This window comes from Scyliorhinus torazame, chromosome 5 (genome assembly GCF_047496885.1).
Source record: "Scyliorhinus torazame isolate Kashiwa2021f chromosome 5, sScyTor2.1, whole genome shotgun sequence".
Lineage (NCBI taxonomy): Eukaryota > Metazoa > Chordata > Chondrichthyes > Carcharhiniformes > Scyliorhinidae > Scyliorhinus > Scyliorhinus torazame.
In genome coordinates this window covers 123181541-123296375 of record NC_092711.1, presented here as the reverse complement: position 1 = coordinate 123296375, position 114835 = coordinate 123181541, and the positions used below count along the sequence as shown (strand labels likewise).

Genomic DNA, 114835 nt, shown 5'->3' with positions numbered 1-114835 from the left:
GTACGAGAAGTTTCTGCTCGGTTTCGAACTTTTCGCGTGTTAGGCGAATGTGATAACCACTACACTACAGAAACAGCTGGCAATCAACGGACGTGTACAATGTGCAACCTCACTGTGTTGCTGCAGATTCGCATGGTGAGGCTGAGAGGCCAAGCCACTTATTACAAGACGACTGCTGTTTCTTTCAAAAACAGATGTTTCAACATATAAAACCACAAGATGTAGAAATTAGATCGAACTTAACATGATCTGCGTTAACTTCACAGGGACGTGACCCATCTAATCCACAGAGCCAAAGTGGAGAATTGAACTGACTGGAGAGCTGCATCTTAACGCTGACCTCCCGGACCTCGGCCTCCTGAAATGTTCCAAAGAAGCTCAACAAACACTCGAGGAACAGCAGCGCATCTTTCCACTGGGCTCAATACAGCTTGCACACTCATAGTGTGTGCAACAGTCTCACACTGCAAATGCTGCCCCCATTCTGTGTGTACTTCCATCGCAGATTTGGGTTTGAATCTTGTTTCCACTTCTTCTTTGTATCCGGGCGGTAGTTGTTGAGAGCTGGCACAGACACAGCGGCTAGAATGGCCTCATACTGTGGTGTAATTATCCTCTCATTCGATGCTCACCTCACTCTGTGGCCAGGGAACCCTAGGCCTTTTCTCATTTAATCTCTCCTGACTTGCACCCTGTCAGAGCGCTTTCCTGTTGTTCTGTTTGCTCCCACCAGGATTTGACTTGGTTAAAACGTCCGACATTTCTAACCCGCCCCGGTTTAAATGAAAGGTGATGGTGAAAGACGAGCTTTGTTGTCCTGTCGACAAATCCCGCCTGACTCGCTGAGTTGTTCCAGTATTTTCCGCAGATGTTAGATCGACTTTCGATGGCAATAACAGCGTGCTTCTGTTACGTTCCCGGGGCTCGTTGGTCTAGGGGTATGACATTCACTTACCTCTCTTGACTAATTCCAGTTGATTCAGGCAGCTCTCTGTATGTTTCATTTTATTCAGTTCAACAACATCAGACTGTGTAATCTCTCTTCTACCTCCACCATCTGTTTATTTCCATCAAGTTATTTTCATTCCTTCCATTGGTATGTTTTACCCTCAGCATTGCCCCCCTCCCCCCAGCCCATACCATCCTACTTGAGCAACCCTGTCGCCAATTGTTCGCTGACACACTGCTTACTTTGTTCTGCTATTAACACATTCTGATCTCTTGAGGCGCCACTATCAGCACCTTTGTTAGCCTTGATTAGCCTCATTTACATTCCCTTTTTCTTTCTGTCCGAGACATTTTCGTCATTTTCCACCTATTGCTGACCACTCTATCGAGGCCCAATAGGGCACGCCAACCCCGCCCCATCCACATTAGTCTGAATCTGACCCCATTTCCAGTTCTCCAGCTTTGACAAAGAGTCACCCAGGCCCGGAACGACCGCTGCCATCTCGCTCCACAGAGGCTGTCAGTCCTGCTGAGAGTGTCCAGTATGTTCTGTTTTTGTTTCAGAATGAAGCATCCGCAGTAAGTTGCATTTGTCGTTTATTTAGACATGTTTGAGATGGTGAATAAGTATGTTTATCTGCATTTGTAAATGCATGAAATTCTGTTGTGGATGAACTAGCTCCGAATATCCAAAATAGGAAGGTCCTTTTCTTCTCTTTGCCTGTCGATAATTCAGTGCTTGTGACTTAATGTGGAATTTATTTTAGTGGCTCATGAGAGGCTAAACCTCATAATCCTCGAACATACGAGATGGGGGAACAAAAGTACTTTGTGCAAACATTCCTCACACAACATGAGAAGCACTTGATGTTTCTACCCGGTATGGCCCCGCGGACCTTTCGCATGTTAGGGGAATGTGCTAACCACTAAACTACAGAAACCGCTGGCGGTGCAGTAATCAATGGACTTATGCAATGTTCAACCTCACTGTGTTGCTGCAGCTTCTCATGGTTCGTCTGAGAGGCCATGTCACTTATGACAAGAAGACAGCCGTTTCTTTAAAACCGATGTCTCAACTTAGAAAACAATCAGGAATCGAAATTTGCAGACCTGAAGATAAGTTATGTTTTGCTTGAAGTGGAAGTTAAATCGAGAAGGCAGGGCTTTCGAAAATAACCACAACCATACGGGTGCATGCATTTTGCTATTCCTCGGTGATGAAGACCAGTTATGAGATTGCGGCAATAGTCAGCAACAGACTAAACTGGTAGTACGAGATGTTTCTGCCCGGTTTCGAACCGGAGACCTTTCGCGTGTGAGGCGAATGTGATAACCACTACACTACAGAAACAGCTGGCAATCCACGGACGTGTACAATGTGCAACCTCACTGTGCTGCTGCAGATTCGCATGGTGAGGCTGAGAGGCTAGGCCACTTATTACAAGACGACTGCCTTTTCTCATTTAATCTCTCCTGACTTGCACCCTGTCAGAGCGCTTTCCTGTTGTTCTGTTTGCTCCCACCGGGATTTGACTTGGTTAAAACGTCCGACATTTCTAACCCGTCCCGGTTTTAATGAAAGGTGATGGTGAAAGACGAGCTTTGTTGTCCTGTCGACAAATCCCGCCTGACTCGCTGAGTTGTTCCAGTATCTTCCGCAGATGTTGGATCAACTTTCGATGGCTATAACAGCGTGCTTCTGTACCAGTTCCGCGGCTCGTTGGTCTAGGAGTATGATTCTCGCTTTGGGTGTCTCGATTGCGAAACTTGCGGGAGGTCCCGGGTTCAAATCCCGGACGAGCCCTTTGATAACGTTTTCTGTTGGTCAGGCGATATGTTTTCTTCATTTCTATGCGGCTCATTCGGCGGGATTCATTCACATTGGGTTTGCTTTGAGAAGCTGAGCTCACACAGCAGGGAACCAATCGGTTCGCGAGACAATCGCGACATTGTCTAAAAGCTTGTCTATGTGTGGACATTCACTTACCTCTATTGACTTATTCCAGTAGATTCAGGCAGCTCTCTGTATGTTTCATTTTATTCAGTTCAACAACATCAGACTGTGTAATCTCTCTTCTCCCTCCACCATCTGTTTATTTCCATCAAGTTATTTTCATTCCTTCCATTGGTATGTTTTACCCTCAGCATTGCCCCCCTCCCCCCAGCCCATACCATCCTACTTGAGCAATCTGATCCCTGTGGCCAATTGTTCGCTGACACACTGCTTACTTTGTTCTGCTATTAACACATTCTGATCTCTTGAGGCGCCACTATCAGCACCTTTGTTCGCCTTGATTAGCCTCATTTACATTCCCTTTTTCTTTCTGTCCGAGACATTTTCGTCATTTTCCACCTATTGCTGACCACTCTATCGAGGCCCAATCGGGCACGCCAACCCCGCCCCATCCACATTAGTCTGAATCTGACCCCATTTCCAGTTCTCCAGCTTTGACAAAGAGTCACCCAGGCCCGGAACGACCGCTGCCATCTCGCTCCACAGAGGCTGTCAGTCCTGCTGAGATTGTCCAGTATGTTCTGTTTTTGTTTCAGAATGAAGCATCCGCAGTAAGTTGCATTTGTCGTTCATTTAGACATGTTTGAGATGGTGAATAAGTATGTTTATCTGCATTTGTAAATGCATGAAATTCTGTTGTGGATGAACTAGCTCCGAATATCCAAAATAAGAAGGTCCTTTTCTTCTCATTGCCTGTCGAAAATTCAGTGCTTGTGACTTAATGTGGAATTTATTTTAGTGGCTCATGAGAGACTAAACCTCATAATCCTCGAACATACGAGATGGGGGAACAAAAGTACTTTGTGCAAACATTCCTCACACAACATGAGAAGCACTTGATGTTTCTACCCGGTATGGCCTCGGGGACCTTTCGCATGTTAGGGGAATGTGCTAACCACTACACTACAGAAACCGCTGGCGGTGCAGTAATCAATGGACTTATGCAATGTTCAACCTCACTGTGTTGCTGCAGCTTCTCATGGTTCGTCTGAGAGGCCATGTCACTTATGACAAGAAGACAGCCGTTTCTTTAAAACCGATGTCTCAACTTAGAAAACAATCAGGAATCGAAATTTACAGACCTGAAGATAAGTTATGCTTGAAGTGGAAGTTAAATTGAGAAGGCAGGGCTTTCGAAAATAACCACAACCATACGGGTGCATGCATTTTGCTATTCCTCGTTGATGAAGACCAGTTACGAGATTGCGGCAATAGTCAGCAACAGACTAAACTGGAAGTACGAGAAGTTTCTGCTCGGTTTCGAACTTTTCGCGTGTTAGGCGAATGTGATAACCACTACACTACAGAAACAGCTGGCAATCAACGGACGTGTACAATGTGCAACCTCACTGTGTTGCTGCAGATTCGCATGGTGAGGCTGAGAGGCCAGGCCACTTATTACAAGACGACTGCTGTTTCTTTCAAAAACAGATGTTTCAACATATAAAACCACAAGATGTAGAAATTAGATCGAACTTAACATGATCTGCGTTAACTTCACAGGGACGTGACCCATCTAATCCACAGAGCCAAAGTGGAGAATTGAACTGACTGGAGAGCTGCATCTTAACGCTGACCTCCCGGACCTCGGCCTCCTGAAATGTTCCAAAGAAGCTCAACAAACACTCGAGGAACAGCAGCGCATCTTTCCACTGGGCTCAATACAGCTTGCACACTCATAGTGTGTGCAACAGTCTCACACTGCAAATGCTGCCCCCATTCTGTGTGTACTTCCATCGCAGATTTGGATTTGAATCTTGTTTCCACTTCTTCTTTGTATCCGGGCGGTAGTTGTTGAGAGCTGGCACAGACACAGCGGCTAGAATGGCCTCATACTGTGGTGTAATTATCCTCTCATTCGATGCTCACCTCACTCTGTGGCCAGGGAACCCTAGGCCTTTTCTCATTTAATCTCTCCTGACTTGCACCCTGTCAGAGCGCTTTCCTGTTGTTCTGTTTGCTCCCACCAGGATTTGACTTGGTTAAAACGTCCGACATTTCTAACCCGCCCCGGTTTAAATGAAAGGTGATGGTGAAAGACGAGCTTTGTTGTCCTGTCGACAAATCCCGCCTGACTCGCTGAGTTGTTCCAGTATTTTCCGCAGATGTTAGATCGACTTTCGATGGCAATAACAGCGTGCTTCTGTTACGTTCCCGGGGCTCGTTGGTCTAGGGGTATGACATTCACTTACCTCTATTGACTAATTCCAGTTGATTCAGGCAGCTCTCTGTATGTTTCATTTTATTCAGTTCAACAACATCAGACTGTGTAATCTCTCTTCTACCTCCACCATCTGTTTATTTCCATCAAGTTATTTTCATTCCTTCCATTGGTATGTTTTACCCTCAGCATTGCCCCCCTCCCCCCAGCCCATACCATCCTACTTGAGCAACCCTGTCGCCAATTGTTCGCTGACACACTGCTTACTTTGTTCTGCTATTAACACATTCTGATCTCTTGAGGCGCCACTATCAGCACCTTTGTTAGCCTTGATTAGCCTCATTTACATTCCCTTTTTCTTTCTGTCCGAGACATTTTCGTCATTTTCCACCTATTGCTGACCACTCTATCGAGGCCCAATAGGGCACGCCAACCCCGCCCCATCCACATTAGTCTGAATCTGACCCCATTTCCAGTTCTCCAGCTTTGACAAAGAGTCACCCAGGCCCGGAACGACCGCTGCCATCTCGCTCCACAGAGGCTGTCAGTCCTGCTGAGAGTGTCCAGTATGTTCTGTTTTTGTTTCAGAATGAAGCATCCGCAGTAAGTTGCATTTGTCGTTTATTTAGACATGTTTGAGATGGTGAATAAGTATGTTTATCTGCATTTGTAAATGCATGAAATTCTGTTGTGGATGAACTAGCTCCGAATATCCAAAATAGGAAGGTCCTTTTCTTCTCTTTGCCTGTCGATAATTCAGTGCTTGTGACTTAATGTGGAATTTATTTTAGTGGCTCATGAGAGACTAAAACTCATAATCCTCGAACATACGAGATGGGGGAACAAAAGTACTTTGTGCAAACATTCCTCACACAACATGAGAAGCACTTGATGTTTCTACCCGGTATGGCCCCGGGGACCTTTCGCATGTTAGGGGAATGTGCTAACCACTACACTACAGAAACCGCTGGCGGTGCAGTAATCAATGGACTTATGCAATGTTCAACCTCACTGTGTTGCTGCAGCTTCTCATGGTTCGTCTGAGAGGCCATGTCACTTATGACAAGAAGACAGCCGTTTCTTTAAAACCGATGTCTCAACTTAGAAAACAATCAGGAATCGAAATATACAGACCTGAAGATGAGTTATGTTTTGCTTGAAGTGGAAGTTAAATTGAGAAGGCAGGGCTTTCGAAAATAACCACAACCATACGGGTGCATGCATTTTGCAATTCCTCGGTGATGAAGACCAGTTATTAGATTGCGGCAATAGTCAGCAACAGACTAACTTGGTAGTACGAGATGTTTCTGCCCGGTTTCGAACCGGGGACCTTTCGCGTGTGAGGCGAATGTGATAACCACTACACTACAGAAACAGCTGGCAATCCACGGACGTGTACAATGTGCAACCTCACTGTGCTGCTGCAGATTCGCATGGTGAGGCTGAGAGGCTAGGCCACTTATTACAAGACGACTGCCTTTTCTCATTTAATCTCTCCTGAATTGCACCCTGTCAGAGCGCTTTCCTGTTGTTCTGTTTGCTCCCACCGGGATTTGACTTGGTTAAAACGTCCGACATTTCTAACCCGTCCCGGTTTTAATGAAAGGTGATGGTGAAAGACGAGCTTTGTTGTCCTGTCGACAAATCCCGCCTGACTCGCTGAGTTGTTCCAGTATCTGCCGCAGATGTTGGATCAACTTTCGATGGCTATAACAGCGTGCTTCTGTGCCAGTTCCGCGGCTCGTTGGTCTAGGAGTATGATTCTCGCTTTGGGTGTCTCGATTGCGAAACTTGCGGGAGGTCCCGGGTTCAAATCCCGGACGAGCCCTTTGATAACGTTTTCTGTTGGTCAGGCGATATGTTTTCTTCATTTCTATGCGGCTCATTCGGCGGGATTCATTCACATTGGGTTTGCTTTGAGAAGCTGAGCTCACACAGCAGGGAACCAATCGGTTCGCGAGACAATCGCGACATTGTCGAAAAGCTTGTCTATGTGTGGACATTCACTTACCTCTATTGACTTATTCCAGTAGATTCAGGCAGCTCTCTGTATGTTTCATTTTATTCAGTTCAACAACATCAGACTGTGTAATCTCTCTTCTCCCTCCACCATCTGTTTATTTCCATCAAGTTATTTTCATTCCTTCCATTGGTATGTTTTACCCTCAGCATTGCCCCCCTCCCCCCAGCCCATACCATCCTACTTGAGCAATCTGATCCCTGTGGCCAATTGTTCGCTGACACACTGCTTACTTTGTTCTGCTATTAACACATTCTGATCTCTTGAGGCGCCACTATCAGCACCTTTGTTAGCCTTGATTAGCCTCATTTACATTCCCTTTTTCTTTCTGTCCGAGACATTTTCGTCATTTTCCACCTATTGCTGACCACTCTATCGAGGCCCAATCGGGCACGCCAACCCCGCCCCATCCACATTAGTCTGAATCTGACCCCATTTCCAGTTCTCCAGCTTTGACAAAGAGTCACCCAGGCCCGGAACGACCGCTGCCATCTCGCTCCACAGAGGCTGTCAGTCCTGCTGAGATTGTCCAGTATGTTCTGTTTTTGTTTCAGAATGAAGCATCCGCAGTAAGTTGCATTTGTCGTTCATTTAGACATGTTTGAGATGGTGAATAAGTATGTTTATCTGCATTTGTAAATGCATGAAATTCTGTTGTGGATGAACTAGCTCCGAATATGCAAAATAAGAAGGTCCTTTTCTTCTCATTGCCTGTCGAAAATTCAGTGCTTGTGACTTAATGTGGAATTTATTTTAGTGGCTCATGAGAGACTAATCCTCATAATCCTCGAACATACGAGATGGGGGAACAAAAGTACTTTGAGCAAACATTCCTCACACAACATGAGAAGCACTTGATGTTTCTACCCGGTATGGCTCCGGGGACCTTTCGCATGTTAGGGGAATGTGCTAACCACTACACTACAGAAACCGCTGGCGGTGCAGTAATCAATGGACTTATGCAATGTTCAACCTCACTGTGTTGCTGCAGCTTCTCATGGTTCGTCTGAGAGGCCATGTCACTTATGACAAGAAGACAGCCGTTTCTTTAAAACCGATGTCTCAACTTAGAAAACAATCAGGAATCGAAATTTACAGACTTGAAGATAAGTTATGTTTTGCTTGAAGTGGAAGTTAAATTGAGAAGGCAGGGCTTTCGAAAATAACCACAACCATACGGGTGCATGCATTTTGCTATTCTTCGGTGATGAAGACCAGTTATGAGATTGCGGCAATAGTCAGCAACAGACTAAACTGGAAGTACGAGAAGTTTCTGCTCGGTTTCGAACTTTTCGCGTGTTAGGCGAATGTGATAACCACTACACTACAGAAACAGCTGGCAATCAACGGACGTGTACAATGTGCAACCTCACTGTGTTGCTGCAGATTCGCATGGTGAGGCTGAGAGGCCAAGCCACTTATTACAAGACGACTGCTGTTTCTTTCAAAAACAGATGTTTCAACATATAAAACCACAAGATGTAGAAATTAGATCGAACTTAACATGATCTGCGTTAACTTCACAGGGACGTGACCCATCTAATCCACAGAGCCAAAGTGGAGAATTGAACTGACTGGAGAGCTGCATCTTAACGCTGACCTCCCGGACCTCGGCCTCCTGAAATGTTCCAAAGAAGCTCAACAAACACTCGAGGAACAGCAGCGCATCTTTCCACTGGGCTCAATACAGCTTGCACACTCATAGTGTGTGCAACAGTCTCACACTGCAAATGCTGCCCCCATTCTGTGTGTACTTCCATCGCAGATTTGGGTTTGAATCTTGTTTCCACTTCTTCTTTGTATCCGGGCGGTAGTTGTTGAGAGCTGGCACAGACACAGCGGCTAGAATGGCCTCATACTGTGGTGTAATTATCCTCTCATTCGATGCTCACCTCACTCTGTGGCCAGGGAACCCTAGGCCTTTTCTCATTTAATCTCTCCTGACTTGCACCCTGTCAGAGCGCTTTCCTGTTGTTCTGTTTGCTCCCACCAGGATTTGACTTGGTTAAAACGTCCGACATTTCTAACCCGCCCCGGTTTAAATGAAAGGTGATGGTGAAAGACGAGCTTTGTTGTCCTGTCGACAAATCCCGCCTGACTCGCTGAGTTGTTCCAGTATTTTCCGCAGATGTTAGATCGACTTTCGATGGCAATAACAGCGTGCTTCTGTTACGTTCCCGGGGCTCGTTGGTCTAGGGGTATGACATTCACTTACCTCTCTTGACTAATTCCAGTTGATTCAGGCAGCTCTCTGTATGTTTCATTTTATTCAGTTCAACAACATCAGACTGTGTAATCTCTCTTCTACCTCCACCATCTGTTTATTTCCATCAAGTTATTTTCATTCCTTCCATTGGTATGTTTTACCCTCAGCATTGCCCCCCTCCCCCCAGCCCATACCATCCTACTTGAGCAACCCTGTCGCCAATTGTTCGCTGACACACTGCTTACTTTGTTCTGCTATTAACACATTCTGATCTCTTGAGGCGCCACTATCAGCACCTTTGTTAGCCTTGATTAGCCTCATTTACATTCCCTTTTTCTTTCTGTCCGAGACATTTTCGTCATTTTCCACCTATTGCTGACCACTCTATCGAGGCCCAATAGGGCACGCCAACCCCGCCCCATCCACATTAGTCTGAATCTGACCCCATTTCCAGTTCTCCAGCTTTGACAAAGAGTCACCCAGGCCCGGAACGACCGCTGCCATCTCGCTCCACAGAGGCTGTCAGTCCTGCTGAGAGTGTCCAGTATGTTCTGTTTTTGTTTCAGAATGAAGCATCCGCAGTAAGTTGCATTTGTCGTTTATTTAGACATGTTTGAGATGGTGAATAAGTATGTTTATCTGCATTTGTAAATGCATGAAATTCTGTTGTGGATGAACTAGCTCCGAATATCCAAAATAGGAAGGTCCTTTTCTTCTCTTTGCCTGTCGATAATTCAGTGCTTGTGACTTAATGTGGAATTTATTTTAGTGGCTCATGAGAGGCTAAACCTCATAATCCTCGAACATACGAGATGGGGGAACAAAAGTACTTTGTGCAAACATTCCTCACACAACATGAGAAGCACTTGATGTTTCTACCCGGTATGGCCCCGCGGACCTTTCGCATGTTAGGGGAATGTGCTAACCACTAAACTACAGAAACCGCTGGCGGTGCAGTAATCAATGGACTTATGCAATGTTCAACCTCACTGTGTTGCTGCAGCTTCTCATGGTTCGTCTGAGAGGCCATGTCACTTATGACAAGAAGACAGCCGTTTCTTTAAAACCGATGTCTCAACTTAGAAAACAATCAGGAATCGAAATTTGCAGACCTGAAGATAAGTTATGTTTTGCTTGAAGTGGAAGTTAAATCGAGAAGGCAGGGCTTTCGAAAATAACCACAACCATACGGGTGCATGCATTTTGCTATTCCTCGGTGATGAAGACCAGTTATGAGATTGCGGCAATAGTCAGCAACAGACTAAACTGGTAGTACGAGATGTTTCTGCCCGGTTTCGAACCGGAGACCTTTCGCGTGTGAGGCGAATGTGATAACCACTACACTACAGAAACAGCTGGCAATCCACGGACGTGTACAATGTGCAACCTCACTGTGCTGCTGCAGATTCGCATGGTGAGGCTGAGAGGCTAGGCCACTTATTACAAGACGACTGCCTTTTCTCATTTAATCTCTCCTGACTTGCACCCTGTCAGAGCGCTTTCCTGTTGTTCTGTTTGCTCCCACCGGGATTTGACTTGGTTAAAACGTCCGACATTTCTAACCCGTCCCGGTTTTAATGAAAGGTGATGGTGAAAGACGAGCTTTGTTGTCCTGTCGACAAATCCCGCCTGACTCGCTGAGTTGTTCCAGTATCTTCCGCAGATGTTGGATCAACTTTCGATGGCTATAACAGCGTGCTTCTGTACCAGTTCCGCGGCTCGTTGGTCTAGGAGTATGATTCTCGCTTTGGGTGTCTCGATTGCGAAACTTGCGGGAGGTCCCGGGTTCAAATCCCGGACGAGCCCTTTGATAACGTTTTCTGTTGGTCAGGCGATATGTTTTCTTCATTTCTATGCGGCTCATTCGGCGGGATTCATTCACATTGGGTTTGCTTTGAGAAGCTGAGCTCACACAGCAGGGAACCAATCGGTTCGCGAGACAATCGCGACATTGTCTAAAAGCTTGTCTATGTGTGGACATTCACTTACCTCTATTGACTTATTCCAGTAGATTCAGGCAGCTCTCTGTATGTTTCATTTTATTCAGTTCAACAACATCAGACTGTGTAATCTCTCTTCTCCCTCCACCATCTGTTTATTTCCATCAAGTTATTTTCATTCCTTCCATTGGTATGTTTTACCCTCAGCATTGCCCCCCTCCCCCCAGCCCATACCATCCTACTTGAGCAATCTGATCCCTGTGGCCAATTGTTCGCTGACACACTGCTTACTTTGTTCTGCTATTAACACATTCTGATCTCTTGAGGCGCCACTATCAGCACCTTTGTTCGCCTTGATTAGCCTCATTTACATTCCCTTTTTCTTTCTGTCCGAGACATTTTCGTCATTTTCCACCTATTGCTGACCACTCTATCGAGGCCCAATCGGGCACGCCAACCCCGCCCCATCCACATTAGTCTGAATCTGACCCCATTTCCAGTTCTCCAGCTTTGACAAAGAGTCACCCAGGCCCGGAACGACCGCTGCCATCTCGCTCCACAGAGGCTGTCAGTCCTGCTGAGATTGTCCAGTATGTTCTGTTTTTGTTTCAGAATGAAGCATCCGCAGTAAGTTGCATTTGTCGTTCATTTAGACATGTTTGAGATGGTGAATAAGTATGTTTATCTGCATTTGTAAATGCATGAAATTCTGTTGTGGATGAACTAGCTCCGAATATCCAAAATAAGAAGGTCCTTTTCTTCTCATTGCCTGTCGAAAATTCAGTGCTTGTGACTTAATGTGGAATTTATTTTAGTGGCTCATGAGAGACTAAACCTCATAATCCTCGAACATACGAGATGGGGGAACAAAAGTACTTTGTGCAAACATTCCTCACACAACATGAGAAGCACTTGATGTTTCTACCCGGTATGGCCTCGGGGACCTTTCGCATGTTAGGGGAATGTGCTAACCACTACACTACAGAAACCGCTGGCGGTGCAGTAATCAATGGACTTATGCAATGTTCAACCTCACTGTGTTGCTGCAGCTTCTCATGGTTCGTCTGAGAGGCCATGTCACTTATGACAAGAAGACAGCCGTTTCTTTAAAACCGATGTCTCAACTTAGAAAACAATCAGGAATCGAAATTTACAGACCTGAAGATAAGTTATGCTTGAAGTGGAAGTTAAATTGAGAAGGCAGGGCTTTCGAAAATAACCACAACCATACGGGTGCATGCATTTTGCTATTCCTCGTTGATGAAGACCAGTTACGAGATTGCGGCAATAGTCAGCAACAGACTAAACTGGAAGTACGAGAAGTTTCTGCTCGGTTTCGAACTTTTCGCGTGTTAGGCGAATGTGATAACCACTACACTACAGAAACAGCTGGCAATCAACGGACGTGTACAATGTGCAACCTCACTGTGTTGCTGCAGATTCGCATGGTGAGGCTGAGAGGCCAGGCCACTTATTACAAGACGACTGCTGTTTCTTTCAAAAACAGATGTTTCAACATATAAAACCACAAGATGTAGAAATTAGATCGAACTTAACATGATCTGCGTTAACTTCACAGGGACGTGACCCATCTAATCCACAGAGCCAAAGTGGAGAATTGAACTGACTGGAGAGCTGCATCTTAACGCTGACCTCCCGGACCTCGGCCTCCTGAAATGTTCCAAAGAAGCTCAACAAACACTCGAGGAACAGCAGCGCATCTTTCCACTGGGCTCAATACAGCTTGCACACTCATAGTGTGTGCAACAGTCTCACACTGCAAATGCTGCCCCCATTCTGTGTGTACTTCCATCGCAGATTTGGATTTGAATCTTGTTTCCACTTCTTCTTTGTATCCGGGCGGTAGTTGTTGAGAGCTGGCACAGACACAGCGGCTAGAATGGCCTCATACTGTGGTGTAATTATCCTCTCATTCGATGCTCACCTCACTCTGTGGCCAGGGAACCCTAGGCCTTTTCTCATTTAATCTCTCCTGACTTGCACCCTGTCAGAGCGCTTTCCTGTTGTTCTGTTTGCTCCCACCAGGATTTGACTTGGTTAAAACGTCCGACATTTCTAACCCGCCCCGGTTTAAATGAAAGGTGATGGTGAAAGACGAGCTTTGTTGTCCTGTCGACAAATCCCGCCTGACTCGCTGAGTTGTTCCAGTATTTTCCGCAGATGTTAGATCGACTTTCGATGGCAATAACAGCGTGCTTCTGTTACGTTCCCGGGGCTCGTTGGTCTAGGGGTATGACATTCACTTACCTCTATTGACTAATTCCAGTTGATTCAGGCAGCTCTCTGTATGTTTCATTTTATTCAGTTCAACAACATCAGACTGTGTAATCTCTCTTCTACCTCCACCATCTGTTTATTTCCATCAAGTTATTTTCATTCCTTCCATTGGTATGTTTTACCCTCAGCATTGCCCCCCTCCCCCCAGCCCATACCATCCTACTTGAGCAACCCTGTCGCCAATTGTTCGCTGACACACTGCTTACTTTGTTCTGCTATTAACACATTCTGATCTCTTGAGGCGCCACTATCAGCACCTTTGTTAGCCTTGATTAGCCTCATTTACATTCCCTTTTTCTTTCTGTCCGAGACATTTTCGTCATTTTCCACCTATTGCTGACCACTCTATCGAGGCCCAATAGGGCACGCCAACCCCGCCCCATCCACATTAGTCTGAATCTGACCCCATTTCCAGTTCTCCAGCTTTGACAAAGAGTCACCCAGGCCCGGAACGACCGCTGCCATCTCGCTCCACAGAGGCTGTCAGTCCTGCTGAGAGTGTCCAGTATGTTCTGTTTTTGTTTCAGAATGAAGCATCCGCAGTAAGTTGCATTTGTCGTTTATTTAGACATGTTTGAGATGGTGAATAAGTATGTTTATCTGCATTTGTAAATGCATGAAATTCTGTTGTGGATGAACTAGCTCCGAATATCCAAAATAGGAAGGTCCTTTTCTTCTCTTTGCCTGTCGATAATTCAGTGCTTGTGACTTAATGTGGAATTTATTTTAGTGGCTCATGAGAGACTAAACCTCATAATCCTCGAACATACGAGATGGGGGAACAAAAGTACTTTGTGCAAACATTCCTCACACAACATGAGAAGCACTTGATGTTTCTACCCGGTATGGCCCCGGGGACCTTTCGCATGTTAGGGGAATGTGCTAACCACTACACTACAGAAACCGCTGGCGGTGCAGTAATCAATGGACTTATGCAATGTTCAACCTCACTGTGTTGCTGCAGCTTCTCATGGTTCGTCTGAGAGGCCATGTCACTTATGACAAGAAGACAGCCGTTTCTTTAAAACCGATGTCTCAACTTAGAAAACAATCAGGAATCGAAATTTACAGAACTGAAGATAAGTTATGTTTTGCTTGAAGTGGAAGTTAAATTGAGAAGGCAGGGCTTTCGAAAATAACCACAACCATACGGGTGCATGCATTTTGCTATTCCTCGGTGATGACGACCAGTTATGAGATTGCGGCAATAGTCAGCAACAGACTAACCTGGTAGTACGAGATATTTCTGCCCAGTTTCGAACCGGGGACCTTTCGCGTGTGAGGCGAATGCGATAACAACTACACTACAGAAACAGCTGGCAATCCACGGACGTGTACAATGTGCAACCTCACTGTGCTGCTGCAGATTCGCATGGTGAGGCTGAGAGGCTAGGCCACTTATTACAAGACGACTGCCTTTTCTCATTTAATCTCTCCTGACTTGCACCCTGTGAGAGCGCTTTCCTGTTGTTCTGTTTGCTCCCACCGGGATTTGACTTGGTTAAAACGTCCGACATTTCTAACCCGTCCCGGTTTTAATGAAAGGTGATGGTGAAAGACGAGCTTTGTTGTCCTGTCGACAAATCCCGCCTGACTCGCTGAGTTGTTCCAGTATCTTCCGCAGATGTTGGATCAACTTTCGATGGCTATAACAGCGTGCTTCTGTGCCAGTTCCGCGGCTCGTTGGTCTAGGAGTATGATTCTCGCTTTGGGTGTCTCGATTGCGAAACTTGCGGGAGGTGCCGGGTTCAAATCCCGGACGAGCCCTTTGATAACGTTTTCTGTTGGTCAGGCGATATGTTTTCTTCATTTCTATGCGGCTCATTCGGCGGGATTCATTCACATTGGGTTTGCTTTGAGAAGCTGAGCTCACACAGCAGGGAACCAATCGGTTCGCGAGACAATCGCGACATTGTCTAAAAGCTTGTCTATGTGTGGACATTCACTTACCTCTATTGACTTATTCCAGTAGATTCAGGCAGCTCTCTGTATGTTTCATTTTATTCAGTTCAACAACATCAGACTGTGTAATCTCTCTTCTCCCTCCACCATCTGTTTATTTCCATCAAGTTATTTTCATTCCTTCCATTGGTATGTTTTACCCTCAGCATTGCCCCCCTCCCCCCAGCCCATACCATCCTACTTGAGCAATCTGATCCCTGTGGCCAATTGTTCGCTGACACACTGCTTACTTTGTTCTGCTATTAACACATTCTGATCTCTTGAGGCGCCACTATCAGCACCTTTGTTAGCCTTGATTAGCCTCATTTACATTCCCTTTTTCTTTCTGTCCGAGACATTTTCGTCATTTTCCACCTATTGCTGACCACTCTATCGAGGCCCAATCGGGCACGCCAACCCCGCCCCATCCACATTAGTCTGAATCTGACCCCATTTCCAGTTCTCCAGCTCTGACAAAGAGTCACCCAGGCCCGGAACGACCGCTGCCATCTCGCTCCACAGAGGCTGTCAGTCCTGCTGAGATTGTCCAGTATGTTCTGTTTTTGTTTCAGAATGAAGCATCCGCAGTAAGTTGCATTTGTCGTTCATTTAGACATGTTTGAGATGGTGAATAAGTATGTTTATCTGCATTTGTAAATGCATGAAATTCTGTTGTGGATGAACTAGCTCCGAATATCCAAAATAAGAAGGTCCTTTTCTTCTCATTGCCTGTCGAAAATTCAGTGCTTGTGACTTAATGTGGAATTTATTTTAGTGGCTCATGAGAGACTAATCCTCATAATCCTCGAACATACGAGATGGGGGAACAAAAGTACTTTGTGCAAACATTCCTCACACAACATGAGAAGCACTTGATGTTTCTACCCGGTATGGCTCCGGGGACCTTTCGCATGTTAGGGGAATGTGCTAACCACTACACTACAGAAACCGCTGGCGGTGCAGTAATCAATGGACTTATGCAATGTTCAACCTCACTGTGTTGCTGCAGCTTCTCATGGTTCGTCTGAGAGGCCATGTCACTTATGACAAGAAGACAGCCGTTTCTTTAAAACCGATGTCTCAACTTAGAAAACAATCAGGAATCGAAATTTACAGACTTGAAGATAAGTTATGTTTTGCTTGAAGTGGAAGTTAAATTGAGAAGGCAGGGCTTTCGAAAATAACCACAACCATACGGGTGCATGCATTTCGCTATTCTTCGGTGATGAAGACCAGTTATGAGATTGCGGCAATAGTCAGCAACAGACTAAACTGGAAGTACGAGAAGTTTCTGCTCGGTTTCGAACTTTTCGCGTGTTAGGCGAATGTGATAACCACTACACTACAGAAACAGCTGGCAATCAACGGACGTGTACAATGTGCAACCTCACTGTGTTGCTGCAGATTCGCATGGTGAGGCTGAGAGGCCAGGCCACTTATTACAAGACGACTGCTGTTTCTTTCAGAAACAGATGTTTCAACATATAAAACCACAAGATGTAGAAATTAGATCGAACTTAACATGATCTGCGTTAACTTCACAGGGACGTGACCCATCTAATCCAAAGAGCCAAAGTGGAGAATTGAACTGACTGGAGAGCTGCATCTTAACGCTGACCTCCCGGACCTCGGCCTCCTGAAATGTTCCAAAGAAGCTCAACAAACACTCGAGGAAGAGCAGCGCATCTTTCCACTGGGCTCAATACAGCTTGCACACTCATAGTGTGGGCAACAGTCTCACACTGCAAATGCTGCCCCCATTCTGTGTGTACTTCCATCGCAGATTTGGGTTTGAATCTTGTTTCCACTTCTTCTTTGTATCCGGGCGGTAGTTGTTGAGAGCTGGCACAGACACAGCGGCTAGAATGGCCTCATACTGTGGTGTAATTATTCTCTCATTCGATGCTCACCTCACTCTGTGGCCAGGGAACCCTAGGCCTTTTCTCATTTAATCTCTCCTGACTTGCATCCTGTCAGACCGCTTTCCTGTTGTTCTGTTTGCTCCCACCAGGATTTGACTTGGTTAAAACGTCCGACATTTCTAACCCGCCCCGGTTTAAATGAAAGGTGATGGTGAAAGACGAGCTTTGTTGTCCTGTCGACAAATCCCGCCTGACTCGCTGAGTTGTTCCAGTATTTTCCGCAGATGTTAGATCGACTTTCGATGGCAATAACAGCGTGCTTCTGTTACGTTCCCGGGGCTCGTTGGTCTAGGGGTATGACATTCACTTACCTCTATTGACTAATTCCAGTTGATTCAGGCAGCTCTCTGTATGTTTCATTTTATTCAGTTCAACAACATCAGACTGTGTAATCTCTCTTCTACCTCCACCATCTGTTTATTTCCATCAAGTTATTTTCATTCCTTCCATTGGTATGTTTTACCCTCAGCATTGCCCCCCTCCCCCCAGCCCATACCATCCTACTTGAGCAACCCTGTCGCCAATTGTTCGCTGACACACTGCTTACTTTGTTCTGCTATTAACACATTCTGATCTCTTGAGGCGCCACTATCAGCACCTTTGTTAGCCTTGATTAGCCTCATTTACATTCCCTTTTTCTTTCTGTCCGAGACATTTTCGTCATTTTCCACCTATTGCTGACCACTCTATCGAGGCCCAATCGGGCACGCCAACCCCGCCCCATCCACATTAGTCTGAATCTGACCCCATTTCCAGTTCTCCAGCTTTGACAAAGAGTCACCCAGGCCCGGAACGACCGCTGCCATCTCGCTCCACAGAGGCTGTCAGTCCTGCTGAGATTGTCCAGTATGTTCTGTTTTTGTTTCAGAATGAAGCATCCGCAGTAAGTTGCATTTGTCGTTCATTTAGACATGTTTGAGATGGTGAATAAGTATGTTTATCTGCATTTGTAAATGCATGAAATTCTGTTGTGGATGAACTAGCTCCGAATATCCAAAATAAGAAGGTCCTTTTCTTCTCATTGCCTGTCGAAAATTCAGTGCTTGTGACTTAATGTGGAATTTATTTTAGTGGCTCATGAGAGACTAATCCTCATAATCCTCGAACATACGAGATGGGGGAACAAAAGTACTTTGTGCAAACATTCCTCACACAACATGAGAAGCACTTGATGTTTCTACCCGGTATGGCTCCGGGGACCTTTCGCATGTTAGGGGAATGTGCTAACCACTACACTACAGAAACCGCTGGCGGTGCAGTAATCAATGGACTTATGCAATGTTCAACCTCACTGTGTTGCTGCAGCTTCTCATGGTTCGTCTGAGAGGCCATGTCACTTATGACAAGAAGACAGCCGTTTCTTTAAAACCGATGTCTCAACTTAGAAAACAATCAGGAATCGAAATTTACAGACTTGAAGATGAGTTATGTTTTGCTTGAAGTGGAAGTTAAATTGAGAAGGCAGGGCTTTCGAAAATAACCACAACCATACGGGTGCATGCATTTTGTTATTCCTCGGTGATGAAGACCAGTTATGAGATTGCGGCAATAGTCAGCAACCGACTAACCTGGTAGTACGAGATGTTTCTGCCCGGTTTCGAACCGGGGACCTTACGCGTGTGAGGCGAATGTGATAACCACTACACAACAGAAACAGCTGGCAATCCACGGACGTGTACAATGTGCAACCTCACTGTGCTGCTGCAGATTCGCATGGTGAGGCTGAGAGGCTAGGCCACTTATTAAAAGACGACTGCCTTTTCTCATTTAATCTCTCCTGACTTGCACCCTGTCAGAGCGCTTTCCTGTTGTTCTGTTTGCTCCCACCGGGATTTGACTTGGTTAAAACGTCCGACATTTCTAACCCGTCCCGGTTTTAATGAAAGGTGATGGTGAAAGACGAGCTTTGTTGTCCTGTCGACAAATCCCGCCTGACTCGCTGCGTTGTTCCTGTATCTTCCGCAGATGTTGGATCAACTTTCGATGGCTATAACAGCGTGCTTCTGTGCCAGTTCCGCGGATCGTTGGTCTAGGAGTATGATTCTCGCTTTGGGTGTCTCGATTGCGAAACTTGCGGGAGGTCCCGGGTTCAAATCCCGGACGAGCCCTTTGATAACGTTTTCTGTTGGTCAGGCGATATGTTTTCTTCATTTCTATGCGGCTCATTCGGCGGGATTCATTCACATTGGGTTTGCTTTGAGAAGCTGAGCTCACACAGCAGGGAACCAATCGGTTCGCGAGACAATCGCGACATTGTCTAAAAGCTTGTCTATGTGTGGACATTCACTTACCTCTATTGACTTATTCCAGTAGATTCAGGCAGCTCTCTGTATGTTTCATTTTATTCAGTTCAACAACATCAGACTGTGTAATCTCTCTTCTACCTCCACCATCTGTTTATTTCCATCAAGTTATTTTCATTCCTTCCATTGGTATGTTTTACCCTCAGCATTGCCCCCCTCCCCCCAGCCCATACCATCCTACTTGAGCAATCTGATCCCTGTGGCCAATTGTTCGCTGACACACTGCTTACTTTGTTCTGCTATTAACACATTCTGATCTCTTGAGGCGCCACTATCAGCACCTTTGTTAGCCTTGATTAGCCTCATTTACATTCCCTTTTTCTTTCTGTCCGAGACATTTTCGTCATTTTCCACCTATTGCTGACCACTCTATCGAGGCCCAATCGGGCACGCCAACCCCGCCCCATCCACATTAGTCTGAATCTGACCCCATTTCCAGTTCTCCAGCTTTGACAAAGAGTCACCCAGGCCCGGAACGACCGCTGCCATCTCGCTCCACAGAGGCTGTCAGTCCTGCTGAGATTGTCCAGTATGTTCTGTTTTTGTTTCAGAATGAAGCATCCGCATAAGTTGCATTTGTCGTTCATTTAGACATGTTTGAGATGGTGAATAAGTATGTTTATCTGCATTTGTAAATGCATGAAATTCTGTTGTGGATGAACTAGCTCCGAATGTCCAAAATAAGAAGGTCCTTTTCTTCTCATTGCCTGTCGAAAATTCAGTGCTTGTGACTTAATGTGGAATTTATTTTAGTGGCTCATGAGAGAATAAACCTCATAATCCTCGAACATACGAGATGGGGGAACAAAAGTACTTTGTGCAAACATTCCTCACACAACATGAGAAGCACTGGATGTTTCTACCCGGTCTGGCCTCGGGGACCTTTCCCATGTTAGGGGAATGTGCTAACTACTACACTACAGAAACCGCTGGCGGTGCAGTAATCAATGGACTTGTGCAATGTTCAACCTCACTGTGTTGCTGCAGATTCTCATGGTTCGTCTGAGAGGCCATGTCACTTATTACAAGAAGACAGCCGTTTCTTTAAAACCGATGTCTCAACTTATAAAACAATCAGGAATCGAACTTTACAGACCTGAAGATAAGTTATGCTTGAAGTGGAAGTTAAATTGAGAAGGCAGGGCTTTCGAAAATAACCACAACCATACGGGTGCATGCATTTCGCTATTCTTCGGTGATGAAGACCAGTTATGAGATTGCGGCAATAGTCAGCAACAGACTAAACTGGAAGTACGAGAAGTTTCTGCTCGGTTTCGAACTTTTCGCGTGTTAGGCGAATGTGATAACCACTACACTACAGAAACAGCTGGCAATCAACGGACGTGTACAATGTGCAACCTCACTGTGTTGCTGCAGATTCGCATGGTGAGGCTGAGAGGCCAGGCCACTTATTACAAGACGACTGCTGTTTCTTTCAGAAACAGATGTTTCAACATATAAAACCACAAGATGTAGAAATTAGATCGAACTTAACATGATCTGCGTTAACTTCACAGGGACGTGACCCATCTAATCCAAAGAGCCAAAGTGGAGAATTGAACTGACTGGAGAGCTGCATCTTAACGCTGACCTCCCGGACCTCGGCCTCCTGAAATGTTCCAAAGAAGCTCAACAAACACTCGAGGAACAGCAGCGCATCTTTCCACTGGGCTCAATACAGCTTGCACACTCATAGTGTGGGCAACAGTCTCACACTGCAAATGCTGCCCCCATTCTGTGTGTACTTCCATCGCAGATTTGGGTTTGAATCTTGTTTCCACTTCTTCTTTGTATCCGGGCGGTAGTTGTTGAGAGCTGGCACAGACACAGCGGCTAGAATGGCCTCATACTGTGGTGTAATTATTCTCTCATTCGATGCTCACCTCACTCTGTGGCCAGGGAACCCTAGGCCTTTTCTCATTTAATCTCTCCTGACTTGCATCCTGTCAGACCGCTTTCCTGTTGTTCTGTTTGCTCCCACCAGGATTTGACTTGGTTAAAACGTCCGACATTTCTAACCCGCCCCGGTTTAAATGAAAGGTGATGGTGAAAGACGAGCTTTGTTGTCCTGTCGACAAATCCCGCCTGACTCGCTGAGTTGTTCCAGTATTTTCCGCAGATGTTAGATCGACTTTCGATGGCAATAACAGCGTGCTTCTGTTACGTTCCCGGGGCTCGTTGGTCTAGGGGTATGACATTCACTTACCTCTATTGACTAATTCCAGTTGATTCAGGCAGCTCTCTGTATGTTTCATTTTATTCAGTTCAACAACATCAGACTGTGTAATCTCTCTTCTACCTCCACCATCTGTTTATTTCCATCAAGTTATTTTCATTCCTTCCATTGGTATGTTTTACCCTCAGCATTGCCCCCCTCCCCCCAGCCCATACCATCCTACTTGAGCAATCTGATCCCTGTGGCCAATTGTTCGCTGACACACTGCTTACTTTGTTCTGCTATTAACACATTCTGATCTCTTGAGGCGCCACTATCAGCACCTTTGTTAGCCTTGATTAGCCTCATTTACATTCCCTTTTTCTTTCTGTCCGAGACATTTTCGTCATTTTCCACCTATTGCTGACCACTCTATCGAGGCCCAATCGGGCACGCCAACCCCGCCCCATCCACATTAGTCTGAATCTGACCCCATTTCCAGTTCTCCAGCTTTGACAAAGAGTCACCCAGGCCCGGAACGACCGCTGCCATCTCGCTCCACAGAGGCTGTCAGTCCTGCTGAGATTGTCCAGTATGTTCTGTTTTTGTTTCAGAATGAAGCATCCGCATAAGTTGCATTTGTCGTTCATTTAGACATGTTTGAGATGGTGAATAAGTATGTTTATCTGCATTTGTAAATGCATGAAATTCTGTTGTGGATGAACTAGCTCCGAATGTCCAAAATAAGAAGGTCCTTTTCTTCTCATTGCCTGTCGAAAATTCAGTGCTTGTGACTTAATGTGGAATTTATTTTAGTGGCTCATGAGAGAATAAACCTCATAATCCTCGAACATACGAGATGGGGGAACAAAAGTACTTTGTGCAAACATTCCTCACACAACATGAGAAGCACTGGATGTTTCTACCCGGTCTGGCCTCGGGGACCTTTCCCATGTTAGGGGAATGTGCTAACTACTACACTACAGAAACCGCTGGCGGTGCAGTAATCAATGGACTTGTGCAATGTTCAACCTCACTGTGTTGCTGCAGATTCTCATGGTTCGTCTGAGAGGCCATGTCACTTATTACAAGAAGACAGCCGTTTCTTTAAAACCGATGTCTCAACTTATAAAACAATCAGGAATCGAACTTTACAGACCTGAAGATAAGTTATGCTTGAAGTGGAAGTTAAATTGAGAAGGCAGGGCTTTCGAAAATAACCACAACCATACGGGTGCATGCATTTCGCTATTCTTCGGTGATGAAGACCAGTTATGAGATTGCGGCAATAGTCAGCAACAGACTAAACTGGAAGTACGAGAAGTTTCTGCTCGGTTTCGAACTTTTCGCGTGTTAGGCGAATGTGATAACCACTACACTACAGAAACAGCTGGCAATCAACGGACGTGTACAATGTGCAACCTCACTGTGTTGCTGCAGATTCGCATGGTGAGGCTGAGAGGCCAGGCCACTTATTACAAGACGACTGCTGTTTCTTTCAGAAACAGATGTTTCAACATATAAAACCACAAGATGTAGAAATTAGATCGAACTTAACATGATCTGCGTTAACTTCACAGGGACGTGACCCATCTAATCCAAAGAGCCAAAGTGGAGAATTGAACTGACTGGAGAGCTGCATCTTAACGCTGACCTCCCGGACCTCGGCCTCCTGAAATGTTCCAAAGAAGCTCAACAAACACTCGAGGAACAGCAGCGCATCTTTCCACTGGGCTCAATACAGCTTGCACACTCATAGTGTGGGCAACAGTCTCACACTGCAAATGCTGCCCCCATTCTGTGTGTACTTCCATCGCAGATTTGGGTTTGAATCTTGTTTCCACTTCTTCTTTGTATCCGGGCGGTAGTTGTTGAGAGCTGGCACAGACACAGCGGCTAGAATGGCCTCATACTGTGGTGTAATTATTCTCTCATTCGATGCTCACCTCACTCTGTGGCCAGGGAACCCTAGGCCTTTTCTCATTTAATCTCTCCTGACTTGCATCCTGTCAGACCGCTTTCCTGTTGTTCTGTTTGCTCCCACCAGGATTTGACTTGGTTAAAACGTCCGACATTTCTAACCCGCCCCGGTTTAAATGAAAGGTGATGGTGAAAGACGAGCTTTGTTGTCCTGTCGACAAATCCCGCCTGACTCGCTGAGTTGTTCCAGTATTTTCCGCAGATGTTAGATCGACTTTCGATGGCAATAACAGCGTGCTTCTGTTACGTTCCCGGGGCTCGTTGGTCTAGGGGTATGACATTCACTTACCTCTATTGACTAATTCCAGTTGATTCAGGCAGCTCTCTGTATGTTTCATTTTATTCAGTTCAACAACATCAGACTGTGTAATCTCTCTTCTACCTCCACCATCTGTTTATTTCCATCAAGTTATTTTCATTCCTTCCATTGGTATGTTTTACCCTCAGCATTGCCCCCCTCCCCCCAGCCCATACCATCCTACTTGAGCAACCCTGTCGCCAATTGTTCGCTGACACACTGCTTACTTTGTTCTGCTATTAACACATTCTGATCTCTTGAGGCGCCACTATCAGCACCTTTGTTAGCCTTGATTAGCCTCATTTACATTCCCTTTTTCTTTCTGTCCGAGACATTTTCGTCATTTTCCACCTATTGCTGACCACTCTATCGAGGCCCAATCGGGCACGCCAACCCCGCCCCATCCACATTAGTCTGAATCTGACCCCATTTCCAGTTCTCCAGCTTTGACAAAGAGTCACCCAGGCCCGGAACGACCGCTGCCATCTCGCTCCACAGAGGCTGTCAGTCCTGCTGAGATTGTCCAGTATGTTCTGTTTTTGTTTCAGAATGAAGCATCCGCAGTAAGTTGCATTTGTCGTTCATTTAGACATGTTTGAGATGGTGAATAAGTATGTTTATCTGCATTTGTAAATGCATGAAATTCTGTTGTGGATGAACTAGCTCCGAATATCCAAAATAAGAAGGTCCTTTTCTTCTCATTGCCTGTCGAAAATTCAGTGCTTGTGACTTAATGTGGAATTTATTTTAGTGGCTCATGAGAGACTAATCCTCATAATCCTCGAACATACGAGATGGGGGAACAAAAGTACTTTGTGCAAACATTCCTCACACAACATGAGAAGCACTTGATGTTTCTACCCGGTATGGCTCCGGGGACCTTTCGCATGTTAGGGGAATGTGCTAACCACTACACTACAGAAACCGCTGGCGGTGCAGTAATCAATGGACTTATGCAATGTTCAACCTCACTGTGTTGCTGCAGCTTCTCATGGTTCGTCTGAGAGGCCATGTCACTTATGACAAGAAGACAGCCGTTTCTTTAAAACCGATGTCTCAACTTAGAAAACAATCAGGAATCGAAATTTACAGACTTGAAGATAAGTTATGTTTTGCTTGAAGTGGAAGTTAAATTGAGAAGGCAGGGCTTTCGAAAATAACCACAACCATACGGGTGCATGCATTTCGCTATTCTTCGGTGATGAAGACCAGTTATGAGATTGCGGCAATAGTCAGCAACAGACTAAACTGGAAGTACGAGAAGTTTCTGCTCGGTTTCGAACTTTTCGCGTGTTAGGCGAATGTGATAACCACTACACTACAGAAACAGCTGGCAATCAACGGACGTGTACAATGTGCAACCTCACTGTGTTGCTGCAGATTCGCATGGTGAGGCTGAGAGGCCAGGCCACTTATTACAAGACGACTGCTGTTTCTTTCAGAAACAGATGTTTCAACATATAAAACCACAAGATGTAGAAATTAGATCGAACTTAACATGATCTGCGTTAACTTCACAGGGACGTGACCCATCTAATCCAAAGAGCCAAAGTGGAGAATTGAACTGACTGGAGAGCTGCATCTTAACGCTGACCTCCCGGACCTCGGCCTCCTGAAATGTTCCAAAGAAGCTCAACAAACACTCGAGGAAGAGCAGCGCATCTTTCCACTGGGCTCAATACAGCTTGCACACTCATAGTGTGTGCAACAGTCTCACACTGCAAATGCTGCCCCCATTCTGTGTGTACTTCCATCGCAGATTTGGGTTTGAATCTTGTTTCCACTTCTTCTTTGTATCCGGGCGGTAGTTGTTGAGAGCTGGCACAGACACAGCGGCTAGAATGGCCTCATACTGTGGTGTAATTATTCTCTCATTCGATGCTCACCTCACTCTGTGGCCAGGGAACCCTAGGCCTTTTCTCATTTAATCTCTCCTGACTTGCATCCTGTCAGACCGCTTTCCTGTTGTTCTGTTTGCTCCCACCAGGATTTGACTTGGTTAAAACGTCCGACATTTCTAACCCGTCCCGGTTTTAATGAAAGGTGATGGTGAAAGACGAGCTTTGTTGTCCTGTCGACAAATCCCGCCTGACTCGCTGAGTTGTTCCAGTATTTTCCGCAGATGTTAGATCGACTTTCGATGGCAATAACAGCGTGCTTCTGTTACGTTCCCGGGGCTCGTTGGTCTAGGGGTATGACATTCACTTACCTCTATTGACTAATTCCAGTTGATTCAGGCAGCTCTCTGTATGTTTCATTTTATTCAGTTCAACAACATCAGACTGTGTAATCTCTCTTCTACCTCCACCATCTGTTTATTTCCATCAAGTTATTTTCATTCCTTCCATTGGTATGTTTTACCCTCAGCATTGCCCCCCTCCCCCCAGCCCATACCATCCTACTTGAGCAACCCTGTCGCCAATTGTTCGCTGACACACTGCTTACTTTGTTCTGCTATTAACACATTCTGATCTCTTGAGGCGCCACTATCAGCACCTTTGTTAGCCTTGATTAGCCTCATTTACATTCCCTTTTTCTTTCTGTCCGAGACATTTTCGTCATTTTCCACCTATTGCTGACCACTCTATCGAGGCCCAATCGGGCACGCCAACCCCGCCCCATCCACATTAGTCTGAATCTGACCCCATTTCCAGTTCTCCAGCTTTGACAAAGAGTCACCCAGGCCCGGAACGACCGCTGCCATCTCGCTCCACAGAGGCTGTCAGTCCTGCTGAGATTGTCCAGTATGTTCTGTTTTTGTTTCAGAATGAAGCATCCGCAGTAAGTTGCATTTGTCGTTCATTTAGACATGTTTGAGATGGTGAATAAGTATGTTTATCTGCATTTGTAAATGCATGAAATTCTGTTGTGGATGAACTAGCTCCGAATATCCAAAATAAGAAGGTCCTTTTCTTCTCATTGCCTGTCGAAAATTCAGTGCTTGTGACTTAATGTGGAATTTATTTTAGTGGCTCATGAGAGACTAATCCTCATAATCCTCGAACATACGAGATGGGGGAACAAAAGTACTTTGTGCAAACATTTCTCACACAACATGAGAAGCACTTGATGTTTCTACCCGGTATGGCTCCGGGGACCTTTCGCATGTTAGGGGAATGTGCTAACCACTACACTACAGAAACCGCTGGCGGTGCAGTAATCAATGGACTTATGCAATGTTCAACCTCACTGTGTTGCTGCAGCTTCTCATGGTTCGTCTGAGAGGCCATGTCACTTATGACAAGAAGACAGCCGTTTCTTTAAAACCGATGTCTCAACTTAGAAAACAATCAGGAATCGAAATTTACAGACTTGAAGATAAGTTATGTTTTGCTTGAAGTGGAAGTTAAATTGAGAAGGCAGGGCTTTCGAAAATAACCACAACCATACGGGTGCATGCATTTTGTTATTCCTCGGTGATGAAGACCAGTTATGAGATTGCGGCAATAGTCAGCAACCGACTAACCTGGTAGTACGAGATGTTTCTGCCCGGTTTCGAACCGGGGACCTTACGCGTGTGAGGCGAATGTGATAACCACTACACAACAGAAACAGCTGGCAATCCACGGACGTGTACAATGTGCAACCTCACTGTGCTGCTGCAGATTCGCATGGTGAGGCTGAGAGGCTAGGCCACTTATTACAAGACGACTGCCTTTTCTCATTTAATCTCTCCTGACTTGCACCCTGTCAGAGCGCTTTCCTGTTGTTCTGTTTGCTCCCACCGGGATTTGACTTGGTTAAAACGTCCGACATTTCTAACCCGTCCCGGTTTTAATGAAAGGTGATGGTGAAAGACGAGCTTTGTTGTCCTGTCGACAAATCCCGCCTGACTCGCTGCGTTGTTCCTGTATCTTCCGCAGATGTTGGATCAACTTTCGATGGCTATAACAGCGTGCTTCTGTGCCAGTTCCGCGGCTCGTTGGTCTAGGAGTATGATTCTCGCTTTGGGTGTCTCGATTGCGAAACTTGCGGGAGGTCCCGGGTTAAATCCCGGACGAGCCCTTTGATAACGTTTTCTGTTGGTCAGGCGATATGTTTTCTTCATTTCTATGCGGCTCATTCGGCGGGATTCATTCACATTGGGTTTGCTTTGAGAAGCTGAGCTCACACAGCAGGGAACCAATCGGTTCGCGAGACAATCGCGACATTGTCTAAAAGCTTGTCTATGTGTGGACATTCACTTACCTCTATTGACTTATTCCAGTAGATTCAGGCAGCTCTCTGTATGTTTCATTTTATTCAGTTCAACAACATCAGACTGTGTAATCTCTCTTCTCCCTCCACCATCTGTTTATTTCCATCAAGTTATTTTCATTCCTTCCATTGGTATGTTTTACCCTCAGCATTGCCCCCCTCCCCCCAGCCCATACCATCCTACTTGAGCAATCTGATCCCTGTGGCCAATTGTTCGCTGACACACTGCTTACTTTGTTCTGCTATTAACACATTCTGATCTCTTGAGGCGCCACTATCAGCACCTTTGTTAGCCTTGATTAGCCTCATTTACATTCCCTTTTTCTTTCTGTCCGAGACATTTTCGTCATTTTCCACCTATTGCTGACCACTCTATCGAGGCCCAATCGGGCACGCCAACCCCGCCCCATCCACATTAGTCTGAATCTGACCCCATTTCCAGTTCTCCAGCTTTGACAAAGAGTCAGCCAGGCCCGGAACGACCGCTGCCATCTCGCTCCACAGAGGCTGTCAGTCCTGCTGAGATTGTCCAGTATGTTCTGTTTTTGTTTCAGAATGAAGCATCCGCATAAGTTGCATTTGTCGTTCATTTAGACATGTTTGAGATGGTGAATAAGTATGTTTATCTGCATTTGTAAATGCATGAAATTCTGTTGTGGATGAACTAGCTCCGAATGTCCAAAATAAGAAGGTCCTTTTCTTCTCATTGCCTGTCGAAAATTCAGTGCTTGTGACTTAATGTGGAATTTATTTTAGTGGCTCATGAGAGAATAAACCTCATAATCCTCGAACATACGAGATGGGGGAACAAAAGTACTTTGTGCAAACATTCCTCACACAACATGAGAAGCACTGGATGTTTCTACCCGGTATGGCCTCGGGGACCTTTCCCATGTTAGGGGAATGTGCTAACTACTACACTACAGAAACCGCTGGCGGTGCAGTAATCAATGGACTTGTGCAATGTTCAACCTCACTGTGTTGCTGCAGATTCTCATGGTTCGTCTGAGAGGCCATGTCACTTATTACAAGAAGACAGCCGTTTCTTTAAAACCGATGTCTCAACTTATAAAACAATCAGGAATCGAACTTTACAGACCTGAAGATAAGTTATGCTTGAAGTGGAAGTTAAATTGAGAAGGCAGGGCTTTCGAAAATAACCACAACCATACGGGTGCATGCATTTTGCTATTCCTCGTTGATGAAGACCAGTTACGAGATTCCGGCAATAGTCAGCAACAGACTAAACTGGAAGTACGAGAAGTTTCTGCTCGGTGTCGAACTTTTCGCGTGTTAGCCGAATGTGATAACCACTACACTATAGAAACAGCTGGAAATCAACGGACGTGTACAATGTGCAACCTCACTGTGTTGCTGCAGATTCGCATGGTGAGGCTGAGAGGCCAGGCCACTTATTACAAGACGACTGCTGTTTCTTTCAAAAGCAGATGTTTCAACATATAAAACCACAAGATGTAGAAATTAGATCGAACTTAACATGATCTGCGTTAACTTCACAGGGACGTGACCCATCTAATCCACAGAGCCAAAGTGGAGAATTGAACTGACTGGAGAGCTGCATCTTAACGCTGACCTCCCGGACCTCGGCCTCCTGAAATGTTCCAAAGAAGCTCAACAAACACTCGAGGAACAGCAGCGCATCTTTCCACTGGGCTCAATACAGCTTGCACACTCATAGTGTGTGCAACAGTCTCACACTGTAAATGCTGCCCCCATTCTGTGTGTACTTCCATCGCAGATTTGGGTTTGAATCTTGTTTCCACTTCTTCTTTGTATCCGGGCGGTAGTTGTTGAGAGCTGGCACAGACACAGCGGCTAGAATGGCCTCATACTGTGGTGTAATTATTCTCTCATTCGATGCTCACCTCACTCTGTGGCCAGGGAACCCTAGGCCTTTTCTCATTTAATCTCTCCTGACTTGCACCCTGTCAGAGCGCTTTCCTGTTGTTCTGTTTGCTCCCACCGGGATTTGACTTGGTTAAAACGTCCGACATTTCTAACCCGCCCCGGTTTTAATGAAAGGTGATGGTGAAAGACGAGCTTTGTTGTCCTGTCGACAAATCCCGCCTGACTCGCTGAGTTGTTCCAGTATTTTCCGCAGATGTTAGATCGACTTTCGATGGCAATAACAGCGTGCTTCTGTTACGTTCCCGGGGCTCGTTGGTCTAGGGGTATGACATTCACTGACCTCTATTGACTAATTCCAGTTGATTCAGGCAGCTCTCTGTATGTTTCATTTTATTCAGTTCAACAACATCAGACTGTGTAATCTCTCTTCTACCTCCACCATCTGTTTATTTCCATCAAGTTATTTTCATTCCTTCCATTGGTATGTTTTACCCTCAGCATTGCCCCCCTCCCCCCAGCCCATACCATCCTACTTGAGCAACCCTGTCGCCAATTGTTCGCTGACACACTGCTTACTTTGTTCTGCTATTAACACATTCTGATCTCTTGAGGCGCCACTATCAGCACCTTTGTTAGCCTTGATTAGCCTCATTTACATTCCCTTTTTCTTTCTGTCCGAGACTTTTTCGTCATTTTCCACCTATTGCTGACCACTCTATCGAGGCCCAATAGGGCACGCCAACCCCGCCCCATCCACATTTGTCTGAATCTGACCCCATTTCCAGTTCTCCAGCTTTGACAAAGAGTCACCCAGGCCCGGAACGACCGCTGCCATCTCGCTCCACAGAGGCCGTCAGTCCTGCTGAGATTGTCCAGTATGTTCTGTTTTTGTTTCAGAATGAAGCATCCGCAGTAAGTTGCATTTGTCGTTCATTTAGACATGTTTGACATGGTGAATAAGTAGGTTTATCTGCATTAGTAAATGCATGAAATTCTGTTGTGGATGAACTAGCTCCGCATATCCAAAATAAGAAGGTCCTTTTCTTCTCATTGCCTGTCGAAAATTCAGTGCTTGTGACTTCATGTGGAATTTATTTTAGTGGCTCATGAAAGACTAATCCTCATAATCCTAGAACATACGAGATGGGGAACACAAGTACTTTGTGCAAACATTCCTCACACAACATGAGAAGCACTTGATGTTTCTACCCGGTATGGCCCCGGGGACCTTTCGCATGTTAGGGGAATGTGCTAACCACTACACTACAGAAAACGCTGGCGGTGCAGTAATCAATGGACTTGTGCAATGTTCAACCTCACTGTGTTGCTGCAAATTCTCATGGTTCGTCTGAGAGGCCATGTCACTTATTACAAGAAGACAGCCGTTTCTTTAAAACCGATGTCTCAACTTATAAAACAATCAGGAATCGAACTTTACAGACCTGAAGATAAGTTATGTTTTGCTTGAAGTGGAAGTTAAATTGAGAATGCAGGGCTTTCGTAAATAACCACAACCAGACGGGTGCATGCATTTTGCTATTCCTCGTTGATGAAGACCAGTTACGAGATTGCGGCAATAGTCAGCAACAGACTAAACTGGAAATACGAGATGTTTCTGCCCGGTGTCGAACCGGGGACCTTTCGCGTGTTAGGCGAATGTGATAACCACTACACTACAGAAACAGCTGGCAATCATCGGACGTGTACAATGTGCAACCTCACTGTGTTGCTGCAGATTCGCATGGTGAGGCTGAGAGGCTAGGCCACTTATTACAAGACGACTGCTGTTTCTTTCAAAAACAGATGTTTCAACATATAAAACCACGAGATGTAGAAATTAGATCGAACTTAACATGATCTGCGTTAACTTCACAGGGACGTGACCCATCTCATCCACAGAGCCAAAGTGGAGAATTGAACTGACTGGAGAGCTGCATCTTAACGCTGACCTTCCGGACCTCGGCCTCCTGAAATGTTCCAAAGAAGCTCAACAAACACTCGAGGAACAGCAGCGCATCTTTCCACTGGGCTCAATACAGCTTTCACACTCATAGTGTGTGCAACCGTCTCACACTGTAAATGCTGCCCCCATTCTGTGTGTACTACCATCGCAGATTTGGGTTTGCATCTTGTTTCCACTTCGTCTTTGTATCCGGGCGGTAGTTGCTGAGAGCTGGCACAGACACAGCGGCTGGAATGGCCTCATACTGTGGTGTAATTATTCTCTCATTCGATGCTCACCTCACTCTGTGGCCAGGGAACCCTAGGCCTTTTCTCATTTCATCTCTCCTGACTTGCACCCTGTCAGAGCGCTTTCCTGTTATTCTGTTTGCTCCCACCGGGATTTGACTTGGTTAAAACGTCCGACATTTCTAACCCGTCCCGGTTTTAATGAAAAGTGATGGTGAAAGACGAGCTGTGTTGTCCTGTCGACAAATCCCGCCTGACTCGCTGAGTTGTTCCAGTATCTTCCGCAGATGTCGGATCAACTTTCGATACGAGAATTGAAGACGTTCTGCTCACTTTGCTCTGCATCAAGAATCAGCTGTCCCACCCAGTGAGTTAAAGCGCACGCCAAAAGTTTGAATTCCGAGCCAGCCAGGTGTCGAACCTGGAATCTCCTGATTCGTAGTCAGACGCGTTATCCATTGCGCCACTGGCCCAGCCGGGTGCATGCATTTTGCTATTCCTTATTGAGCCTCTGTGGCGCATTCGGCGGGATTCATTCACATTGGGTTTCCTTTGAGAAGCTGAGCTCACACAGCAGGGAACCAATACGTTCCCGAGACAATCATGACATTTTCTAAAAGCTTGTCTATGTGTGGATATTCACTTACTTCTATTGACTTATTCCAGTAGATTCAGGCAGCTCTCTGTATGTTTCATTTTATTCAGTTCAACAACATCAGACTGTGTAACCTCTCTTCCCCCTCCACCATCTGATTCTTCCCCCTCCACCATCTGTATCCATCATCTTATTTTAATTCCTTGCATTGATATGTTTTACCCTCAGCATTGCCCCCCTCCCCCAGCTCATACCATCCTACTTGAGCAATCTGATCCCTGTCGCCAATTGTTCGCTGACACACTGCTTACTTTCTGCGATTAACACATTCTGATCTCTTGAGGCGCCACTATCAGCACCTTGATTAGCCTCATTTACATTCCCTTTTTCTTTCTGTCCGAGACATTTTCGTCATTTTCCACCTATTGCTGACCACTCTATCGAGGCCCAATCGGGCACGCCAACCCCGCCCCATCCACATTAGTCTGAATCTGACCCCATTTCCAGTTCTCCAGCTTTGACAAAGAGTCACCCAGGCCCGGAACGACCGCTGCCATCTCGCTCCACAGAGGCTGTCAGTCCTGCTGAGATTGTCCAGTATGTTCTGTTTTTGTTTCAGAATGAAGCATCCGCAGTAAGTTGCATCTGTCGTTCATTTAGACATGTTTGAGATGGTGAATAAGTATGTTTATCTGCATTTGTAAATGCATGAAATTCTGTTGTGGATGAACTAGCTCCGAATATCCAAAATAAGAAGGTCCTTTTCTTCTCATTGCCCGTCGAAAATTCAGTGCTTGTGACTTAATGTGGAATTTATTTTAGTGGCTCATGAGAGACTAATCCTCATAATCCTCGAACATACGAGATGGGGGAACAAAAGTACTTTGTGCAAACATTCCTCACACAACATGAGAAGCACTTGATGTTTCTACCCGGTATGGCTCCGGGGACCTTTCGCATGTTAGGGGAATGTGCTAACCACTACACTACAGAAACCGCTGGCGGTGCAGTAATCAATGGACTTATGCAATGTTCAACCTCACTGTGTTGCTGCAGCTTCTCATGGTTCGTCTGAGAGGCCATGTCACTTATGACAAGAAGACAGCCGTTTCTTTAAAACCGATGTCTCAACTTAGAAAACAATCAGGAATCGAAATTTACAGACTTGAAGATAAGTTATGTTTTGCTTGAAGTGGAAGTTAAATTGAGAAGGCAGGGCTTTCGAAAATAACCACAACCATACGGGTGCATGCATTTTGCTATTCTTCGGTGATGAAGACCAGTTATGAGATTGCGGCAATAGTCAGCAACAGACTAAACTGGAAGTACGAGAAGTTTCTGCTCGGTTTCGAACTTTTCGCGTGTTAGGCGAATGTGATAACCACTACACTACAGAAACAGCTGGCAATCAACGGACGTGTACAATGTGCAACCTCACTGTGTTGCTGCAGATTCGCATGGTGAGGCTGAGAGGCCAGGCCACTTATTACAAGACGACTGCTGTTTCTTTCAGAAACAGATGTTTCAACATATAAAACCACAAGATGTAGAAATTAGATCGAACTTAACATGATCTGCGTTAACTTCACAGGGACGTGACCCATCTAATCCAAAGAGCCAAAGTGGAGAATTGAACTGACTGGAGAGCTGCATCTTAACGCTGACCTCCCGGACCTCGGCCTCCTGAAATGTTCCAAAGAAGCTCAACAAACACTCGAGGAACAGCAGCGCATCTTTCCACTGGGCTCAATACAGCTTGCACACTCATAGTGTGTGCAACAGTCTCACACTGCAAATGCTGCCCCCATTCTGTGTGTACTTCCATCGCAGATTTGGGTTTGAATCTTGTTTCCACTTCTTCTTTGTATCCGAACGGTAGTTGTTGAGAGCTGGCACAGACACAGCGGCTAGAATGGCCTCATACTGTGGTGTAATTATTCTCTCATTCGATGCTCACCTCACTCTGTGGCCAGGGAACCCTAGGCCTTTTCTCATTTAATCTCTCCTGACTTGCACCCTGTCAGACCGCTTTCCTGTTGTTCTGTTTGCTCCCACCAGGATTTGACTTGGTTAAAACGTCCGACATTTCTAACCCGCCCCGGTTTAAATGAAAGGTGATGGTGAAAGACGAGCTTTGTTGTCCTGTCGACAAATCCCGCCTGACTCGCTGAGTTGTTCCAGTATTTTCCACAGATGTTAGATCGACTTTCGATGGCAATAACAGCGTGCTTCTGTTACGTTCCCGGGGCTCGTTGGTCTAGGGGTATGACATTCACTTACCTCTATTGACTAATTCCAGTTGATTCAGGCAGCTCTCTGTATGTTTCATTTTATTCAGTTCAACAACATCAGACTGTGTAATCTCTCTTCTACCTCCACCATCTGTTTATTTCCATCAAGTTATTTTCATTCCTTCCATTGGTATGTTTTACCCTCAGCATTGCCCCCCTCCCCCCAGCCCATACCATCCTACTTGAGCAACCCTGTCGCCAATTGTTCGCTGACACACTGCTTACTTTGTTCTGCTATTAACACATTCTGATCTCTTGAGGCGTCACTATCAGCACCTTTGTTAGCCTTGATTAGCCTCATTTACATTCCCTTTTTCTTTCTGTCCGAGACATTTTCGTCATTTTCCACCTATTGCTGACCACTCTATCGAGGCCCAATAGGGCACGCCAACCCCGCCCCATCCACATTAGTCTGAATCTGACCCCATTTCCAGTTCTCCAGCTTTGACAAAGAGTCACCCAGGCCCGGAACGACCGCTGCCATCTCGCTCCACAGAGGCTGTCAGTCCTGCTGAGATTGTCCAGTATGTTCTGTTTTTGTTTCAGAATGAAGCATCCGCAGTAAGTTGCATTTGTCGTTCATTTAGACATGTTTGAGATGGTGAATAAGTATGTTTATCTGCATTTGTAAATGCATGAAATTCTGTTGTGGATGAACTAGCTCCGAATATCCAAAATAGGAAGGTCCTTTTCTTCTCTTTGCCTGTCGATAATTCAGTGCTTGTGACTTAATGTGGAATTTATTTTAGTGGCTCATGAGAGACTAAACCTCATAATCCTCGAACATACGAGATGGGGGAACAAAAGTACTTTGTGCAAACATTCCTCACACAACATGAGAAGCACTTGATGTTTCTACCCGGTATGGCCCCGGGGACCTTTCGCATGTTAGGGGAATGTGCTAACCACTACACTACAGAAACCGCTGGCGGTGCAGTAATCAATGGACTTATGCAATGTTCAACCTCACTGTGTTGCTGCAGCTTCTCATGGTTCGTCTGAGAGGCCATGTCACTTATGACAAGAAGACAGCCGTTTCTTTAAAACCGATGTCTCAACTTAGAAAACAATCAGGAATCGAAATTTACAGACCTGAAGATAAGTTATGTTTTGCTTGAAGTGGAAGTGAAATTGAGAAGGCAGGGCTTTCGAAAATAACCACACGTGTGCATGCATTTTGCTATTCCTCGGTGATGAAGACCAGTTATGAGATTGCGGCAATAGTCAGCAACAGACTAACCTGGTAGTACGAGATGTTTCTGCCCGGTTTCGAACCGGGGACCTTTCGCGTGTGAGGCGAATGTGATAACCACTACACTTCAGAAACAGCTGGCAATCGACGGACGTGTACAATGTGCAACCTCACTGTGCTGCTGCAGATTCGCATGGTGAGGCTGAGAGGCTAGGCCACTTATTACAAGACGACTGCCTTTTCTCATTTAATCTCTCCTGACTTGCACCCTGTCAGAGCGCTTACCTGTTGTTCTGTTTGCTCCCACCGGGATTTGACTTGGTTAAAACGTCCGACATTTCTAACCCGTCCCGGTTTTAATGAAAGGTGATGGTGAAAGACGAGCTTTGTTGTCCTGTCGACAAATCCCGCCTGACTCGCTGCGTTGTTCCTGTATCTTCCGCAGATGTTGGATCAACTTTCGATGGCTATAACAGCGTGCTTCTGTGCCAGTTCCGCGGTTCGTTGGTCTAGGAGTATGATTCTCGCTTTAGGTGTCTCGATTGCGAAACTTGCGGGAGGTCCCGGGTTCAAATCCCGGACGTGCCCTTTGAGAACGTTTTCTTTTGGTCAGGCGATATATTTTCTTCATTTCTATGCGGCTCATTCGGCGGGATTCATTCACATTGGGTTTGCTTTGAGAAGCTGAGCTCACACAGCAGGGAACCAATAGGTTCGCGAGACAATCGCGACATTGTCTAAAAGCTTGTCTATGTGTGGACATTCACTTACCTCTATTGACTTATTCCAGTAGATTCAGGCAGCTCTCTGTATGTTTCATTTTATTCAGTTCAACAACATCAGACTGTGTAATCTCTCTTCTCCCTCCACCATCTGTTTATTTCCATCAAGTTATTTTCATTCCTTCCATTGGTATGTTTTACCCTCAGCATTGCCCCCCTCCCCCCAGCCCATACCATCCTACTTGAGCAATCTGATCCCTGTGGCCAATTGTTCGCTGACACACTGCTTACTTTGTTCTGCTATTAACACCTTCTGATCTCTTGAGGCGCCACTATCAGCACCTTTGTTAGCCTTGATTAGCCTCATTTACATTCCCTTTTTCTTTCTGTCCGAGACATTTTCGTCATTTTCCACCTATTGCTGACCACTCTATCGAGGCCCAATCGGGCACGCCAACCCCGCCCCATCCACATTAGTCTGAATCTGACCCCATTTCCAGTTCTCCAGCTTTGACAAAGAGTCACCCAGGCCCGGAACGACCGCTGCCATCTCGCTCCACAGAGGCTGTCAGTCCTGCTGAGATTGTCCAGTATGTTCTGTTTTTGTTTCAGAATGAAGCATCCGCAGTAAGTTGCATTTGTCGTTCATTTAGACATGTTTGAGATGGTGAATAAGTATGTTTATCTGCATTTGTAAATGCATGAAATTCTGTTGTGGATGAACTAGCTCCGAATATCCAAAATAAGAAGGTCCTTTTCTTCTCATTGCCTGTCGAAAATTCAGTGCTTGTGACTTAATGTGGAATTTATTTTAGTGGCTCATGAGAGACTAATCCTCATAATCCTCGAACATACGAGATGGGGGAGCAAAAGTACTTTGTGCAAACATTCCTCACACAACATGAGAAGCACTTGATGTTTCTACCCGGTATGGCTCCGGGGACCTTTCGCATGTTAGGGGAATGTGCTAACCACTACACTACAGAAACCGCTGGCGGTGCAGTAATCAATGGACTTATGCAATGTTCAACCTCACTGTGTTGCTGCAGCTTCTCATGGTTCGTCTGAGAGGCCATGTCACTTATGACAAGAAGACAGCCGTTTCTTTAAAACCGATGTCTCAACTTAGAAAACAATCAGGAATCGAAATTTACAGACTTGAAGATAAGTTATGTTTTGCTTGAAGTGGAAGTTAAATTGAGAAGGCAGGGCTTTCGAAAATAACCACAACCATACGGGTGCATGCATTTTGCTATTCCTCGGTGATGAAGACCAGTTATGAGATTGCGGCAACAGTCAGCAACCGACTAACCTGGTAGTACGAGATGTTTCTGCCCGGTTTCGAACCGGGGACCTTACGCGTGTGAGGCGAATGTGATAACCACTACACAACAGAAACAGCTGGCAATCCACGGACGTGTACAATGTGCAACCTCACTGTGCTGCTGCAGATTCGCATGGTGAGGCTGAGAGGCTAGGCCACTTATTACAAGACGACTGCCTTTTCTCATTTAATCTCTCCTGACTTGCACCCTGTCAGAGCGCTTTCCTGTTGTTCTGTTTGCTCCCACCGGGATTTGACTTGGTTAAAACGTCCGACATTTCTAACCCGTCCCGGTTTTAATGAAAGGTGATGGTGAAAGACGAGCTTTGTTGTCCTGTCGACAAATCCCGCCTGACTCGCTGCGTTGTTCCTGTATCTTCCGCAGATGTTGGATCAACTTTCGATGGCTATAACAGCGTGCTTCTGTGCCAGTTCCGCGGCTCGTTGGTCTAGGAGTATGATTCTCGCTTTGGGTGTCTCGATTGCGAAACTTGCGGGAGGTCCCGGGTTCAAATCCCGGACGAGCCCTTTGATAACGTTTTCTGTTGGTCAGGCGATATGTTTTCTTCATTTCTATGCGGCTCATTCGGCGGGATTCATTCACATTGGGTTTGCTTTGAGAAGCTGAGCTCACACAGCAGGGAACCAATCGGTTCGCGAGACAATCGCGACATTGTCTAAAAGCTTGTCTATGTGTGGACATTCACTTACCTCTATTGACTTATTCCAGTAGATTCAGGCAGCTCTCTGTATGTTTCATTTTATTCAGTTCAACAACATCAGACTGTGTAATCTCTCTTCTCCCTCCACCATCTGTTTATTTCCATCAAGTTATTTGCATTCCTTCCATTGGTATGTTTTACCCTCAGCATTGCCCCCCTCCCCCCAGCCCATACCATCCTACTTGAGCAATCTGATCCCTGTGGCCAATTGTTCGCTGACACACTGCTTACTTTGTTCTGCTATTAACACATTCTGATCTCTTGAGGCGCCACTATCAGCACCTTTGTTAGCCTTGATTAGCCTCATTTACATTCCCTTTTTCTTTCTGTCCGAGACATTTTCGTCATTTTCCACCTATTGCTGACCACTCTATCGAGGCCCAATCGGGCACGCCAACCCCGCCCCATCCACATTAGTCTGAATCTGACCCCATTTCCAGTTCTCCAGCTTTGACAAAGAGTCACCCAGGCCCGGAACGACCGCTGCCATCTCGCTCCACAGAGGCTGTCAGTCCTGCTGAGATTGTCCAGTATGTTCTGTTTTTGTTTCAGAATGAAGCATCCGCATAAGTTGCATTTGTCGTTCATTTAGACATGTTTGAGATGGTGAATAAATATGTTTATCTGCATTTGTAAATGCATGAAATTCTGTTGTGGATGAACTAGCTCCGAATGTCCAAAATAAGAAGGGCCTTTTCTTCTCATTGCCTGTCGAAAATTCAGTGCTTGTGACTTAATGTGGAATTTATTTTAGTGGCTCATGAGAGAATAAACCTCATAATCCTCGAACATACGAGATGGGGGAACAAAAGTACTTTGTGCAAACATTCCTCACACAACATGAGAAGCACTGGATGTTTCTACCCGGTATGGCCTCGGGGACCTTTCCCATGTTAGGGGAATGTGCTAACTACTACACTACAGAAACCGCTGGCGGTGCAGTAATCAATGGACTTGTGCAATGTTCAACCTCACTGTGTTGCTGCAGATTCTCATGGTTCGTCTGAGAGGCCATGTCACTTATTACAAGAAGACAGCCGTTTCTTTAAAACCGATGTCTCAACTTATAAAACAATCAGGAATCGAACTTTACAGACCTGAAGATAAGTTATGCTTGAAGTGGAAGTTAAATTGAGAAGGCAGGGCTTTCGAAAATAACCACAACCATACGGGTGCATGCATTTTGCTATTCCTCGTTGATGAAGACCAGTTACGAGATTCCGGCAATAGTCAGCAACAGACTAAACTGGAAGTACGAGAAGTTTCTGCTCGGTGTCGAACTTTTCGCGTGTTAGGCGAATGTGATAACCACTACACTATAGAAACAGCTGGAAATCAACGGACGTGTACAATGTGCAACCTCACTGTGTTGCTGCAGATTCGCATGGTGAGGCTGAGAGGCCAGGCCACTTATTACAAGACGACTGCTGTTTCTTTCAAAAGCAGATGTTTCAACATATAAAACCACAAGATGTAGAAATTAGATCGAACTTAACATGATCTGCGTTAACTTCACAGGGACGTGACCCATCTAATCCACAGAGCCAAAGTGGAGAATTGAACTGACTGGAGAGCTGCATCTTAACGCTGACCTCCCGGACCTCGGCCTCCTGAAATGTTCCAAAGAAGCTCAACAAACACTCGAGGAACAGCAGCGCATCTTTCCACTGGGCTCAATACAGCTTGCACACTCATAGTGTGTGCAACAGTCTCACACTGTAAATGCTGCCCCCATTCTGTGTGTACTTCCATCGCAGATTTGGGTTTGAATCTTGTTTCCACTTCTTCTTTGTATCCGGGCGGTAGTTGTTGAGAGCTGGCACAGACACAGCGGCTAGAATGGCCTCATACTGTGGTGTAATTATTCTCTCATTCGATGCTCACCTCACTCTGTGGCCAGGGAACCCTAGGCCTTTTCTCATTTAATCTCTCCTGACTTGCACCCTGTCAGACCGCTTTCCTGTTGTTCTGTTTGCTCCCACCGGGATTTGACTTGGTTAAAACGTCCGACATTTCTAACCCGCCCCGGTTTTAATGAAAGGTGATGGTGAAAGACGAGCTTTGTTGTCCTGTCGACAAATCCCGCCTGACTCGCTGAGTTGTTCCAGTATTTTCCGCAGATGTTAGATCGACTTTCGATGGCAATAACAGCGTGCTTCTGTTACGTTCCCGGGGCTCGTTGGTCTAGGGGTATGACATTCACTGACCTCTATTGACTAATTCCAGTTGATTCAGGCAGCTCTCTGTATGTTTCATTTTATTCAGTTCAACAACATCAGACTGTGTAATCTCTCTTCTACCTCCACCATCTGTTTATTTCCATCAAGTTATTTTCGTTCCTTCCATTGGTATGTTTTACCCTCAGCATTGCCCCCCTCCCCCCAGCCCATACCATCCTACTTGAGCAACCCTGTCGCCAATTGTTCGCTGACACACTGCTTACTTTGTTCTGCTATTAACACATTCTGATCTCTTGAGGCGCCACTATCAGCACCTTTGTTAGCCTTGATTAGCCTCATTTACATTCCCTTTTTCTTTCTGTCCGAGACTTTTTCGTCATTTTCCACCTATTGCTGACCACTCTATCGAGGCCCAATAGGGCACGCCAACCCCGCCCCATCCACATTTGTCTGAATATGACCCCATTTCCAGTTCTCCAGCTTTGACAAAGAGTCACCCAGGCCCGGAACGACCGCTGCCATCTCGCTCCACAGAGGCCGTCAGTCCTGCTGAGATTGTCCAGTATGTTCTGTTTTTGTTTCAGAATGAAGCATCCGCAGTAAGTTGCATTTGTCGTTCATTTAGACATGTTTGACATGGTGAATAAGTAGGTTTATCTGCATTAGTAAATGCATGAAATTCTGTTGTGGATGAACTAGCTCCGCATATCCAAAATAAGAAGGTCCTTTTCTTCTCATTGCCTGTCGAAAATTCAGTGCTTGTGACTTAATGTGGAATTTATTTTAGTGGCTCATGAGAGACTAATCCTCATAATCCTAGAACATACGAGATGGGGAACACAAGTACTTTGTGCAAACATTCCTCACACAACATGAGAAGCACTTGATGTTTCTACCCGGTATGGCCCCGGGGACCTTTCGCATGTTAGGGGAATGTGCTAACCATTACACTACAGAAACCGCTGGCGGTGCAGTAATCAATGGACTTGTGCAATGTTCAACCTCACTGTGTTGCTGCAGATTCTCATGGTTCGTCTGAGAGGCCATGTCACTTATTACAAGAAGACAGCCGTTTCTTTAAAACCGATGTCTCAACTTATAAAACAATCAGGAATCGAACTTTACAGACCTGAAGATAAGTTATGTTTTGCTTGAAGTGGAAGTTAAATTGAGAATGCAGGGCTTTCGTAAATAACCACAACCAGACGGGTGCATGCATTTTGCTATTCCTCGTTGATGAAGACCAGTTACGAGATTGCGGCAATAGTCAGCAACTGACTAAACTGGAAATACGAGATGTTTCTGCCCGGTTTCGAACCGGGGACCTTTCGCGTGTTAGGCGAATGTGATAACCACTACACTACAAAAACAGCTGGCAATCATCGGACGTGTACAATGTGCAAGCTCACTGTGTTGCTGCAGATTCGCATGGTGAGGCTGAGAGGCTAGGCCACTTATTACAAGACGACTGCTGTTTCTTTCAAAAACAGATGTTTCAACATATAAAACCACGAGATGTAGAAATTAGATCGAACTTAACATGATCTGCGTTAACTTCACAGGGACGTGACCCATCTCATCCACAGAGCCAAAGTGGAGAATTGAACTGACTGGAGAGCTGCATCTTAACGCTGGCCTTCCGGACCTCGGCCTCCTGAAATGTTCCAAAGAAGCTCAACAAACACTCGAGGAACAGCAGCGCATCTTTCCACTGGGCTCAATACAGCTTTCACACTCATAGTGTGTGCAACCGTCTCACACTGTAAATGCTGCCCCCATTCTGTGTGTACTACCATCGCAGATTTGGGTTTGCATCTTGTTTCCACTTCGTCTTTGTATCCGGGCGGTAGTTGCTGAGAGCTGGCACAGACACAGCGGCTGGAATGGCCTCATACTGTGGTGTAATTATTCTCTCATTCGATGCTCACCTCACTCTGTGGCCAGGGAACCCTAGGCCTTTTCTCATTTCATCTCTCCTGACTTGCACCCTGTCAGAGCGCTTTCCTGTTATTCTGTTTGCTCCCACCGGGATTTGACTTGGTTAAAACGTCCGACATTTCTAACCCGTCCCGGTTTTAATGAAAAGTGATGGTGAAAGACGAGCTGTGTTGTCCTGTCGACAAATCCCGCCTGACTCGCTGAGTTGTTCCAGTATCTTCCGCAGATGTCGGATCAACTTTCGATACGAGAATTGAAGACGTTCTGCTCACTTTGCTCTGCATCAAGAATCAGCTGTCCCACCCAGTGAGTTAAAGCGCACGCCAAAAGTTTGAATTCCGAGCCAGCCAGGTGTCGAACCTGGAATCTCCTGATTCGTAGTCAGACGCGTTATCCATTGCGCCACTGGCCCAGCCGGGTGCATGCATTTTGCTATTCCTTATTGAGCCTCTGTGGCGCATTCGGCGGGATTCATTCACATTGGGTTTCCTTTGAGAAGCTGAGCTCACACAGCAGGGAACCAATACGTTCCCGAGACAATCATGACATTTTCTAAAAGCTTGTCTATGTGTGGATATTCACTTACTTCTATTGACTTATTCCAGTAGATTCAGGCAGCTCTCTGTATGTTTCATTTTATTCAGTTCAACAACATCAGACTGTGTAACCTCTCTTCCCCCTCCACCATCTGATTCTTCCCCCTCCACCATCTGTATCCATCATCTTATTTTAATTCCTTGCATTGATATGTTTTACCCTCAGCATTGCCCCCCTCCCCCAGCTCATACCATCCTACTTGAGCAATCTGATCCCTGTCGCCAATTGTTCGCTGACACACTGCTTACTTTCTGCGATTAACACATTCTGATCTCTTGAGGCGCCACTATCAGCACCTTTGTTAGCCTTGATTAGCCTCATTTACATTCCCTTTTTCTTTCTGTCCGAGACATTTTCGTCATTTTCCACCTATTGCTGACCACTCTATCGAGGCCCAATCGGGCACGCCAACCCCGCCCCATCCACATTAGTCTGAATCTGACCCCATTTCCAGTTCTCCAGCTTTGACAAAGAGTCACCCAGGCCCGGAACGACCGCTGCCATCTCGCTCCACAGAGGCTGTCAGTCCTGCTGAGATTGTCCAGTATGTTCTGTTTTTGTTTCAGAATGAAGCATCCGCAGTAAGTTGCATCTGTCGTTCATTTAGATATGTTTGAGATGGTGAATAAGTATGTTTATCTGCATTTGTAAATGCATGAAATTCTGTTGTGGATGAACTAGCTCCGAATATCCAAAATAAGAAGGTCCTTTTCTTCTCATTGCCCGTCGAAAATTCAGTGCTTGTGACTTAATGTGGAATTTATTTTAGTGGCTCATGAGAGACTAATCCTCATAATCCTCGAACATACGAGATGGGGGAACAAAAGTACTTTGTGCAAACATTCCTCACACAACATGAGAAGCACTTGATGTTTCTACCCGGTATGGCTCCGGGGACCTTTCGCATGTTAGGGGAATGTGCTAACCACTACACTACAGAAACCGCTGGCGGTGCAGTAATCAATGGACTTATGCAATGTTCAACCTCACTGTGTTGCTGCAGCTTCTCATGGTTCGTCTGAGAGGCCATGTCACTTATGACAAGAAGACAGCCGTTTCTTTAAAACCGATGTCTCAACTTAGAAAACAATCAGGAATCGAAATTTACAGACTTGAAGATAAGTTATGTATTGCTTGAAGTGGAAGTTAAATTGAGAAGGCAGGGCTTTCGAAAATAACCACAACCATACGGGTGCATGCATTTTGCTATTCCTCGTTGATGAAGACCAGTTACGAGATTGCGGCAATAGTCAGCAACAGACTAAACTGGAAGTACGAGATGTTTCTGCTCGGTTTCGAACTTTTCGCGTGTTAGGCGAATGTGATAACCACTACACTACAGAAACAGCTGGCAATCAACGGACGTGTACAATGTGCAACCTCACTGTGTTGCTGCAGATTCGCATGGTGAGGCTGAGAGGCCAGGCCACTTATTACAAGACGACTGCTGTTTCTTTCAAAAACAGATGTTTCAACATATAAAACCACGAGATGTAGAAATTAGATCGAACTTAACATGATCTGCGTTAACTTCACAGGGACGTGACGCATCTAATCCACAGAGCCAAAGTGGAGAATTGAACTGACTGGAGAGCTGCATCTTAACGCTGACATTCCGGACCTCGGCCTCCTGAAATGTTCCAAAGAAGCTCAACAAACACTCGAGGAACAGCAGCGCACCTTTCCACTGGGCTCAATACAGCTTTCACACTCATAGTGTGTGCAACAGTCTCACACTGTAAATGCTGCCCCCATTCTGTGTGTACTTCCATCGCAGATTTGGGTTTGAATCTTGTTTCCACTTCTTCTTTGTATCCGGGCGGTAGTTGTTGAGAGCTGGCACAGACACAGCGGCTAGAATGGCCTCATACTGTGGTGTAATTATTCTCTCATTCGATGCTCACCTCACTCTGTGGCCAGGGAACCCTAGGCCTTTTCTCATTTAATCTCTCCTGACTTGCACCCTGTCAGAGCGCTTTCCTGTTGTTCTGTTTGCTCCCACCAGGATTTGACTTGGTTAAAACGTCCGACATTTCTAACCCGCCCCGGTTTTAATGAAAGGTGATGGTGAAAGACGAGCTTTGTTGTCCTGTCGACAAATCCCGCCTGACTCGCTGAGTTGTTCCAGTATTTTCCGCAGATGTTAGATCGACTTTCGATGGCAATAACAGCGTGCTTCTGTTACTTTCCCGGGGCTCGTTGGTCTAGGGGTATGACATTCACTTACCTCTATTGACTTATTCCAGTAGATTCAGGCAGCTCTCTGTATGTTTCATTTTATTCAGTTCAACAACATCAGACTGTGTAATCTCTCTTCTCCCTCCACCATCTGTTTATTTCCATCAAGTTATTTTCATTCCTTCCATTGGCATGTTTTACCCTCAGCATTGCCCCCCTCCCCCCAGCCCATACCATCCTACTTGAGCAATCTGATCCCTGTCGCCAATTGTTCGCTGACACACTGCTTACTTTGTTCTGCTATTAACACATTCTGATCTCTTGAGGCGCCACTATCAGCACCTTTGTTAGCCTTGATTAGCCTCATTTACATTCCCTTTTTCTTTCTGTCCGAGACATTTTCGTCATTTTCCACCTATTGCTGACCACCCTATCGAGGCCCAATAGGGCACGCCAACCCCGCCCCATCCACATTAGTCTGAATCTGACCCAATTTCCAGTTCTCCAGCTTTGACAAAGAGGCACCCAGACCCGGAACGACCGCTGCCATCTCGCTCCACAGAGGCTGTCAGTCCTGCTGAGATTGTCCAGTATGTTCTGTTTTTGTTTCAGAATGAAGCATCCGCAGTAAGTTGCATTTGTCGTTCATTTAGACATGTTTGAGATGATGAATAAGTATGTTTCTCTGCATTTGTAAATGCATGAAATTCTGTTGTGGATGAACTAGCTCCGAATATCCAAAATAGGAAGGTCCTTTTCTTCTAATTGCCTGTCGAAAATTCAGTGCTTGTGACTTAATGTGGAATTTATTTTAGTGGCTCATGAGAGTCTAAACCTCATAATCCTCGAACATACGAGATGGGGGAAGAAAAGTACTTTGTGCAAACATTCCTCACACAACATGAGAAGCACTTGATGTTTCTACCTGGTATGGCCCCGGGGACCTTTCGCATGTTAGGGGAATGTGCTAACCACTACACTACAGAAACCGCTGGCGGTGCAGTCATCAATGGACTTGTGCAATGTTCAACCGCACTGTGGTGCTGCAGCTTCTCATGGTTCGCCTGAGAGGCCATGTCACTTATTACAAGAAGACAGCCGTTTCTTTAAAACCGATGTCTCAACTTATAAAACAATCAGGAATCGAACTTTACAGACCTGAAGATAAGTTATGTTTTGCTTGAAGTGGAAGTTAAATTGAGAAGGCAGGGCTTTCGAAAATAACCACAAACATACGGGTGCATGCATCTTGCTATTCCTCGGTGATGAAGACCAGTTATGAGATTGCGGCAATAGTCAGCAACAGACTAACCTGGTAGTACGAGATGTTTCTGCCCGGTTTCGAACCGCGGATTTTTCGCGTGTGAGGCGAATGTGATAACCACTACACTACAAAAACAACTGGAAAGCAATGGATGTGTACAATGTGCAACCTCACTGTGCTGCTGCAGATTCGCATGGTGAGGCTGAGAGGCTAGGCCACGTATTACAAGACTACTGCCTTTTCTCATTTAATCTCTCCTGACTTGCACCCTGTCAGAGCGCTTTCCTGTTATTCTGTTTGCTCCCACCGGGATTTGACTTGGTTAAAACGTCCGACATTTCTAACCCGTCCCGGTTTTAATGAAAAGTGATGGTGAAAGACGACCTGTGTTGTCCTGTCGACAAATCCCGCCTGACTCGCTGAGTTGTTCCAGTATCTTCCGCAGATGTTGGATCAACTTTCGATGGCTATAACAGCGTGCTTCTATGACATCACTGGGGCTCGTTGGTCTGGGGGTATGATTCTCGCTTTGGGTGTCGTGGTTTCGAAACTTGCGGGAGGTCGTGGGTTCAAATCCCGGATGAGCCCTTTGATAAGGTTTTCTGTTGGTCAGGCGATATGTTTTCTTCATTTCTTTGCGGCTCATTCGGCGGGATACATTCACATTGGGTTTGCTTTGAGAAGCTGAGCTCACACGGCAGGGAACCAATAGGTTTGCGAGACAATCGGGACATTGTCTAAAAGCTTGTCTATGTGTGGACATTCACTTATCTCTATTGACTTATTCCAGTAGATTCAGGCAGCTCTCTGTATGTTTCATTTTATTCAGTTCAACAACATCAGACTGTGTAATCTCTCTTCTCCCTCCACCATCTGTTTATTTCCATCAAGTTATTTTCATTCCTTCGATTGGCATGTTTTACCCTCAGCATTGCCCCCCTCCCCCCAGCCCATACCATCCTACTTGAGCAATCTGATCCCTGTCGCCAATTGTTCGCTGACACACTGCTTACTTTGTTCTGCTATTAACACATTCTGATCTCTTGAGGCGCCACTATCAGCACCTTTGTTAGCCTTGATTAGCCTCATTTACATTCCCTTTTTCTTTCTGTCCGAGACATTTTCGTCATTTTCCACCTATTGCTGACCACTCTATCGAGGCCCAATAGGGCACGCCAACCCCGCCCCATCCACATTTGTCTGAATCTGACCCCATTTCCAGTTCTCCAGCTTTGACAAAGAGTCACCCAGGCCCGGAACGACCGCTGCCATCTCGCTCCACAGAGGCCGTCAGTCCTGCTGAGATTGTCCAGTATGTTCTGTTTTTGTTTCAGAATGAAGCATCCGCAGTAAGTTGCATTTGTCGTTCATTTAGACATGTTTGAGATGGTGAATAAGTAGGTTTATCTGCATTTGTAAATGCATGAAATTCTGTTGTGGATGAACTAGCTCCGCATATCCAAAATAAGAAGGTCCTTTTCTTCTCATTGCCTGTCGAATATTCAGTGCTTGTGACTTAATGTGGAATTTATTTTAGTGGCTCATGAGAGACTAATCCTCATAATCCTCGAACATACGAGATGGGGAACACAAGTACTTTGTGCAAACATTCCTCACACAACATGAGAAGCACTTGATGTTTCTACCCGGTATGGCCCCGAGGACCTTTCGCATGTTAGGGGAATGTGCTAACCACTACACTACAGAAACCCCTGGCGGTGCAGTAATCAATGGACTTGTGCAATGTTCAACCTCACTGTGTTGCTGCAGCTTCTCATGGTTCGTCTGAGAGGCCATGTCACTTACTACAAGAAGACAGCCGTTTCTTTAAAACCGATGTCTCAACTTATAAAACAATCAGGAATCGAACTTTACAGACCTGAAGATAAGTTATGTTTTGCTTCAAGTGGAAGTCAAATTGAGAAGGCAGGGCTTTCAAAAATAACCACAACCATACGGGTGCATGCATTTAGCTATTCCTCGTTGATGAAGACCAGTTACGAGATTGCGGCAATAGTCAGCAACAGACTAAGCCGGTAGTACGAGATGTTTCTGCCCGGTTTCGAACCGAGGACCTTTCGCGTGTGAGGCGAATGTGATAACCACTACACTACAGAAACTTCTGGCAATCAACGGACGTGTACAATGTGCAACCTCACTGTGTTGCTGCAGATTCGCATGGTGAGGCTGAGAGGCTAGGCCACTTATTACAAGACGACTGCTGTTTCTTTCAAAAACAGATGTTTCAACATATACAACCACGAGATGTAGAAATTAGATCGAACTTAACATGACCTGCGTTAACTTCACAGGGACGTGACCCATCTAATCCACAGAGCCAAAGTGGAGAATTGAACTGACTGGAGAGTTGCATCTTAACGCTGACCTTCCGGACCTCGGCCTCCTGAAATGTTCCAAAGAAGCTCAACAAACACTCGAGGAACAACAGCGCATCTTTCCACTGGGCTCAATACAGCTTTCACACTCATAGTGTGTGCAACAGTCTCACACTGTAAATGCTGCCCCCATTCTGTGTGTCCTTCCATCGCAGATTTGGGTTTGAATCTTGTTTCCACTTCTTCTTTGTATCCGGGCGGTAGTTGTTGAGAGCTGGCACAGACACAGCGGCTGGAATGGCCTCATACTGTGGTGTAATTATTCTCTCATTCGATGCTCACCTCACTCTGTGGCCAGGGAACCCTAGGCCTTTTCTCATTTAATCTCTCCTGACTTGCACCCTGTCAGAGCGCTTTCCTGTTGTTCTGTTTGCTCCCACCAGGATTTGACTTGGTTAAAACGTCCGACATTTCTAACCCGTCCCGGTTTTAATGAAAAGTTATGGTGAAAGACAAGCTTTGTTGTCCTGTCGACAAATTCCGCCTGACTCGCTGAGTTGTTCCAGTATTTTCCGCAGATGTTAGATCGACTTTCGATGGCAATAACAGCGTGCTTCTGTTACTTTCCCGGGGCTCGTTGGTCTAGGGGTATGACATTCACTTACCTCTATTGACTAATTCCAGTTGATTCAGGCAGCCCTCTGTATGTTTCATTTTATTCAGTTCAACAACATCAGACTGTGTAATCTCTCTTCTCCCTCCACCATCTGTTTATTTCCATCAAGTTATTTTCATTCCTTCCATTGGTATGTTTTACCCTCAGCATTGCCCCCCTCCCCCCAGCCCATACCATCCTACTTGAGCAACCCTGTCGCCAATTGTTCGCTGACACACTGCTTACTTTGTTCTGCTATTAACACATTCTGATCTCTTGAGGCGCCACTATCAGCACCTTTGTTAGCCTTGATTAGCCTCATTTACATTCCCTTTTTCTTTCTGTCCGAGACATTTTCGTCATTTTCCACCTATTGCTGACCACTCTATCGAGGCCCAATAGGGCACGCCAACCCCGCCCCATCCACATTTGTCTGAATCTGACCCCATTTCCAGTTCTCCAGATTTGACAAAGAGTCACCCAGGCCCGGAGCGACCGCTGCCATCTCGCAGAGGCCGTCAGTCCTGCTGAGATTGTCCAGTATGTTCTGTTTTTGTTTCAGAATGAAGCATCCGCAGAAAGTTGCATTTGTCGTTCATTTAGACATGTTTGAGATGTTGAATAAGTAGGTTTATCTGCATTTGTAAATGCATGAAATTCTGTTGTGGATGAACTAGCTCCGCATATCCAAAATAAGAAGGTCCTTTTCTTCTCATTGCCTGTCGAAAATTCAGTGCTTGTGACTTAATGTGGAATTTATTTTGGTGGCTCATGAGAGACTAATCCTCATAATCCTCGAACATACGAGATGGGGGAACACAAGTACTTTGTGCAAACATTCCTCACACAACATGAGAAGCACTTGATGTTTCTACCCGGTATGGCCCCGGGGACCTTTCGCATGTTAGCGGAATGTGCTAACCACTACACTACAGAAACCGCTGGCGGTGCAGTAATCAATGGACTTGTGCAATGTTCAACCTCACTGTGTTGCTGCAGCTTCTCATGGTTCGTCTGAGAGGCCATGTCACTTATTACAAGAAAACAGCCGTTTCTTTAAAACCGATGTCTCAACTTATAAAACAATCAGGAATCGAACTTTACAGACCTGAAGATAAGTTATGTTTTGCTTCAAGTGGAAGTTAAATTGAGAAGGCAGCGCTTTCGAAAATAACCACAACCATACGGGTGCATGCATTTTGCTATTCCTCGTTGATGAAGACCAGGTATGAGATTGCGGCAATAGTCAGCAACAGACTAACAAGGTAGTACGAGATGTTTCTGCCCGGTTTCGAACCGGGGACTTTTCGCGTGTGAGGCGAATTTGATAACCTCTACACTACAGAAACAGCAGGCAGTCGACGGACGTGTACAATGTGCAACCTCACTGTGTTGCTGCAGATTCGCATGGTGAAGCTGAGAGGCCAGGCCACTTATTACAAGACGACTGCTGTTTCTTTCAAAAACAGATGTTTCAACATATAAAACCACGAGATGTAGAAATTAGATCGCACTTAACATGATCTGCGTTAACTTCACAGGGGCGTGACCCATCTAATCCACAGAGCCAAAGTGGAGAATTGAACTGACTGGAGAGCTGCATCTTAACGCTGACCTCCCGGACCTCGGCCTCCTGAAATGTTCCATAGAAGCTCAACAAACACTCGAGGAACAGCAGCGCATCTTTCCACTGGGCTCAATACAGCTTTCACACTCATAGTGTGTGCAACAGTCTCACACTGTAAATGCTGCCCCCATTCTGTGTGTCCTTCCATCGCAGATTTGGGTTTGAATCTTGTTTCCACTTCTTCTTTGTATCCGGGCGGTAGTTGTTGAGAGCTAGCACAGACACAGCGGCTGGAATGGCCTCATACTGTGGTGTAATTATTCTCTCATTCGATGCTCACCTCACTCTGTGGCCAGGGAACCCTAGGCCTTTTCTCATTTAATCTCTCCTGACTTGCACCTTGTCAGAGCGCTTTCCTGTTGTTCTGTTTGCTCCCACCAGGATTTGACTTGGTTAAAACGTCCGACATTTCTAACCCGTCCCGGTTTTAATGAAAGGTGATGGTGAAAGACAAGCTTTGTTGTCCTGTCGACAAATTCCGCCTGACTCGCTGAGTTGTTCCAGTATTTTCCGCAGATGTTAGATCGACTTTCGATGGCAATAACAGCGTGCTTCTGTTACTTTCCCGGGGCTCGTTGGTCTAGGGGTATGACATTCACTTACCTCTATTGACTAATTCCAGTTGATTCAGGCAGCCCTCTGTATGTTTCATTTTATTCATTTCAACAACATCAGACTGTGTAATCTCTCTTCTCCCTCCACCATCTGTTTAATTCCATCAAGTTATTTTCATTCCTTCCATTGGTATGTTTTACCCTCAGCATTGCCCCCCTCCCCCCAGCCCATACCATCCTACTTGAGCAACCCTGTCGCCAATTGTTCGCTGACACACTGCTTACTTTGTTCTGCTATTAACACATTCTGATCTCTTGAGGCGCCACTATCAGCAACTTTGTTAGCCTTGATTAGCCTCATTTACATTCCCTTTTTCTTTCTGTCCGAGACATTTTCGTCATTTTCCACCTATTGCTGACCACTCTATCGAGGCCCAATAGGGCACGCCAACCCCGCCCCATCCACATTTGTCTGAATCTGACCCCATTTCCAGTTCTCCAGCTTTGACAAAGAGTCACCCAGGCCCGGAACGACCGCTGCCATCTCGCAGAGGCCGTCAGTCCTGCTGAGATTGTCCAGTATGTTCTGTTTTTGTTTCAAAATGAAGCATCCGCAGTAAGTTGCATTTGTCGTTCATTTAGACATGTTTGAGATGGTGAATAAGTAGGTTTATCTGCATTTGTAAATGCATGAAATTCTGTTGTGGATGAACTAGCTCCGCATATCCAAAATAAGAAGGTCCTTTTCTTCTCATTGCCTGTCGAAAATTCAGTGCTTGTGACTTAATGTGGAATTTATTTTGGTGGCTCATGAGAGACTAATCCTCATAATCCTCGAACATACGAGATGGGGGAACACAAGTACTTTGTGCAAACATTCCTCACACAACATGAGAAGCACTTGATGTTTCTACCCGGTATGGCCCCGGGGACCTTTCGCATGTTAGGGGAATGTGCTAACCACTACACTACAGAAACCGCTGGCGGTGCAGTAATCAATGGACTTGTGCAATGTTCAACCTCACTGTGTTGCTGCAGCTTCTCATGGTTCGTCTGAGAGGCCATGTCACTTATTACAAGAAGACAGCCGTTTCTTTAAAACCGATGTCTCAACTTATAAAACAATCAGGAATCGAACTTTACAGACCTGAAGATAAGTTATGTTTTGCTTCAAGTGGAAGTTAAATTGAGAAGGCAGCGCTTTCGAAAATAACCACAACCATACGGGTGCATGCATTTTGCTATTCCTCGGTGATGAAGACCAGGTATGAGATTGCGGCAATAGTCAGCAACAGACTAACAAGGTAGTACGAGATGTTTCTGCCCGGTTTCGAACCGGGGACTTTTCGCGTGTGAGGCGAATTTGATAACCTCTACACTACAGAAACAGCAGGCAGTCAACGGACGTGTACAATGTGCAACCTCACTGTGTTGCTGCAGATTCGCATGGTGAAGCTGAGAGGCCAGGCCACTTATTACAAGACGACTGCTGTTTCTTTCAAAAACAGATGTTTCAACATATAAAACCACGAGATGTAGAAATTAGATCGCACTTAACATGATCTGCGTTAACTTCACAGGGACGTGACCCATCTAATCCACAGAGCCAAAGTGGAGAATTGAACTGACTGGAGAGCTGCATCTTAACGCTGACCTCCCGGACCTCGGCCTCCTGAAATGTTCCAAAGAAGCTCAACAAACACTCGAGGAACAGCAGCGCATCTTTCCACTGGGCTCAATACAGCTTTCACACTCATAGTGTGTGCAACAGTCTCACACTGTAAATGCTGCCCCCATTCTGTGTGTCCTTCCATCGCAGATTTGGGTTTGAATCTTGTTTCCACTTCTTCTTTGTATCCGGGCGGTAGTTGTTGAGAGCTAGCACAGACACAGCGGCTGGAATGGCCTCATACTGTGGTGTAATTATTCTCTCATTCGATGCTCACCTCACTCTGTGGCCAGGGAACCCTAGGCCTTTTCTCATTTAATCTCTCCTGACTTGCACCTTGTCAGAGCGCTTTCCTGTTGTTCTGTTTGCTCCCACCAGGATTTGACTTGGTTAAAACGTCCGACATTTCTAACCCGTCCCGGTTTTAATGAAAGGTGATGGTGAAAGACAAGCTTTGTTGTCCTGTCGACAAATTCCGCCTGACTCGCTGAGTTGTTCCAGTATTTTCCGCAGATGTTAGATCGACTTTCGATGGCAATAACAGCGTGCTTCTGTTACTTTCCCGGGGCTCGTTGGTCTAGGGGTATGACATTCACTTACCTCTATTGACTAATTCCAGTTGATTCAGGCAGCCCTCTGTATGTTTCATTTTATTCATTTCAACAACATCAGACTGTGTAATCTCTCTTCTCCCTCCACCATCTGTTTAATTCCATCAAGTTATTTTCATTCCTTCCATTGGTATGTTTTACCCTCAGCATTGCCCCCCTCCCCCCAGCCCATACCATCCTACTTGAGCAACCCTGTCGCCAATTGTTCGCTGACACACTGCTTACTTTGTTCTGCTATTAACACATTCTGATCTCTTGAGGCGCCACTATCAGCAACTTTGTTAGCCTTGATTAGCCTCATTTACATTCCCTTTTTCTTTCTGTCCGAGACATTTTCGTCATTTTCCACCTATTGCTGACCACTCTATCGAGGCCCAATAGGGCACGCCAACCCCGCCCCATCCACATTTGTCTGAATCTGACCCCATTTCCAGTTCTCCAGCTTTGACAAAGAGTCACCCAGGCCCGGAACGACCGCTGCCATCTCGCAGAGGCCGTCAGTCCTGCTGAGATTGTCCAGTATGTTCTGTTTTTGTTTCAGAATGAAGCATCCGCAGTAAGTTGCATTTGTCGTTCATTTAGACATGTTTGAGATGGTGAATAAGTAGGTTTATCTGCATTTGTAAATGCATGAAATTCTGTTGTGGATGAACGAGCTCCGCATATCCAAAATAAGAAGGTCCTTTTCTTCTCATTGCCTGTCGAAAATTCAGTGCTTGTGACTTAATGTGGAATTATTTTAGTGGCTCATGAGAGACTAAACCTCATAATCCTCGAACATACGAGATGGGGAACACAAGTACTTTGTGCAAACATTCCTCACACAACATGAGAAGCACTTGATGTTTCTACCCGGTATGGTCCCGGGGACCTTTCGCATGTTAGGGGAATGTGCTAACTACTACACTACAGAAACCGCTGGCGCTGCAGTAATCAATGGACTTGTGCAATGTTCAACCTCACTGTGTTGCTGCAGCTTCTCATGGTTCCTCTGAGAGGCCATGTCACTTATTACAAGAAGACAGCCGTTTCTTTAAAACCGATGTCTCAACTTATAAAACAATCAGGAATCGAACTTTACAGACCTGAAGATAAGTTATGTTTTGCTTCAAGTGGAAGTTAAATTGAGAAGGCAGGGCTTTCGAAAACAATACGGGTGCATGCATTTTGCTATTCCTCGTTGATGAAGACCAGTTACGAGATTGCGGCAATAGTCAGCAACAGACTCATCTGGTAGTACGGGATGTTTCTGCCCGGTTTCGAACCGCGGACTTTTCGCGTGTGAGGCGAATGTGATAACCACTACACTACAGAAACAAGTAGAAAGCAACGGACGTGTACAATGTGCAACCTCACTGTGCTGCTGCAGATTCGCATGGTGAGGCTGAGAGGCTAGGCCACGTATTACAAGACTACCTCCTTTTCTCATTTAATCTCTCCTGACTTGCACCCTGTCAGAGCGCTTTCCTGTTATTCTGTTTGCTCCCACCGGGATTTGACTTGGTTAAAACGTCCGACATTTCTAACCCGTCCCGGTTTTAATGAAAAGTGATGGTGAAAGACGAGCTGTGTTGTCCTGTCGACAAATCCCGCCTGACTCGTTGAGTTGTTCCAGTATCTTCCACAGATGTTGGATCAACTTTCGATGGCTATAACAGCGTGCTTCTATGACATCCCTGGGACTCGTTGGTCTAGGGGTATGATTCTCGCTTTGGGTGTCGTGGTTTCGAAACTTGCGGGAGGTCCCGGGTTCAAATCCCGGACGAGCCCTTTGATAAGGTTTTCTGTTGGTCAGGCGATATGTTTTCTTCATTTCTTTGCGGCTCATTATGCTGGATTCATTCACATTGGGTTTGCTGTGAGAAGCTGAGCTCACACGGCAGGGAACCAATAGGTTCGCGAGACAATCGGGACATTGTCTAAAAGCTTGTCTATGTGTGGACATTCACTTACCTCTATTGACTTATTCCAGTAGATTCAGGCAGCTCTCTGTATGTTTCATTTTATTCAGTTCAACAACATCAGACTGTGTAATCTCTCTTCTCCCTCCACCATCTGTTTATTTCCATCAAGTTATTTTCATTCCTTCCATTGGCATGTTTTACCCTCAGCATTGCCCCCCTCCCCCCAGCCCATACCATCCTACTTGAGCAATCTGATCCCTGTCGCCAATTGTTCGCTGACACACTGCTTACTTTGTTCTGCTATTAACACATTCTGATCTCTTGAGGCGCCACTATCAGCACCTTTGTTAGCCTTGATTAGCCTCATTTACATTCCCTTTTTCTTTCTGTCCGAAACATTTTCGTCATTTTCCACCTATTGCTGACCACTCTATCGAGGCCCAATAGGGCACGCCAACCCCGCCCCATCCACATTTGTCTGAATCTGACCCCATTTCCAGTTCTCCAGCTTTGACAAAGAGTCACCCAGGCCCGGAGCGACCGCTGCCATCTCGCAGAGGCCGTCAGTCCTGCTGAGATTGTCCAGTATGTTCTGTTTTTGTTTCAGAATGAAGCATCCGCAGTAAGTTGCATTTGTCGTTCATTTAGACATGTTTGAGATGGTGAATAAGTAGGTTTATCTGCATTTGTAAATGCATGAAATTCTGTTGTGGATGAACTAGCTCCGCATATCCAAAATAAGAAGGTCCTTTTCTTCTCATTGCCTGTCGAAAATTCAGTGCTTGTGACTTAATGTGGAATTTATTTTGGTGGCTCATGAGAGACTAATCCTCATAATCCTCGAACATACGAGATGGGGGAACACAAGTACTTTGTGCAAACATTCCTCACACAACATGAGAAGCACTTGATGTTTCTACCCGGTATGGCCCCGGGGACCTTTCGCATGTTAGGGGAATGTGCTAACCACTACACTACAGAAACCGCTGGCGGTGCAGTAATCAATGGACTTGTGCAATGTTCAACCTCACTGTGTTGCTGCAGCTTCTCATGGTTCGTCTGAGAGGCCATGTCACTTATTACAAGAAGACAGCCGTTTCTTTAAAACCGATGTCTCAACTTATGAAACAATCAGGAATCGAACTTTACAGACCTGAAGATAAGTTATGTTTTGCTTCAAGTGGAAGTTAAATTGAGAAGGCAGCGCTTTCGAAAATAACCACAACCATACGGGTGCATGCATTTTGCTATTCCTCGGTGATGAAGACCAGGTATGAGATTGCGGCAATAGTCAGCAACAGACTAACAACGTAGTACGAGATGTTTCTGCCCGGTTTCGAACCGGGGACCTTTCGCGTGTGAGGCGAATTTGATAACCTCTACACTACAGAAACAGCAGGCAGTCAACGGACGTGTACAATGTGCAACCTCACTGTGTTGCTGCAGATTCGCATGGTGAAGCTGAGAGGCCAGGCCACTTATTACAAGACGACTGCTGTTTCTTTCAAAAACAGATGTTTCAACATATAAAACCACGAGATGTAGAAATTAGATCGCACTTAACATGATCTGCGTTAACTTCACAGGGACGTGACCCATCTAATCCACAGAGCCAAAGTGGAGAATTGAACTGACTGGAGAGCTGCATCTTAACGCTGACCTCCCGGACCTCGGCCTCCTGAAATGTTCCAAAGAAGCTCAACAAACACTCGAGGAACAGCAGCGCATCTTTCCACTGGGCTCAATACAGCTTTCACACTCATAGTGTGTGCAACAGTCTCACACTGTAAATGCTGCCCCCATTCTGTGTGTCCTTCCATCGCAGATTTGGGTTTGAATCTTGTTTCCACTTCTTCTTTGTATCCGGGCGGTAGTTGTTGAGAGCTAGCACAGACACAGCGGCTGGAATGGCCTCATACTGTGGTGTAATTATTCTCTCATTCGATGCTCACCTCACTCTGTGGCCAGGGAACCCTAGGCCTTTTCTCATTTAATCTCTCCTGACTTGCACCTTGTCAGAGCGCTTTCCTGTTGTTCTGTTTGCTCCCACCAGGATTTGACTTGGTTAAAACGTCCGACATTTCTAACCCGTCCCGGTTTTAATGAAAGGTGATGGTGAAAGACAAGCTTTGTTGTCCTGTCGACAAATTCCGCCTGACTCGCTGAGTTGTTCCAGTATTTTCCGCAGATGTTAGATCGACTTTCGATGGCAATAACAGCGTGCTTCTGTTACTTTCCCGGGGCTCGTTGGTCTAGGGGTATGACATTCACTTACCTCTATTGACTAATTCCAGTTGATTCAGGCAGCCCTCTGTATGTTTCATTTTATTCATTTCAACAACATCAGACTGTGTAATCTCTCTTCTCCCTCCACCATCTGTTTAATTCCATCAAGTTATTTTCATTCCTTCCATTGGTATGTTTTACCCTCAGCATTGCCCCCCTCCCCCCAGCCCATACCATCCTACTTGAGCAACCCTGTCGCCAATTGTTCGCTGACACACTGCTTACTTTGTTCTGCTATTAACACATTCTGATCTCTTGAGGCGCCACTATCAGCAACTTTGTTAGCCTTGATTAGCCTCATTTACATTCCCTTTTTCTTTCTGTCCGAGACATTTTCGTCATTTTCCACCTATTGCTGACCACTCTATCGAGGCCCAATAGGGCACGCCAACCCCGCCCCATCCACATTTGTCTGAATCTGACCCCATTTCCAGTTCTCCAGCTTTGACAAAGAGTCACCCAGGCCCGGAACGACCGCTGCCATCTCGCAGAGGCCGTCAGTCCTGCTGAGATTGTCCAGTATGTTCTGTTTTTGTTTCAGAATGAAGCATCCGCAGTAAGTTGCATTTGTCGTTCATTTAGACATGTTTGAGATGGTGAATAAGTAGGTTTATCTGCATTTGTAAATGCATGAAATTCTGTTGTGGATGAACGAGCTCCGCATATCCAAAATAAGAAGGTCCTTTTCTTCTCATTGCCTGTCGAAAATTCAGTGCTTGTGACTTAATGTGGAATTATTTTAGTGGCTCATGAGAGACTAAACCTCATAATCCTCGAACATACGAGATGGGGAACACAAGTACTTTGTGCAAACATTCCTCACACAACATGAGAAGCACTTGATGTTTCTACCCGGTATGGTCCCGGGGACCTTTCGCATGTTAGGGGAATGTGCTAACTACTACACTACAGAAACCGCTGGCGCTGCAGTAATCAATGGACTTGTGCAATGTTCAACCTCACTGTGTTGCTGCAGCTTCTCATGGTTCCTCTGAGAGGCCATGTCACTTATTACAAGAAGACAGCCGTTTCTTTAAAACCGATGTCTCAACTTATAAAACAATCAGGAATCGAACTTTACAGACCTGAAGATAAGTTATGTTTTGCTTCAAGTGGAAGTTAAATTGAGAAGGCAGGGCTTTCGAAAACAATACGGGTGCATGCATTTTGCTATTCCTCGTTGATGAAGACCAGTTACGAGATTGCGGCAAGAGTCAGCAACAGACTAATCTGGTAGTACGAGATGTTTCTGCCCGGTTTCGAACCGGGGACTTTTCGCGTGGGAGGCGAATGTGATAACCACTCCACTACAGAAACAAGTAGAAAGCAACGGACGTGTACAATGTGCAACCTCACTGTGCTGCTGCAGATTCGCATGGTGAGGCTGAGAGGCTAGGCCACGTATTACAAGACTACCTCCTTTTCTCATTTAATCTCTCCTGACTTGCACCCTGTCAGAGCGCTTTCCTGTTATTCTGTTTGCTCCCACCGGGATTTGACTTGGTTAAAACGTCCGACATTTCTAACCCCTCCCGGTTTTAATGAAAAGTGATGGTGAAAGACGAGCTGTGTTGTCCTGTCGACAAATCCCGCCTGACTCGTTGAGTTGTTCCAGTATCTTCCACAGATGTTGGATCAACTTTCGATGGCTATAACAGCGTGCTTCTATGACATCCCTGGGACTCGTTGGTCTAGGGGTATGATTCTCGCTTTGGGTGTCGTGGTTTCGAAACTTGCGGGAGGTCCCGGGTTCAAATCCCGGACGAGCCCTTTGATAAGGTTTTCTGTTGGTCAGGCGATATGTTTTCTTCATTTCTTTGCGGCTCATTATGCTGGATTCATTCACATTGGGTTTGCTGTGAGAAGCTGAGCTCACACGGCAGGGAACCAATCGGTTCGCGAGACAATCGGGACATTGTCTAAAAGCTTGTCTATGTGTGGACATTCACTTACCTCTATTGACTTATTCCAGTAGATTCAGGCAGCTCTCTGTATGTTTCATTTTATTCAGTTCAACAACATCAGACTGTGTAATCTCTCTTCTCCCTCCACCATCTGTTTATTTCCATCAAGTTATTTTCATTCCTTCCATTGGCATGTTTTACCCTCAGCATTGCCCCCCTCCCCCCAGCCCATACCATCCTACTTGAGCAATCTGATCCCTGTCGCCAATTGTTCGCTGACACACTGCTTACTTTGTTCTGCTATTAACACATTCTGATCTCTTGAGGCGCCACTATCAGCACCTTTGTTAGCCTTGATTAGCCTCATTTACATTCCCTTTTTCTTTCTGTCCGAGACATTTTCGTCATTTTCCACCTATTGCTGACCACTCTATCGAGGCCCAATAGGGCACGCCAACCCCGCCCCATCCACATTTGTCTGAATCTGACCCCATTTCCAGTTCTCCAGCTTTGACAAAGAGTCACCCAGGCCCGGAGCGACCGCTGCCATCTCGCAGAGGCCGTCAGTCCTGCTGAGATTGTCCAGTATGTTCTGTTTTTGTTTCAGAATGAAGCATCCGCAGTAAGTTGCATTTGTCGTTCATTTAGACATGTTTGAGATGGTGAATAAGTAGGTTTATCTGCATTTGTAAATGCATGAAATTCTGTTGTGGATGAACTAGCTCCGCATATCCAAAATAAGAAGGTCCTTTTCTTCTCATTGCCTGTCGAAAATTCAGTGCTTGTGACTTAATGTGGAATTTATTTTGGTGGCTCATGAGAGACTAATCCTCATAATCCTCGAACATACGAGATGGGGGAACACAAGTACTTTGTGCAAACATTCCTCACACAACATGAGAAGCACTTGATGTTTCTACCCGGTATGGCCCCGGGGACCTTTCGCATGTTAGGGGAATGTGCTAACCACTACACTACAGAAACCGCTGGCGGTGCAGTAATCAATGGACTTGTGCAATGTTCAACCTCACTGTGTTGCTGCAGCTTCTCATGGTTCGTCTGAGAGGCCATGTCACTTATTACAAGAAGACAGCCGTTTCTTTAAAACCGATGTCTCAACTTATAAAACAATCAGGAATCGAACTTTACAGACCTGAAGATAAGTTATGTTTTGCTTCAAGTGGAAGTTAAATTGAGAAGGCAGCGCTTTCGAAAATAACCACAACCATACGGGTGCATGCATTTTGCTATTTCTCGGTGATGAAGACCAGGTATGAGATTGCGGCAATAGTCAGCAACAGACTAACAAGGTAGTACGAGATGTTTCTGCCCGGTTTCGAACCGGGGACCTTTCGCGTGTGAGGCGAATTTGATAACCTCTACACTACAGAAACAGCAGGCAGTCAACGGACGTGTACAATGTGCAACCTCACTGTGTTGCTGCAGATTCGCATGGTGAAGCTGAGAGGCCAGGCCACTTATTACAAGACGACTGCTGTTTCTTTCAAAAACAGATGTTTCAACATATAAAACCACGAGATGTAGAAATTAGATCGCACTTAACATGATCTGCGTTAACTTCACAGGGACGTGACCCATCTAATCCACAGAGGCAAAGTGGAGAATTGAACTGACTGGAGAGCTGCATCTTAACGCTGACCTCCCGGACCTCGGCCTCCTGAAATGTTCCAAAGAAGCTCAACAAACACTCGAGGAACAGCAGCGCATCTTTCCACTGGGCTCAATACAGCTTTCACACTCATAGTGTGTGCAACAGTCTCACACTGTAAATGCTGCCCCCATTCTGTGTGTCCTTCCATCGCAGATTTGGGTTTGAATCTTGTTTCCACTTCTTCTTTGTATCCGGGCGGTAGTTGTTGAGAGCTAGCACAGACACAGCGGCTGGAATGGCCTCATACTGTGGTGTAATTATTCTCTCATTCGATGCTCACCTCACTCTGTGGCCAGGGAACCCTAGGCCTTTTCTCATTTAATCTCTCCTGACTTGCACCTTGTCAGAGCGCTTTCCTGTTGTTCTGTTTGCTCCCACCAGGATTTGACTTGGTTAAAACGTCCGACATTTCTAACCCGTCCCGGTTTTAATGAAAGGTGATGGTGAAAGACAAGCTTTGTTGTCCTGTCGACAAATTCCGCCTGACTCGCTGAGTTGTTCCAGTATTTTCCGCAGATGTTAGATCGACTTTCGATGGCAATAACAGCGTGCTTCTGTTACTTTCCCGGGGCTCGTTGGTCTAGGGGTATGACATTCACTTACCTCTATTGACTAATTCCAGTTGATTCAGGCAGCCCTCTGTATGTTTCATTTTATTCATTTCAACAACATCAGACTGTGTAATCTCTCTTCTCCCTCCACCATCTGTTTAATTCCATCAAGTTATTTTCATTCCTTCCATTGGTATGTTTTACCCTCAGCATTGCCCCCCTCCCCCCAGCCCATACCATCCTACTTGAGCAACCCTGTCGCCAATTGTTCGCTGACACACTGCTTACTTTGTTCTGCTATTAACACATTCTGATCTCTTGAGGCGCCACTATCAGCAACTTTGTTAGCCTTGATTAGCCTCATTTACATTCCCTTTTTCTTTCTGTCCGAGACATTTTCCTCTTTTTCCACCTATTGCTGACCACTCTATCGAGGCCCAATAGGGCACGCCAACCCCGCCCCATCCACATTTGTCTGAATCTGACCCCATTTCCAGTTCTCCAGCTTTGACAAAGAGTCACCCAGGCCCGGAGCGACCGCTGCCATCTCGCAGAGGCCGTCAGTCCTGCTGAGATTGTCCAGTATGTTCTGTTTTTGTTTCAGAATGAAGCATCCGCAGTAAGTTGCATTTGTCGTTCATTTAGACATGTTTGAGATGGTGAATAAGTAGGTTTATCTGCATTTGTAAATGCATGAAATTCTGTTGTGGATGAACTAGCTCCGCATATCCAAAATAAGAAGGTCCTTTTCTTCTCATTGCCTGTCGAAAATTCAGTGCTTGTGACTTAATGTGGAATTTATTTTGGTGGCTCATGAGAGACTAATCCTCATAATCCTCGAACATACGAGATGGGGGAACACAAGTACTTTGTGCAAACATTCCTCACACAACATGAGAAGCACTTGATGTTTCTACCCGCTATGGCCCCGGGGACCTTTCGCATGTTAGGGGAATGTGCTAACCACTACACTACAGAAACCGCTGGCGGTGCAGTAATCAATGGACTTGTGCAATGTTCAACCTCACTGTGTTGCTGCAGCTTCTCATGGTTCGTCTGAGAGGCCATGTCACTTATTACAAGAAGACAGCCGTTTCTTTAAAACCGATGTCTCAACTTATAAAACAATCAGGAATCGAACTTTACAGACCTGAAGATAAGTTATGTTTTGCTTCAAGTGGAAGTTAAATTGAGAAGGCAGCGCTTTCGAAAATAACCACAACCATACGGGTGCATGCATTTTGCTATTCCTCGGTGATGAAGACCAGGTATGAGATTGCGGCAATAGTCAGCAACAGACTAACAAGGTAGTACGAGATGTTTCTGCCCGGTTTCGAACCGGGGACCTTTCGCGTGTGAGGCGAATTTGATAACCTCTACACTACAGAAACAGCAGGCAGTCAACGGACGTGTACAATGTGCAACCTCACTGTGTTGCTGCAGATTCGCATGGTGAAGCTGAGAGGCCAGGCCACTTATTACAAGACGACTGCTGTTTCTTTCAAAAACAGATGTTTCAACATATAAAACCACGAGATGTAGAAATTAGATCGCACTTAACATGATCTGCGTTAACTTCACAGGGACGTGACCCATCTAATCCACAGAGCCAAAGTGGAGAATTGAACTGACTGGAGAGCTGCATCTTAACGCTGACCTCCCGGACCTCGGCCTCCTGAAATGTTCCAAAGAAGCTCAACAAACACTCGAGGAACAGCAGCGCATCTTTCCACTGGGCTCAATACAGCTTTCACATAGTGTGTGCAACAGTCTCACACTGTAAATGCTGCCCCCATTCTGTGTGTCCTTCCATCGCAGATTTGGGTTTGAATCTTGTTTCCACTTCTTCTTTGTATCCGGGCGGTAGTTGTTGAGACCTGGCACAGACACAGCGGCTGGAATGGCCTCATACTGTGGTGTAATTATTCTCTCATTCGATACTCACCTCACTCTGTGGCCAGGGAACCCTAGGCCTTTTCTCATTTAATCTCTCCTGATTTGCACCTTGTCAGAGCGCTTTCCTGTTGTTCTGTTTGCTCCCACCAGGATTTGACTTGGTTAAAACGTCCGACATTTCTAACCCGTCCCGGTTTTAATGAAAGGTGATGGTGAAAGACAAGCTTTGTTGTCCTGTCGACAAATTCCGCCTGACTCGCTGAGTTGTTCCAGTATTTTCCGCAGATGTTAGATCGACTTTCGATGGCAATAACAGCGTGCTTCTGTTACTTTCCCGGGGCTCGTTGGTCTAGGGGTATGACATTCACTTACCTCTATTGACTAATTCCAGTTGATTCAGGCAGCCCTCTGTATGTTTCATTTTATTCATTTCAACAACATCAGACTGTGTAATCTCTCTTCTCCCTCCACCATCTGTTTATTTCCATCAAGTTATTTTCATTCCTTCCATTGGTATGTTTTACCCTCAGCATTGCCCCCCTCCCCCCAGCCCATACCATCCTACTTGAGCAACCCTGTCGCCAATTGTTCGCTGACACGCTGCTTACTTTGTTCTGCTATTAACACATTCTGATCTCTTGAGGCGCCACTATCAGCAACTTTGTTAGCCTTGATTAGCCTCATTTACATTCCCTTTTTCTTTCTGTCCGAGACATTTTCGTCATTTTCCACCTATTGCTGACCACTCTATCGAGGCCCAATAGGGCACGCCAACCCCGCCCCATCCACATTTGTCTGAATCTGACCCCATTTCCAGTTCTCCAGCTTTGACAAAGAGTCACCCAGGCCCGGAACGACCGCTGCCATCTCGCAGAGGCCGTCAGTCCTGCTGAGATTGTCCAGTATGTTCTGTTTTTGTTTCAGAATGAAGCATCCGCAGTAAGTTGCATTTGTCGTTCATTTAGACATGTTTGAGATGGTGAATAAGTAGGTTTATCTGCATTTGTAAATGCATGAAATTCTGTTGTGGATGAACGAGCTCCGCATATCCAAAATAAGAAGGTCCTTTTCTTCTCATTGCCTGTCGAAAATTCAGTGCTTGTGACTTAATGTGGAATTATTTTAGTGGCTCATGAGAGACTAAACCTCATAATCCTCGAACATACGAGATGGGGAACACAAGTACTTTGTGCAAACATTCCTCACACAACATGAGAAGCACTTGATGTTTCTACCCGGTATGGTCCCGGGGACCTTTCGCATGTTAGGGGAATGTGCTAACTACTACACTACAGAAACCGCTGGCGCTGCAGTAATCAATGGACTTGTGCAATGTTCAACCTCACTGTGTTGCTGCAGCTTCTCATGGTTCCTCTGAGAGGCCATGTCACTTATTACAAGAAGACAGCCGTTTCTTTAAAACCGATGTCTCAACTTATAAAACAATCAGGAATCGAACTTTACAGACCTGAAGATAAGTTATGTTTTGCTTCAAGTGGAAGTCAAATTGAGAAGGCAGGGCTTTCGAAAATAACCACAACCATACGGGTGCATGCATTTTGCTATTCCTCGTTGATGAAGACCAGTAACGAGATTGCGGCAATAGTCAGCAACAGACTAATCTGGTAGTACGAGATGTTTCTGCCCGGTTTCGAACCGCGGATTTTTCGCGGGTGAGGCGAATGTGATAACCACTACACTACAGAAACAAGTAGAAAGCAATGGACGTGTACAATGTGCAACCTCACTGTGCTGCTGCAGATTCGCATGGTGAGGCTGAGAGGCTAGGCCACGTATTACAAGACTACTGCCTTTTCTCATTTAATCTCTCCTGATTTGCACCCTGTCAGAGCGCTTTCCTGTTATTCTGTTTGCTCCCACCGGGATTTGACTTGGTTAAAACGTCCGACATTTCTAACCCGTCCCGGTTTTAATGAAAAGTGATGGTGAAAGACGAGCTGTGTTGTCCTGTCGACAAATCCCGCCTGACTCGCTGAGTTGTTCCAGTATCTTCCGCAGATGTTGGATCAACTTTCGATGGCTATAACAGCGTGCTTCTATGACATCACTGGGGCTCGTTGGTCTAGGGGTATGATTCTCGCTTTGGGTGTCGTGGTTTCGAAACTTGCGGGAGGTCCCGGGTTCAAATCCCGGACGAGCCCTTTGATAAGGTTTTCTGTTGGTCAGGCGATATGTTTTCTTCGTTTCTTTGCGGCTCATTCGGCGGGATTCATTCACATTGGGTTTGCTTTGAGAAGCTGAGCTCACACGGCAGGGAACCAATAGGTTCGCGAGACAATCGGGACATTGTCTAAAAGCTTGTCTATGTGTGGACATTCACTTATCTCTATTGACTAATTCCAGTTGATTCAGGCAGCCCTCTGTATGTTTCATTTTATTCAGTTCAACAACATCAGACTGTGTAATCTCTCTTCTCCCTCCACCATCTGTTTATTTCCATCAAGTTATTTTCATTCCTTCCATTGGTATGTTTTACCCTCAGCATTGCCCCCCTCCCCCCAGCCCATACCATCCTACTTGAGCAACCCTGTCGCCAATTGTTCGCTGACACACTGCTTACTTTGTTCTGCTATTAACACATTCTGATGTCTTGAGGCGCCACTATCAGCACCTTTGTTAGCCTTGATTAGCCTCATTTACATTCCCTTTTTCTTTCTGTCCGAGACATTTTCGTCATTTTCCACCTATTGCTGACCACTCTATCGAGGCCCAATAGGGCACGCCAACCCCGCCCCATCCACATTAGTCTGAATCTGACCCCATTTCCAGTTCTCCAGCTTTGACAAAGAGTCACCCAGGCCCTGAACGACCGCTGCCATCTCGCTCCACAGAGGCCGTCAGTCCTGCTGAGATTGTCCAGTATGTTCTGTTTTTGTTTCAGAATGAAGCATCCGCAGAAAGTTGCATTTGTCGTTCATTTAGACATGTTTGAGATGGTGAATAAGTAGGTTTATCTGCATTTGTAAATGCATGAAATTCTGTTGTGGATGAACGAGCTCCGCATATCCAAAATAAGAAGGTCCTTTTCTTCTCATTGCCTGTCGAAAATTCAGTGCTTGTGACTTAATGTGGAATTATTTTAGTGGCTCATGAGAGACTAATCCTCATAATCCTCGAACATACGAGATGGGGAACACAAGTACTTTGTGCAAACATTCCTCACACAACATGAGAAGCACTTGATGTTTCTACCCGGTATGGCCCCGAGGACCTTTCGCATGTTAGGGGAATGTGCAAACCACTACACTACAGAAACCGCTGGCGGTGCAGTCATCAATGAGTTCAACCTCACTGTGTTGCTGCAGATTTTCATGGTTCGTCTGAGAGGCCATGTCACTTATTACAAGAAGACAGCCGTTTCTTTAAAACCGATGTCTCAACTTATAAAACAATCAGGAATCGAACTTTACAGACCTGAAGATAAGTTATGTTTTGCTTCAAGTGGTAGTTAAATTGAGAATGCAGGGCTTTCGTAAATAACCACAATCAGACGGGTGCATGCATTTTGCTATTCCTCGTTGATGAAGACCAGTTCCGAGATTGCGGCAATAGTCAGCAACAGACTAAACTGGAAGTACGAGATGTTTCTGCCCGGTTTCGAACCGGGGACTTTTCGCGTGTTAGGCGAATGTGATAACCACTACACTACAGAAACAGCTGGCAGTCAACGGCAGTGTACAATGTGCAACCTCACTGTGTTGCTGCAGATTCGCATGGTGAGGCTGAGAGGCTAGGCCAGTTATTACAAGACGACTGCTGTTTCTTTCAAAAACAGATGTTTCAACATATAAAACCACGAGATGTAGAAATTAGATCGAACTTAACATGATCTGCGTTAACTTCACAGGGACGTGACCCATCTAATCCACAGAGCCAAAGTGGAGAATTGAACTGACTGGAGAGTTGCATCTTAACGCTGAACTCCCGGACCTCGGCCTCCTGAAATGTTCCAAAGAAGCTCAACAAACACTCGAGGAACAGCAGCGCATCTTTCCACTGGGCTCAATACAGCTTTCACACTCATAGTGTGTGCAACAGTCTCACACTGTAAATGCTGCCCCCATTCTGTGTGTCCTTCCATCGCAGATTTGGGTTTGAATCTTGTTTCCACTTCTTCTTTGTATCCGAGCGGTAGCTGTTGAGAGCTGGCACAGACACAGCGGCTGGAATGGCCTCATACTGTGGTGTAATTATTCTCTCATTCGATGCTCACCTCACTCTGTGGCCAGGGAACCCTAGGCCTTTTCTCATTTAATCTCTCCTGACTTGCACCCTGTCAGAGCGCTTTCCTGTTGTTCTGTTTGCTCCCACCAGGATTTGACTTGGTTAAAACGTCCGACATTTCTAACCCGTCCCGGTTTTAATGAAAGGTGATGGTGAAAGACAAGCTTTGTTGTCCTGTCGACAAATTCCGCCTGACTCGCTGAGTTGTTCCAGTATTTTCCGCAGATGTTAGATCGACTTTCGATGGCAATAACAGCGTGCTTCTGTTACTTTCCCGGGGCTCGTTGGTCTAGGGGTATGACATTCACTTACCTCTATTGACTAATTCCAGTTGATTCAGGCAGCCCTCTGTATGTTTCATTTTATTCAGTTCAACAACATCAGACTGTGTAATCTCTCTTCTCCCTCCACCATCTGTTTATTTCCATCAAGTTATTTTAATTCCTTCCATTGGTATGTTTTACCCTCAGCATTGCCCCCCTCCCCCCAGCCCATACCATCCTACTTGAGCAACCCTGTCGCCAATTGTTCGCTGACACACTGCTTACTTTGTTCTGCTATTAACACATTCTGATGTCTTGAGGCGCCACTATCAGCACCTTTGTTAGCCTTGATTAGCCTCATTTACATCCCCTTTTTCTTTCTGTCCGAGACATTGTCGTCATTTTCCACCTATTGCTGACCACTCTATCGAGGCCCAATAGGGCACGCCAACCCCGCCCCATCCACATTAGTCTGAATCTGACCCCATTTCCAGTTCTCCAGCTTTGACAAAGAGTCAACCAGGCCCGGAACGACCGTTGCCATCTCGCTCCAGAGAGGTCGTCAGTCCTGCTGAGATTGTCCAGTATGTTCTGTTTTTGTTTCAGAATGAAGCATCCGCAGTAAGTTGCATTTGTCGTTCATTTAGACATGTTTGAGATGGTGAATAAGTAGGTTTATCTGCATTTGTAAATGCATGAAATTCTGTTGTGGATGAACGAGCTCCGCATATCCAAAATAAGAAGGTCCTTTTCTTCTCATTGCCTGTCGAAAATTCAGTGCTTGTGACTTAATGTGGAATTATTTTAGTGGCTCATGAGAGACTAATCCTCATAATCCTCGAACATACGAGATGGGGAACACAAGTACTTTGTGCAAACATTCCTCACACAACATGAGAAGCACTTGATGTTTCTACCCGGTATGGCCCCGAGGACCTTTCGCATGTTAGGGGAATGTGCTAACCACTACACTACAGAAACCGCTGGCGGTGCAGTCATCAATGAGTTCAACCTCACTTTGTTGCTGCAGATTTTCATGGTTCGTCTGAGAGGCCATGTCACTTATTACAAGAAGACAGCCGTTTCTTTAAAACCGATGTCTCAACTTATAAAACAATCAGGAATCGAACTTTACAGACCTGAAGATAAGTTATGTTTTGCTTCAAGTGGAAGTTAAATTGAGAATGCAGGGCTTTCGTAAATAACCACAACCAGACGGGTGCATGCATTTTGCTATTCCTCGTTGATGAAGACCAGTTCCGAGATTGCGGCAATAGTCAGCAACAGACTAAACTGGAAGTACGAGATGTTTCTGCCCGGTTTCGAACCTGGGACTTTTCGCGTGTTAGGCGAATGTGATAACCACTACACTACAGAAACAGCTGGCAGTCAACGGCCGTGTACAATGTGCAACCTCACTGTGTTGCTGCAGATTCGCATGGTGAGGCTGAGAGGCTAGGCCAGTTATTACAAGACGACTGCTGTTTCTTTCAAAAACAGATGTTTCAACATATAAAACCACGAGATGTAGAAATTAGATCGAACTTAACATGATCTGCGTTAACTTCACAGGGACATGACCCATCTAATCCACAGAGCCAAAGTGGAGAATTGAACTGACTGGAGAGTTGCATCTTAACGCTGACCTTCCGGACCTCGGCCTCCTGAAATGTTCCAAAGAAGCTCAACAAACACTCGAGGAACAGCAGCGCATCTTTCCACTGGGCTCAATACAGCTTTCACACTCATAGTGTGTGCAACAGTCTCACACTGTAAATGCTGCCCCCATTCTTTGTGTCCTTCCATCGCAGATTTGGGTTTGAATCTTGTTTCCACTTCTTCTTTGTATCCGAGCGGTAGTTGTTGAGAGCTGGCACAGACACAGCGGCTGGAATGGCCTCATACTGTGGTGTAATTATTCTCTCATTCGATGCTCACCTCACTCTGTGGCCAGGGAACCCTAGGCCTTTTCTCATTTAATCTCTCCTGACTTGCACCCTGTCAGAGCGCTTTCCTGTTGTTCTGTTTGCTCCCACCAGGATTTGACTTGATTAAAACGTCCGACATTTCTAACCCGTCCCGGTTTTAATGAAAGGTGATGGTGAAAGACAAGCTTTGTTGTCCTGTCGACAAATTCCGCCTGACTCGCTGAGTTGTTCCAGTATTTTCCGCAGATGTTAGATCGACTTTCGATGGCAATAACAGCGTGCTTCTGTTACTTTCCCGGGGCTCGTTGGTCTAGGGGTATGACATTCACTTACCTCTATTGACTAATTCCAGTTGATTCAGGCAGCCCTCTGTATGTTTCATTTTATTCAGTTCAACAACATCAGACTGTGTAATCTCTCTTCTCCCTCCACCATCTGTTTATTTCCATCAAGTTATTTTAATTCCTTCCATTGGTATGTTTTACCCTCAGCATTGCCCCCCTCCCCCCAGCCCATACCATCCTACTTGAGCAACCCTGTCGCCAATTGTTCGCTGACACACTGCTTACTTTGTTCTGCTATTAACACATTCTGATGTCTTGAGGCGCCACTATCAGCACCTTTGTTAGCCTTGATTAGCCTCATTTACATCCCCTTTTTCTTTCTGTCCGAGACATTTTCGTCATTTTCCACCTATTGCTGACCACTCTATCGAGGCCCAATAGGGCACGCCAACCCCGCCCCATCCACATTAGTCTGAATCTGACCCCATTTCCAGTTCTCCAGCTTTGACAAAGAGTCACCCAGGCCCGGAACGACCGCGGCCAACTCGCAGAGGCCGTCAGTCCTGCTGAGATTGTCCAGTATGTTCTGTTTTTGTTTCAGAATGAAGCATCCGCAGTAAGTTGCATTTGTCGTTCATTTAGACATGTTTGAGATGGTGAATAAGTAGGTTTATCTGCATTTGTAAATGCATGAAATTCTGTTGTGGATGAACTAGCTCCGCATATCCAAAATAAGAAGGTCCTTTTCTTCTCATTGCCTGTCGAAAATTCAGTGCTTGTGACTTAATGTGGAATTATTTTAGTGGCTCATGAGAGACTAAACCTCATAATCCTCGAACATACGAGATGGGGAACACAAGTACTTTGTGCAAACATTCCTCACACAACATGAGAAGCACTTGATGTTTCTACCCGGTGTGGCCCCGGGGACCTTTCGCATGTTAGGGGAATGTGCTAACTACTACACTACAGAAACCGCTGGCGGTGCAGTAATCAATGGACTTGTGCAATGTTCAACCTCACTGTGTTGCTGCAGATTTTCATGGTTCGTCTGAGAGGCCATGTCACTTATTACAAGAAGACAGCCGTTTCTTTAAAACCGATGTCTCAACTTATAAAACAATCAGGAATCGAACTTTACAGACCTGAAGATAAGTTATGTTTTGCTTGAAGTGGAAGTTAAATTGAGAAGGCAGGGCTTTCGAAAAAAATCACAACCATACGGGTGCATGCATCTTGCTGTTCCTCGGTGATGAAGACCAGTTATGAGATTGCGGCAATAGTCAGCAACAGGCTAACTTGGTAGTACGAGATGTTTCTGCCCGGTTTCGAACCGCGGACTTTTCGCGTGTGAGGCGAATGTGATAACCACTACACTACAAAAACAACTGGAAAGCAACGGACGTGTACAATGTGCAACCTCACTGTGCTGCTGCAGATTCGCATGGTGAGGCTGAGAGGCTAGGCCACGTCTTAGAAGACTACTGCCTTTTCTCATTTAATCTCTCCTGACTTGCACCCTGTCAGAGCGCTTTCCTGTTATTCTGTTTGCTCCCACCGGGATTTGACTTGGTTAAAACGTCCGACATTTCTAACCCGTCCCGGTTTTAATGAAAAGTGATGGTGAAAGACGAGCTGTGTTGTCCTGTCGACAAATCCCGCCTGACTCGCTGAGTTGTTCCAGTATCTTCCGCAGATGTTGGATCAACTTTCGATGGCTATAACAGCGTGCTTCTATGACGTCCCTGGGGCTCATTGGTCTAGGGGTATGATTCTCGCTTTGGGTGTCGTGGTTTCGAAACTTGCGGGAGCTCCCGTGTTCAAATCCCGGACTAGCCCTTTGACCAGGTTTTCTGTTGGTCATGCGATATCTTTTCTTCATTTCTTTGCGGCTCATTCGGCGGGATTCATTCACATTGTGTTTGCTTTGAGAAGCTGAACTCACACGGCAGGGAACCAATAGGTTCGCGAGACAATCGGGACATTGTCTAAAAGCTTGTCTATGTGTGGACATTCACTTATCTCTATTGACTTATTCCAGTAGATTCAGGCAGCTCTCTGTATGTTTCATTTTATTCAGTTCAACAACATCAGACTGTGTAATCTCTCTTCTCCCTCCACCATCTGTTTATTTCCATCAAGTTATTTTCATTCCTTCCATTGGCATGTTTTACCCTCAGCATTGCCCCCCTCCCCACAGCCCATACCATCCTACTTGAGCAATCTGATCCCTGTCGCCAATTGTTCGCTGGCACACTGCTTACTTTGTTCTGCAATTAACGCATTCTGATCTCTTGAGGCGCCACTATCAGCACCTTTGTTAGCCTTGATTAGCCTCATTTACATTCCCCTTTTCTTTCTGTCCGAGACATTTTCGTCATTTTCCACCGATTGCTGACCACTCTATCGAGGCCCAATAGGGCACGCCAACCCCGCTCGATCCACATTTGTCTGAATCTGACCCCATTTCCAGTTCTCCAGCTTTGACAAAGAGTCACCCAGGCCCGGAACGACCGCTGCCATCTCGCTCCACAGAGGCCGTCAGTCCTGCTGAGATTGTCCAGTATGTTCTGTTTTTGTTTCAGAATGAAGCATCCGCAGTAAGTTGCATTTGTCGTTCATTTAGACATGTTTGAGATGGTGAATAAGTAGGTTTATCTGCATTTGTAAATGCATGAAATTCTGTTGTGGATGAACTAGCTCCGAATATCCAAAATAAGAAGGTCCTTTTCTTCTCATTGCCTGTCGAAAATTCAGTGCTTGTGACTTAATGTGGAATTTATTTTGGTGGCTCATGAGAGACTAATCCTCATAATCCTCGAACATACGAGATGGGGGAACACAAGTACTTTGTGCAAACATTCCTCACACAACATGAGAAGCACTTGATGTTTCTACCCGGTATGGCCCCGGGGAACTTTCGCATGTTAGGGGAATGTGCTAACCACTACACTACAGAAACCGCTGGCGGTGCAGTCATCAATGGACTTGTGCAATGTTCAACCTCACTGTGTTGCTGCAGATTTTCATGGTTCGTCTGAGAGGCCATGTCACTTATTACAAGAAGACAGCCGTTTCTTTAAAACCGATGTCTCAACTTATAAAACAATCAGGAATCGAACTTTACAGACCTGAAGATAAGTTATGTTTTGCTTGAAGTGGAAGTTAAATTGAGAAGGCAGGGCTTTCGAAAATAACCACAACCATACGGGTGCATGCATCTTGCTATTCCTCGGTGATGAAGACCAGTTATGAGATTGCGGCAATAGTCAGCAACAGACTAATCTGGTAGTACGAGATGTTTCTGCCCGGTTTCGAACCGCGGACTTTTCGCGTGTGAGGCGAATGTGATAACCACTACACTACAGAAACAGCTGGCAATCAACGGCCGTGTACAATGTGCAACCTCACTGTGTTGCTGCAGATTCGCATGGTGAGGCTGAGAGGCTAGGCCACGTATTACAAGACTACTGCCTTTTCTCATTTAATCTCTCCTGACTTGCACCCTGTCAGAGCGCTTTCCTGTTATTCTGTTTGCTCCCACCGGGATTTGACTTGGTTAAAACGTCCGACATTTCTAACCCGTCCCAGTTTTAATGAAAAGTGATGGTGAAAGACGAGCTGTGTTGGCCTGTCGACAAATCCCGCCTGACTCGCTGAGTTGTTCCAGTATCTTCCGCAGATGTTGGATCAACTTTCGATGGCTATAACAGCGTGCTTCTATAACATCACTGGGGCTCGTTGGTCTAGGGGTATGATTCTCGCTTTGGGTGTCGTGGTTTCGAAACTTGCGAGAGGTCCCGGGTTCAAATCCCGGACGAGCCCTTTGATAAGGTTTTCTGTTGGTCAGGCGATATGTTTTCTTCATTTCTTTGCGGCTCATTCGGCGGGATTCATTCACATTGGGTTTGCCTTGAGAAGCTGAGCTCACACGGCAGGGAACCAATAGGTTCGCGAGACAATCGGGACATTGTCTAAAAGCTTGTCTATGTGTGGACATTCACTTATCTCTATTGACTTATTCCAGTAGATTCAGGCAGCTCTCTGTATGTTTCATTTTATTCAGTTCAACAACATCAGACTGTGTAATCTCTCTTCTCCCTCCACCATCTGTTTATTTCCATCAAGTCATTTTCATTCCTTCCATTGGTATGTTTTACCCTCAGCATTGCCCCCCTCCCCCCAGCCCATACCATCCTACTTGAGCAATCTGATCCCTGTCGCCAATTGTTCGCTGACACACTGCTTACTTTGTTCTGCTATTAACACATTCTGATCTCTTGAGGCGCCACTATCAGCACCTTTGTTAGCCTTGATTAGCCTCATTTACATTCCCTTTTTCTTTCTGTCCGAGACATTTTCGTCATTTTCCACCTATTGCTGACCACTCTATCGAGGCCCAATAGGGCACGCCAACTCCGCCCCATCCACATTTGTCTGAATCTGACCCCATTTCCAGTTCTCCAGCTTTGACAAAGAGTCACCCAGGCCCGGGACGACCGCTGCCATCTCGCTCCACAGAGGCCGTCAGTCCTGCTGAGATTGTCCAGTATGTTCTGTTTTTGTTTCAGAATGAAGCATCCGCAGTAAGTTGCATTTGTCGTTCATTTAGACATGTTTGAGATGGTGAATAAGTAGGTTTATCTGCATTTGTAAATGCATGAAATTCTGTTGTGGATGAACTAGCTCCGCATATCCAAAATAAGAAGGTCCTTTTCTTCTCATTGCCTGTCGAAAATTCAGTGCTTGTGACTTAATGTGGAATTTATTTTGGTGGCTCATGAGAGACTAATCCTCATAATCCTCGAACATACGAGATGGGGGAACACAAGTACTTTGTGCAAACATTCCTCACACAACATGAGAAGCACTTGATGTTTCTACCCGCTATGGCCCCGGGGACCTTTCGCATGTTAGGGGAATGTGCTAACCACTACACTACAGAAACCGCTGGCGGTGCAGTAATCAATGGACTTGTGCAATGTTCAACCTCACTGTGTTGCTGCAGCTTCTCATGGTTCGTCTGAGAGGCCATGTCACTTATTACAAGAAGACAGCCGTTTCTTTAAAACCGATGTCTCAACTTATAAAACAATCAGGAATCGAACTTTACAGACCTGAAGATAAGTTATGTTTTGCTTCAAGTGGAAGTCAAATTGAGAAGGCAGGGCTTTCGTAAATAACCACAACCAGACGGGTGCATGCATTTTGCGATTCCTCGTTGATGAAGACCAGTTACGAGATTGCGGCAATAGTCAGCAACAGACTTAACTGGAAGTACGAGATGTTTCTGACCGGTTTCGAACCGGGGACCTTTCGCGTGTTAGGCGAATGTGATAACCACTACACTACAGAAACAGCTGGCAGTCAACGGCCGTGTACAATGTGCAACCTCACTGTGTTGCTGCAGATTCGCATGGTGAGGCTGAGAGGCTAGGCCAGTTATTACAAGACGACTGCTGTTTCTTTCAAAAACAGATGTTTCAACATATAAAACCACGAGATGTAGAAATTAGATCGAACTTAACATGATCTGCGTTAACTTCACAGGGACGTGACCCATCTAATCCACAGAGCCAAAGTGGAGAATTGAACTGACTGGAGAGTTGCATCTTAACGCTGACCTTCCGGACCTCGGCCTCCTGAAATGTTCCAAAGAAGCTCAACAAACACTCGAGGAACAGCAGCGCATCTTTCCACTGGGCTCAATACAGCTTTCACACTCATAGTGTGTGCAACAGTCTCACACTGTAAATGCTGCCCCCATTCTGTGTGTCCTTCCATCGCAGATTTGGGTTTGAATCTTGTTTCCACTTCTTCTTTGTATCCGGGCGGTAGTTGTTGAGAGCTGGCACAGACACAGCGGCTGGAATGGCCTCATACTGTGGTGTAATTATTCTCTCATTCGATGCTCACCTCACTATGTGGCCAGGGAACCCTAGGCCTTTTCTCATTTAATCTCTCCTGACTTGCACCCTGTCAGAGCGCTTTCCTGTTGTTCTGTTTGCTCCCACCAGGATTTGACTTGGTTAAAACGTCCGACATTTCTAACCCGTCCCGGTTTTAATGAAAGGTGATGGTGAAAGACAAGCTTTGTTGTCCTGTCGACAAATTCCGCCTGACTCGCTGAGTTGTTCCAGTATTTTCCGCAGATGTTAGATCGACTTTCGATGGCAATAACAGCGTGCTTCTGTTACTTTCCCGGGGCTCGTTGGTCTAGGGGTATGACATTCACTTACCTCTATTGACTAATTCCAGTTGATTCAGGCAGCCCTCTGTATGTTTCATTTTATTCAGTTCAACAACATCAGACTGTGTAATCTCTCTTCTCCCTCCACCATCTGTTTATTTCCATCAAGTTATTTTCATTCCTTCCATTGGTATGTTTTACCCTCAGCATTGCCCCCCTCCCCCAGCCCATACCATCCTACTTGAGCAACCCTGTCGCCAATTGTTCGCTGACACACTGCTTACTTTGTTCTGCTATTAACACATTCTGATCTCTTGAGGCGCCACTATCAGCAACTTTGTTAGCCTTGATTAGCCTCATTTACATTCCCTTTTTCTTTCTGTCCCAGACATTTTCGTCATTTTCCACCTATTGCTGACCACTCTATCGAGGCCCAATAGGGCAGGCCAACCCCGCCCCATCCACATTTGTCTGAATCTGACCCCTTTTCCAGTTCTCCAGCTTTGACAAAGAGTCACCCAGGCCCGGAACGACCGCTGCCATCTCGCTCCACAGAGGCCGTCAGTCCTGCTGAGATTGTCCAGTATGTTCTGTTTTTGTTTCAGAATGAAGCATCCGCAGTAAGTTGCATTTGTCGTTCATTTAGACATGTTTGAGATGGTGAATAAGTAGGTTTATCTGCATTTGTAAATGCATGAAATTCTGTTGTGGATGAACTAGCTCCGCATATCCAAAATAAGAAGGTCCTTTTCTTCTCATTGCCTGTCGAAAATTCAGTGCTTGTGACTTAATGTGGAATTTATTTTAGTGGCTCATGAGAGACTAATCCTCATAATCCTCGAACATACGAGATGGGGAACACAAGCCCTTTGTGCAAACATTCCTCACACAACATGAGAAGCACTTGATGTTTCTACCCGGTATGGCCCCGGGGACCTTTCGCATGTTAGGGGAATGTGCTAACCACTACACTACAGAAACCGCTGGCGGTGCAGTAATCAATGGACTTGTGCAATGTTCAACCTCACTGTGTTGCTGCAGATTTTCATGGTTCGTCTAAGAGGCCATGTCACTTATTACAAGATGACTACCGTTTCTTTAAAACCGATGTCTCAACTTATAAAACAATCAGGAATCGAACTTTACCGACCTGAAGATAAGTTATGTTTTGCTTGAAGTGGAAGTTAAATTGAGAATGCAGGGCTTTCGTAAATAACCACAACCAGACGGGTGCATGCATTTTGCTATTCCTCGTTGATGAAGACCAGTTACGAGATTGCGGCAATAGTCAGCAATAGACTAAACTGGAAGTACGAGATGTTTCTGCCCGGTTTCGAACCGGGGACCTTTCGCGTGTTAGGCGAATGTGATAACCACTACACTACAGAAACAGCTGGCAGTCAACGGCCGTGTACAATGTGCAACGTCACTGTGTTGCTGCAGATTCGCATGGTGAGGCTGAGAGGCTAGGCCAGTTATTACAAGACGACTGCTGTTTCTTTCAAAAACAGATGTTTCAACATATGAAACCACGAGATGTAGAAATTAGATCGAACTTAGCATGATCTGCGTTAACTTCACAGGGACGTGACCCATCTAATCCACAGAGCCAAAGTGGAGAATTGAACTGACTGGAGAGTTGCATCTTAACGCTGACCTTCCGGACCTCGGCCTCCTGAAATGTTCCAAAGAAGCTCAACAAACACTCGAGGAACAGCAGCGCATCTTTCCACTGGGCTCAATACAGCTTTCACACTCATAGTGTGTGCAACAGTCTCACACTGTAAATGCTGCCCCCATTCTGTGTGTCCTTCCATCGCAGATTTGGGTTTGAATCTTGTTTCCACTTCTTCTTTGTATCCGGGCGGTAGTTGTTGAGAGCTGGCACAGACACAGCGGCTGGAATGGCCTCATACTGTGGTGTAATTATTCTCTCATTCGATGCTCACCTCACTATGTGGCCAGGGAACCCTAGGCCTTTTCTCATTTAATCTCTCCTGACTTGCACCCTGTCAGAGCGCTTTCCTGTTGTTCTGTTTGCTCCCACCAGGATTTGACTTGGTTAAAACGTCCGACATTTCTAACCCGTCCCGGTTTTAATGAAAGGTGATGGTGAAAGACAAGCTTTGTTGTCCTGTCGACAAATTCCGCCTGACTCGCTGAGTTCCAGTATTTTCCGCAGATGTTAGATCGACTTTCGATGGCAATAACAGCGTGCTTCTGTTACTTTCCCGGGGCTCGTTGGTCTAGGGGTATGACATTCACTTACCTCTATTGACTAATTCCAGTTGATTCAGGCAGCCCTCTGTATGTTTCATTTTATTCAGTTCAACAACATCAGACTGTGTAATCTCTCTTCTCCCTCCACCATCTGTTTATTTCCATCAAGTTATTTTCATTCCTTCCATTGGTATGTTTTACCCTCAGCATTGCCCCCCTCCCCCAGCCCATACCATCCTACTTGAGCAACCCTGTCGCCAATTGTTCGCTGACACACTGCTTACTTTGTTCTGCTATTAACACATTCTGATCTCTTGAGGCGCCACTATCAGCAACTTTGTTAGCCTTGATTAGCCTCATTTACATTCCCTTTTTCTTTCTGTCCCAGACATTTTCGTCATTTTCCACCTATTGCTGACCACTCTATCGAGGCCCAATAGGGCAGGCCAACCCCGCCCCATCCACATTTGTCTGAATCTGACCCCTTTTCCAGTTCTCCAGCTTTGACAGAGTCACCCAGGCCCGGAACGACCGCTGCCATCTCGCTCCACAGAGGCCGTCAGTCCTGCTGAGATTGTCCAGTATGTTCTGTTTTTGTTTCAGAATGAAGCATCCGCAGTAAGTTGCATTTGTCGTTCATTTAGACATGTTTGAGATGGTGAATAAGTAGGTTTATCTGCATTTGTAAATGCATGAAATTCTGTTGTGGATGAACTAGCTCCGCATATCCAAAATAAGAAGGTCCTTTTCTTCTCATTGCCTGTCGAAAATTCAGTGCTTGTGACTTAATGTGGAATTTATTTTAGTGGCTCATGAGAGACTAATCCTCATAATCCTCGAACATACGAGATGGGGAACACAAGCCCTTTGTGCAAACATTCCTCACACAACATGAGAAGCACTTGATGTTTCTACCCGGTATGGCCCCGGGGACCTTTCGCATGTTAGGGGAATGTGCTAACCACTACACTACAGAAACCGCTGGCGGTGCAGTAATCAATGGACTTGTGCAATGTTCAACCTCACTGTGTTGCTGCAGATTTTCATGGTTCGTCTAAGAGGCCATGTCACTTATTACAAGATGACTACCGTTTCTTTAAAACCGATGTCTCAACTTATAAAACAATCAGGAATCGAACTTTACCGACCTGAAGATAAGTTATGTTTTGCTTGAAGTGGAAGTTAAATTGAGAATGCAGGGCTTTCGTAAATAACCACAACCAGACGGGTGCATGCATTTTGCTATTCCTCGTTGATGAAGACCAGTTACGAGATTGCGGCAATAGTCAGCAACAGACTAAACTGGAAGTACGAGATGTTTCTGCCCGGTTTCGAACCGGGGACCTTTCGCGTGTTAGGCGAATGTGATAACCACTACACTACAGAAACAGCTGGCAGTCAACGGCCGTGTACAATGTGCAACGTCACTGTGTTGCTGCAGATTCGCATGGTGAGGCTGAGAGGCTAGGCCAGTTATTACAAGACGACTGCTGTTTCTTTCAAAAACAGATGTTTCAACATATGAAACCACGAGATGTAGAAATTAGATCGAACTTAACATGATCTGCGTTAACTTCACAGGGACGTGACCCATCTAATCCACAGAGCCAAAGTGGAGAATTGAACTGACTGGAGAGTTGCATCTTAACGCTGACCTTCCGGACCTCGGCCTCCTGAAATGTTCCAAAGAAGCTCAACAAACACTCGAGGAACAGCAGCGCATCTTTCCACTGGGCTCAATACAGCTTTCACACTCATAGTGTGTGCAACAGTCTCACACTGTAAATGCTGCCCCCATTCTGTGTGTCCTTCCATCGCAGATTTGGGTTTGAATCTTGTTTCCACTTCTTCTTTGTATCCGGGCGGTAGTTGTTGAGAGCTGGCACAGACACAGCGGCTGGAATGGCCTCATACTGTGGTGTAATTATTCTCTCATTCGATGCTCACCTCACTCTGTGGCCAGGGAACCCTAGGCCTTTTCTCATTTTATCTCTCCTGACTTGCACCCTGTCAGAGCGCTTTCCTGTTGTTCTGTTTGCTCCCACCAGGATTTGACTTGGTTAAAACGTCCGACATTTCTAACCCGTCCCGGTTTTAATGAAAGGTGATGGTGAAAGACAAGCTTTGTTGTCCTGTCGACAAATTCCGCCTGACTCGCTGAGTTGTTGCAGTATTTTCCGCTGTTGTTAGATCGACTTTCGATGGCAATAACAGCGTGCTTCTGTTACTTTCCTGGGGCTCGTTAGTCTAGGGGTATGACATTCACTTACCTCTATTGACTTATTCCAGTAGATTCAGGCAGCTCTCTGTATGTTTCATTTTATTCAGTTCAACAACATCAGACTGTGTAATCACTCTTCTCCCTCCACCATCTGTTTATTTCCATCAAGTTATTTTCATTCCTTCCATTGGCATGTTTTACCCTCAGCATTGCCCCCCTCCCCCCAGCCCATACCATCCTACTTGAGCAATCTGATCCCTGTCGCCAATTGTTCGCTGACACACTGCTTACTTTGTTCTGCTATTAACACATTCTGATCTCTTGAGGCACCACTATCAGCACCTTTGTTAGCCTTGATTAGCCTCATTTACATTCCCTTTTTCTTTCTGTCCGAGACATTTTCGTCATTTTCCACCTATTGCTGACCACTCTATCGAGGCCCAATAGGGCACGCCAACCCCGCCCCATCCACATTTGTCTGAATCTGACCCCATTTCCAGTTCTCCAGCTTTGACAAAGAGTCACCCAGGCCCGGAACGACCGCTGCCATCTCGCTCCACAGAGGCCGTCAGTCCTGCTGAGATTGTCCAGTATGTTCTGTTTTTGTTTCAGAATGAAGCATCCGCAGTAAGTTGCATTTGTCGTTCATTTAGACATGTTTGAGATGGTGAATAAGTAGGTTTATCTGCATTTGTAAATGCATGAAATTCTGTTGTGGATGAACTAGCTCCGCATATCCAAAATAAGAAGGTCCTTTTCTTCTCATTGCCTGTCGAAAATTCAGTGCTTGTGACTTAATGTGGAATTATTTTAGTGGCTCATGAGAGACTAAACCTCATAATCCTCGAACATACGAGATGGGGGAACACAAGTACTTTGTGCAAACATTCCTCACACAACATGTAAGCACTTGATGTTTCTACCCGGTGTGGCCCCGGGGACCTTTCGCATGTTAGGGGAATGTGCTAACTACTACACTACAGAAACCGCTGGCGGTGCAGTAATCAATGGACTTGTGCAATGTTCAACCTCACTGTGTTGCTGCAGATTTTCATGGTTCGTCTGAGAGGCCATGTCACTTATTACAAGAAGACAGCCGTTTCTTTAAAACCGATGTCTCAACTTATAAAACAATCAGGAATCGAACTTTACAGACCTGAAGATAAGTTATGTTTTGCTTGAAGTGGAAGTTAAATTGAGAAGGCAGGGCTTTCGAAAAAAATCACAACCATACGGGTGCATGCATCTTGCTGTTCCTCGGTGATGAAGACCAGTTATGAGATTGCGGCAATAGTCAGCAACAGGCTAACTTGGTAGTACGAGATGTTTCTGCCCGGTTTCGAACCGCGGACTTTCCGCGTGTGAGGCGAATGTGATAACCACTACACTACAAAAACAACTGGAAAGCAACGGACGTGTACAATGTGCAACCTCACTGTGCTGCTGCAGATTCGCATGGTGAGGCTGAGAGGCTAGGCCACGTCTTAGAAGACTACTGCCTTTTCTCATTTAATCTCTCCTGACTTGCACCCTGTCAGAGCGCTTTCCTGTTATTCTGTTTGCTCCCACCGGGATTTGACTTGGTTAAAACGTCCGACATTTCTAACCCGTCCCGGTTTTAATGAAAAGTGATGGTGAAAGACGAGCTGTGTTGTCCTGTCGACAAATCCCGCCTGACTCGCTGAGTTGTTCCAGTATCTTCCGCAGATGTTGGATCAACTTTCGATGGCTATAACAGCGTGCTTCTATGACGTCCCTGGGGCTCATTGGTCTAGGGGTATGATTCTCGCTTTGGGTGTCGTGGTTTCGAAACTTGCGGGAGGTCCCGTGTTCAAATCCCGGACTAGCCCTTTGATAAGGTTTTCTGTTGGTCATGCGATATCTTTTCTTCATTTCTTTGCGGCTCATTCGGCGGGATTCATTCACATTGTGTTTGCTTTGAGAAGCTGAACTCACACGGCAGGGAACCAATAGGTTCGCGAGACAATCGGGACATTGTCTAAAAGCTTGTCTATGTGTGGACATTCACTTATCTCTATTGACTTATTCCAGTAGATTCAGGCAGCTCTCTGTATGTTTCATTTTATTCAGTTCAACAACATCAGACTGTGTAATCTCTCTTCTCCCTCCACCATCTGTTTATTTCCATCAAGTTATTTTCATTCCTTCCATTGGCATGTTTTACCCTCAGCATTGCCCCCCTCCCCACAGCCCATACCATCCTACTTGAGCAATCTGATCCCTGTCGCCAATTGTTCGCTGACACACTGCTTACTTTGTTCTGCTATTAACACATTCTGATCTCTTGAGGCGCCACTATCAGCACCTTTGTTAGCCTTGATTAGCCTCATTTACATTCCCCTTTTCTTTCTGTCCGAGACATTTTCGTCATTTTCCACCGATTGCTGACCACTCTATCGAGGCCCAATAGGGCACGCCAACCCCGCTCGATCCACATTTGTCTGAATCTGACCCCATTTCCAGTTCTCCAGCTTTGACAAAGAGTCACCCAGGCCCGGAACGACCGCTGCCATCTCGCTCCACAGAGGCCGTCAGTCCTGCTGAGATTGTCCAGTATGTTCTGTTTTTGTTTCAGAATGAAGCATCCGCAGTAAGTTGCATTTGTCGTTCATTTAGACATGTTTCAGATGGTGAATAAGTAGGTTTATCTGCATTTGTAAATGCATGAAATTCTGTTGTGGATGAACTAGCTCCGCATATCCAAAATAAGAAGGTCCTTTTCTTCTCATTGCCTGTCGAAAATTCAGTGCTTGTGACTTAATGTGGAATTTATTTTGGTGGCTCATGAGAGACTAATCCTCATAATCCTCGAACATACGAGATGGGGGAACACAAGTACTTTGTGCAAACATTCCTCACACAACATGAGAAGCACTTGATGTTTCTACCCGGTATGGCCCCGGGCAACTTTCGCATGTTAGGGGAATGTGCTAACCACTACACTACAGAAACCGCTGGCGGTGCAGTCATCAATGGACTTGTGCAATGTTCAACCTCACTGTGTTGCTGCAGATTTTCATGGTTCGTCTGAGAGGCCATGTCACTTATTACAAGAAGACAGCCGTTTCTTTAAAACCGATGTCTCAACTTATAAAACAATCAGGAATCGAACTTTACAGACCTGAAGATAAGTTATGTTTTGCTTGAAGTGGAAGTTAAATTGAGAAGGCAGGGCTTTCGAAAATAACCACAACCATACGGGTGCATGCATCTTGCTATTCCTCGGTGATGAAGACCAGTTATGAGATTGCGGCAATAGTCAGCAACAGACTAATCTGGTAGTACGAGATGTTTCTGCCCGGTTTCGAACCGCGGACTTTTCGCGTGTGAGGCGAATGTGATAACCACTACACTACAGAAACAGCTGGCAATCAACGGACGTGTACAATGTGCAACCTCACTGTGTTGCTGCAGATTCGCATGGTGAGGCTGAGAGGCTAGGCCACGTATTACAAGACTACTGCCTTTTCTCATTTAATCTCTCCTGACTTGCACCCTGTCAGAGCGCTTTCCTGTTATTCTGTTTGCTCCCACCGGGATTTGACTTGGTTAAAACGTCCGACATTTCTAACCCGTCCCAGTTTTAATGAAAAGTGATGGTGAAAGACGAGCTGTGTTGGCCTGTCGACAAATCCCGCCTGACTCGCTGAGTTGTTCCAGTATCTTCCGCAGATGTTGGATCAACTTTCGATGGCTATAACAGCGTGCTTCTATAACATCACTGCGGCTCGTTGGTCTAGGGGTATGATTCTCGCTTTGGGTGTCGTGGTTTCGAAACTTGCGGGAGGTCCCGGGTTCAAATCCCGGACGAGCCCTTTGATAAGGTTTTCTGTTGGTCAGGCGATATGTTTTCTTCATTTCTTTGCGGCTCATTCGGCGGGATTCATTCACATTGGGTTTGCCTTGAGAAGCTGAGCTCACACGGCAGGGAACCAATAGGTTCGCGAGACAATCGGGACATTGTCTAAAAGCTTGTCTATGTGTGGACATTCACTTATCTCTATTGACTTATTCCAGTAGATTCAGGCAGCTCTCTGTATGTTTCATTTTATTCAGTTCAACAACATCAGACTGTGTAATCTCTCTTCTCCCTCCACCATCTGTTTATTTCCATCAAGTCATTTTCATTCCTTCCATTGGTATGTTTTACCCTCAGCATTGCCCCCCTCCCCCCAGCCCATACCATCCTACTTGAGCAATCTGATCCCTGTCGCCAATTGTTCGCTGACACACTGCTTACTTTGTTCTGCTATTAACACATTCTGATCTCTTGAGGCGCCACTATCAGCACCTTTGTTAGCCTTGATTAGCCTCATTTACATTCCCTTTTTCTTTCTGTCCGAGACATTTTCGTCATTTTCCACCTATTGCTGACCACTCTATCGAGGCCCAATAGGGCACGCCAACTCCGCCCCATCCACATTTGTCTGAATCTGACCCCATTTCCAGTTCTCCAGCTTTGACAAAGAGTCACCCAGGCCCGGGACGACCGCTGCCATCTCGCTCCACAGAGGCCGTCAGTCCTGCTGAGATTGTCCAGTATGTTCTGTTTTTGTTTCAGAATGAAGCATCCGCAGTAAGTTGCATTTGTCGTTCATTTAGACATGTTTCAGATGGTGAATAAGTAGGTTTATCTGCATTTGTAAATGCATGAAATTCTGTTGTGGATGAACTAGCTCCGCATATCCAAAATAAGAAGGTCCTTTTCTTCTCATTGCCTGTCGAAAATTCAGTGCTTGTGACTTAATGTGGAATTTATTTTGGTGGCTCATGAGAGACTAATCCTCATAATCCTCGAACATACGAGATGGGGGAACACAAGTACTTTGTGCAAACATTCCTCACACAACATGAGAAGCACTTGATGTTTCTACCCGGTATGGCCCCGGGGACCTTTCGCATGTTAGGGGAATGTGCTAACCACTACACTACAGAAACCGCTGGCGGTGCAGTAATCAATGGACTTGTGCAATGTTCAACCTCACTGTGTTGCTGCAGCTTCTCATGGTTCGTCTGAGAGGCCATGTCACTTATTACAAGAAGACAGCCGTTTCTTTAAAACCGATGTCTCAACTTATAAAACAATCAGGAATCGAACTTTACAGACCTGAAGATAAGTTATGTTTTGCTTCAAGTGGAAGTCAAATTGAGAAGGCAGGGCTTTCGTAAATAACCACAACCAGACGGGTGCATGCATTTTGCGATTCCTCGTTGATGAAGACCAGTTACGAGATTGCGGCAATAGTCAGCAACAGACTTAACTGGAAGTACGAGATGTTTCTGCCCGGTTTCGAACCGGGGACCTTTCGCGTGTTAGGCGAATGTGATAACCACTACACTACAGAAACAGCTGGCAGTCAACGGCCGTGTACAATGTGCAACCTCACTGTGTTGCTGCAGATTCGCATGGTGAGGCTGAGAGGCTAGGCCAGTTATTACAAGACGACTGCTGTTTCTTTCAAAAACAGATGTTTCAACATATAAAACCACGAGATGTAGAAATTAGATCGAACTTAACATGATCTGCGTTAACTTCACAGGGACGTGACCCATCTAATCCACAGAGCCAAAGTGGAGAATTGAACTGACTGGAGAGTTGCATCTTAACGCTGACCTTCCGGACCTCGGCCTCCTGAAATGTTCCAAAGAAGCTCAACAAACACTCGAGGAACAGCAGCGCATCTTTCCACTGGGCTCAATACAGCTTTCACACTCATAGTGTGTGCAACAGTCTCACACTGTAAATGCTGCCCCCATTCTGTGTGTCCTTCCATCGCAGATTTGGGTTTGAATCTTGTTTCCACTTCTTCTTTGTATCCGGGCGGTAGTTGTTGAGAGCTGGCACAGACACAGCGGCTGGAATGGCCTCATACTGTGGTGTAATTATTCTCTCATTCGATGCTCACCTCACTCTGTGGCCAGGGAACCCTAGGCCTTTTCTCATTTAATCTCTCCTGACTTGCACCCTGTCAGAGCGCTTTCCTGTTGTTCTGTTTGCTCCCACCAGGATTTGACTTGGTTAAAACGTCCGACATTTCGAACCCGTCCCGGTTTTAATGAAAGGTGATGGTGAAAGACAAGCTTTGTTGTCCTGTCGACAAATTCCGCCTGACTCGCTGAGTTGTTCCAGTATTTTCCGCAGATGTTAGATCGACTTTCGATGGCAATAACAGCGTGCTTCTGTTACTTTCCCGGGGCTCGTTGGTCTAGGGGTATGACATTCACTTACCTCTATTGACCAATTCCAGTTGATTCAGGCAGCCCTCTGTATGTTTCATTTTATTCAGTTCAACAACATCAGACTGTGTAATCTCTCTTCTCCCTCCACCATCTGTTTATTTCCATCAAGTTATTTTCATTCCTTCCATTGGTATGTTTTACCCTCAGCATTGCCCCCCTCCCCCAGCCCATACCATCCTACTTGAGCAACCCTGTCGCCAATTGTTCGCTGACACACTGCTTACTTTGTTCTGCTATTAACACATTCTGATCTCTTGAGGCGCCACTATCAGCAACTTTGTTAGCCTTGATTAGCCTCATTTACATTCCCTTTTTCTTTCTGTCCGAGACATTGTCGTCATTTTCCACCTATTGCTGACTACTCTATCGAGGCCCAATAGGGCAGGCCAACCCCGCCCCATCCACATTTGTCTGAATCTGACCCCATTTCCAGTTCTCCAGCTTTGACAAAGAGTCACCCAGGCCCGGAACGACCGCTGCCATCTCGCTCCACAGAGGCCGTCAGTCCTGCTGAGATTGTCCAGTATGTTCTGTTTTTGTTTCAGAATGAAGCATCCGCAGTAAGTTGCATTTGTCGTTCATTTAGACATGTTTGAGATGGTGAATAAGTAGGTTTATCTGCATTTGTAAATGCATGAAATTCTGTTGTGGATGAACTAGCTCCGCATATCCAAAATAAGAAGGTCCTTTTCTTCTCATTGCCTGTCGAAAATTCAGTGCTTGTGACTTAATGTGGAATTTATTTTAGTGGCTCATGAGAGACTAATCCTCATAATCCTCGAACATACGAGATGGGGAACACAAGTACTTTGTGCAAACATTCCTCACACAACATGAGAAGCACTTGATGTTTCTACCCGGTATGGCCCCGGGGACCTTTCGCATGTTAGGGGAATGTGCTAACCACTACACTACAGAAACCGCTGGCGGTGCAGTAATCAATGGACTTGTGCAATGTTCAACCTCACTGTGTTGCTGCAGATTTTCATGGTTCGTCTAAGAGGCCATGTCACTTATTACAAGATGACTACCGTTTCTTTAAAACCGATGTCTCAACTTATAAAACAATCAGGAATCGAACTTTACCGACCTGAAGATAAGTTATGTTTTGCTTGAAGTGGAAGTTAAATTGAGAATGCAGGGCTTTCGTAAATAACCACAACCAGACGGGTGCATGCATTTTGCTATTCCTCGTTGATGAAGACCAGTTACGAGATTGCGGCAATAGTCAGCAACAGAATAAACTGGAAGTACGAGATGTTTCTGCCCGGTTTCGAACCGGGGACCTTTCGCGTGTGAGGCGAATGTGATAACCACTACACTACAGAAACAGCTGGCAATCAACGGACGTGTACAATGTGCAACCTCACTGTGTTGCTGCAGATTCGCATGGTGAGGCTGAGAGGCTAGGCCAGTTATTACAAGACGACTGCTGTTTCTTTCAAAAACAGATGTTTCAACATATAAAACCACGAGATGTAGAAATTAGATCGAACTTAACATGATCTGCGTTAACTTCACAGGGACGTGACCCATCTAATCCACAGAGCCAAAGTGGAGAATTGAACTGACTGGAGAGTTGCATCTTAACGCTGACCTTCCGGACCTCGGCCTCCTGAAATGTTCCAAAGAAGCTCAACAAACACTCGAGGAACAGCAGCGCATCTTTCCACTGGGCTCAATACAGCTTTCACACTCATAGTGTGTGCAACAGTCTCACACTGTAAATGCTGCCCCCATTCTGTGTGTCCTTCCATCGCAGATTTGGGTTTGAATCTTGTTTCCACTTCTTCTTTGTATCCGGGCGGTAGTTGTTGAGAGCTGGCACAGACACAGCGGCTGGAATGGCCTCATACTGTGGTGTAATTATTCTCTCATTCGATGCTCACCTCACTCTGTGGCCAGGGAACCCTAGGCCTTTTCTCATTTAATCTCTCCTGACTTGCACCCTGTCAGAGCGCTTTCCTGTTGTTCTGTTTGCTCCCACCAGGATTTGACTTGGTTAAAACGTCCGACATTTCTAACCCGTCCCGGTTTTAATGAAAGGTGATGGTGAAAGACAAGCTTTGTTGTCCTGTCGACAAATTCCGCCTGACTCGCTGAGTTGTTGCAGTATTTTCCGCAGCTGTTAGATCGACTTTCGATGGCAATAACAGCGTGCTTCTGTTACTTTCCCGGGGCTCGTTGGTCTCGGGGTATGACATTCACTTACCTCTATTGACTTATTCCAGTAGATTCAGGCAGCTCTCTGTATGTTTCATTTTATTCAGTTCAACAACATCAGACTGTGTAATCTCTCTTCTCCCTCCACCATCTGTTTATTTCCATCAAGTTATTTTCATTCCTTCCATTGGCATGTTTTACCCTCAGCATTGCCCCCCTCCCCCCAGCCCATACCATCCTACTTGAGCAATCTGATCCCTGTCGCCAATTGTTCGCTGACACACTGCTTACTTTGTTCTGCTATTAACACATTCTGATCTCTTGAGGCGCCACTATCAGCACCTTTGTTAGCCTTGATTAGCCTCATTTACATTCCCTTTTTCTTTCTGTCCGAGACATTTTCGTCATTTTCCACCTATTGCTGACCACTCTATCGAGGCCCAATAGGGCAGGCCAACCCCGCCCCATCCACATTTGTCTGAATCTGACCCCATTTCCAGTTCTCCAGCTTTGACAAAGAGTCACCCAGGCCCGGAACGACCGCTGCCATCTCGCTCCACAGAGGCCGTCAGTCCTGCTGAGATTGTCCAGTATGTTCTGTTTTTGTTTCAGAATGAAGCATCCGCAGTAAGTTGCATTTGTCGTTCATTTAGACATGTTTGAGATGGTGAATAAGTAGGTTTATCTGCATTTGTAAATGCATGAAATTCTGTTGTGGATGAACTAGCTCCGCATATCCAAAATAAGAAGGTCCTTTTCTTCTCATTGCCTGTCGAAAATTCAGTGCTTGTGACTTAATGTGGAATTTATTTTGGTGGCTCATGAGAGACTAATCCTCATAATCCTCGAACATACGAGATGGGGGAACACAAGTACTTTGTGCAAACATTCCTCACACAACATGAGAAGCACTTGATGTTTCTACCCGGTATGGCCCCGGGGACCTTTCGCATGTTAGGGGAATGTGCTAACCACTACACGACAGAAACCGCTGGCGGTGCAGTAATCAATGGACTTGTGCAATGTTCAACCTCACTGTGTTGCTGCAGCTTCTCATGGTTCGTCTGAGAGGCCATGTCACTTATTACAAGAAGACAGCCGTTTCTTTAAAACCGATGTCTCAACTTATAAAACAATCAGGAATCGAACTTTACAGACCTGAAGATAATTTATGATTGCTTCAAGTGGAAGTCAAATTGAGAAGGCAGGGCTTTCGAAAATAACCACAACCATACGGGTGCATGCATTTTGCTATTCCTCGTTGATGAAGACCAGTTACGAGATTGCGGCAACAGTCAGCAACAGACTAAACTGGAAGTACGAGATGTTTCTGCCCCGTTTCGAGCCAGGGACCTTTCGCGTGTTAGGCGAATGTGATAACCACTACACTACAGAAACAGCTGGCAGTCAACGGCCGTGTACAATGTGCAACCTCACTGTGTTGCTGCAGATTCGCATGGTGAGGCTGAGAGGCTAGGCCAGTTATTACAAGACGACTGCTGTTTCTTTCAAAAACAGATGTTTCAACATATAAAACCACGAGATGTAGAAATTAGATCGAACTTAACATGATCTGCGTTAACTTCACAGGGACGTGACCCATCTAATCCACAGAGCCAAAGTGGAGAATTGAACTGACTGGAGAGTTGCATCTTAACGCTGACCTTCCGGACCTCGGCCTCCTGAAATGTTCCAAAGAAGCTCAACAAACACTCGAGGAACAGCAGCGCATCTTTCCACTGGGCTCAATACAGCTTTCACACTCATAGTGTGTGCAACAGTCTCACACTGTAAATGCTGCCCCCATTCTGTGTGTCCTTCCATCGCAGATTTGGGTTTGAATCTTGTTTCCACTTCTTCTTTGTATCCGGGCGGTAGTTGTTGAGAGCTGGCACAGACACAGCGGCTGGAATGGCCTCATACTGTGGTGTAATTATTCTCTCATTCGATGCTCACCTCACTCTGTGGCCAGGGAACCCTAGGCCTTTTCTCATTTAATCTCTCCTGACTTGCACCCTGTCAGAGCGCTTTCCTGTTGTTCTGTTTGCTCCCACCAGGATTTCACTTGGTTAAAACGTCCGACATTTCTAACCCGTCCCGGTTTTAATGAAAGGTGATGGTGAAAGACAAGCTTTGTTGTCCTGTCGACAAATTCCGCCTGACTCGCTGAGTTGTTCCAGTATTTTCCGCAGATGTTAGATCGACTTTCGATGGCAATAACAGCGTGCTTCTGTTACTTTCCCGGGGCTCGTTGGTCTAGGGGTATGACATTCACTTGCCTCTATTGACCAATTCCAGTTGATTCAGGCAGCCCTCTGTATGTTTCATTTTATTCAGTTCAACAACATCAGACTGTGTAATCTCTCTTCTCCCTCCACCATCTGTTTATTTCCATCAAGTTATTTTCATTCCTTCCATTGGTATGTTTTACCCTCAGCATTGCCCCCCTCCCCCAGCCCATACCATCCTACTTGAGCAACCCTGTCGCCAATTGTTCGCTGACACACTGCTTACTTTGTTCTGCTATTAACACATTCTGATCTCTTGAGGCGCCACTATCAGCAACTTTGTTAGCCTTGATTAGCCTCATTTACATTCCCTTTTTCTTTCTGTCCGAGACATTGTCGTCATTTTCCACCTATTGCTGACTACTCTATCGAGGCCCAATAGGGCAGGCCAACCCCGCCCCATCCACATTTGTCTGAATCTGACCCCATTTCCAGTTCTCCAGCTTTGACAAAGAGTCACCCAGGCCCGGAACGACCGCTGCCATCTCGCTCCACAGAGGCCGTCAGTCCTGCTGAGATTGTCCAGTATGTTCTGTTTTTGTTTCAGAATGAAGCATCCGCAGTAAGTTGCATTTGTCGTTCATTTAGACATGTTTGAGATGGTGAATAAGTAGGTTTATCTGCATTTGTAAATGCATGAAATTCTGTTGTGGATGAACTAGCTCCGCATATCCAAAATAAGAAGGTCCTTTTCTTCTCATTGCCTGTCGAAAATTCAGTGCTTGTGACTTAATGTGGAATTTATTTTAGTGGCTCATGAGAGACTAATCCTCATAATCCTCGAACATACGAGATGGGGAACACAAGTACTTTGTGCAAACATTCCTCACACAACATGAGAAGCACTTGATGTTTCTACCCGGTATGGCCCCGGGGACCTTTCGCATGTTAGGGGAATGTGCTAACCACTACACTACAGAAACCGCTGGCGGTGCAGTAATCAATGGACTTGTGCAATGTTCAACCTCACTGTGTTGCTGCAGATTTTCATGCTTCGTCTAAGAGGCCATGTCACTTATTACAAGATGACTACCGTTTCTTTAAAACCGATGTCTCAACTTATAAAACAATCAGGAATCGAACTTTACCGACCTGAAGGTAAGTTATGTTTTGCTTGAAGTGGAAGTTAAATTGAGAATGCAGGGCTTTCGTAAATAACCACAACCAGACGGGTGCATGCATTTTGCTATTCCTCGTTGATGAAGACCAGTTACGAGATTGCGGCAATAGTCAGCAACAGACTAAACTGGAAGTACGAGATGTTTCTGCCCGGTTTCGAACCGGGGACCTTTCGCGTGTGAGGCGAATGTGATAACCACTACACTACAGAAACAGCTGGCAATCAACAGACGTGTACAATGTGCAACGTCACTGTGTTGCTGCAGATTCGCATGGTGAGGCTGAGAGGCTAGGCCAGTTATTACAAGACGACTGCTGTTTCTTTCAAAAACAGATGTTTCAACATATAAAACCACGAGATGTAGAAATTAGATCGAACTTAACATGATCTGCGTTAACTTCACAGGGACGTGACCCATCTAATCCACAGAGCCAAAGTGGAGAATTGAGCTGACTGGAGAGTTGCATCTTAACGCTGACCTTCCGGACCTCGGCCTCCTGAAATGTTCCAAAGAAGCTCAACAAACACTCGAGGAACAGCAGCGCATCTTTCCACTGGGCTCAATACAGCTTTCACACTCATAGTGTGTGCAACAGTCTCACACTGTAAATGCTGCCCCCATTCTGTGTGTCCTTCCATCGCAGATTTGGGTTTGAATCTTGTTTCCACTTCTTCTTTGTATCCGGGCGGTAGTTGTTGAGAGCTGGCACAGACACAGCGGCTGGAATGGCCTCATACTGTGGTGTAATTATTCTCTCATTCGATGCTCACCTCACTCTGTGGCCAGGGAACCCTAGGCCTTTTCTCATTTAATCTCTCCTGACTTGCACCCTGTCAGAGCGCTTTCCTGTTGTTCTGTTTGCTCCCACCAGGATTTGACTTGGTTAAAACGTCCGACATTTCTAACCCGTCCCGGTTTTAATGAAAGGTGATGGTGAAAGACAAGCTTTGTTGTCCTGTCGACAAATTCCGCCTGACTCGCTGAGTTGTTGCAGTATTTTCCGCAGCTGTTAGATCGACTTTCGATGGCAATAACAGCGTGCTTCTGTTACTTTCCCGGGGCTCGTTGGTCTCGGGGTATGACATTCACTTACCTCTATTGACTTATTCCAGTAGATTCAGGCAGCTCTCTGTATGTTTCATTTTATTCAGTTCAACAACATCAGACTGTGTAATCTCTCTTCTCCCTCCACCATCTGTTTATTTCCATCAAGTTATTTTCATTCCTTCCATTGGCATGTTTTACCATCAGCATTGCCCCCCTCCCCCCAGCCCATACCATCCTACTTGAGCAATCTGATCCCTGTCGCCAATTGTTCGCTGACACACTGCTTACTTTGTTCTGCTATTAACACATTCTGATCTCTTGAGGCGCCACTATCAGCACCTTTGTTAGCCTTGATTAGCCTCATTTACATTCCCTTCTTCTTTCTGTCCGAGACATTTTCGTCATTTTCCACCTATTGCTGACCACTCTATCGAGGCCCAATAGGGCAGGCCAACCCCGCCCCATCCACATTTGTCTGAATCTGACCCCATTTCCAGTTCTCCAGCTTTGACAAAGAGTCACCCAGGCCCGGAACGACCGCTGCCATCTCGCTCCACAGAGGCCGTCAGTCCTGCTGAGATTGTCCAGTATGTTCTGTTTTTGTTTCAGAATGAAGCATCCGCAGTAAGTTGCATTTGTCGTTCATTTAGACATGTTTGAGATGGTGAATAAGTAGGTTTATCTGCATTTGTAAATGCATGAAATTCTGTTGTGGATGAACTAGCTCCGCATATCCAAAATAAGAAGGTCCTTTTCTTCTCATTGCCTGTCGAAAATTCAGTGCTTGTGACTTAATGTGGAATTTATTTTGGTGGCTCATGAGAGACTAATCCTCATAATCCTCGAACATACGAGATGGGGGAACACAAGTACTTTGTGCAAACATTCCTCACACAACATGAGAAGCACTTGATGTTTCTACCCGGTATGGCCCCGGGGACCTTTCGCATGTTAGGGGAATGTGGTAACCACTACACTACAGAAACCGCTGGCGGTGCAGTAATCAATGGACTTGTGCAATGTTCAACCTCACTGTGTTGCTGCAGCTTCTCATGGTTCGTCTGAGAGGCCATGTCACTTATTACAAGAAGACAGCCGTTTCTTTAAAACCGATGTCTCAACTTATAAAACAATCAGGAATCGAACTTTACAGACCTGAAGATAATTTATGTTTTGCTTCAAGTGGAAGTCAAATTGAGAAGGCAGGGCTTTCGAAAATAACCACAACCATACGGGTGCATGCATTTTGCTATTCCTCGTTGATGAAGACCAGTTACGAGATTGCGGCAATAGTCAGCAACAGACTAAACTGGAAATACGAGATGTTTCTGCCCGGTTTCGAACTTTTCGCGTGTTAGGCGAATGTGATAACCACTACACTACAGAAACAGCTGGCAATCAACGGACGTGTACAATGTGCAACCTCACTGTGTTGCTGCAGATTCGCATGGTGAGGCTGAGAGGCGAGGCCACTTATTACAAGACGACTGCTGTTTCTTTCAAAAACAGATGTTTCAACATATAAAACCACGAGATGTAGAAATTAGATCGAACTTAACATGATCTGCGTTAACTTCACAGGGACGTGACCCATCTAATCCACAGAGCCAAAGTGGAGAATTGAACTGACTGGAGAGCTGCATCTTAACGCTGACATTCCGGACCTCGGCCTCCTGAAATGTTCCAAAGAAGCTCAACAAACACTCGAGGAACAGCAGCGCATCTTTCCACTGGGCTCAATACAGCTTTCACACTCATGGTGTGTGCAACCGTCTCACACTGTAAATGCTGCCCCCATTCTGTGTGGACTACCATCGCAGATTTGGGTTTGAATCTTGTTTCCACTTCGTCTTTGTATCCGGGCGGTAGTTGCTGAGAGCTGGCACAGACACAGCGGCTGGAATGGCCTCATACTGTGGTGTAATTATTCTCTCATTCGATGCTCACCTCACTCTGTGGCCAGGGAACCCTAGGCCTTTTCTCATTTAATCTCTCCTGACTTGCACCCTGTCAGAGCGCTTTCCTGTTATTCTGTTTGCTCCCACCGGGATTTGACTTGGTTAAAACGTCCGACATTTCTAACCCGTCCCGGTTTTAATGAAAAGTGATGGTGAAAGACGAGCTGTGTTGTCCTGTCGACAAATCCCGCCTGACTCGCTGAGTTGTTCCAGTATCTTCCGCAGATGTTGGATCAACGTTCGATGGCTATAACAGCGTGCTTCTATGATATCACTGGGGCTCGTTGGTCTAGGGGTATGATTCTCGCTTTGGGTGTCGTGGTTTCGAAACTTGCGGGAGGTCCCGGGTTCAAATCACGAACGAGCCCTTTGATAAGGTTTTCTGTTGGTCAGGCGATATGTTTTCTTCATTTCTTTGCGGCTCATTCGGCCGGATTCATTCACATTGGGTTTGCTTTGAGAAGCTGAGCTCACACGGCAGGGAACCAATAGGTTCGCGAGACAATCGGGACATTGTCTAAAAGCTTGTCTATGTGTGGACATTCACTTACCTCTATTGACTTATTCCAGTAGATTCAGGCAGCTCTCTGTATGTTTCATTTTATTCAGTTCAACAACATCAGACTGTGTAATCTCTCTTCTCCCTCCACTATCTGTTTATTTCCATCAAGTTATTTTCATTCCTTCCATTGGCATGTTTTACCCTTAGCATTGCCCCCCCTCCCCCCAGCCCATACCATCCTACTTGAGCAATCTGATCCCTGTCGCCAATTGTTCGCTGACACACTGCTTACTTTGTTCTGCTATTAACACATTCTGATCTCTTGAGGCGCCACTATCAGCACCTTTGTTAGCGTTGATTAGCCTCATTTACATTCCCTTTTTCTTTCTGTCCGAGACATTTTCGTCATTTTCCACCTATTGCTGACCACTCTATCGAGGCCCAATAGGGCACGCCAAGCCCGCCCCATCCACATTTGTCTGAATCTCACCCCATTTCCTGTTCTCCAGCTTTGACAAAGAGTCACCCAGACCCGGACCGACCGCTGCCATCTCGCTCCACAGAGGCTGTCAGTCCTGCTGAGATTGTCCAGTATGTTCTGTTTTTGTTTCAGAATGAAGCATCCGCAGTAAGTTGCATTTGTCGTTCATTTAGACATGTTTGAGATGGTGAATAAGTATGTTTATCTGCATTTGTAAATGCATGAAATTCTGTTGTGGGTGAACTAGCTCCGAATATCCAAAATAGGAAGGTCCTTTTCTTCTCATTGCCTGTCGAAAATTCAGTGCTTGTGACTTAATGTGGAATTTACTTTAGTGGCTCATGAGAGACTAAACCTCATAATCCTCGAACATACGAGATGGGGGAACAAAAGTACTTTGTGCAAACATTCCTCATACAACATGAGAAGTACTTGATGTTTCTACCCGGTATGGCCCCGGGGACCTTTCGCATGTTAGGGTAATGTGGTAACCACTACACTACAGAAACCGCTGGCGGTGCAGTAATCAATGGACTTGTGCAATGTTCAACCTCACTGTGTTGCTGCAGCTTCTCATGGTTCGTCTGAGAGGCCATGTCACTTATGACAAGAAGACAGCCGTTTCTTTAAAACCGATGTCTCAACTTATAAAACAATCAGGAATCGAACTTTACAGACCTGAAGATAAGTTATGCTTGAAGTGGAAGTTAAATTGAGAAGGCAGGGCTTTCGAAAATAACCACACCCATACGGGTGCATGCATTTTGCTATTCCTCGTTGATGAAGACCAGTTACGAGATTGCGGCAATAGTCAGCAACAGACTAAACTGGAAGTACGAGATGTTTCTGCTCGGTTTCGAACTTTTCGCGTGTAAGGCGAATGTGATAACCACTAAACTGCAGAAACAGCTGGCAATCAACGGACGTGTACAATGTGCAACCTCACTGTGTTGCTGCAGATTCGCATGGTGAGGCTGAGAGGCTAGGCCACTTATTACAAGACGACTGCTGTTTCTTTCAAAAACAGATGTTTCAACATATAAAACCACGAGATGTAGAAATTAGATCGAACTTAACATGATCTGCCTCAACTTCACAGGGACGTGACCCATCTAATCCACAGAGCCAAAGTGGAGAATTGAACTGACTGGAGAGCTGCATCTTAACGCTGACCTCCCGGACCTCGGCCTCCTGAAATGTTCCAAAGAAGCTCAACAAACACTCGAGGAACAGCAGCGCATCTTTCCACTGGGCTCAATACAGCTTTCACACTCATAGTGTGTGCAACAGTCTCACACTGTAAATGCTGCCCCCATTCTGTGTGTACTTCCATCGCAGATTTGGGTTTGAATCTTGTTTCCACTTCTTCTTTGTATCCGGGCGGTAGTTGTTGAGAGCTGGCACAGACACAGCGGCTGGAATGGCCTCATACTGTGGTGTAATTATTCTCTCATTCGATTCTCACCTCACTCTGTGGCCAGGGAACCCTTGGCCTTTTCTCATTTAATCTCTCCTGGCTTGCACCCTGTCAGAGCGCTTTCCTGTTGTTCTGTTTGCTCCCACCAGGATTTGACTTGGTTAAAACGTCCGACATTTCTAACCCGCCCCGGTTTTAATGAAAGATGATGGTGAAAGACGAGCATTGTTGTCCTGTCGACAAATCCCGCCTGACTCGCTGAGTTGTTCCAGTATCTTCCGCAGATGTCGGATCAACTTTCGATACGAGAATTGAAGACGTTCTGCTCACTTTGCTCTGCATCAAGAATCAGCTGTCCCACCCAGTGAGTTAAAGCGCACGCCAAAAGTTCGAATTCCGAGCCAGCCAGGAGTCGAACCTGGAATCTCCTGATTCGTAGTCAGATGCGTTATCCATGGCGCCACTGGCCCAGCCGGGTGCATGCATTTTGCTGTTCCTTGTTGAGCCTCTGTGGCGCATTCGGCGGGATTCATTCACATTGGGTTTCCTTTGAGAAGCTGAGCTCACACAGCAGGGAACCAATACGTTCCCGAGACAATCAAGACATTTTCTAAAAGCTTGTCTATGTGTGATATTCACTTACTTCTATTGACTTATTCCAGTAGATTCAGGCAGCTCTCTGTATGTTTCATTTTATTCAGTTCAACAACATCATACTGTGTAACCTCTCTTCCCCCTCCACCATCTGCTTCTTCCCCCTCCACCATCTGTATCCATCATCTTATTTTAATTCCTTGCATTGATATGTTTTACCCTCAGCATTACCCCCCTCCCCCAGCCCATACCATCCTACTTGAGCAATCTGATCCCTGTCGCCAATTGTTCGCTGACACACTGCTTACTTTCTGCGATTAACACATTCTGATCTCTTGAGGCGCCACTATCAGCCCCTTGATTAGCCTCATTTACATTCCCTTTTTCTTTCTGTCCGAGACATTTTCGTCATTTTCCACCTATTGCTGACCACTCTATCGAGGCCCAATAGGGCACGCCAACCCCGCCCCATCCACATTAGTCTGAATCTGACCCCATTTCCAGTTCTCCAGCTTTGACAAAGAGTCACCCAGGCCCGGAACGACCGCTGCCATCTCGCTCCACAGAGGCTGTCAGTCCTGCTGCGATTGTCCAGTATGTTCTGTTTTTGTTTCAGAATGAAGCATCCGCAGTAAGTTGCATTTGTCGTTCATTTAGACATGTTTGAGATGGTGAATAAGTATGTTTATCTGCATTTGTAAATGCATGAAATTCTGTTGTGGATGAACTAGCTCCGAATATCCAAAATAAGAAGGTCATTTTCTTCTCATTGCCTGTCGAAAATTCAGTGCTTGTGACTTAATGTGGAATTTATTTTAGTGGCTCATGAGAGACTAATCCTCATAATCCTCGAACATACGAGATGGGGGAACAAAAGTACTTTGTGCAAACATTACTCACACAACATGAGAAGCACTTGATGTTTCTACCCGGTATGGCCTCGGGGACCTTTCGCATGTTAGGGGAATGTGCTAACCACTACACTACAGAAACCGCTGGCGGTGCAGTAATCAATGGACTTGTGCAATGTTTCTTTAAAACCGATGTCTCAACTTATTAAACAATCAGGAATCGAACTTTACAGACCTGAAGATAAGTTATGCTTGAAGTGGAAGTTAAATTGAGAAGTCAGGGCTTTCGAAAATAACCACAACCATACGGGTGCATGCATTTTGCTATTCCTCGTTGATGAAGACCAGTTACGAGTTTGCGGAAATAGTCAGCAACAGACTAAACTGGAAGTACGAGATGTTTCTGCTCGGTTTCGAACTTTTCGCGTGTTAGGCGAATGTGATAACCACTACACTACAGAAACAGCTGGCAATCAACGGACGTGTACAATGTGCAATCTCACTGTGTTGTTGCAGATTCGCATGGTGAGGCTGAGAGGCGAGGCCACTTATTACAAGACGACTGCTGTTTCTTTCAAAAACAGATGTTTCAACATATAAAACCACGAGATGTAGAAATTAGATCGAACTTAACATGATCTGCGTTCACTTCACAGGGACGTGACCCATCTAATCCACAGAGCCAAAGTGGAGAATTGAACTGACTGGAGAGCTGCATCTTAACGCTGACCTCCCGGACCTCGGCCTCCTGAAATGTTCCAAAGAAGCTCAACAAACACTCGAGGAACAGCAGCGCATCTTTCCACTGGGCTCAATACAGCTTTCACACTCATAGTGTGTGCAACAGTCTCACACTGTAAATGCTGCCCCCATTCTGTGTGTACTTCCATCGCAGATTTGGGTTTGAATCTTGTTTCCACTTCTTCTTTGTATCCGGGCGGTAGTTGTTGAGAGCTGGCACAGACACAGCGGCTGGAATGGCCTCATACTGTGGTGTAATTATTCTCTCATTCGATGCTCACCTCACTCTGTGGCCAGGGAACCCTAGGCCTTTTCTCATTTAATCTCTCCTGACTTGCACCCTGTCAGAGCGCTTTCCTGTTGTTCTGTTTGCTCCCACCAGGATTTGACTTGGTTAAAACGTCCGACATTTCTAACCCGTCCCGGTTTTAATGAAAGGTGATGGTGAAAGACAAGCTTTGTTGTCCTGTCGACAAATTCCGCCTGACTCGCTGAGTTGTTCCAGTATTTTCCGCAGATGTTAGATCGACTTTCGATGGCAATAACAGCGTGCTTCATTTACTTTCCCGGGGCTCGTTGGTCGAGGGGTATGACATTCACTTACCTCTGTTGACTAATTCCAGTTGATTCAGGCAGCCCTCTGTATGTTTCATATTATTCAGTTCAACAACATCAGACTGTGTAATCTCTCTTCTACCTCCACCATCTGTTTATTTCCATCAAGTTATTTTCATTCCTTCCATTGGTATGTTTTACCCTCAGCATTGCCCCCCTCCCCCCAGCCCATACCATCCTACTTGAGCAACCCTGTCGCCAATTGTTCGCTGACACACTGCTTACTTTGTTCTGCTATTAACACATTCTGATCTCTTGAGGCGCCACTATCAGCACCTTTGTTAGCCTTGATTAGCCTCATTTACATTCCCTTTTTCTTTCTGTCCGAGACATTTTCGTCATTTTCCACCTATTGCTGACCACCCTATCGAGGCCCAATAGGGCACGCCAACCCGCCCCATCCACATTAGTCTGAATCTGACCCCATTTCCAGTTCTCCAGCTTTGACAAAGAGGCACCCAGACCCGGCACGACCGCTGCCATCTCGCTCCACAGAGGCCGTCAGTCCTACTGAGATTGTCCAGTATGTTCTGTTTTTGTTTCAGAATGAAGCATCCGCAGTAAGTTGCATTTGTCGTTCATTTAGACATGTTTGAGATGGTGAATAAGTATGTTTCTCTGCATTTGTAAATGCATGAAATTCTGTTGTGGATGAACTAGCTCCGAATATCCAAAATAGGAAGGTCCTTTTCTTCTAATTGCCTGTCGAAAATTCAGTGCTTGTGACTTAATGTGGAATTTATTTTAGTGGCTCATGAGAGTCTAAACCTCATAATCCTCGAACATACGAGATGGGGGAACAAAAGTACTTTGTGCAAACATTCCTCACACAACATGAGAAGCACTTGATGTTTCTACCTGGTATGGCCCCGGGGACCTTTCGCATGTTAGGGGAATGTGCGAACCACTACACTACAGAAACCGCTGGCGGTGCAGTAATCAATGGACTTGTGCAATGTTCAACCGCACTGTGTTGCTGCAGCTTCTCATGGTTCGTCTGAGAGGCCATGTCACTTATTACAAGAAGACAGCCGTTTCTTTAAAACCGATGTCTCAACTTATAAAACAATCAGGAATCGAACTTTACAGACCTGAAGATAAGTTATGCTTGAAGTGGAAGTTAAATTGAGAAGGCAGGGCTTTCGAAAAAAACCACAACCATCCGGGTGCATGCATTTTGCTATTCCTCGGTGATGAACACCAGTTACGAGATTGCGGCAACAGTCAGCAACAGACGAAACTGGAAATACGAGATGTTTCTGCCCGGTTTCGAACCGGTGACCTTTCGCGTGTAAGGCGAACGTGATAACCACTACACTACAGAAACAGCTGGCAATCAACGGACGTGTACAATGTGCAACCTCACTGTGTTGCTGCAGATTCGCATGGTGAGGCTGAGAGGCCAGGCCACTTATTACAAGACGACTGCTGTTTCTTTCAAAAACAGATGTTTCAACATATAAAACCACGAGATGTAGAAATTAGATCGAACTTAACATGATCTGCGTTAACTTCACAGGGACGTGACCCATCTAATCCACAGAGCCAAAGTGGAGAATTGAACTGACTGGAGAGCTGCATCTTAACGCTGACCTCCCGGACCTCGGCCTCCTGAAATGTTCCAAAGAAGCTCAACAAACACTCGAGGAACAGCAGCGCATCTTTCCACTGGGCTCAATACAGCTTTCACACTCATAGTGTGTGCAACCGTCTCACACTGTAAATGCTGCCCCCATTCTGTGTGGACGACCATCGCAGATTTGGGTTTGAATCTTGTTTCCACTTCGTCTTTGAATCCGGGCGGTAGTTGCTGAGAGCTGGCACAGACACAGCGGCTGGAATGGCCTCATACTGTGGTGTAATTATTCTCTCATTCGATGATCACCTCACTCTGTGGCCAGGGAGCCCTAGGCCTTTTCTCATTTAATCTCTCCTGACTTGCACCCTGTCAGAGCGCTTTCCTGTTGTTCTGTTTGCTCCCACCAGGATTTGACTTGGTTAAAACGTCCGACATTTCTAACCCGTCCCGGTTTTAATGAAAGGTGATGGTGAAAGACAAGCTTTGTTGTCCTGTCGACAAATTCCGCCTGACTCGCTGAGTTGTTCCAGTATTTTCCGCAGATGTTAGATCGACTTTCGATGGCAATAACAGCGTGCTTCTGTTACTTTCCCGGGGCTCGTTGGTCTAGGGGTATGACATTCACTTACCTCTATTGACTAATTCCAGTTGATTCAGGCAGCCCTCTGTATGTTTCATTTTATTCAGTTCAACAGCATCAGACTGTGTAATCTCTCTTCTCCCTCCACCATCTGTTTATTTCCATCAAGTTATTTTCATTCCTTCCATTGGTATGTTTTACCCTCAGCATTGCGCCCCTCCACCCAGCCCATACCATCCTACTTGAGCAACCCTGTCGCCAATTGTTCGCTGACACACTGCTTACTTTGTTCTGCTATTAACACATTCTGATCTCTTGAGGCGCCACTATCAGCAACTTTGTTAGCCTTGATTAGCCTCATTTACATTCCCTTTTTCTTTCTGTCCGAGACATTTTCGTCATTTTCCACCTATTGCTGACCACTCTATCGAGGCCCAATAGGGCACGCCAACCCCGCCCCATCCACATTTGTCTGAATCTGACCCCATTTCCAGTTCCCCAGCTTTGACAAAGAGTCACCCAGGCCCGGAACGACCGCTGCCATCTCGCTCCACAGAGGCCGTCAGTCCTGCTGAGATTGTCCAGTATGTTCTGTTTTTGTTTCAGAATGAAGCATCCGCAGTAAGTTGCATTTGTCGTTCATTTAGACATGTTTGAGATGGTGAATAAGTAGGTTTATCTGCATTAGTAAATGCATGAAATTCTGTTGTGGATGAACTAGCTCCGCATATCCAAAATAAGAAGGTCCTTTTCTTCTCATTGCCTGTCGAAAATTCAGTGCTTGTGACTTAATGTGGAATTTATTTTAGTGGCTCATGAGAGACTAATCCTCATAATCCTCGAACATACGAGATGGGGAACACAAGTACTTTGTGCAAACATTCCTCACACAACATGAGAAGCACTTGATGTTTCTACCCGGTATGGCCCCGGGGACCTTTCGCATGTTAGGGGAATGTGCTAACCACTACACTACAGAAACCGCTGGCGGTGCAGTAATCAATGGACTTGTGCAATGTTCAACCTCACTGTGTTGCTGCAGATTCTCATGGTTCGTCTGAGAGGCCATGTCACTTATTACAAGAAGACAGCCGTTTCTTTAAAACCGATGTCTCAACTTATAAAACAATCAGGAATCGAACTTTACAGACCTGAAGATAAGTTATGTTTTGCTTGAAGTGGAAGTTAAATTGAGAATGCAGGGCTTTCGTAAATAACCACAACCAGACGGGTGCATGCATTTTGCTATTCCTCGTTGATGAAGACCAGTTACGAGATTGCGGCAATAGTCAGCAACAGACTAAACTGGAAATACGAGATGTTTCTGCCCGGTTGCGAACCGGGGACCTTTCGCGTGTTAGGCGAATGTGATAACCACTACACTACAGAAACAGCTGGCAATCAACGGACGTGTACAATGTGCAACCTCACTGTGTTGCTGCAGATTCGCATGGTGAGGCTGAGAGGCGAGGCCACATATTACAAGACGACTGCTGTTTCTTTCAAAAACAGATGTTTCAACATATAAAACCACGAGATGTAGAAATTAGATCGAACTTAACATGATCTGCGTTAACTTCACAGGGACGTGACCCATCTAATCCACAGAGCCAAAGTGGAGAATTGAACTGACTGGAGAGCTGCATCTTAACGCTGACCTTCCGGACCTCGGCCTCCTGAAATGTTCCAAAGAAGCTCAACAAACACTCGAGGAACAGCAGCGCATCTTTCCACTGGGCTCAATACAGCTTTCACACTCATAGTGTGTGCAACCGTCTCACACTGTAAATGCTGCCCCCATTCTGTGTGGACTACCATCGCAGATTTGGGTTTGAATCTTGTTTCCACTTCGTCTTTGTATCCGGGCGGTAGTTGCTGAGAGCTGGCACAGACACAGCGGCTGGAATGGCCTCATACTGTGGTGTAATTATTCTCTCATTCGATGCTCACCTCACTCTGTGGCCAGGGAACCCTTTTCTCATTTAATCTCTCCTGACTTGCACCCTGTCAGAGCGCTTTCCTGTTATTCTGTTTGCTCCCACCGGGATTTGACTTGGTTAAAACGTCCGACATTTCTAACCCGTCCCGGTTTTAATGAAAAGTGATGGTGAAAGACGAGCTGTGTTGTCCTGTCGACAAATCCCGCCTGACTCGCTGAGTTGTTCCAGTATCTTCCGCAGATGTCGGATCAACTTTCGATACGAGAATTGAAGACGTTCTGCTCACTTTGCTCTGCATCAAGAATCAGCTGTCCCACCCAGTGAGTTAAAGCGCACGCCAAAAGTTCGAATTCCGAGCCAGCCAGGAGTCGAACCTGGAATCTCCTGATTCGTAGTCAGACGCGTTATCCATTGCGACGCAGGCCCAGCCGGGTGCATGCATTTTGCTATTCCTTGTTGAGCCTCTGTGGCGCATTCGGCGGGATTCATTCACATTGGGTTTCCTTTGAGAAGCTGAGCTCACACAGCAGGGAACCAATACGTTCCCGAGACAATCAAGACATTTTCTAAAAGCTTGTCTATGTGTGGATATTCACTTACTTCTATTGACTTATTCCAGTAGATTCAGGCAGATCTCTGTATGTTTCATTTTATTCAGTTCAACAACATCAGACTGTGTAGCCTCTCTTCCCCCTCCACCATCTGCTTCTTCCCCCTCCACCATCTGTATCCATCATCTTATTTTAATTCCTTGCATTGATATGTTTTACCCTCAGCATTGCCCCCCTCCCCCAGCCCATACCATCCAACTTGAGCAATCTGATCCCTGTCGCCAATTGTTCGCTGACACACTGCTTACTTTCTGCGATTAACACATTCTGATCTCTTGAGGCGCCACTATCAGCACCTTGATTAGCCTCATTTACATTCCCTTTTTCTTTCTGTCCGAGACATTTTCGTCATTTTCCACCTATTGCTGACCACTCTATCGAGGCCCAATAGGGCACGCCAACCCCGCCCCATCCACATTAGTCTGAATCTGACCCCATTTCCAGTTCTCCAGCTTTGACAAAGAGTCACCCAGGCCCGGAACGACCGCTGCCATCTCGCTCCACAGAGGCTGTCAGTCCTGCTGAGATCGTCCAGTATGTTCTGTTTTTGTTTCAGAATGAAGCATCCGCAGTAAGTTGCATTTGTCGTTCATTTAGACATGTTTGAGATGGTGAATAAGTATGTTTATCTGCATTTGTAAATGCATGAAATTCTGTTGTGGATGAACTAGCTCCGAATATCCAAAATAAGAAGGTCATTTTCTTCTCATTGCCTGTCGAAAATTCAGTGCTTGTGACTTAATGTGGAATTTATTTTAGTGGCTCATGAGAGACTAATCCTCATAAACCTCGAACATACGAGATGGGGGAACAAAAGTACTTTGTGCGAACATTACTCACACAACATGAGAAGCACTTGATGTTTCTACCCGGTATGGCCTCGGGGACTTTTCGCATGTTAGGGGAATGTGCTAACCACTACACGACAGAAACCGCTGGCGGTGCAGTAATCAATGGACTTGTGCAATGTTCAACCTCACTGTGTTGCTGCAGATTCTCATGGTTCGTCTGAGAGGCCATGTCACTTATTACAAGAAGACAGCCGTTTCTTTAAAACCGATGTCTCAACTTATAAAACAATCAGGAATCGAACTTTACAGACCTGAAGATAAGTTATGCTTGAAGTGGAAGTTAAATTGAGAAGGCAGGGCTTTCGAAAATAACCACAACCATACGGGTGCATGCATTTTGCTATTCCTCGTTGATGAAGACCAGTTACGAGATTGCGGCAATAGTCAGCAACAGACTAAACTGGAAGTACGAGATGTTTCTGCCCGGTTTCGAACTTTTCGCGTGTTAGGCGAATGTGATAACCACTACACTACAGAAACAGCTGGCAATCAACGGACGTGTACAATGTGCAACCTCACTGTGTTGCTGCAGATTCGCATGGTGAGGCTGAGAGGCCAGGCCACTTATTACAAGACGACTGCTGTTTCTTTCAAAAACAGATGTTTCAACATATAAAACCACGAGATGTAGAAATTAGATCGAACTTAACATGATCTGCGTTAACTTCACAGGGACGTGACCAATCTAATCCACAGAGCCAAAGTGGAGAATTGAACTGACTGGAGAGCTGCATCTTAACGCTGACCTCCCGGACCTAGGCCTCCTGAAATGTTCCAAAGAAGCTCAACAAACACTCGAGGAACAGCAGCGCATCTTTCCACTGGGCTCAATACAGCTTGCACACTCATAGTGTCGGCAACAGTCTCACACTGTAAATGCTGCCCCCATTCTGTGTGTCCTTCCATCGCAGATTTGGGTTTTAATCTTGTTTCCACTTCTTCTTTGTATCCGGGCGGTAGTTGTTGAGAGCTGGCACAGACACAGCGGCTGGAATGGCCTCATACTGTGGTGTAATTATTCTCTCATTCGATGCTCACCTCACTCTGTGGCCAGGGAAACCTAGGCTTTTTCTCATTTAATCTCTCCTGACTTGCACCCTGTCAGAGCGCTTTCCTGTTGTTCTGTTTGCTCCCACCAGGATTTGACTTGGTTAAAACGTCCGACATTTCTAACCCGTCCCGGTTTTAATGAAAGGTGATGGTGAAAGACAAGCTTTGTTGTCCTGTCGACAAATTCCGCCTGACTCGCTGAGTTGTTCCAGTATTTTCCGCAGATGTTAGATCGACTTTCGATGGCAATAACAGCGTGCTTCTGTTACTTTCCCGGGGCTCGTTGGTCTAGGGGTATGACATTCACTTACCTCTATTGACTAATTCCAGTTGATTCAGGCAGCCCTCTGTATGTTTCATTTTATTCAGTTCAACAGCATCAGACTGTGTAATCTCTCTTCTCCCTCCACCATCTGTTTATTTCCATCAAGTTATTTTCATTCCTTCCATTGGTATGTTTTACCCTCAGCATTGCCCCCCTCCCCCCAGCCCATACCATCCTACTTGAGCAACCCTGTCGCCAATTGTTCGCTGACACACTGCTTACTTTGTTCTGCTATTAACACATTCTGATCTCTTGAGGCGCCACTATCAGCAACTTTGTTAGCCTTGATTAGCCTCATTTACATTCCCTTTTTCTTTCTGTCCGAGACATTTTCGTCATTTTCCACCTATTGCTGACCACTCGATCGAGGCCCAATAGGGCACGCCAACCCCGCCCCATCCACATTTGTCTGAATCTGACCCCATTTCCAGTTCCCCAGCTTTGACAAAGAGTCACCCAGGCCCGAAACGACCGCTGCCATCTCGCTCCACAGAGGCCGTCAGTCCAGCTGAGATTGTCCAGTATGTTCTGTTTTTGTTTCAGAATGAAGCATCCGCAGTAAGTTGCATTTGTCGTTCATTTAGACATGTTTGAGATGGTGAATAAGTAGGTTTATCTGCATTAGTAAATGCATGAAATTCTGTTGTGGATGAACTAGCTCCGCATATCCAAAATAAGAAGGTCCTTTTCTTCTCATTGCCTGTCGAAAATTCAGTGCTTGTGACTTAATGTGGAATTTATTTTAGTGGCTCATGAGAGACTAATCCTCATAATCCTCGAACATACGAGATGGGGAACACAAGTACTTTGTGCAAACATTCCTCACACAACATGAGAAGCACTTGATGTTTCTACCCGGTATGGCCCCGGGGACCTTTCGCATGTTAGAGGAATGTGCTAACCACTACACTACAGAAACCGCTGGCGGTGCAGTAATCAATGGACTTGTGCAATGTTCAACCTCACTGTGTTGCTGCAGATTCTCATGGTTCGTCTGAGAGGCCATGTCACTTATTACAAGAAGACAGCCGTTTCTTTAAAACCGATGTCTCAACTTATAAAACAATCAGGAATCGAACTTTACAGACCTGAAGATAAGTTATGTTTTGCTTGAAGTGGAAGTTAAATTGAGAATGCAGGGCTTTCGTAAATAACCACAACCAGACGGTTGCATGCATTTTGCTATTCCTCGCTGATGAAGACCAGTTACGAGATTGCGGCAATAGTCAGCAACAGACTAAACTGGAAATACGAGATGTTTCTGCCCGGTTTCGAACTTTTCGCGTGTTAGGCGAATGTGATAACCACTACACTACAGAAACAGCTGGCAATCAACGGACGTGTACAATGTGCAACCTCACTGTGTTGCTGCAGATTCGCATGGTGAGGCTGAGAGGCGAGGCCACTTATTACAAGACGACTGCTGTTTCTTTCAAAAACAGATGTTTCAACATATAAAACCACGAGATGTAGAAATTAGATCGAACTTAACATGATCTGCGTTAACTTCACAGGGACGTGACCCATCTAATCCACAGAGCCAAAGTGGAGAATTGAACTGACTGGAGAGCTGCATCTTAACGCTGACATTCCGGACCTCGGCCTCCTGAAATGTTCCAAAGAAGCTCAACAAACACTCGAGGAACAGCAGCGCATCTTTCCACTGGGCTCAATACAGCTTTCACACTCATGGTGTGTGCAACCGTCTCACACTGTAAATGCTGCCCCCATTCTGTGTGGACTACCATCGCAGATTTGGGTTTGAATCTTGTTTCCACTTCGTCTTTGTATCCGGGCGGTAGTTGCTGAGAGCTGGCACAGACACAGCGGCTGGAATGGCCTCATACTGTGGTGTAATTATTCTCTCATTCGATGCTCACCTCACTCTGTGGCCAGGGAACCCTAGGCCTTTTCTCATTTAATCTCTCCTGACTTGCACCCTGTCAGAGCGCTTTCCTGTTATTCTGTTTGCTCCCACCGGGATTTGACTTGGTTAAAACGTCCGACATTTCTAACCCGTCCCGGTTTTAATGAAAAGTGATGGTGAAAGACGAGCTGTGTTGTCCTGTCGACAAATCCCGCCTGACTCGCTGAGTTGTTCCAGTATCTTCCGCAGATGTCGGATCAACTTTCGATACGAGAATTGAAGACGTTCTGCTCACTTTGCTCTGCATCAAGAATCAGCTGTCCCACCCAGTGAGTTAAAGCGCACGGCAAAAGTTCGAAATCCGAGCCAGCCAGGAGTCGAACCTGGAATCTCCTGATTCGTAGTCAGACGCGTTATCCATTGCGCCACTGGCCCAGCCGGGTGCATGCATTTTGCTATTCCTTGTTGAGCCTCTGTGGCGCATTCGGCGGGATTCATTCACATTGGGTTTCCTTTGAGAAGCTGAGCTCACACAGCAGGGAACCAATACGTTCCCGAGACAATCAAGACATTTTCTAAAAGCTTGTCTATGTGTGGATATTCACTTACTTCTATTGACTTATTCCAGTAGATTCAGGCAGCTCTCTGTATGTTTCATTTTATTCAGTTCAACAACATCAGACTGTGTAACCTCTCTTCCCCCTCCACCATCTGCTTCTTCCCCCTCCACCATCTGTATCCATCATCTTATTTTAATTCCTTGCATTGATATGTTTTACCCTCAGCATTGCCCCCCTCCCCCAGCCCATACCATCCTACTTGAGCAATCTGATCCCTGTCGCCAATTGTTCGCTGACACACTGCTTACTTTCTGCGATTAACACATTCTGATCTCTTGAGGCGCCACTATCAGCACCTTGATTAGCCTCATTTACATTCCCTTTTTCTTTCTGTCCGAGACATTTTCGTCATTTTCCACCTATTGCTGACCACTCTATCGAGGCCCAATAGGGCACGCCAACCCCGCCCCATCCACATTTGTCTGAATCTGACCCCATTTCCAGTTCCCCAGCTTTGACAAAGAGTCACCCAGGCCCGGAACGACCGCTGCCATCTCTCTCCACAGAGGCCGTCAGTCCTGCTGAGATTGTCCAGTATGTTCTGTTTTTGTTTCAGAATGAAGCATCCGCAGTAAGTTGCATTTGTCGTTCATTTAGACATGTTTGAGATGGTGAATAAGTAGGTTTATCTGCATTTGTAAATGCATGAAATTCTGTTGTGGATGAACTAGCTCCGCATATCCAAAATAAGAAGGTCCTTTTCTTCTCATTGCCTGTCGAAAATTCAGTGCTTGTGACTTAATGTGGAATTTATTTTAGTGGCTCATGAGAGACTAATCCTCATAATCCTCGAACATACGAGATGGGGAACACAAGTACTTTGTGCAAACATTCCTCACACAACATGAGAAGCACTTGATGTTTCTACCCGGTATGGCCCCGGGGACCTTTCGCATGTTAGGGGAATGTGCTAACCACTACACTACAGAAACCGCTGGCGGTGCAGTAATCAATGGACTTGTGCAATGTTCAACCTCACTGTGTGCCTGCAGATTCTCATGGTTCGTCTGAGAGGCCATGTCACTTATTACAAGAAGACAGCCGTTTCTTTAAAACCGATGTCTCAACTTATAAAACAATCAGGAATCGAACTTTACAGACCTGAAGATAAGTTATGCTTGAAGTGGAAGTTAAATTGAGAAGGCAGGGCTTTCGAAAATAACGACAACCATACGGGTGCATGCATTTTGCTATTCCTCGTTGATGAAGACCAGTTACGAGATTGCGGCAATAGTCAGCAACAGACTAAACTGGCAGTACGAGATGTTTCTGCCCGGTTTCGAACTTTTCGCGTGTTAGGCGAATGTGATAACCACTACACTACAGAAACAGCTGGCAATCAACGGACGTGTACAATGTGCAACCTCACTGTGTTGCTGCAGATTCGCATGGTGAGGCTGAGAGGCCAGGCCACTTATTACAAGACGCCTGCTGTTTCTTTCAAAAACAGATGTTTCAACATATAAAACCACGAGATGTAGAAATTAGATCGAACTTAACATGACCTGCGTTAACTTCACAGGGACGTGACCCATCTAATCCACAGAGCCAAAGTGGAGAATTGAACTGACTGGAGAGCTGCATCTTAACGCTGACCTCCCGGACCTCGCCCTCCTGAAATGTTCCAAAGAAGCTCAACAAACACTCGAGGAACAGCAGCGCATCTTTCCACTGGGCTCAATACAGCTTTCACACTCATAGTGTGTGCAACAGTCTCACACTGTAAATGCTGCCCCCATTCTGTGTGGACTACCATCGCAGATTTGGGTTTGAATCTTGTTTCCACTTCGTCTTTGTATCCGGGCGGTAGTTGCTGAGAGCTGGCACAGACACAGCGGCTGGAATGGCCTCATACTGTGGTGTAATTATTCTCTCATTCGATGATCACCTCACTCTGTGGCCAGGGAACCCTAGGCCTTTTCTCATTTAATCTCTCCTGACTTGCACCCTGTCAGAGCGCTTTCCTGTTGTTCTGTTTGCTCCCACCAGGATTTGACTTGGTTAAAACGTCCGACATTTCTAACCCGTCCCGGTTTTAATGAAAGGTGATGGTGAAAGACAAGCTTTGTTGTCCTGTCGACAAATTCCGCCTGATTCGCTGAGTTGTTCCAGTATTTTCCGCAGATGTTAGATCGACTTTCGATGGCAATAACAGCGTGCTTCTGTTACTTTCCCGGGGCTCGTTGGTCTAGGGGTATGACAGTCACTTACCTCTATTGACTAATTCCAGTTGATTCAGGCAGCCCTCTGTATGTTTCATTTTATTCAGTTCAACAGCATCAGACTGTGTAATCTCTCTTCTCCCTCCACCATCTGTTTATTTCCATCAAGTTATTTTCATTCCTTCCATTGGTATGTTTTACCCTCAGCATTGCCCCCCTCCCCCCAGCCCATACCATCCTACTTGAGCAACCCTGTCGCCAATTGTTCGCTGACACACTGCTTACTTTGTTCTGCTATTAACACATTCTGATCTCTTGAGGCGCCACTATCAGCAACTTTGTTAGCCTTGATTAGCCTCATTTACATTCCCTTTTTCTTTCTGTCCGAGACATTTTGGTCATTTTCCACCTATTGCTGACCACTCTATCGAGGCCCAATAGGGCACGCCAACCCCGCCCCATCCACATTTGTCTGAATCTGACCCCATTTCCAGTTCCCCAGCTTTGACAAAGAGTCACCCAGGCCCGGAACGACCGCTGCCATCTCGCTCCACAGAGGCCGTCAGTCCTGCTGAGATTGTCCAGTATGTTCTGTTTTTGTTTCAGAATGAAGCATCCGCAGTAAGTTGCATTTGTCGTTCATTTAGACATGTTTGAGATGGTGAATAAGTAGGTTTATCTGCATTAGTAAATGCATGAAATTCTGTTGTGGATGAACTAGCTCCGCATATCCAAAATAAGAAGGTCCTT

At 45.7% G+C, this 114835-nt stretch overlaps 41 non-coding genes across 41 annotated transcripts; 3 read left to right on the top strand and 38 right to left on the bottom strand.

Moving 5' to 3' along the window:
- Window positions 1-2226: 2226 nt before the first annotated feature.
- trnav-cac (transfer RNA valine (anticodon CAC)) lies at window positions 2227-2299 on the bottom strand. Its single transcript has one exon. It is a non-coding gene; the product is annotated as a tRNA-Val (tRNA).
- Window positions 2300-6425: 4126 nt separating this feature from the next.
- trnav-cac (transfer RNA valine (anticodon CAC)) lies at window positions 6426-6498 on the bottom strand. Its single transcript has one exon. It is a non-coding gene; the product is annotated as a tRNA-Val (tRNA).
- A 4131-nt stretch (window positions 6499-10629) lies between these two features.
- Window positions 10630-10702, bottom strand: trnav-cac (transfer RNA valine (anticodon CAC)). Its single transcript has one exon. It is a non-coding gene; the product is annotated as a tRNA-Val (tRNA).
- An 8330-nt stretch (window positions 10703-19032) lies between these two features.
- On the bottom strand, window positions 19033-19105 carry trnav-cac (transfer RNA valine (anticodon CAC)). The gene has a single exon. It is a non-coding gene; the product is annotated as a tRNA-Val (tRNA).
- Window positions 19106-27666: 8561 nt separating this feature from the next.
- Window positions 27667-27739, bottom strand: trnav-cac (transfer RNA valine (anticodon CAC)). The gene has a single exon. It is a non-coding gene; the product is annotated as a tRNA-Val (tRNA).
- A 4123-nt stretch (window positions 27740-31862) lies between these two features.
- Window positions 31863-31935, bottom strand: trnav-aac (transfer RNA valine (anticodon AAC)). Its single transcript has one exon. It is a non-coding gene; the product is annotated as a tRNA-Val (tRNA).
- A 907-nt stretch (window positions 31936-32842) lies between these two features.
- On the bottom strand, window positions 32843-32915 carry trnar-acg (transfer RNA arginine (anticodon ACG)). The gene has a single exon. It is a non-coding gene; the product is annotated as a tRNA-Arg (tRNA).
- A 3667-nt stretch (window positions 32916-36582) lies between these two features.
- On the bottom strand, window positions 36583-36655 carry trnav-cac (transfer RNA valine (anticodon CAC)). Its single transcript has one exon. It is a non-coding gene; the product is annotated as a tRNA-Val (tRNA).
- Window positions 36656-38568: 1913 nt separating this feature from the next.
- trnav-cac (transfer RNA valine (anticodon CAC)) lies at window positions 38569-38641 on the bottom strand. Its single transcript has one exon. It is a non-coding gene; the product is annotated as a tRNA-Val (tRNA).
- A 4124-nt stretch (window positions 38642-42765) lies between these two features.
- trnav-aac (transfer RNA valine (anticodon AAC)) lies at window positions 42766-42838 on the bottom strand. Its single transcript has one exon. It is a non-coding gene; the product is annotated as a tRNA-Val (tRNA).
- A 907-nt stretch (window positions 42839-43745) lies between these two features.
- trnar-acg (transfer RNA arginine (anticodon ACG)) lies at window positions 43746-43818 on the bottom strand. The gene has a single exon. It is a non-coding gene; the product is annotated as a tRNA-Arg (tRNA).
- A 3689-nt stretch (window positions 43819-47507) lies between these two features.
- Window positions 47508-47580, bottom strand: trnav-cac (transfer RNA valine (anticodon CAC)). Its single transcript has one exon. It is a non-coding gene; the product is annotated as a tRNA-Val (tRNA).
- Window positions 47581-49492: 1912 nt separating this feature from the next.
- On the bottom strand, window positions 49493-49565 carry trnav-cac (transfer RNA valine (anticodon CAC)). The gene has a single exon. It is a non-coding gene; the product is annotated as a tRNA-Val (tRNA).
- Window positions 49566-51712: 2147 nt separating this feature from the next.
- On the bottom strand, window positions 51713-51785 carry trnav-cac (transfer RNA valine (anticodon CAC)). Its single transcript has one exon. It is a non-coding gene; the product is annotated as a tRNA-Val (tRNA).
- Window positions 51786-53932: 2147 nt separating this feature from the next.
- Window positions 53933-54005, bottom strand: trnav-cac (transfer RNA valine (anticodon CAC)). Its single transcript has one exon. It is a non-coding gene; the product is annotated as a tRNA-Val (tRNA).
- Window positions 54006-56141: 2136 nt separating this feature from the next.
- Window positions 56142-56214, bottom strand: trnav-cac (transfer RNA valine (anticodon CAC)). The gene has a single exon. It is a non-coding gene; the product is annotated as a tRNA-Val (tRNA).
- A 1908-nt stretch (window positions 56215-58122) lies between these two features.
- trnav-cac (transfer RNA valine (anticodon CAC)) lies at window positions 58123-58195 on the bottom strand. The gene has a single exon. It is a non-coding gene; the product is annotated as a tRNA-Val (tRNA).
- A 2136-nt stretch (window positions 58196-60331) lies between these two features.
- Window positions 60332-60404, bottom strand: trnag-ccc (transfer RNA glycine (anticodon CCC)). Its single transcript has one exon. It is a non-coding gene; the product is annotated as a tRNA-Gly (tRNA).
- Window positions 60405-62312: 1908 nt separating this feature from the next.
- On the bottom strand, window positions 62313-62385 carry trnav-cac (transfer RNA valine (anticodon CAC)). The gene has a single exon. It is a non-coding gene; the product is annotated as a tRNA-Val (tRNA).
- A 2147-nt stretch (window positions 62386-64532) lies between these two features.
- On the bottom strand, window positions 64533-64605 carry trnav-cac (transfer RNA valine (anticodon CAC)). The gene has a single exon. It is a non-coding gene; the product is annotated as a tRNA-Val (tRNA).
- Window positions 64606-66746: 2141 nt separating this feature from the next.
- trnav-cac (transfer RNA valine (anticodon CAC)) lies at window positions 66747-66819 on the bottom strand. Its single transcript has one exon. It is a non-coding gene; the product is annotated as a tRNA-Val (tRNA).
- A 363-nt stretch (window positions 66820-67182) lies between these two features.
- Window positions 67183-67272, top strand: trnap-ugg (transfer RNA proline (anticodon UGG)). The gene is given in 2 exon segments: window positions 67183-67218; window positions 67237-67272. It is a non-coding gene; the product is annotated as a tRNA-Pro (tRNA).
- Window positions 67273-68713: 1441 nt separating this feature from the next.
- trnav-aac (transfer RNA valine (anticodon AAC)) lies at window positions 68714-68786 on the bottom strand. Its single transcript has one exon. It is a non-coding gene; the product is annotated as a tRNA-Val (tRNA).
- Window positions 68787-70925: 2139 nt separating this feature from the next.
- On the bottom strand, window positions 70926-70998 carry trnav-aac (transfer RNA valine (anticodon AAC)). The gene has a single exon. It is a non-coding gene; the product is annotated as a tRNA-Val (tRNA).
- Window positions 70999-73143: 2145 nt separating this feature from the next.
- trnav-cac (transfer RNA valine (anticodon CAC)) lies at window positions 73144-73216 on the bottom strand. The gene has a single exon. It is a non-coding gene; the product is annotated as a tRNA-Val (tRNA).
- Window positions 73217-75129: 1913 nt separating this feature from the next.
- On the bottom strand, window positions 75130-75202 carry trnav-cac (transfer RNA valine (anticodon CAC)). The gene has a single exon. It is a non-coding gene; the product is annotated as a tRNA-Val (tRNA).
- A 363-nt stretch (window positions 75203-75565) lies between these two features.
- Window positions 75566-75655, top strand: trnap-ugg (transfer RNA proline (anticodon UGG)). The gene is given in 2 exon segments: window positions 75566-75601; window positions 75620-75655. It is a non-coding gene; the product is annotated as a tRNA-Pro (tRNA).
- A 1460-nt stretch (window positions 75656-77115) lies between these two features.
- trnav-aac (transfer RNA valine (anticodon AAC)) lies at window positions 77116-77188 on the bottom strand. The gene has a single exon. It is a non-coding gene; the product is annotated as a tRNA-Val (tRNA).
- Window positions 77189-79338: 2150 nt separating this feature from the next.
- trnav-aac (transfer RNA valine (anticodon AAC)) lies at window positions 79339-79411 on the bottom strand. Its single transcript has one exon. It is a non-coding gene; the product is annotated as a tRNA-Val (tRNA).
- A 2145-nt stretch (window positions 79412-81556) lies between these two features.
- trnav-aac (transfer RNA valine (anticodon AAC)) lies at window positions 81557-81629 on the bottom strand. The gene has a single exon. It is a non-coding gene; the product is annotated as a tRNA-Val (tRNA).
- A 2156-nt stretch (window positions 81630-83785) lies between these two features.
- Window positions 83786-83858, bottom strand: trnav-cac (transfer RNA valine (anticodon CAC)). The gene has a single exon. It is a non-coding gene; the product is annotated as a tRNA-Val (tRNA).
- Window positions 83859-85771: 1913 nt separating this feature from the next.
- Window positions 85772-85844, bottom strand: trnav-cac (transfer RNA valine (anticodon CAC)). Its single transcript has one exon. It is a non-coding gene; the product is annotated as a tRNA-Val (tRNA).
- Window positions 85845-86207: 363 nt separating this feature from the next.
- trnap-ugg (transfer RNA proline (anticodon UGG)) lies at window positions 86208-86297 on the top strand. Its single transcript is given in 2 exon segments — window positions 86208-86243; window positions 86262-86297. It is a non-coding gene; the product is annotated as a tRNA-Pro (tRNA).
- Window positions 86298-87757: 1460 nt separating this feature from the next.
- trnav-aac (transfer RNA valine (anticodon AAC)) lies at window positions 87758-87830 on the bottom strand. Its single transcript has one exon. It is a non-coding gene; the product is annotated as a tRNA-Val (tRNA).
- A 2150-nt stretch (window positions 87831-89980) lies between these two features.
- Window positions 89981-90053, bottom strand: trnav-cac (transfer RNA valine (anticodon CAC)). Its single transcript has one exon. It is a non-coding gene; the product is annotated as a tRNA-Val (tRNA).
- Window positions 90054-92210: 2157 nt separating this feature from the next.
- trnav-aac (transfer RNA valine (anticodon AAC)) lies at window positions 92211-92283 on the bottom strand. Its single transcript has one exon. It is a non-coding gene; the product is annotated as a tRNA-Val (tRNA).
- A 2150-nt stretch (window positions 92284-94433) lies between these two features.
- On the bottom strand, window positions 94434-94506 carry trnav-cac (transfer RNA valine (anticodon CAC)). The gene has a single exon. It is a non-coding gene; the product is annotated as a tRNA-Val (tRNA).
- A 5590-nt stretch (window positions 94507-100096) lies between these two features.
- Window positions 100097-100169, bottom strand: trnar-acg (transfer RNA arginine (anticodon ACG)). The gene has a single exon. It is a non-coding gene; the product is annotated as a tRNA-Arg (tRNA).
- A 3585-nt stretch (window positions 100170-103754) lies between these two features.
- trnav-uac (transfer RNA valine (anticodon UAC)) lies at window positions 103755-103827 on the bottom strand. The gene has a single exon. It is a non-coding gene; the product is annotated as a tRNA-Val (tRNA).
- A 2151-nt stretch (window positions 103828-105978) lies between these two features.
- trnav-aac (transfer RNA valine (anticodon AAC)) lies at window positions 105979-106051 on the bottom strand. The gene has a single exon. It is a non-coding gene; the product is annotated as a tRNA-Val (tRNA).
- Window positions 106052-111665: 5614 nt separating this feature from the next.
- Window positions 111666-111738, bottom strand: trnar-acg (transfer RNA arginine (anticodon ACG)). Its single transcript has one exon. It is a non-coding gene; the product is annotated as a tRNA-Arg (tRNA).
- Between the last annotated feature and the right edge of the window lie 3097 nt (window positions 111739-114835).